This window comes from Cervus canadensis, chromosome 1 (assembly GCF_019320065.1).
Source record: "Cervus canadensis isolate Bull #8, Minnesota chromosome 1, ASM1932006v1, whole genome shotgun sequence".
NCBI classification, from domain to species: Eukaryota; Metazoa; Chordata; class Mammalia; order Artiodactyla; family Cervidae; genus Cervus; species Cervus canadensis.
The window spans coordinates 77283695-77427873 of NC_057386.1; the positions used below are offsets into that span (position 1 = coordinate 77283695).

The 144179-nt window shown below is 40.3% G+C and overlaps 1 pseudogene; it reads left to right on the forward strand.

Moving 5' to 3' along the window:
* The first annotated feature begins 19696 nt into the window (after nucleotides 1-19696).
* On the forward strand, nucleotides 19697-89445 carry LOC122439048 (annotated as a pseudogene).
* Nucleotides 89446-144179: the final 54734 nt, after the last annotated feature.

The window sequence follows — 144179 nt, forward strand, 5'->3', positions numbered from 1 at the left end:
TGCTATGACTTGGATTTACGTAGGGAGAGAAAATTGTTGCCATTTTTCTATTTAAGTCTCTTTTAAATCAGGACAATTTTGATGCAATCCTTTGCCTACAGAATGCAGATTATAGATTGTTGTGGAGCTGGCTGTATTTCACGGAGACAGGAGATCACCACCCTCCCTTCCCTTCCTTTCTTTCTCTCACAAACTGATTTCTAAGTGTTGAGTACATGCCAAGACTAGGATCTATAAAATAGCCTTAATGATTTTACCAGAACTAGTAGACATTACAAGCTATCTCTTTAAGGTAGGATAATACAAATAATAATAAAAAAATCTACCAGTTCTATGCTACCATCAGGCTTGGGGGCCCACTGGACAGCAGGGACATTTCGAAAATTTTCTACCAATGCTCTTTTGGTTTAGTTTGTTAGGAAATTCTAGGGGAAAAATGATGGGTGCCTTCCAATCACCATAAATGGCCCACATTCCTTTACTTTCATGTTGATCCTGAGGACAAGCCTTCATTCCTGCTTTCCCTGCTGACTCTTGTCTGCAATTCAGGACTGAGAGCTAAGATCATCCTCCTTTTATATTTATAATCTCAGGATAAACTGTAGATGCTAGACATGAAGACATAAGTTAATGTTTATCCAAAGTTCAAACATCCAGAGAGATCATAATAGCAGAGTGTGTTTCTAAGGGTGCTGGGCAGTGATGAACAGTTTTCGTAATTGTCACCCAAGGCTTAGACTGATCCTGAGGGGCCGTCTGGATTATCAAAGAGAGAGGCCTTTCTGTTCGGTTTCCGGATTTGATTTCTTTCATTTGATTTTCTCATTTGCTGAAAACAGAGGATGGTTTATTAAACCTCAGCCAGGATATTTGATTAGCGGGGGCCCTGCAAGTCTAGCCGTTGCGTCTGAATGGGGACACAGAGAGAGGGTACCGGGATGGTGAGACAGTCCCTTCTTTAAAGTAATGCTGCTTGTGAAAGGAGAAAGGACTTGTCTCGCCTACCTCGCCAGCCACCTGTGTTCAATCACAAAAGGAGACAAGGCCACACAAAGGTTAATTCCTAACACCCGACTGCTCCTGCTAAACTGGGCGAGCGGGGCTGAGGGTACCTGCTTCCTTGGTCTAATTACCCACCAATGCCGGGGTGGGGGCCCGCGCGGCAGGACACCCTGCCCTGCCTGCTTGAACGCGTAGGCTGGAACACTCCCGGTTTTTAATCCTGTCCACAGCCCCGTCTTCTGTTAGTTGTTATTTTCCTTCCTCACCTCTGGACACTTCAGCACATTCACTGGAAACATCATCACAGGCGAACTTGGCTTTGACAGAAACCTCTCTGAAATGATTTTTTTCCCCTGTTCTGGCTTGCACTTGAATAATTCTCCATCAACAGCACGTCTGATTGAGTTGGCATCACAAACCCTTTTGTATGCTATTTTTTTTTTCTTCAAGAAATATTAAAGTCTGAATAAAATTGGAATAGCTGCCTGGTAATGATCTCATTATATATAAATACAGAAGTGCTCGCAGGGGAGATAATGACTCCAAGACTCAGGTATGCGGCGAATTCCTATTATCTTGCAAGAAGTCAGCCCACAGCCGCCCTCCTCCACCATTCCCCCACGCATCCCGTTCAGTCTCAGGTTCAAGTCGCAGAGAACGAATGGCTGATTGAAGCTGGGAATAGGTTTTTTTTTCCTTTTCCCCTTCATGACATATGTTAGGAGATGAAAGGAACCTGGGCTGTGTGTTTACTCTTCATTTGGGAGTTTCACATGTTCTGATCGATAGGGAAGACAAAAAAGGCAGAAGGGGAAGCATTTGGTGCTGGCTGCAAACCATATCCATTCTCAATGTGAGGTTGCCTCGTCTGGTGAGGGTAATTGTGATGAGGCTAGTTCTGGGTAGAGATGCTACTAAGAGATTTTTAAAAAATCACAGCCCCCTACCCAGTTTGAATTCTTATAGAGCAAAAAGTCACACACAGATGGCAGCAGCAGGGGTGGGGACTGGGGTGGGAAAAGCCCTCTTAATATGGGAGTTTACTAGTTATTAGCCCTGGTCCTGTTTTTTGGCTGCCAAGGGTACATTACAGAGGGCCCAACATCGCATTCGTTTCCCTATATGGGCTAAGCAACCCTGAACAGTTTTTATTCCTTGTGATTAGCATCACAAAAAGCAATTGGATAGGGGAGGTTGTAGACCCCATTGTTTTCATGTGCCTGTTAGGTTCTAAAGGGGTATTGATCTAAAGGGGGATTGCCATCTGCCCTCTTAGACCAGAAAGCGGAGGGAGACCTGGACGGATACTCGGCTGTTTCCTCTGGCACGAGGTTGATTTTTCTTTCTGCCATCCCTGTTTTGTTGTTTTTGTTCAGTTGCTTAGTCGTGTCGGCCTCTTTGTGACCCCATGGACTGCAGCACGCCACGTTCGCCTGTCCTTCACTATCTCCCAGTTTGCTCCAACTCTTGTCCATCGAGTCAGTGATGCCATCCAACCGTCTCATCCTCTGTTGCGCCCTTCTCCTCCTGCCCTCAGCCTTTCCCATCCCTAACATCCCTGTTGAAAGAGAAGTCGCTCAGTCACGTCCAACTCTTTGCGACCCCATGGACTGCAGCCTCCCATGCTCCTCCGTCCATGGGGTTTTCCAAGCAAGAGTACTGGAGTGGGTTGCCATTTCCTTCTCCAGATAGGCACTGTCAAAATACAAAATAACAACATGAGCATAATTCTTTGGCAAAAGGATGGAATTAATGACGAGGATATTTTGCCCACAGTTAAAGTATGTTGTAGAACAGTGACAACAAATTCCTATTGACTGAGAGAGAGTCACAGTCATAAAATCTAAAGAAGAGTTAGATTAGGCAGCGACCTGTGTGGTCCGATGGGAGCCCTTGGTATCAGGTGAGACCATTCTCACTTCGGGGAGGATCAGGACAAATGTCCTTGGCCACAGTTGGGTCTGTACTATACACATGCTGTTTGATATGCTTCCAAGTCTTTCCTTAGTTTATGTCTTGACATTTGTAATGCCTTGGGCTTCTTAGGTGGTGCTGGGATAAAGAATCCACCTGCCAATGCAAGAGATGTGGGTTCAATCCCTGGGTCAGAAAGATCCCCTGGAGAAGGGAATGGCAACCCACTCCAGTATTCTTTCCTGGAGAAGCTCATGGACAGAGGAGCCTGGTGGGCTACAGACCACGTGGTCACAAAGAGTTGGATTCTACTGAGTGATTGAGCACACCATGGTAAAATGCCTTAGCCTCAGGGAAGGGATCTTCTTTCTCCTTCCAGGGCCACAGGTCCTGCTGAGATCTGGGAGAATGGCCCCTGACTAGTGCTCTGACTTCCTTGAGTGGTGGCAATTCAATGTGGATTCAACTGTTTGCAGAAATTGAGTGTTGGAATCCCACCTTCTTGTATGTTTCACTTTACCTGTAGAGGGATCTAAAAGAAATCGCCAGCTCAGTAATACCATTTTCTCCAATACCCAGGCAGATCTCAGGATGCCTCCGATTTTTGATGATGATGACGCTACACTGTTATTCTTTGAGAGTTTAACACGCGCCAAGCACAGGGCTACCTGCTTTGCACACGTTGGCTCATTTCTGGGGAGTGGATACTATTATGTCATTTTCAAGATGATCTTACAGAGAGTAGGTTGATGTCCAGTGGGAGAAGGACAGATTTGTGGCTACAGATACTTGGAGGCTGTGGAGATGGGAGGGGAGATGGGTTACACAGACGAGAAATCTCTGAAGGAATCCCTTATTTTCTCAATCCCTTTCCTAGCTTTCATGATGACTTCAGTATTCAGCCTCCATTGTGATACCACAGAGATAGGAGGCGCAATGCCTGCCTACAAGGCACCTGTCATCTAGTAGATGGATAAGACTAGAGCATGAAAACACCACCATGTGGAACAAATCTGGATTTGGTCTCTCATGTTCTATTCACTAGCCTTTACAGGCTGCGGGTTTTTTTTCTTTTTTTGATTGTGTTGCATGGTTTGTGGCATCTTAGTTCTCCAACCAGGGATCAAACGTGGGATCCCGGCAGTGAAAGCATCAAGTCCTAACCACTGGACCCCCAGGGAATTCTCGACCTAAGCTTCTTTTTAAAAAGTAAATGACTGGGCTAGATAAGAAGTTGGCAAATTTTTCTTATAAAGGGCTGGATTGTAAATATTTTAGTCTTTTGGGGTCTTGCAGTCTTTGACTACTCAGTGCTGCCTTTGTAGCAAGAAAGTGGCCATAGACAATATGTAACAAATAGGCATGCTGTATTCAAATAAAGTTTTATTTGTAATTACACTTGTCAATAAAAATCAGGTGGGTTCGATTTAGCCCGTGGCTGATCCTTGTACCAGCTGATGGCTATAAGCCCCTTTCAGCTAGAAAAATGCTATCGTTTGTTCACCTTCCACATTGATTTCAGCTTTGGAGTGTGGAGACATTTCTTTGACTTTTCTCTTCTTGAGGAGGAGTATACAAAAGATGGCAATAGAAGTGGTCCTGGAGAGGCACCAGGAGGGATTCCCAGCAATGCTCTGATTGAAATCACAATGGGAGGAAGCCATTAAAAAAGGTGGGGAGAAAGGTCCCATTAATCAGAGATGGGCACTGCTGTTTTAGTTGGAGATCTGGCTATTAGCTCAGCAGGAAGACAAAATGGGGTAGGCTGGAAAATTGGCTTTTCCAAAGCCAGAATGCTAAAGAATTCTTTTTTAGAGCAAAATTTTTATGTAGTTCCTTATATAAGGCTTAGGACCCAAGGCACAAAACTTCAATAATGAAGTTTTGCTTGTACTGGGAAGCACAATCTAGCATAGCAATATGACAATCTCACACAAGACTCTTAACAATCTTAATGGTCTAACACAATCTAAACACAGACTTTATTTTTGTTGGAAATACATTAGTTCAGTTCAGTCACTCAGCTGTGTCCAACTCTTTGCGACCTCATGGACTGCAGCATGCCAGGCCTCCCTGTCCATCATCAACTCCCGGAGTTTACTCAAACTCACGTCCATTGAGTCAGTGATGCCATCCAACCACCTCGTCCTCTGTCGTCCCCTTCTACTCCCGCCTTCAATCTTTCCCAGATGGGTCTTTTCAAATGAGTCAGTTCTTCGCATCAGGTGGCCAAAGTATTGAAGCTTCAGCTTCAGCATCAGTCCTTCCAAGGAATATTCAGGATTGATTTCCTTTAGGATGAAAATACATACACATCTCCATTTGAAAACTCTCCCATTTATTTTTTTCCATATATCTGAATAACTAGGTTTTCCAAGACATTTAAACGAATGCACAATTGTAGGACTCTTCTTGCTGCAAGTGACAGAAACACCTTGCTCAAATTGACTTAAAAAATGGACTATATGGACTTAGAATATAGTGTGATCCAGAGGAATGCTGGCTTCATCTGGGGGAGGGTCTGACCCAGAATGCCCCACGAGGGTATTCGTTTCTTGTCTCTTTCACTTCTTCCTTCCTTCCTTGTGTATCAGCTTTACCTTCAGTTGGACTTCTTCCTGGTGGTAGGATGCAATCTAAGACTCACTTTTTATATGCCCAAATACAGCAATGGAAAAAGAGCTGCTTTTTTGGTCAAAAGTTATAGCACAGTCTCCTTGGCCCTGGCCAGGTTATGTGCCCATTTCTAAACCAGTTCCTGGGGCCTCAGCAAATTAGGGCCCACTACATAGCAAGAATGGTAAAGGCGGGGTTCCCCAAAGGAGAGTTGGGTTACATCTATCGGAAAGAGGTGGATGGTTTTGGATAACAAACAGTAGACTTCCAGTGTAATGATGCATTATCATTTTCAAAGCACTTTCACGGAAACTCTAATTTGATTTTATAGTGTTTTCATGGAATGATAGTAATTTTGTCAACTATTATTTTTTAAAGACTTTATTTTTAATTGAAGGATAATTGTCTTACAATATTACATTGGTTTCTGCCATACTGTCAGCTATTATTATTTCCACTTTCAAATGAGAACATTAGGACTTAAATCGCATGGCTTGTTCAAATTCACATAGTTGGTGAAAGAGACTGTACTAACTTTTTTCCCCTTGTGCTGTGATGTTTGACCACTAAACAAAAGAACTATTACCTCTCTTGTTTTGGACTAAATGCCTATTAATGTCATCTAAAATATAATTGGCATTTTGGGGCAGCCATATCCCACTGGCTTACATTGGCTTATAGCAAAGTAAGAGCCCCACTGACTTTTCACATAATTGCTGGTAAAATGTATTAATACCTAAAATGGCTTTTTGAACCTAAGTGCAGGGCTACCTTTATTCCTGTGATATCTCACATTAAATTTCCCCCACTGCTCCAGACTGGCAAGGATTTTTGAGTCATGTGGGATCTGAAATATTAACTGTCCCAGCTTTGTGCCATGTTCAAGTTTAATATATACTTCTATTTCATCTTTTAAGTAATTGATAAAAATGCTGAACAATAAGATATATGTAATATTGATTAATTACTGATTTTAATCTGGAATGAGGTCTCCAGTGACATGTCACAGGACTCTCCACCTTTGGATTTATTCAATATTTTTATAACTGATATGGATGGAGACTTAACTGATATGTTGAAAAGGTGAATCACCTCACAGATGGAATATATCTTCTCATTTGACCTCTTGGCCCATATTTCTGATATGAGGAACATTTTGATGGAGGACATCACCTTTGAAAGTAAAAAGCCAAATTATTGACCTGGAGTCAATGGTAGCGATGATTTTATGAAACTCCCGTATCATTTATCCTGGATAGAGTCAGGAAAATTGTGGCCATTCAGTTAATGTTAAATTCCTGCAATGAAAATAAGAAGATAATCACAGTGGTGATCAAGTATCACCATCTGTGAAAATTTAGGAATAAATAGACAGAATGTATTCCCTTAGTGACTTAATTTCCTTTTTTTCAGATTGGAAAATTGAAATTCTATAACTCAGATGTAAGTGATAACAAGGATTTGGCCAGAAATAGCGTCTAGGGCTCAGATTCTGAGGCAGGAGCATGGCAAGTGGACTGTAGAATCATCTGGTGGTAGGGATGGCCTTTACACAAGCTTGTTATCCTGCAGGCATGTTAAGTCGCTCAGACCTGGCCCACTCTTTGTGACCCCATGGACCATAACCCTCCAGGCTCCTCTGTCCGTGGGATTCTCCAGGCAAGAACACTGGAGTGGGTTGCCATGCCCTCCTTCAGGGAATGAATCTTTCCGACCTGGGGATACAACCTAATACTCTTAGGTGTCCTACATTGACAGGCGGGCTGTTTACCACTAATGCTACCTGGGAAACTCCGCTTTCCCCCTCTACCTTTTGGCCTCTCTGCAGCGCCTGTGGGATCTTAGTTTCCTAATCAGAGCCTGAATCCACGCTCCCTGCAGTGGAAGTGTGGTGTCTTAACCACTGGACTGCCAGGGAAGTCTCTGTTTTATAGCTTTGACTGGTGATTAGTTCAAAGCACTTTAAAGGGGGATGAGAGATTCTTAGGAAAATTAGAAATAATTTGATCAATTATTATTGATCTCAATAATTGATCTCAAATATTGATCTCAATCTTAAACAAGATGGAGAAACATCACTGTGCAACTTAATTTCCCTAAAAAGACTCCCTTTAGGATTGGTCTCATCCTGGAGCGGGAGGCATGCTGGACCACGCCCATCAGCAAAAGCTTTGCGGCCACTCCGTCCCAGGTGATGACATCTCCCCGACAGTGATCTCAAACACACGTGTTCCTGCTCTGCCTCACTTCTCCCACTCCCCTGCCCTTAGTTCTCTTAGAAACGCCACCTTCATGTTGGTATTTCCTAGACAGATCTTGCTTTCAAACTAATGGATAGATTTCACGGAAGATGAACAAAAGCTATTCTCTTCTTCCTGTCCCCATTAAGTGATTAACCGGTGCGGTCAGGAAAATACCGTTTCTGTTTAAAAGGAGAAATATTTAGAAAGCAAATTTCCTTCACCTTTTCCCAACTGTTTTCAGAAAACAAGAAAACAGCAGCTGGTTCTGGTGCCTGATCCCGCCCCCTCCTCTCCCAGCGATCCCTCCTCCCCGCCTCCGGCGCCCCCTGCCTCCCCACCACACTCCTTCAGCTACAAGAAGAGGTTATCAAGGTGATAATAAGCGAGAAAATGTTCCAGCCTTGTTTTAAGCCTCAGCCACATTTCACTGCTTAAAAGAGGTTAAATGCTTTTGTGAACCTGTGTTTTCCACACCCGGCCAGGCAGCCCTAAGCCGGGCTGATCCCGCCTCGCCTCGCCCCCTCTCCACCAGAGACTCGTGGTTCAGGATGATTGAGGTGGTCTCAGCCTCCCCAGCAGCTGCTGACTTGCACTTGGAAATTCAATCCTCTCAAGGTAATTCCTCAGCTTATGAAAAACTTCTAGCAGTGAATTCTGAATTTGATGCCTCCCACTCCCAGCGGGGCAACTGGCAGGCGCCCTGACTTCCAGCAGCCTCCTGGCCTGGAGTGGGTGGGGAGCGTTGTGTTATTTATCAAGGCAGTTTTACAAGGGACTTTCCTGGCAGTCCAGTGGTTAGGACTCCGCACCTCCACCGCTGGGGGCCGGGGTTCAATCCCTGCTGGAAGAACTAAGATCCCACAAGCCCTGCAGCAACACAAAGTAGTTTTACAAGTAGGACTGTTTTGGTCTCATTAGATTTCTAGCTGTTTCTAGAGCACCACTGTCAATCTCCTTTCTCTTCTGAGGTCTTCTATATCCCAAATGACTTGGGGCCCATCTGGTCACCGGCAGGCCACAAGTTGGCCTGGCTTCTATGTCAGTGTAAAACTGTTGTGGGGTGGGGGTGGGGGGGCCCTTCCAGGGCCCTAGCTTGGTCTCTTATCTCACACTCAGAAATGAATTGTCCGAGGAGACATGTGCTGACAAAGCAAGAGGTTTATTGGGAAGGGGCGCCCAGGTGGAGAGCAGGAGGTAAGGGAATCCAGGAGAACTGCCCTGCCACGTGGCTCACAGTCTTGGGTTTTATGGTGATGGGGTTAGTTTCCAGGTTGTCTCTGGCCAGTCATTCTGACTCAGGGTCCTTCCTGGTGGGGTACACATTGCTCAACCAAGATGGATGCCAGCAAGAAAGAATCTGGGAGGTTGGCAGGGCATGTGGGCTGGCAGCTCCTCTCTGTTCTTGACCTTTCCCGAATTCTTCCCCACTGGTGGTAGCGTGCTAGTTTCCTGCAGCAATAGTTCATGCAACTGGCTCCTCTCTTGCCCAGCCAGGGCAGGTGGTTTCAGTGTTTTTCTGAAAAAACTGAGCTTCCGTCTCTTCTTGGCTGGAGCATTTCTCACTGCTTAGAGTGGCACTTTGTACTGAGGTTGGGAGGCCAAACTAATTGTAAAAGATGTGGAGTTACCATTTGCTATGATAACTCGGCCACCTCCTGCAAGCTGGTGGAGATGGACATCTTTTAAAAAGCAGATGGGCTACCAGGTTTGGAGACATTCTTCTCACTTCGAGGAAGTTACCCAGAGATTCTGAAATAACCATCTGCTTTTAAGATGTGGGGGATCAGTATTCTCAGGCAGTGACAATGTCCCCTTCTTTTCACTCCTCACCCTGAAAGCGGCTCTCGTCCCAAGTGGCAGGAAATCCCTGGTCGTGGTTGCAAATGTTCCTGTGACAATCCTCTGCCTCATAACGGGGACAGCTTTGTTGTGGGAGGATCCGAATGTCCTTATTGTCTCCTAAAGCTTCAGCTCTGAATTTCAGGATGTGTTTTGGCAAGTGCAAAATCCAATAGTTGTTGAACCCTTGATAATCTTTTATGCCCTGTAGAAGTATGTTTTTATTCATCCGTTTCTTCAGGAGGTACGAAATAAAGCTGTTCCATTCTAGGCATAAATTAGCATTTATAACAATGCAGTGCAAAAAATGTAATTTAAATAGAACTGATTAGAATTTTGATAGGGCACCTAGGAACCTCTAAACAAATGCCGATCAGGTAATGAGTGGAACAAGTCATTTATTTCAGTGGTTCAGCTATTTGTTCGATGATTGGGTCACAGTTTCCCAAACATCTACAGTGACTGTTCATTAATTATTCACTTCTCGCCCAGTAATTGTCCAATTTAACTACAAACTGTGAGCTTATAGGCAAAGCCACAGAAGACAGTCAAGGGAAAAAGGAACAACCTAGATAAAAGTATATTTTCTTTTTGTAATAGCATTTGATAATTCAAGGACTCAGAGAGAAGGGAGCTATTGTTAGACTTTGGCCTTGGTCTTGCCTACACATGGTGGACTAAATTGCTCACCATTTGTTAAGCGGGGACATTTAAGCTCCAGAGTGCCGAGCTTTGCAAATGAGGCTGTTCAAGTTGGCATTCAGCCTGTCTTTGTGGGTAGAGCCTCACCTTTGGGTCAGTGAGCAACGTTCTGTAAGTGGGACAGAGAAGCTTTGGAATGCTATCAACCGCATCACATGTTTTTCTCCAGGTTCCTCCTCTTGGAAAATGTTCTGAGTCAATCTGAAAGGTTCACGTGCAGGGTTTTTCTCCTTTGATATTTTGCAGGTTTTTCTTTTCTTATGAAGATGAAGATGTTTCCCTCTTATTTCATGAGATCCGCTCACATCCAGGAAATTCTTGGTGCAGTGGCTTCCCTGGTATATCCTTACATTCCTTGATCTGTTTTACTTATTATCTTCACTGGTAATTAACCCTATTGTCTTGATTATCAGCCCTATTGTCTTGATATAATCTTGGTATTAGTAGGATGTCATTTTCTAGAATGCAGATTAGAAATGAAATCCTAAGAAAGGCAATAAGCTAAGCAAATTTCCCCCCAGGTCAGAATGAAGCACTGTTTTTTGTTGTTGTTGTTTTTGAAGCATTGTTTTAAAGGAAGAATCATCAGTTTTCAATTCAGTCGCTCAGTCATGTCTGACTCTTTGCAACCCCATGCCAGGCTTCCCTGTCTATCACCAACTCCTGGAGTTTACTCAAATGATCATGTCCATCCAGTCGTTGATGCCATCCAACTATCTCATCCTCTGTTATCCCCTTCTCTCCTGCCTTCAGTCTTTCCCAGCATCAGGGTCTCTTCCAATGAGTCAGTTCTTTGCATCAGGTGGCCAAGGTATTGGAGTTTCAGCTTCAGCATCAGTTCTTCCAATGAATATTCAGGTCTGATTTCCTTTAGGATGGATTGGTTGGATCTCCTTGCAGTCCAAGGAACTCTCAAGAGTCTTTCTCCACCACCACAGTGCAAAAGCATCAATTCTTCAGTGCTCCCCTTTCTTTATAGTCTAACTCTCACATCCATACATGACTACTAGAAAAACCATAGCTTTGACTAGACAGACCTTTGTTGGCAAAGTAATGTCTCTGTTTTTAATATGCTGTCTAGGTTGGGCATAACTTTTCTTCCAAGGAGCAAGCATCTTTGAATTTCATGGCTGCAGTCACCATCTTCAGTGATTTTGGAGCCCCCAAAAATAAAGTCTGTCACTGTTTCCATTGTTTCCCCATCTATTTGGCATGAAGTGATGGGACAAGATGCCATGATCTTAGTTTTCTGAATGTTGAGTTTTAAGCCAGCTTTTTCACTCTCCTCTTTCACTTTCATCACGAGGCTCTTTAGTTCTTCTTCGCTTTCTGCCATAAGGGTGGTATCATCTGCATATCTGAGGTTACTGATATTTCTCCTGGCAATCTTGATTCCAGCTTGTGCTTCATCCAGCCCAGCGTTTCTCATGATGTACTCTGCACATAAGTTAAATAAGCAGGGTGACAATATACAGTTAAATAAGCAGGGTGACAATAATCATCAGTTTATTATATAGTCTTAATGTTGCACCTCTTGCCCTGGGGGTTTTGTGGCTGAAGAACCTCCAGGGATGAGACTCTACAAAGTGGAATGTGCTTTGAATGAGCGTGTGATGTCCCGGCAGGTGTGAGAACAGGGCTAACCTGGTCCTACTGTCTGGCAGGCTAATGGTTGTCACAGCGATTTGTCTGAGTGGCAGTGTCTTTCTTCATGCTGCTGCCTGAAAAGAGAATATCTTCCTTCCTTTGGGTCATGGCCAGGTACAAAGCATGCATCTAAGTCACTACCCAGTGGGTCATTATTACTGAGTTAATAAAGCTGGGGTCTGGGCGATGGCCCCATGCTGGCAGTGGAGTAACAAGCATGTGTAGAGGATTTCTGTTGTAGATGAAAACAACAGTGAATATCTCTGGGACAGAGTCTTTGTTGTCCAAACTCATGGTGTCTGTGTGAGAGAAAAAGTGAACGTTTGTTATTGCTGGGAGAATTTACAGCAACCTGGCTCTGTGTTTGCAGAATTCACCCATCATTTGAATACCTGTTTCTTTGAATAGGTGTCAGGCCATTTTACAGGTGAGTAAACTAGGGGAAAGAGAGGTAAAGAGATTTGCCGTACTCACAAAACAATTCTGAGGCCCTGGACACATGAAACCAGTGGTCCACCTCAAAGCAGTTTTAAATCACCTAGGCCTATGTGTATATCTGTGCTGTTCTTTCAAAACAGAGGGAAAAGGAAATAGATATACTTTTAGAGATGGCTGATACTGTTTTTGACATTGATGATATTGGTTCTCATGAAGTCTGCTATTTAGATATATGCTAAGAGAACTCACTACCTTGGAACAAGCAAATGGCAAATGGATAAAATATTGCGTTTGGGGTAATTTATTTTCTCTGGCTCTGTTAACTCTTGAGCAATTAACTGGATTATTCCCTTAATGTGAACAATGATTCTCTTCATACTAAAACAATTAGTTGGACAATTGTGCTAGGGTGAACATTTACTCTTATTTTTTTTTTTTCCTTTCCTCATGTCACCTCTCGTTCCCCACATGTCTGGGTGTCTCTCTGAGAGCCATTTCAAACGCATAATGTCTGCGTGAAGATTGGAAGCTCTCAAACATCATAGCCAGGAACTACAGCTACACATTTCTTCTCAGCAGATCTCCGCGTATCTTTGGAATTTTATGTCGTGCTTACTCTCCAATCACTGGATTCCGTGTTATAATGTCTCCGTTATTTTGGTGGGCAGATTAGAGCTGATTGTTGCTCCCAGCAGCCTTCAGCCACCCCTGGTGAGACCTCCACAGCTTACCTTATCATAATATTGGAAAGCAATTTCTCTTGACTGCTGTGAACCCATGCCAGAAATCCGAAATGCTGCCACAGTCATTAAGTGATTTCCAATTAGTTAATTGGTTTCACAGGCTGCTTCTTTCTAAACTGCACCTTAAATGAAAAGCAGAACCATCCATATTTGAAAGAGAAGAAGAAAAAAAAAAATCCTGCGGGCCTTTGGGTTTTCAGATCCTAAAACAAAGCATACTTTGGAAAAAACGGCACTAAATACACCAGTCCTGCAGAACATAAAATATTATTATTTATAATTTTATTTGCTTATTTGCTCTTGGCTGTGCGAGGTCTTCATTACTGCGCGGTCTTTTCTCTAGTTGTGGCGAGCGGGGATTACTCTTCCTTGCGGTGTGTGGGCTGCTCACTGCGGTGACTTCTCTTGCTGGGAGCATGGGCTCTAGGGGACACGGGCTTCAGTAGTTGCATCTCTTGGGCGCCAGAGCACAGGCGCAGTAGTTGTGGTGCATGGGCATGGTTGCTCTAAGGCATGTGGGATCTTCCCGAATCAGAGATCGAGCCCACGTTGCCTACATTGGCAGGCGGATTCTTTACTACTGAGTCACCAGGAAAGCCCTGAAACTATGATTAGAGAAAAGAATGTATTCTGTCTCCCAGCTTTCCCAAATGGTGGAGAGTTTATTTTGCCCACTTTGAATTCGAGGAAGTGAGGTAGGCTATTACAGAGCAGCACAGCACATGAACAATTTCTAGATCAACACGGATTCTTCTCCAGGGAAGCTGCCTGGCCTGAGTGTTGGGTCTCCAGGGCAATATTTGCTTGGCTGCTCTGACATGCTATTAACCCTCACTGAGCAGTGGAGCGAAATCCTTGCGAATGGTTCTTTAATAGGCTGCTTTTCAGAAAGGGATTTGGATATGGTTAGGTGTGTGTGTATGTGTGTTAGTCGCTCAGTTGTGTCCAACTCTTCATGACCCCAAGGACTATAGCCCGCCAGGCTCCTCTGAACATGGAATTCTCCAGGCAAGAATACTGGAGTGGGTAGCCATTCCCTTCTCCAGGGAATCTTCCTGACCCAGGAATTGAACCTGGGTCTCCTGCATTGCAGGCAGATTCTGTACCATCTGAACCACCAGGGAAGTCCCATGGTTAGGTATATGGACTGTCAAAATGAGTGAGGTGAAGGAAGGTGAAAGGTTTACTAGAATATCTCTAGTTAACGGTGGGGAGTCATGAACAGGAGTTTTGAGCAATTACTGATTTGTACAATAGAGTAAATATTTATTTAATAGGGTAAATAGGGTAGTAATTAGCCACTAGGTAAATCAGTCATCTCTTTTCTTTGGTAGAGAAAAGTAATGAGAGAAAAATCTAATGGTAGATAGAATGCATAAAAAGTGAATGGAAAATTTCCTCTCTGTTAATTAGATAAAAATGCAGTCATTCAAATAAGAAGCAGCAGAGAGTAGTGGTTAAAAGCAGACTCTGGAGACAAATTATCTGGGTGGAAATCCTGACAATCACTTTCTAGTTGTGTGACTTGGGGCAAGTTACTTGACCTCTATGTGCTCCAGTCTCCCGTGAAACAGGGAAGAGCTTTAATACCGTCCTCACAAGGTTGTTATGAAGGGTGAACATGACAGGTTAAAATCCATCAGTTCCTAAGAACCAGGTTTGATACATAATTTGTTAAAGAAACCAGATTGTATCATACACCATGTTTTGAAAGACTCACTGTTTGATCTTTACATTGAAAAAACCCTCTCCTCTTGTGGGTAAGTACCCATGAGAACCAATCCTCAAAGGAGGGCAATATCTGAGATGCTGGTGGCCCATTTGGATGGTCAGTCCATCTGTCAGTCAGCTATGTTCCCTTCCATTACCTCTTTAAGACTGTTTCTTTCCTTCAAACTGATCTTTTTGTTAAAGAACAATTTTTATGTTAGAGAAGTAGATTAAATTGGAAGAGCAGAGGAGGCGGTGATTGGAATACTGGGTCAGAAAGATATAAAAACTTGTATACAGGTGTGTATATATGTGTGTGTGTGTCTGTCTGAAAGACAGAGGCTGAGAGACAGAGAAAGACAGATACACATACGGACAGACATGAGCAGAGAGAGAGACAGGGAGAGGGAAGATCTGGGTAGCAACAGAAAATCTTCGGTGAGTGGGAGGCCGCGCACGTTGCTGTGAAGGAAACGAGAGACAAGGTGAATCCGGCGGCAAAGAAGGGAGGACAGACAGCCCTGGCTGGCGCCGGTGCCTTTCTGTCTGCTTTGGAAGCAGTTGGTTCATCATTTCAGCAGCCTGGAGTCCTTTAGTAATGACTTTATGGATTAAAATTTAAAACCAAATTAGATGTGTTTACAAAACAGCACCCACACTGCATTGATAATGAGCTGCCAAAAGTTGGTCTGACAATTATCCGGGAGCCCTGGGGTGTGCCGTTCTGGTAGATGGTCCTGTTGTTTATTGATGTGGGCAAACCTGCAGCCAGCCTTTCTTCTGTATCTGTTCCCCTCCCTGCCAAAGATGGCACTTTTAGGTGATATGCTGGCAGGCTCGAGTAAGTAATGCATTTATGGGCACGTGTTTCCTGGCCTCGACAGTGACTCTGGTAGAAGTTTGTCTGCTTTTTGGGTATGTCTTTAAACATTTTTAAGTTTCCTTGTGCAGCCCATTCATTCCAGTGGAAACCATGGTTTAAAAAAAAAATACTAAGTTCGAGATCTCATAACGATACAGGAGTTCTGAGGTGGTGTGCTTTGAAAGTGAAAGGTTTTCAGGGATGATGAATTCCTCTGCCCCCTTCTCCAGCAGTCATCCTGTCTCCTAGCACATAGCTATTTCAGAAAGGGAGAATCTTTTATTCCAGTTTTATGCAACAGAACGCAGTATTTTCTACTCATATATTTTTTAGAGCAGGAGCTGTTCTTTCAAGTTTGTTAATCAGTATAAAGGAAAGAAAGCATCAAAGTGAATGCTTCTTGGTCCTATCTAGAGACAGCAACACTTTTTCTTGTAATGAAGAGCATCAATAGATTTTTCTATGGTCCATGAAGCTAGTTACGACTCAATAAATATTAAATCAATCAGCTGAATAAACTCTCCCTGCCCTCGAGGAACTTATGATCTGCTGAACCAAGATGAATCATGTCCCTTTATCTTTTAATATTTTTTGACTTTCACTTTTGGGGAAGAAAATCTCCAGAATTCCCAACCAGGGAGCCTGAAGAGGTTTGGGCTGTGATACACTTAAATTCATTTACAAGCCAGTGAGAAGATTCGGTAGGAGTTGTTACCTGAGCCTTCACAGTGCTTGTGAAATGGCCCCTTTATAAAAGAGAGTTAAGTGCTAAAATAACACCAGGGCTAAAGAAAGCGTAGCTGCTGGGGATGATCCAAAGGGGTGTGTGTTGTGTCTCCAGGGGTAGGGAGACGAGACAGCACACTGGGACAGGACGGTACCATCTGTTAATCACAGAATTTAAAACCACAATTCAATTACACGGGATTCCATGCTAACATGAGTGGCTTTTCCATTTCAGAAGGCAGCAGGAGCCTGCAGTAGAGTCAGTGCGCATCCGAAAGCCTGATTAAACGTGTTGGGGGTGCGCATGGAATATTTTAGTCTCGGGATATTATTTATATTGAAACAGGAGCGTCTTGGGGGAACGGAGCTGCATGAAAGCCACACACTTAACGGATGATCTTTTGTTTCCAGAGAGGCTGTGTGTTCTGCGTGGACTCCGGTGGCCCTGGTAAAGCTCTTGGCATCTTCCTGACCTGCCGTAAACCTGCTCCCTGGGCTCAGACACATTAGAAGTAAACAAAATGCACTTGTTTGAATGGATGCCAGGCATTAAGCTGCAGCTCCTGGACTTTGTAGCAGGGACTCCAGTAGGGAGGGTTATCCTCTGGTTGCGCTGCAGTTTGGGTAACAGGAAATTTAAAACTAAAGGAGCCAGATATTTAACCCCTACAGGCGCTTGGTCCTGGGACTGTTCCTTGGTTCTTGAGCCTTTAGGAAGCTCCTGATCTGATAGGAGGGAGGGCGCCCCCCCTGCCCCCAACCTTTAACCCCTTCTTACTGCTCTGACTCTTGTCCCCTCCACCTGGGATTTCCTCCCTTCTATTGTATTGGCCAAAAGGATTGGGTTTTATACTAGCTCATGGAAAACCAGAGTGAACTCTTTGGCCAACCCGATACTTCCAGATGTCCCAGCTCAACTCATTTTTCAAGAGCCAGCTAAAATGTCAGATTGGTTTTCCTTGCTGCCTTCCTTCACTAATTCTTCTTCTTCTTCTTCTTTTTTTTTTTTTTTTTTTTGCTGTGGGTTAGTTTTTTTAAAGGCTTTTTATTGAATTTGTTATAATATTGCTTCTGATTTTTATGTTTTGGATTTTTGGCCTGGAAGCATGTGGTATCTTAGCTCCCTGAGCAGGGATTGAACCTGCACCCCCTGCATTGGAAGGCAAAGTCTCAACCACTGGACCCCCAGGGAAGTCCTCCTCCACTAATTCTTATCCTCCTTACCCAGCAGTCCCATCCCCATAAAGCACTCAAGAAGCGTGTCCTCTGTGTTAGTAGTTCAGTCATGTCTGACTCATTGTGACCCTATGGACTGTAGCCTGCCAGGCTCCTCTGTGCATGGGGATTCTCCAGGCAAGAACGCTGGAGTGGGTTGCCATGCCCTGCTCCAGGGAATCTTCCTAACCCAAGGGATTGAACCCAGTTCTCCCACATTGTGGGCAGACTCTTGACCAACTGAGCCACCAGGGAAGCCCATACTCGCATAGAAAGTCATGGATTTTGGACTAGATAAGTCTGAGTTTATGTTTCAGTTCTCACAGTTATTGTGTGAGTTTACCTGGTAAGGCTTCTTATCCTCTTTTAGCCTTACTCACCCTTAGCTATAAAATGGGGATAATGCCACTTACCTTAGGGTTTGTGGGCAACTTAAATGATGTCACCAAGTTCAAGGCTGCATAGAGAATATTCCATAGGTCTTAGTTCCTTCATCCAGCTAGTGGTCATTCTTTACCTTGTGGTCACGGATCTCTTAGAGGATCTGATGAAAGTGATGGTCTCTGCTCCCAGGGAAAAAAGATACATGGACATATTTTCATACAATTTTAGGAAATTCAGGATCCCTAAAGTCCAAACAAGAACCCCTTAAGGGTGGTGGTCCCAGGATCTCCCTGGTGGTTAGGACTCCATGCTTCCACTGCAGGGGGTACAGGTTTAATCCCTGGTCAGGGAACTAACATCCAGCAAGTTTGGTTAAAAAAAAAAAAAAAAGGGTGGCGAGCCCTTGGTTAAACTCCTCCTCCACCAAAATAACCACATTTGTAAGACTGAAAAGAGACCTGCACTTATGAGGGGCTAAACAAACTCTGGTTAATCTCGACTCTTCTGAAATTGCAATCAGTGTACACCAGGCCTGGAGGAAATCTAGTTGTGATTTTTCCTTGTATTTAGTTTCGGGACGCTGTCATGGCCAAGTGACAGAAATACCTCAGAGCAGAGAGTCTAGTCCTTGACTGACATGTCTTCCAGCTGGCCTGCCATACCTGCTTTGAACAAATTTGGCCTTTTCAAAGATCTTCCCTTTCTTGTCCGACTCTACCCTGCAGTCCTGTGTGTGCTGCTATCCAGCCAGGAGACGTGTTTTGCTGACATCTCTGTCTTCGCTCTCTGTATGGGATTTATAGCAATTATCCTCTGCTTGGTCCCGGTGTCTGTATTTTGGCAGGCCGCCCTGCCTTCCGTGTGATAAGTGCTTTGCAGACCGTGCATCCAGAGCTCTGCCAAGCCTAATGTCACCCCCATCAGATGCCACCTGGGTCTAGGGGTTACCTCCGCCTGCCCCTTCCTTTCTAAGGCTGCTGGTACAGGTTCCCCTGGTACTATGTTTAAAAGCACAAACTGTTGTGCAAGGTCTGGCTGACTTCCAGTGCCTTGGAACAATGTTAGCAGTGAACCTAGATAATTCAGGCATCTCTCAATGTTTTTTATAGCCCATACTACCTGGATTGGTTTGTCTGACTGTGTACAGCAAGTAAATGAACTGGATAATCGCCATATTTCTATTCCACTCCGTGCTGTGTAGCCTGCGCCTCTGGAAACAAAAGTTTTCTCTCCAACAAAGTCCTCAAGAACAATGGTACCCCCTGGGGGTGAATCCCTTTGTCAGCGTGTGCCAAGGTATGACTCATCAAATTGGCTCAAAAAAGCACCTTTTTCCCATTTGACTTTCATTTGATATTTTCACTGAAGGACAAGACACAAGGACGACAGCAGAGAAGCTCTAAAAGCAAACAAAACTCAAACCAGCTTCCCTCTCCCTTCCCCCACAAAATAACCGTCTCTCACTGATGTCTGCCGATCCAGGTGTGCGGGTCAGGCTGTATTTATTCTCTGGCTGCCTTGTGTCCACATCTGAGAGCCCAGGAATACTATGGATCACTATTTCTCAAACTTGAACGTGACTTCAGATCACCTGGACATCTTGTAGAAATGCAGATTCCTGTCCAATGGGTCTGGGGAGGAATCAGAGATCCCGCATGTCTAACGAAGCCCCTGGGGATGCTGTGGCCACTGGTCCCTGCGTGAACCTTGGAGAAATGAGACAGTGGCCTCATCCTGTAAGGGGCCTGCACGTGAAAGTCCAGTCAACCTACGTGGCCTGTGAGGCCCTCGGCTGGGGCTGCTCTTTGTCCTTACCGGATCCTGTTTCTTATAGCAAATGCAAGTAGAAAGCGTCTGGTCTTGAGAGAAGAGCAAACACATTTTCATGAAATCAAGGCAAGATCCACCTAAATATAACACATGGCCTGCGAAGATACCTCCTTGCCTGCAAGTCCTCACTGGCATCTCACTAGTTATTTAAAGTTCTCAGTAGGAAATTGTTCATCACTCAAAATTTAGGACAGCCTAGAAAAGTGCAATGAATGTAAAATTTCAAAGTCTGGAGTCGTTGTCACAGCAAAGAGCAAATTTTTGGAGCTTGAATTTGAGACAAGGAAAACTCTAATCACAGCCACTCATTCTTTGTTCATTCCTATTAAATACCATTCTTTTTTGGTTTTTATGTCTCTTTGAAAACTACCTGGACTCTTTTCTGGAAGGAGTCGGGTATATAGTAACACATTCATTATGTAAACATTTATTCTTTCAACACAGAGTGTCTCCTATGTGAAAAAATTGTGGTAGTGACTTTGCTTCTGAGTTAATAAAGCAAAGCCATTAACCTCCGTGAGTTTCCATTTTCACATCTGAATAATGAACAGCTGGCCCCGGGTGATCCCGCGTTGTCTGGTATCGTGCATTCTGAGCACTGTGAGACATGGAAGCAGAAGCATTCTGCCTGTTGGTGGCTTTTTAGTGTCCAGCTTGAAGGCTTTCCTTAGCTCTTTCTCATTCATGGCCGGGTGAGGAAGGTACTCATCATCCTGTGTGTGTGTGTGTTGTGGTTTATAGGGTGATAAGTGAGGGAAGGAATATGGTTCCCTGTACTAATGTTGCTTTTCCCCCCTTCTTTTTAGTGGAAGAGTATTCCTATCAAAGAAAATCCCCACATGGATATGAATGTGAGCAAGATGAAGGAGACCAAAAAGCCCATTTGGAGGCTATTCCTTTGGCTGCTGAGAAGGTTCCAGACATGCCCCAGGTCTCTGCTGGAGAGGGGTGGAAAACCATTGCTCTAAACATGCAAATTAGTTAGTTCTTGAACATCCAAATTCCAAACCACTCTATGCTGTTTCTATGTAAATAAAGCTGGTAGTGGGAAATCTAATTTAAGAACAAATGTGTAAGAAAGAGTATGGAAATCTGAGTAGGTCTGGGTAGATAGAAATAAGGAGGATGGAGAGGTTCTGAAATGCTTCTCCCCCTGCAAGGGGTGGATGTGAGTTCTACAATGAAGAGGCTGGCTCCTGGGCTTGTCTTGAAACAGGGATGAGGGGCAGGTAGAGACTGAGAGAGAGAGAAAGAGCAGAATGAGAGAGAGAGAATGAATGAGAGAGAAATGTAGCCAGCCTGGGTCTGTACTCCCTGCGTCTGGTGGGCAGGAAATGAAGCGGAGCCGCCGGGAGACTATGATGGATGGCGTGGAGGGGACTCTCCTGTCCTTGTAGTCTATCCATTTCCATTGAGTTGCTTTGGAAGTCCCAATCTGCAAACCACAGGGGCTGAGTTTAGACTCTAAATCAAGTCTCTGCCTTCATTGCCTTTGGTGTCTGTGAAATGCTCAAGTACTGAGTGAGAAGAGGAATCCTAGCTTTTACTTAGGCCAGTAGAGCATAAGTCCTGCTGTGGCCTTCGGGCAAATGGCTGTTTATTTCATCTGTACACCAAGCACCCCCACCCCTCATATACATGCATTTTTTTCTTTTCTTACAGGATGACTAACGGTGAAGAGCTCCTTTCCTGTTGTCATGAAGGCTGCTGTCTAGTTGAGTTGCTTCTCTAGCAAGAACGGTCGGTGTCATTAATTTTTTCTCCGTACTGTGTGGGCTGTGGAACACGAAACTGACTTGATTGATCACATTGCCACTTCAAAACGGGAGTCTTCGGAGGCAGGTGGGTGAGTGGGTTGGTGAAACACTTCGGAGAGTTAATGCATTTGTGCAGTTATCACAGCATTGCCCCTTCGTAGATGGATTACATTTTGGATCAGCTTGTGTGTGAGGGGCTGGGTAAAATCAGGATGGAAAGAGACAGATGGGGTGAAACTAAAGGGAGAAAGTGACTCTGCCTCAGCCACACGGTGGCCACAATTGCGAGATGGGCTAGGTTCGGGAGCTCATGCGGGCGTGATGTGTGCCTGGGGGCAGAAACAGAATGGAAAAGGGATTGAAAATCCTGTCATCTGAGGAAGAGATTAAAGACCAAGTGTATTTAATGGCAGAAGAGAAATTCTTACTTTGTGTGTGTCCTGGTTTTTGTCTTCAGTTCTTAAAGGATGGTTGAAGAAAGGGGTATGGAATATTCTGTGTGGCTTTTGACAAACAATTGAAACCTACTTGACTCCATTTGAGGGTGAAATGTCTAAATGGAATGGGTACCTTCTTATGGAAGTGGGTTTCTCCTCATGTCGTCATTCAAGTCAATGCTTTAAGGGAAATGCATGCTCTGGGACATATTTGGCTTGGTTGACCTCTACAGGTGCTTAGAAGGTGGTCAGACAAAGATTTCATCACATTTCATAAATTTCCTTCCCATCTTCAATAACAACTTGAACAATTTCTGGCCTTGTTGAAACCAGATATCCTGCCGTGGACAGAATCTAGTTTCCTGTGAAAGTGGAGTCGTATAGAACTGGCCCTTTTTTCCCTTTAAGAAATAAGATTAAAAATCTCAGTTTCTGTGTCATTGTGGTACAGGAGAAAGAATAGAACTTGCAATCCAGAGTGGGATCCCAACTTAAACATTTTCTTTTTGTGTGATCTAGGGCAAAGCTTCAGTTTTTTAATTAGTAAATTAGAGCTAGTGCTGTTCCCTTTGCATGGTTGTTAGAAGCAATGAGATGACATAGGGACAGGGCCTGGGACATAGTAGTCACTCAGTAAGTGGACTTGTTTCCATTTATTTCCTTTTGTCTCCCAGACAACTAAAATAAAGCAATTGGGTTATAAGAAAAGCGAACTACATGCCAATATCCCTGAGGAATACGGACACAAAAATTCTCAACAAAACGGTGTTCACAGCACATTAAAGGGATTTATATACCCCGTAGTCAAGAGGGGTTCACCCTTGTGATGCAAAGATGATTTTGACACATGCAAATCAGTAAATGTAGTTCATCACATTAATAGAATGAAAGATAATAATCATATGATCATCTTTCTGGGATAACAGGGTGTGAGGCTCCTCAGCACCTGTCTGTGACTCAGGGTGACTGCGGGTCTTGGATCCAAGACCCAGGGGAGAGGTGGTGGGGTGGCAGAACGCTGGGTACCAGCCTGTGGGTAGTTCAGGCTGGAACAGGGGTGTCCTTCTGTGGTCCCATTTGCCTCAGAGCAGGGTGTGTGTGTGTGTGTGTGTGTGTGTGTGTGTGTGTGTGTGTGTGTACGTGCATGTGGACACAGTTGTTTTCCTTTATCTTCTAGGCTCAAACTGTCTACTGCATAATTTCCTCTAGTCCAGTGTTTCTCAGACTCCAACGTGCATACAAATATCCTGTGGCTCTTGTGAAAATGCACATACTGATTCAACATAACCATGGAGGGGCCTGAGATTCTGCGTTTCTCACAAGCTCCCAGGTGGCGCTGAAGCTGCTGGGGTGTGGACTACACTTTGTGTAGACAGTACTGCCTGCAGAAAGAAAACCTCTGAAGCCATCTTCAGTTGGGTGATGATTTTGGAGCCTGCCTCTCTTATTCTGCCAGAACTCATGGAGAATGCCTCCTTATCATTTTTTGGTGAAGAGTCATTATTTATGAGTACTGTGTATCTCTATTTCTCCAAAGATGAGGTCTACCCCCAATCTATAAAGCCCATATATAGGCTTCTTAAAGCAACGCATCTTTTTCTCAGAGTCGTGCTAACATTGCTGGTGGTGAAGCCCTGAGTACAAACCTGTTTTAGGAAAGAAATTCATCTTGTTAGAGGGAGCTGAGTGCTTACAAGCCAGATAACGTTCTGCAGTTGCTGAATTGATGAAGAGAGGCACCGGGATTCAGACTTAACTATTTTTCATTCTTTGAATGAAGTCTATCTTCTGAATTACATGAGCTGTGTGAAGCGGGGAAGGAGAGCAATGGTTCTGGAAACAAAAACAGAGTTCTTATCTTTTAATACAGGAGAGAATGCCTCGGGATATTATTATTTGTGATTTATGGGGTGCATAGCAATATGACCAGTGTCTCTCCACAGCAGACAGAGGACTCTGACCCTCTGCCTTTGATGAACTCTTGTTCTTCCCAGGGGCAATTTTCCACTGTAGAATAGCTGCCGCATCACAAAATTTTGGCTTAAAAAAATCATACTGAATGAGCTGCTTGGAAACTTGGTTTTTTTTTTCAGTCCTACTACTGACTTTTTCCTTCTTTGTCTAAATTCCTTATATCTTCTGCCCTGTTAGTAAGGTCAATCACTCTTGCTATCAAATATTTGCTTTTGAAATACATTGAGATGTTTATTAGCTAAATTAGTCTCGAGTATTTGTGAAAACTCGATTTCCTTCTGAAGATCTATCAGATTTCTCTGACAAGATCAAATTGTGTAAATGAATAAAACCAACTAAACAAACAGAAGAATCTGGAACCATCATTTGTGAGGAAGGAGTAGAAGACAAGGCAAGTTTCCTCCCTCCCTTTCTTCCTTCCTTCTGTCTTTTTTAAAACTTTATTTTGAAATATTTCAGATTTGTAGAAAAGTTTCAAGAACAGTATAAAGATTGCCCAAATGTTAACATTTTTACCATGCTTGCTGTCATCTCTCTCTCCCATCTATATCTATGTTTTGTTGACCCAGTTGAGAGTAAGTGAAAGACAAATAGATGCCTCTTATGCTTAAATACTTCAGTGAATATTCTAAGCATGTACTTAACCACAGTACAGTTATTAAAATCAAGATTAAACTGACAACACTATTAAACCTATAGACTTTATTCAAATTTGAAGTGTGCTGCAGTCCTTGGGGCTGCAAAGAGCTGGACTCGACTGAGTGACCGAACTGACTGAGTATGTCCTTTAAAGTAAGACAGAAAAAAAAACAACTTCCTTTGGTTCAGACCCAGACCAGGCTTATGTGTTATATATAGTTATCATGTTTCTTGTCTCATTATCCTGGAACATCAACTCAGTCTTTCTGTCTTTCATAGTGAAGGTAAATTCTTTTTTTTTAAATTGAAATATAGTTGAAATACAATATTGTATTAGTTTCAGGGATACTACATAATGATTTGATATTTACATACATTATAAAATGATAATGGCTGAGTAATATTCCACTGTGTGTATACATATATATAATGTGTCTATATATGTGCACATATATATCATATATATGTGTATATATTTATATTATATGTGTGTATATATATTCCATCTTTCATAGTGAAGGTAAATTCTTTTTTTTAAATTGAAATATAGTTGAAATACAATATTGTGTTAGTTTCAGGTATAGTACATAATGATCTGACATTTATATACATTATGAAATGATCACCATTTCATAATGGTGTCTAGTCTGTCCCAAAGTTATTGAAATATTATTGACCATATTTCTCATTCTGTATGTTATATTCCTGTGGCTTATTTATTATGTAATTGGAGGTTTGTACCTCTTAATCCCCTTCACCTATTTCTACCACCTCCAGTCCTCCTTCCTTTCTGGCAGCTACCTGCTTGTTCTCTGTATTTATGACTGTTTTCATTTTGTTTGCTAGTTTCCACATTTAAGTGAGATCATGCAGTATTTGGCCTTCTCTGTGAGACTTTTCACTTAGCCTAATACTGTTTAGATCCATGCTTATTGTTGCAGGTGGCAAGATGTCTTTTTTAATGGCTGAGTAATATTCTACTGTGTATATACATATATATAATGTGTGTATATATGTGCATGTATATCATATATTCACATATATGTGTGTATATATATGTGCTTATACATATCATATCTTCTTTATCCATTTGTTTATTGATGGACACCTAAGTTGCTTCTATATCTTGGATATTATAAATAAATAATGCTTCTGTGAACATTGGAGTGCAAATATCTTTTCGAATTAGGGTTTTTGTTTTCTGTGAATAAATACCAAGAAGTGAAATTGCTGGATCACATGGAATTTCTGCTTTTAATTTTCTGGGGAACCTCCATTCTGTTTTGCATAAAGGCTACACCAGTTTACAATCCCACCAACAGTGCAAGGGGTCCCTTTGCTCCACATTTTTACGAACAATTGTTATTTGTTGTCTTTTTGAAAACATTCTGACAGGTATGAGGTGTTACCTTGTGGCTTTAATTTCCATTTCCCCAATGATTAATGATGTTGAGCATCTTTTCATATGCCTGTTGGCCATCTGTATATCTTCTGTTCAGTAGGTGGCCTTTTTGTTTTGTTGATTGTTTCCTTTGTTGTGCAAAAGCTTTTTAGTTTGACTTAGTTCCAGTTGTTTGTTTTTGCTTTTGTTTGCTTCACTCGAGGAGAGAGATCCAAAAAATACTACTAAAGCTGATGTTAGAGAGTGTCCTGCCTATGTTTTAGTATTAATTTTGTATCCTGCAACTCTGCTGCATTCATTTGTTAGTTTTAATAGTTTTTTTTGGGGGGGTTTCATCCTTATTTTTTCTATATAAAGTATCATATCATCTGTAAGCACTGACAGTTTTACTTCCTCCTTTACAATTTGGATTTCTTTTCTTTTTCTTGTGTGATTGCTTTGGGTAGGACTTCCAGTATTATGTTAAATAAAAATGGTGAGAATGAATATCCTTGTCTTGTTCCTGACCTCAGAGGAAATGCTTTCACTTTTTCACTGTTGAGTATGATGTTGGATGTAGGTTTGTCATATGATGTTTTATGATGTTGAGGTATCATGCCTTCATACCACTTTGTTGAATTTTTATCATCAATGAATGTTGAATTATGTCAAAAGTTTTTTCTGTATCTATTGAGATGATCATATTATTTTCGTTCTTCAATTTTGTTAGTGTGATGTATCACATTGATTGATTTATAGATAATGAGCTATCCTTGCATCCCTGGAATAAATCCCATTTAATCATGATGTATGATCCTTTCACTGTATTATTGAATTTGATTTGCTAATATATTGTTGAGGATTTTTGCATTCATGTTTATCACTGATTTTGGCTTGTACTTTTCTTTTTCTTAATGTGTGATGTCTTGTCTGATTTTGGTATCAGGGTGATGCTGACCTCATATAATGAGTTTGGAAGTGTTCCTTCTGCAGTTTTTTGGAGTAGTTTGAGAAGGATAGGTGTTAACTCTTTTTGAAATGTTTGGTAGAATTCACCTGTGAAGCCATCTGATTCTGGAATTTTATTTGTTGTGAGTTTTTAAATTACTGATTCAATCTGATTACTGGAAATTGGTCTGTTCACATTTTCTATTTCTTCCTGATTAAGTCTTGGGAGATTGTACATTTCTAGGAATCTATCCATTCCCTTTAGACTATTCACTTTATCGGCATATAGTTGTTCATAGTGATCAACTATGATTTTTTGTATTTTTGGTGTCCATTATAACTTCTTTTTCACTTCTGATTTGTTTATTTGGGCAGATCATCTCTCTCTCTCTTTTTTTCTTGATGAGTTTGGTTAAAGGTTTTCAATTTCAAAGAACCAGCTCTTACTTTCATTGATCTTTTCTATTGTTCTTAGTGTCTATTTCATGTATTTCTGCTCTCATCTTTATGATTTCTTTCTTTCTGCTAACTTTGGATTTTGTTTGTTCTTTTTCTAGTTCCTTTAGGTTTAATGTTAGGTTGTTTATTTTCTCTTGTTTCCTAAGGTAGGCTTTTATTGCTATAAACTTTCCTCTTAGAACTGTTTTTGCTGTGTCTCACAGATTTTGGGTTGTTGTGTTTCCATTTTCATTTGTCTCTAGTAGTTTTTGATTTCCTCTTTGATTTCTTCAATGACCCATTGTTTAGTAGTATACATTTAGCCTCTATGTATTTGTTTTATTTTTTGCAGTTTTTTCCCCCCCTTGTAGTTGATTTCTAGTACTGTGCTAGTGTGGTCAGAAAAGATGCTTGATATACTTTTAATCTTCTTAAAAATATATTGAGACTTGTTTTGTAGCAAAGCAGGTGATCTGTCCTAAAGAATGTTCCATGTGATCTTGAAAAGGATGTGTGTTCTTCTAATTCTGAATGGATTGTTTGAAATGAAATGTATCTTATATCCATCTGATTGGTCCAATTTGTTGTTTAAGGCCAGTGTTTTTTTAACCGATATTTTTGTCTGGATGATCTGTCCATTGACGTAGGTGGGGTGTTAAAGTCCTCTACTATTATTGTGTTTACTGTCAATTTCTCGCTTTACGTTTGTTAATTTTACTCCTATGTTGGTAACATATATATTTACAATTGTTATGTTTTTGTTTGGTCCATTTATCTTATGTAGTATCACCCATTGTCTCTTCTTACAGTCTTTGTTTTAAATATCTAGGTTTTTTTTTTGATATAAGTATAGCTATTCCAGCTTTCTGTTTCTATTTGGAGGGAATACCTTCTTTCCGCTCCCCTCACTTTTAGTATGTGTATGTCTTTATATCTGAGGTGAATTTCTTATAGGTAGCAAATATATGGGTCTTGTTTATAAATCCATTCAGCCTGTGTCTTTTTATTGGAGTATTTAATCCATGTACATTTAAAGTAATTATCAGTATGTATGTACTTATTGCTATTCGTTAATTGTTTTCTGATTGTTTTCGTAGCTCTCTTTTCTTCCTTTCTTCTTATTTTCTCTCTTACCTTGTGATGTGATGATTATCTTTAGTTTTATGTTTGGATTCCTTTCTCTTTTTTGTGCATGTATCTAAGTTTTTGGTTGGCCATTACCATGAGGTTCATAATAACAACATATATTATATCTAATCATTTTAAGTTGATGATATCTTAAGTTTGAACACATTCTAACCACCCTACATTTTAATTCCCCATCCTTGTGTTTACCATTTCTCACATCATATTTTATATCTTTTTGTGTATTCTTTAAGTAGTTATTATGGATATAGGTGATTTGACTACTTTTGTCTTTTAAGAGAATGTCAGTTCTTGACTTTAAGAGATTTTATAGAATTTGGATGGACAAATATTACTTTATTTTAACAAAGAGTTATAGAAGGCAGCTAGGAAATCTCAAGGTTAATTTCTGAGAATATTAATGTTGGTTTACAAAATTATAAAAATCAGACACAATTACTATAATACAAAAGTGAATTCTCAAAATAGGAGTCAACCCTTCACTTTCACTTCTGTTTGAGTAAATGCCATTAGAGATTTTAAAATATTTTTTCAGATCTTCTACTGTGCTCATAAAATATGTGCATTTATAACTTGTGTTTGTATTTTAATAAAATGAGATTATACCATATGTCTTGCTTTATAACTTTCTTTTAAAAAAATTCAATATGTCATTGGTATATTTTCCTGTCTGGGTATGCAGGTATGTGAGGGTAGACTTTTGGCATCTTTACTGGGAAAGCCTAAACCCCAAAGTATTTTTCTTGCTCAAAGTCTTTGATCTTGGTTTTGGTGGTAGTTTTGGTTTACTAATAAACTTGAAAGTGGCCTTGTGCACTGGGAGAGAACATTCTTTGTTCATGCACGCAAATGGAGTTTGGAGAATAAACTCCTTTCTTCGGATTCTTGGCTCTTTCTGCTCTTCTCTTTTATGGTATCCTCAGATGCTTAATTTATTGGCTCTTCATGGAGGATGTCATCAGGGTGTTTTTAGCCTGGAAAGGCTTGATCACAACTTGGATAATATAGCTTATATTATATATTATGTATGTGTAATGTTGACTCTTTCAAAGGTCAAAATTAAATATGAAACAAAGTTTAAAATGACATTTCAAAGAATGAATCTGTCTCTTTTGTACTGAAACTAGAACTCATGATTACATGACATAACACACACACACACAAACACACATACACATATATATCTCAATATCCATGTATGCCTGCATGCATTTTGTACAATTTCTGTGTTCATGTATCTGGGCATCATCCCTGTGGGTGTTAATTTCTAACTGTTTAGATGCTCTTTTATCTGTATCCCAGATTAGAAGTGCAGCTGTTCTCCAGTCTTAGACATACTTGCTTGATCTTGGAATGACATTAGGGGGTTTCTTGCAACTGTTTTGCTGAGATCATTAAGAAAATCAGTCTTAAAGATTGGTTTAGGCTGGTTTTCCTTTGGTTCTTAAGTGGGATTTCTCTGAACTTTTCTGACCTTTAACTCTATTTATTCTTTGCTTATCCTGACCTTAAGGTGCCTTTAAACCTTAGAGGGCAACTAGTCAGTGATGATTCAAAGTTATTTATGAGCTTGATGACTGTATTAGTGGTTTTCCCATTTTGCTTCTCTCCCTGAAGCCTTTAACCTGACAGCACTTTGGAACAGGGTCTGTTTTCCTCTAACTGCCTTCTTGCACTTGTTGGGCAAAATCAGAGCGGTGATTGAGTCCTCAACACCCTTATGGCGCTGCAGAGTAATAACATTTATCACACTTCTTGTTTAAGCCCTTTAGAGAATGACATTTCACAGTGTAATTTTGCTTCACAGATTTTTCCCATGTGAGTTTTAACTTTCAGGGTAGAATTCTCTCTTATGGCTTCACCTTTTTCCTATTTTGTGTGTTTGGGAGAAGTTGCACAAATCAGTCTCCTCTCAGCATAGCAAATGGAATCAGGTTACGATCCCAAGTGCCCTTCACCTCCAGATTCCTGATGGTTTCTTCCTTGTTTTTCATGAGCGGGCCCAAATTGCCTCACCTCTCGCTGCCCTTTCCACTTTATGAAACAAGCAGCTAATAGCAACACAGCTCTAAAAATTCCCGGATGACCTGCATTTTGCTCTTTTTATTATCCCTTAAGAAATGTCTCAGTAATTGAAATCTAGAGCAGCAAAGTTTTGTGATCTTGTCATTTAGCATTTTACTTATATTTGGTTTATTTATACTGTGCCTTTAAACTCCAAGTGGTCACCGTCTGCCTAAGGGACCTAAAGAAATGAAACCCAGAATACAGTCATTAATTCAAAGGCAAGAAGTTAAGCAGAGGTCTTAGTGCCCACGGTTGTCTGGGAGTCAGGAGGAGGGAAAGGAGGAGGAGAACATGGAACATTTTAGTGGACAGCAACGGAGAGGTGAAACATCTATGCCAAGATTGATACTGCATGCTACATTTTATTTATTTATGGGGACATGGGTATCTGTTTTGTCCCTCTATAGTAATTTATCAGTGAGGTCATCTTGATTTAGTAGTGCACAGAGGACCCCTACTGCTAATTCCCTTTTATTTCATATATTTTTTTTTACCTTAACTCATAAAGCTTCAGCATTGCTACTTCCTTTATCATCCATCTGTATTTCATCACAAGTCTAACTCTTTTGATCTATAGCATGAGCCCTTTTCTCCCCACCTCTTTGTCCTCTCTTCTTCACAGATTGCATTCCTCAGTATTGACATTTCAGTCGTTTGATTTATCCTAACAGGTTCCCTGATGCCGACCAGATCATAATTCCTTAGCATCACTTCAAGACCTTCCTGGTTATTTCCCATGCCTCCTTGTGTTTTTGGATGGTACCTAAGAGATTTACTGATGATTTGTCTCCTCTTTTAGGTTTTTCTTTGCTTAGATCCAACCACAGGTGGTAACTTAGAAGGCCTGAGGATATCTGGAATTGTGTGAAATGGGAGCTTTGTTCTGCTTGGTAGGGAGTGCTGGAATGTTCTGTCACAAGCATCCTCACAGAAGGGCCATATCTGGAATTCCTTGAAAGAAAAGAAATCTGCTAGCCTTTATATATCAAACGTCATCTACCTAATTTCCCTGAGAGCTTCTAGATGGGGAGAATTGGATGATCATCAGTTTTCAAAGTGGATTGTCTTTTAAAAAGAGAAACATACCTGTAAGAAACTCATATTAATTTTGGTTGAAAGAGAATAGAAAACTGTTTTTCTCACGTCATCTGTTTTTCACTGGTACTGTATCTGTGGGATCTGAGCCACACACACATATTCAGACAGGCACATAGATATATATATTATAACAGGGAGACATAAGAAAGAGAAAGAGAAAAAAATCTCCCTTTTGTTAATTCTCATGATATTGGCATGAAAAGTCTGAATGTTGCATTATCACCAGACCTTCAGCTGTACTGATTTACATTAGTGACATCTCTTTCTCGTGTCAGGCAAGAGAAAGCGCTACAGATTTTTTTCTGGTCGTTTTAGCTTATTTTAAACAGTTTCTATGATTTCACATGGAGAGAGGTCTTGTCACTTCTGTATGATATATTAGAAATTGAGTGTATTAGGAAAAATAGCCTTGTCCTTAAGTTGAGTATAAACCAGGAATTCTCCCATTATTTAAAACTATAATGTCGTGAAGGGCACTCATAATTCTCTATTCTCTTGCTTTATTCTGTAAAGCACATGTGACTGGGGTCTTTCAGAACTGTTCTGGTTGAGGTTGATGAAGTTGATCCCACCTCATATCATGATGGTGGATAAAAGACCTTCTGCTTGTGGGTAGGGAATGCCTATCAAGACCTCCCCCCACCATTACCAACCCCCTCCCTCCCCATTCACTGCAGAGGGTACATTGACCATAAAACACTGTGGTGTCTACTTTTCTATGGTCCCCTCATCTGTAAAATAAAGAAGTTTGTTGAGTCACTCAGTCCTAAAGTCAAGTTTAAAATGGGCTTTTATTGTCACTGGAGGGCTTTGGGTAGCTCTGAGGAAGAATTTCCTGATGCTGAAGATGTCCAATTGCTTGAATAGTTGTATAATCACATTCTCAACAGACCTTAAAGACTATTTTAGTCTCTGTCAGATACCTGAAGGCAGAAGACAGAACCCTTTGACGTTAGGTCCATAACTCAGTTCTTTAGTGGGGGAAACCATCACAGTTCGTAATTTCTGATAATGGTACATGGATTTCTGCCCAACATTGATGTTCTATTGATTAAAAAATATTCTAGAATCCTGTGAAATGAATCCAAGCTGATAGACAGGATGATTAAGTAAATAATAGTAAAATAGTAACCAAAAACATCAAGAGAATAAAGCATGGAGAAAAAACTCTAACAAAGAACATATGTTTAACCTCAGAGGTAAATAATAAAAAGTCAAATTAATTTATTTAAAAAAGTCCATCTTTGAAATGGAACAAAAATTACAAAAGAGGAGAAAAAGTAGAATTAAAACCTGATCTTGGAACAAGAGACACCATGGGGTCATATATGCATCATGCTAGTGCACAAAGGGAAAAAATAGTATAATTTTTTTCAAGTTGTTAAGTGACCATGGTGTTTAGTCTCTTGGTTGTGTCCAACTCTTTGCGACCCCATGGACTGTAACCCACCAGGCTCCTCTGTCCATGGGATTCTCCAGGCAAGAATACTGGAGTGGGGTGCCATTTCTCTTTCCAGGGGATCTTCATGACACAGGGATCAAACCCAGGTTTCCTGCATTGCAGGCAGGCAGATTTTTAACCATCTGAGACACCAGGGAAGTTATAGATAAATGTGATCCTTATGTCCAAAAGGTCCACATTACTTTTCTGGCACCAGGGTTAAAAATAATATATATATATATATGTATGTATATTGTTATGCCTGATGTCTGAATCCCCTATCTGGGAAAAGAGAAGACCTTCATGACAATGCAACACGCAAAGGAAGGGAAATTTATTGCTGACTTGAGTCAGGGCCCCTCCTGCAACCAACGCAGTGGTGCAAAGTCAGAGAGCCCTGAGCCCCAGTTTCCACACACATTTATAGGGTGCTCGATTTCAAACATAAGCAGTGGGTAGTCAGTGCAAGTGGATTGGTTACATGTTTGCAAAGCAATTTCATTGGTCAAACACAATTTAAAACTTTCGCGCGCGGGGGACTTTCCAGGGGACTCTTCCGGAGGCTCACTGGGTGTGTGCTGATTGGCTAGCCTCTGGTGGCCTGTTGGAGGAGGAGGAGAATCACCCCACCCTTAGGCCCACTCCTAGCTCAGGGCGCCTGTCATGGCGCTAGTCTTGACAGTCTCACATATATATATATATATATATATATATATATATATATATGCCTGTTGGAATTGTCAAGAAGAAGAGTGCAGTAGCAGAAGCAACATTTGCCACTAAACTCCAACACTGAGAATCATTTTTATATATTCCACCAATCCTTACCAATTGGACTTATGGAGTATTATAAAGAATTTATTATCCTATAGTAATAGTAGGTACACTTGGAAATTAGGATTATGCTATAGGCTTTGACTGAAAATGCATAGGCTGATGGCTTTTAACAAGAATGGAAGACAGGATTTAAAAACAAAACAGACCCCTAAGCACTGAGCTATGGCTTCTCCTTAAAACACCTTCTCACAAATTTTTTTTTTTAAACTGACAGAGAAGTACTGATTTACCATTTCTTTAAGGGGCATAATTTATCTGCACTGATTAAAATGATCAAGTATACAGTGACAGCTCTTTATATTCCAGGTAAATGCTTCCTTTGTGCTTTTCAGACAAGAATTTCTGACATGATGTGGGAAAAGCTGAATTCAGTCAGTCTTTGGGGTGTGTTTTTATCCAGGAGGTGGCTTGAAATGGATTAATGGCAAATCACAATAAATTATTTATCAGATAATAGGTGTGATAATTGTTCTTATTTATCATCAGTATAACTTGCCTTGTTCTCCTGTCATGCTTTCAATCAAATCCTCCCCAAAGATTTGCTGGTTAAAACATACGGCCAAAAGGTCATTCCAACAATTTTTACTCATAATGGCACAGTGATTATCTCCTAATTGAAAAATGTAAACTAGGGGCTCTGTAAGAAATGCGAGTGACCCTTGCATTTCTAACACAATGAGGAGAGTCATTCTATACCTCATTCATCCTATCACGGGGAACAACACAATTTTCAGTAATTTTGATGGTCTCCTGAATTAATTGGAAATAACTTTTTGTTTTCCATGGAGAAGGAAAAAAAAAAAAAACCTCACATACCCAAGTTTGCTGAAAAAGTACAGATGTAAAATACCACTATCTACTGTCCTGCTGGCAGCTAATCCATTGAAGCTTAATTGTAATTATCCACCAGGTCTGGAGCCGGAGAGGAATACTGATTACTGCTACGTGCGTTTTCATGGGCAAGACTGTGTATTGAGCCTGTTGCAAAGTTGTAAGTAAATTTATTTCTACCGGCAGCTGTAATGGATCATTGGTCATGGACTATTTCTGGACTCAGTGCAATGGGAGAAAATGATTCCAACTTATTCATGCAGAATTTCTCCAAAGATTGCCAGTGTTGCAAAAGGAGCCTGACACACACTTCAGCACCACACACTCTTATATAGAGGTACCCGTGGTCCCGATATTTTACCTGCACCCAGAAATCCCATGCTCAACTAGACAACCCTGTAAGGGTTTCCCCACTTCCTCAACAAGAGTGGTAGCTGCCACGAGCAAAGAAGTCTACACACTTCGGTGTATCTTCCCTCCCCCTCTCCCTTTCCCGCCCCCTCCCCCTTTCTTTGCCCCTCACCTGTTTTGGGTGTGATCAACTGGTAAAGAATCTGCTTGCCAATGCAGGTGATGCAAGAGGCGAGGGTTCTGTCCATGGATGGGGAAGATATCCTGGAGAAGGAAATGGCAACCCACTCCAGTGTTTTTGCCTGGAAATTTCCATGGACAAAGGAGCCTGGTGGGCTACAGTCCATAGGGTTGCAAAGAGTCAGACGAGACTAAGCACGTAAGTGCACACACACACATATCAAGGTCGTAGCTCAGATAGGAACCTCTCCTAATGCAGCATTTCCCTTTCGGGTGCACGCACCCTGCTGCAGCCTCTTTTGGACTGTTGCTCTGAGGGGACTCCATAAACCTTGCCTAATTCATGTATCTGTTTTTTTCCTGGTCAGCTTGCTTCTCTTGTAATTCTGAAGATTTTCACATATTTGAGTTGGATTACTGTCTATCTGAAGTTGCTTGCATCCTTTACAACTCCGATCTATAGGGCTCCTATTGATGCCCTTGGCCAGGCCCTTCTATACCTACTTTCTCTACTCTTGTTATCTTGGTTCCAGTCCCCTTTGCCTTGTATCATGTTTTTGCACCTCTGAACCACTCTCTTCAGATCATTTGTATTGTTTCTCTTTCTCCCAATCTTGCCCTCATCCTTGGAAACTCTTCAGTTCCTTCTTTTTTAATGTTCCACAGGGGTGAGCTGGATTTACCTCTACTTCCTCAACTTGATCCTTCTGCTTTACACCATAGTGAAGTTTAAACACTATTAGTGTTGACTCCCATGGTAGAGGCCACTTCCTGACTTTTAGTAACCTGGTCAGGGGGCCTGTTTTCCCAAAGACTCTTAATAGCTCTCTCTGTGATTTTATCAGTTCCTCAAGAAGTTGTCCTGCCTGAGGGGGTGTTAGTGGTTAAGAACCTGCCTGCCAGTGTAGGAGACACAGGAGATGCTGGTTCAATGCCTGGGTTGGGAAGATCCCTTGGAGAAGGAAATGGCAACCCACTCCAGTATTCTTGCCTGGAAAATCCCCTGGACAGAGGAACCTGGCAGATTAAGGTCCATGGGGTTGCAAAGAGTTGGACGTGACTGAGCACACATACACTCATATCTAGGAAATAGAATTTTTTTGGTGAACTGGGTAGTGATAGAATATTCCTAGAGTGCCATACAGAACTTCTTGGTTTTGGTACTGATTGAGATTCAGTGACTATAACCTTGTATGCAGGGAAAGCAATAGTTTTATTGATCAAATTCTTTGAATCCCCAACTCAAGACACATAGGACAGAATATTTGAAATCATGAGAAATCCAGGATGCCATATTAGTCATCCATTGCTGTGTAATAAACTACCCCAAAACTTAGTGGCTTAAAACAACAAACTTTTATTATCTCATGCAGTTTTTGTAGGTCAAGAATTTGGGTACAGGTTAACTGGGTGGTACTGGCTCAGGGTCTTTTATAGGGATGCTGTCAAGATGTTGGCTGAGGTCACAGTTATCTGAAGGACTTGTTGCTTCTAAGAGACTCACTGAGATGGCTGTCAGTAGAAACTCTTCTTCACCACGTAGGTCTTTCTATAGGACTGCCTGAGTGTTCCCACAATATGGCAGCTGGCTTCCCCTAGAGCAAGTGATCCCAGAACGGCAAGTTAGAAGATTTAACGTCTTAAATGACCTAGCCTTGGAGGTTGCACTTCATTGTTTCCAAGTACTCTGTTGGTTAAACGTGTGTGTTCAGTTATTTCAGTCATGTCTGTCTCCTTGTGACCTCATGGACTGTAGCTGCCAGGCTCCTCTGTCCATGGGATTCTCCAGCCAGGAATACTGGAGTGGGTTGCCATGTCCTCCTCTAGGGGATCTTTTCGATACAGGAATTAAAACTGTGTCTCCTGCATTGCAGGTGGATTCTTTACCACTCTACCACCTGGGAATCCCCATGCAGAAGTCAGCCCTATTTACTGTGGGAGGGGACCACCCAGAGGTAGGATACCAGGAGGCAGAGATTATTGGGGACCATCTTGGGGGCTGGCTACCACAAATGTGTAGATCCATTTGTTGTGCCTTATTCTGCCCCTGTTATCCTTCCAACCACATTTGGAAGGTGATGAAAAGCATTGTGCGTTGTTTAGCTGAGCTGGAAGAGACACTGGGGCACATTATGTCTTTTGAGCAAGTGAATCAGAAAACAAGGGACTACAACAACCATCATGGTTAAAACAAAATGTTTTAATTCATTCTTTCATTCTCTTTTCCACAAACCTTGGTGTTTCCCGATGTGTATTTTCCACAGTTCTAATCCTGTGAAATACTCTACCAAAATTATTTTGCACTCAAACTCAGAGATCCACAGTTTTCATGATGACTCTGAGAATTCTTACAATAGAGATACTTGTTTCACTTTAACCCAGCATTTCTCAAGTTTGTTTATCCACAGGTTTTCAAACTTTGCCCTACCTAAAAACATCCTGTAAACCTAGTGTTCTTTAAAAATATATGTTTTGAAACACTGGGCTGGAGAGTTAGATGTCCATAGCCAATATTATTCCAGAATAGATTTAAGATGGTCGTAATATAAAAACCTACCTGGCATCATACAGTTGAGTATGCCCATTAGATTGAGGTCCTTGAAGGGCAGTCTTATATCCACCATACCTAACTCAATACCTAAAACTCTTTGTTTGCTGGGGAACCCTCAATCGATTATCCCCTTTATTATGCTCTCAGAGCATCTACTTTGATGTTTCTTTACCCCCGTATGAAATCTCTATTGAAGACTGGCCCTCAAAATCTTTCAAAGAGCATTAACCTCCTTCCCCCAGTTGAAGAGAATTTTCTCCACCTACGTATAAACTCCAAGAAGCATTGCACTGCTGAGATTAAGCATCTCTTAGCTGGTGTATTTTATGACTGAATTGTTTGTCTTGGTATGTAAGCCTCTGGGGCATAACCATTTCTTCTTATGAGTCTGGTATAGCACTCAGCACACTGTCAGCATTCAACCTCAAATAAATCATCATAATAATAGTCATAAACATAAATCAAGGGAGCACAATTCAACTTATTTATAGCCTTACAGGAGAAGCACAATAGAGAAAGTGCAGTTATTTTCCATCATATTATCCTATATCATTTCCAAGCAAAATGTCATATTGTCCACTAGTGTGTAACCAGGTAATGAAGGATTCTGGCATAACCTGCAAATTCCTTGAGGCCAGAGTTAAATGATGTGAGGCTAGACGCTCACATTTTCTAAGTTTCTGTAATTAAAATCTGAATTTCTAGGGCTTATTAAGGTAATATTTAACATATAATTATCTTGACATTTTAAAAGGGAGAAGTGTTTAAGACAAATTATGTAGTAATATTTAATCACAAAAAAATCTACTGATTCTGCTCATTTCTTCAAAGGTCTGTTCTCTGATTTCTAAGGTGAAAGCTTAAAGCTTAATAAAGTTTTTAATCCAATGTTTAATCTAATGGATAATAGTAGATTAGTTAGTGGGTTATAATATGCAGGGTGCTTTTACCACATGGAAATTAGGCCCTCCTTACAGTTGGGCTTGTTATTCTATATGACTGAATATCAAACTATAGTAGTCACATTTTCTACCTTTTTTTCTTTAAACTTGAGAGATTTGGAAAACACATCTACACATACCCAGCTCCCGGTACCCACCACCCCTGTATGGGTGAAAATAACAAACTCAAATGTATCCATCATCAAGCAAGGTGCTTGAACATTTTGATAGACTTGCATTGTAGATTGAGCTGAAGTCCTCTTTGATGATCATTTAAATCTTGCCCTCCCTCTTATAAGTGGCAGCCCCTTTTTGGTATTCATAATCATGAGTTTGTTTTATATTCTTCCACATGATTGTTTTTTGCACTAACATACACATATATGTACCTCTGTGAAATGTTTAGTATTGTTTTATAACATGAAAAGCATTCACATTATATTATATATAATATATTCACATTATATTTTATGTATTTTATGGAAATGACTTTAAAACAAAACCGTCAATGGTGATGTACACGCACATCCATTTATTTATTCTGGTCTATTCATTTTATCTACCATATAATATTCCACATCTTAACTATACATCAATTTCATTTAACAATTCCATGATTTCTGTTGTAGTGAACATCTTTGCCTGTACTACAGTGTTTTTCTAAATGAATAGATATCTTAACGTTTAACATGTGGATTAGGGTTAGGGTTTCTTAATGTTCATGCCTCCCATATGAACATTTAAAATTTTAACAGGTGGTATGAAGTGAATGTTCTCATTCACAAGGTCGCCACTGGTGAATAAATCCTTCTGTCTATAAAACCTCGCCAATGCTGGGTATTCTCAAATGTTAACATTTATTCTTATCTGATCACTGTAAAATATCCCTAGTGATTTAGTTTCTATTTCCCTGGTTATTAGAGAGGGCAAACATATTGTCATACGCTTCTTGGCCATTTGTATTTCCTTTTCCACACAGCCTTTGATTGTGTGAATCACAACAAACTGTGGAAAATTCTTAAAGAGCACCTTACCTGTCTCCTCAGAAACCTGTGTGCAGGTCAAGAAGCAAGAGTTAGAACTGGACATGAAAGAACTGACTGGTTCCAAATTGGGAAAGGAGTACATCAAGGCTGTATATTGTCATCCTGATTATTTGACTTCTATACAGAGTACATGATGTGAAACGCCGGGCTGGATGAAGCACAAGCTCGAACCAAGATTGCCGGGAGAAATATCAACCTCAAACATGCGGATGACACCACTCTAATGGTAGAAAGTGAAGAGGAACTAAAGAGTTTCTTGAAGAGGGTGAAAAAGGAGAGTGAAAAAACTGGCTTAAAACTCAGCATTCAAAAAACTAAGATCATGGCATCCAGTCCCATCACTTCATGGCAACTAGAAGGGAAAAAAGTGGAAGCAGTGACAGATTTTATGTTCCTGGGCTCCAGAATCACTGTGGATAGTGACTGAACTCATGAAATTAAAAGACCCTTGTTCCTTGGAAAGAAAGCTCTGACAAGCCTAGACAGCATATTAAAAAGCAGAGACATCACTTTGCCCACAAAGGTTTGTATAGTCAAAGCTATGGTTTTTCCAGTAGTCATGTATGGATGTGAGAGCTGGACCATAAGGAAGGCTGAGTGCTGAGGAACTGATGCTTTTAAACTGTGGTGCTGGAGAAGACTCTTGAGAGTCCCTTGGACAGCAAGGAGATCCAACCAGTCAATCTTAAAGGAAGTCAATCCTGAATATTCATTGGAAAGACTGTTACTGAAGCTCCAATACTTTGGTCACCTGATGCAAAAAGCCGACTCATTGGAAAAGACATTGATGCTGGGAAAGGTTGAAGTCAAAAGAAGGGGCTGCAGAGGATGAGATGGTTAGACAGTGTCACCGACTCAATGAACATGAATTTGAGCAAACTCTAGGAGATAGTAGAGGATGGGAGCCTGGTGTGCTGCAGTCTGTAGGGTCGCGAAGAGTGAGACATGACTTAACAACTGAACGATGACATTCCTCTTCAACCAATTGCCTGTTATATTCTCCTACTGGATCATCTTTTTCTTATTGATGTTTAGAAATTCTTTTTATAGTTGCGATATAAGCATTTTGTCTTGCATATTTGTTTCAAATATTTTTCACAGTCTGGTTCTTGTCTTTGAACATTGTTTAGGTGTCTTTTGTTTAGAAGTAGTTTTAAAATTTTCAGGTAACCAATGTAATTTACATTTTATTTTATGGTTTTTCTTTTTTAAATTTTAGGAAGACAGGTTCAGTTCCTTTTTTCCTCTAGTACAATGAGTTTGCAGTAATTCTGGATCTTAGCTTGATCAGAAGTGAAATCAATGTGGATTTGAAACTAAGGTAGTCAACACTGGTCCTAATGAACTTAGTCAGTGGAGAATCACAGAAAATATCTAATACATGTACCCCATCTTGACAAAGTGACGGTGCTGCTTTCTTTTTTCATCAATGATTTTATGCCCAAGCTTATTATATTTAGCAGTTGGATTCTCCTCCTTTGATTTTCAGCATCATTTAATTAGACATTTGGCAATCTCCATTGAATGGCTTTCTCATTCTGTCACTAAAATTTTAACAGCAGTTGTTAAGTGAAACAAGAGAAAGCTGTGTTCACCAGGATATACTCCAAATTCAAGGGAAAATGGGCTTCTGAATTGGAATTAACATGGTTATGTCACAAGAAAAATCTCTCTTGAACTTTTCTGCTTTATGTACACCTAGTCCCCTCTGTTTGCACATTAAATTTCCTATGTCAAAACCACCTCACAGCACATTTATCCTTGTCTGTTTATTGGCTTATGTTCAGAGTAAGATATCAAGTACTGAGACTTTTAGAAATTTGACAAAGTCTAAAGTGACTGCTGCCCCAAATTTTAGCAGTGGAGATGGAATACAGGATCTTAGTGAGATGGACAGACTCCTGGCATACCACTGTATCTTGGGGCCAGGCTTCAGGCTTGTTACATATGCTAATTTAAGAACATGTGCAGATAGTGACTGCTTTGATAAGTTTTAGGCTTATTCTTAAATATCATTGGATTGACAGGATGGCATCAAAAAACCTTTTCCAAGGAAAATTTGAATGTAGTCATATGGTTAACATAACATAGAATGTTCTTAATGGAGAGCTTTCGTATATCTTGAAGTGAAGTGAAGTGAAGTCGCTCAGTCATGTCCGACTCTGCAACCCCATGGACTGTAGCCTACCAGGCTTCTCCGTCCATGGGATTTCCCAGGCAAGAATACTGGAGTGGGTTGCCATTTCCTTCTCCAGGGGATCTTCCTGACCCAGGGGTTGAATCCAGGTTTCCCACACTGCAGGCAGACGCTTTACCCTCTGAGCCACCAGAAGGGCCCAATATCTTACACTGTCCTTTACTCCTTGCAACAAATCTGATAGGGATTATTTTTCAGTTAATTAATTAATTTGGCTGGCTCAGATCTTAGTTGCGGCATGCGGGATCCAGGTGTTTCTTCAAGAATCTTTTGTTGCAGCCCTCAGACTCTCTAGTTGTGGTACATGGGCTCAGTTCTTGGGGCTTGTGAGCTCAGTAGTGTGGTTCATAGGCTTCATTGCTGCAGGCATGTGGGAATCTTAGTTCCCTGATCAGGGATGAAATCCGCATCCTCTGCATTTCAAGATGGCTTCTTCACCACTGGACCACCAGAGATGTCCTGGTATTATTTGTTAATAACAACTTTATTGAGATATGATTCAAATAACATATAGTTACCCTTTTTTCTTGTTTATTTATTTTCATTTTTATTGGAGTATAATTGACATAATGTGTTAGTTTCAGGTGTAGAGCAAAGTGAATCAGTTATACACATATCACTTCTTATTAAGATTCTTTTCCCATATAGGCCACTACAGAGTAATGAATAGAGTTCCCTGTGCTATATAGTAGATCCTTATTAGTTACCTGTTTTATAAATAGTAATGTGTATATGTCAATCCCAGTCTCCCAGTTTATTCTTCCCTCTCTAACCCTGGTAACCTTAAGTTTGTTTTCTACATCTGGGACTATATTTCTGCTTTGTAAATAAGTTCATTTGTACCCTTTTTGTAGATTCTACATATAAGTGATATTATATATTTGTCTTTGTCTGACTTTTCCACTTAATATGATAATCTCTAGGTCCATTCATGTTGCTGCAAGTTGCATTATTTTGTTCTTTTTTTATGGCTGCATTCAATTACCTTTTGAAGTGTTCAGTTCAGTGGTTTTTCTTATGTTCATGCAGTGGGGGAACGATTAGCACACTCAATTTTAGAATATTTTCATTACCCCTCCCACAAGTTCCATGCCCATTAATGGTCACTTCGCCATGTCTTATTTCTCAACCTTAGACAACCATTAATCTACTTTCTGCCTTTACAGATTTGGCTTTTATGGACATTTCATACGTATGGAATCATTAATATGTGGCCTTTCCCCCCCTCCTTTTAATATATGGCCTTCTGTGAGCGACTTCTTAGTATAATATTTTCAAGATTCATCCATATTGTAGCATGTATTAGTACCTTATTTTTTATTAATGTTTAATAATCCATTGTATGGATATACCACATAGTTTTGTGGGAGATTTTAGAAATTGAAGTATAGTGGCTGTACAATGTTCTATGTTACAGGTGCACAATACAGTGATTCAGTTTTTAAAGGTTATGCTCCATTTATAGTCATTATAAAATAATGGCTATATTCCCTGTGCTGTGCAATATACCCTTGTAGCTTGTTTATTTTATACAGACTACAAAAGTAGTTTGTACCTTTTCATCCCCATCCCTGATTGTGCCCCTCCCCACTCCCTCTCCCCACTGCTCTCCATTAGTTTGTTGTCTCTATCTGTGACTGTTTTGTTATATTCATTAACTTGTTTTATTTTTAAAAGTCCACATATAAATGATATCATACAGTATTTGGCTTTCTGATTATTTCACTTAGCATAATATCCTCCAGGTCCATTCATGTCATTACAAATAGCAAAATTTCTTTCTTTTTTAATGGCCGAGTACACTGATTATCTGTCTTTCACATTTTCTTTATCCATTCATCTGTTGATGAACACTTGGGTTTCTTCCATATCTTGGCTATTGTAAATAATGCTTCTGTGAGCATTGGGGAGCAAATTACAGGGTTTTTGATTTCTGCCTAAGAGTGGAATTGCTGGATCATACGGTAGTTCTCCCTGGAGGAGGGTATGGTAGCCCACTCCAGTGTTCTTGCCTGGAGATTCCCCATGGACAGTGGAGCCCGCGAGCTACAGTCCTTGGGGTCCCAGAGTCGATTACAAATGAGCAACTGAGCGCCTGGTAGTTCTATTTTTAGTTTTTTGAGGAACTTGCATGCTGTTTTTCATAATGGTTGCACCAATTAACATTTCATCAACAGGATACTAGGGTTTCTTTCTCTCCACATCTTTGCTAGCATTTGTTATTTGTGGTTCTTTGGATGATAGCTATTCTAACAGGTGTGAGGTGGTATCTTGTTCTTTGGAAATGCATTTCCCTGAATGACTAGTGATGTCGAACATCTTTTCTTGCCTGTGGTCATTTGTATATCTTCTTTGGAAAAATGTCTGTTCTGGTCTTCTGCCCATTTTAAAAATCACGCTGTGTGTGCTTTTGATATTAAGTTGTATGAACTGTTTTATATATTAATATTTTTGATATCCCCCCTTATTAGTCATATCATTTGCAAATATTTTCTCCCATTCAGTAGGCTTCTTTTCATTTTGTTAGTTTCCTTTGCTTTATAAAAACTTTTAAGTTTAATTAGATCCAGTTTAGTTTTTGCTTTTGTTTCTTTTGCCTTAGGAGAGTGATCGTAAAAAACATTGTTGTAATTTATGTCAAAGAGTATTCTGCTTATGTTTTTTTCTAGGAGTTTCATGGTGCTGTATCTTATATTCAAGTCTTGAATACATTTTGAGTTTATTTTTGTTTATGCTATGAGAAAATGTTCTAATTTCAGCCTTCTACATGTATCTGTGTTTTCCCAGTGGCACTTATTGAAGAGACTGTCTTTTCTCCATTGTGCAGTTTTGCCTCCTTTATTATAGACTAACTGACTATAAGTGCATGGATTTATTTCTGAACCTCTGCTCTGTTCCATTGATCTATGTGTCTGTTTTGTGCCAGTACAATATTGGTTTGATTGTTGTAGTCTGTAGAATAGTCTGGGCTTCCCAGGTGGTGCAGTGGTAAAGAATCTTCTTGCCAAAGTGGGGATATAAGAGACTAAGGTTTGATCCCTGGGTCTGGAAAATTCCCTGGAGGAGGAAATGGCAACCTGCTCCAGTATTTTTGCCGGGGACATCCCATGGACAGAGGAGCCTGGCTGGTTACAGTCAGTAGGGTCAGAAAGAGTTAGAAATGACTGAGGACTGATCACACACACACACTTGGCATAGTCTGAAGCCAGGGAGCATAATACCTCCAGCTTATTACTCAGCCGTTAAAAAGAATTCATTTGAATCAGTCCTAATGAGATGGATGAAACTGGAGCCCCTTATACAGAGTGAAGTAAGCCAGAAAGATAAAGAACATTACAGCATACTAACACATATATATGGAATTTAGAAAGATGGTAACGATAACCCTATATGCAAAACGGAAAAAGAGACACAGAAATACAGAACAGACTTTTGAACTCTGTGGGAGAATGTGAGGGTGGGATATTTCAAAGAACAGGCATGTATACTATTTATGGTGAAACAGATCACCAGCCCAGGTGGGATGCATGAGACAGTGTTGGGCCTGGTGCACTGGGAAGACCCAGAGGAATCGGTGGAGAGGGAGGTGGGATGGGGATCGGGATGGGGTGTAAATCATGGCTGATTCATATCAATGTATGACAAAAATACAAAAATAAAATAAATAAAAAATTAAAAAAAAAAATAACCTTTTTACCAAAAAAAAAAAAAAAAAAAAGATTGCTTTGGCTATTTGGGATCTTCAGTGGGTCTACATAAATTTTAGGATGATTTTTTTTTCTAGTTATGTGAAAAATGGCATGGGTATTTTGATAGGGATCACATTAAATACGTAGATTTCTTTAGGTAGTATGGACATTTTAACAATATTAATTGTTCCAATTCATGAATATGGATATTCCTCCATTTCTTTGTTTTGACCTCAGTTTCCATCATTACTGTTTTGTAATTTTCAGAGTGTGTCGTTTACCTCCTTGTTTAAGTTTATTCATAGATATTTTATTCTTTTGATGCAATTTTAATTAATTAGTTTCAGCTTCTTTGTATAGCATGCAGGATCTTAGTTTCCCAACCAGAGATCAAATCCTGCATACCTCCTGCTGTGGGATGGTGGAGTCTTTTAACCACTGGACCACCAGAAAAGTCCTGGTGCAATTTTAAACAGGGTTGTTTTCTTGCTTTCTCTTTCCAATAGTTCATTATCAGTGTATAGAAAAGCAATTGATTTCTGTGTATTAATCTTGTATCCTGCAACTTTATTGAATTCACTTATTAGTTTTAACAGTTTTTGGGTGGAGACTTCAGGGTTTTCTCTAAATAGCATCATATCATCTGCAAATAGTAACCGTTTTACTTCTTCTTGTCCAATTGCATACCTATTATTTCTTTTCCTTGCCTGATTGCTGTGGCTAGGAAGTCCAGTACTATGTTGAATAAAAGTTGTGAGAATGGACATCCTTGTCTTATTTCTGATCTTAGAGGAAATACTTTCAGCTTTTCACCATTGAGTATGATGTTAGCTGTTGGTTTGTCATAAATGGACATTATTATGTTGAGATATGTTCTCTTTATACCAACTTTGATGAGTTTTATCATGAATGGATGTTAAATTTTGTCAAATGCTTTTTCTGCATCTATTTAGATGATCATGTGGTTTTTTTATCCTTTGTTTTGTTAATGTGGTATATTACATTGATTGATTTGCAGATATTGAACCATTCTTGCATCCCTGGAATAAATCTCACTTGATCATAGTGTGTGATCCTTTATATATATAATTGAATTTGATTTGTTAATATTTTGTTGAGAATTTTTGCATCTATATTCATTAGAGAAATTGGCCTCTAATTTTCTTTTTTTGTGTGTGTTTTCTTTTCCTGCTTTTGCTATTAGGGTAATTGTGACCTCATAGAAGGAATTTGGGTGTTCCCTCCACTTCAATATTTTTGGTGTAGTTTGAGAAGGATAAACGTTATCTTTTTTTTTTTTTATGTTTGGTAGAATTCCCCTATGAAGCTGTGTGGTCTTGGAGTTCTGTTTGCTATGAGTTTTTAAGTTAGAAATTCAATTTCACTACCAGTGATTTGTATGTTCAGATTGTCTGTTTCTTCCTTATTCAGTCTTGGAAGATTGTGTGTTTCTAGAAGTTTATCCATTTCTTCTAGTTTGTTCAACTTTTTGCATATAACTGTGTATAGCATTCTCATGATATTTTGTGTCTCTGTGACATCAGTTGTGATTTCCCCACTTTCATTTCTTATTTTGTTTATTGATAAGCCACATTTTGTTTATCTATTAATCAGCTGGTGAACATTCGGGTTTTCCCCAGTTGGATAGGTATTATTACTCTTATTTGATAAATGAGGAAAACAGTCCTAAAATAAAACAGTCCTTATTCACAGTCATGTAGCCAGACATCACTAGAACTATAAATTAAATCCATTGCATACTTCATAATATAAGAACATCTCTTTTCATATTCTTTCACTTTCTCCTTATTTTCTCTTAAAATTAAGGACAACCTAGTATTTATGTTTAGAAGTATTGCTATTAATTTGATTTCTTTGCCACTAAGTCATTTTTGTTATTGCTTCTGTGTAGGGACTAGGTTCTTGGGCACCATGAATGTAATGAGATTTATACACATCTACAGACTCAACACAGACATTCCTCAGGCAGTTATACTCTGGAATTCCACTCATTATCGTCATGCCAACCTGTTAACTTTTGATAGTTTCGTAGCTGATGACAGTTAAAAAAATTCCTGGCTGACATGTTAGTTATGATTTGAAAGTATGGAGGAGTAAAATGTCTTGAAATTTTCCCTAGTTCCAAATTTAACAGATTTAGAGAGCTCTGCTTCCTTGTTCAATATGTTAAATGTGAAAGGATGTCTTATCTTAAATGTAAAAACAAACTTGATGCTAATAGTGAACAATTAAGTTTTTAATTCCGTACTTACTTTAAGATAACTTCATAACTGATATTTAGGATAGTTATAATGGAATTATTGAAATTGAATCTGGAAAATGCAATAAAAATCTCTCATATGTAGAAGAAAACATCAATTAATTTAAATGACTGTCCTTGGGACAACTGATCATCATGATGTGCCACATACATTCTTAATGTTCAGGTGAATTGGCCAAAACATTTGATGTTCAGCAATATTCCATGAAACAAATGATTCCTGTTATCTGGTTGTAGGACAAGTAGGAGAAGCTGGATATGTAGTCTTAAATTTTGTAGGGACTTTAGATATAGCTAATTTTGAAGCCTCTCTTTTTAGAGTTGGAGAAACTAATTCCTAAAGAGATTAAAGTCTTATTTAAAGTCACAAAGTGAAAGTCAGTCTTCTTTCTGCTTTGCCTGCCTAACAACTGTCCTTAAAACTTAGCAGATTGGAAAATGGCACTGGAATTTCCTGAAGAAATAAAAAATAGAACTGTCACATGATCAAGCAATTTTATTTCTGGGTATTTACTTGAAGAAAACAAAAATACTAATTCAAAAAGATGTATGTACCCCAATGTTCATTGTAACATTATTTACAATAGCCAAATATGGAAGTAGCCTGAGTATCCGTCGGATGAATGGATAAAGCAAATGTGGTTTATGCATACAATGGAATGTTACTCAGCCAAAAGAGAATGGCATCTTGCCATTTGCAACAACCTGAATGGATCTAGAGGGTATTACGCTAAGTGATATAAGACAGAGAAAGACAAATATGATTTCACTTATATGTAGAATCTAAAAAACAAACCAAGCCAAACAAAAACATACTCATCAATACAGAGAACAAATGGGATGAGGGGAGTGGGAGGGTGGGTGTAATAGGTGAAGGGAATTTTAAACCTCCAGTTATAAAATAAATAAGTCGTGGGGATGTAATATACAGCGTAAGGAACATGGTCAGTTATATTGTAATTGCTTTGCAGGGAGATGGATAGTTATTGGACTTATTGTAGTTATCCTTTCACAAAGTGTGCAAATGTCAAATCACTGTGTAGCATACCTGAAACTAGCACAAGATGTATTTCAGCTATATTTCAATTAAAAAAGACTACCAGATGCCTCTGGAAGGACATATGCCTGAAATCCTTCTTCAGTGATCCTTTGATTTTACAAAATTTCTGAGAATATTGTTTGTTATGTGAACTTGGTTAAATGTGGGTTTGGCTGTGTTCTGCTTTTCTGTGTATTCCCAATGTCCAGATCACACCTGAGAACACAATAGATGCTCTATAAATATTCATATTTCTGTGACACTCTATCCAGTGTCTTTTCATGTTTTTCTGTCTCATGGTCCAGGCTTGAGTTTTTCTATGTTTTTAGTAATGGGACAGTTTCCTCCCTGGTAGCATCTTACAGAAAGTGCCAGTGCATAAGACAGATAACTGAAGCAGGCTTCAGGAAGCCAGGTGCTTGGCTTTTTTGTCTTCCCTCTTGTGGCTCTACAACAGGGGTTTGGGGGGAAGAGGACACGTCTTAGAGGGGTGCCAAGTTTCCAGGAATCATGGCTGAAAACCCACCATTTCAGACTCTTAAAGAGAATTAGAAGTAAGAATCCTAACTAGGAATAACTGTTGCATATTTATTAGTTCATATTCCTGTTTAAGAAAGGTAATCATCTGTTTGCTTATACAAAACTCTAAGACTCTGTGTCTTGCAGTAAGCAAGACATGTGTTGCTTAGAACAAATGAACATGTGTTCATTCGGTTCTCACCAGTCATATTAGAGCACTTACTATATATTAGGCTCAGGCTCTATTTTAATAGCTGTGGATCCCAAACATATTGAGCAAATGGACCAAAATATTCTTTTTTCTTGGAGCTGACATTTTGATGGGGAAGATAGACAATAAAAAAGATGTAATTACATAGTGTGTTGGATGGTGATGGTGATGATACATCGATAGAGAAACAGTGTGAAAGAATACAGGGTGTGTGTGTGTGTGTGTGTGTGTGTGTGTGTGTGTGTTGCAGTTAATGGGATAGTAGTGGAAGGTTTAAATGACCTTTGCATACAGACATGAAGGAAGCGAGGGAATGAGCCACAGGCTTTCTGGGGACGGAAAGTATAAAGCCCTAAGTGAAAGCATGCCTGGTAAGCATAAAAGGGATTTCCGTCTTCAGTCTCCTTTACATGAGATTCCTTAAATTACAGGGAGCCATAGAAGAATTTTGATCAAGGAAATTATTTGGTAGGATTTCCTTGGTTCAGATCCTATAATTAGGCAATAGATAGGAAAGGATTTTCATGATGAATGATTTAATGATAACTTACCTGGTATCATGGGATCAGATTTTCTTTGGCCAATTATGTTGACTCACACATGTACTGATTTGAGATATAAATGAATTCCCTTTCCATTTCTCTCTGTATTCCTGTACAGAAGGGAAGAGTTAAGAACCCCCTTTCTTAGGAGGTGTTTAAAATAGGCCAGTGTCTCATCCTGGGGAGTTTAGGGGAGTCTTTGCCTGAAGGCAGATCAATCTCTCAAGTCTCATTACCACTCAAAGAATCTTTACAATAGACTGCCCCTCTCCAGATGACCTCAAATTCTCTCTCTTAACCAGGAGAAAGTTCTTTGGTGCTGTCATCCTTTCAGTTTTCCCTGTATCAGAAAATACTGGGGCATCATAGACCTTAGGGGGTATGGGAGAGCCATTCTCCATCATTTAGGCCGTAAGCAGCATCATTAGGGCGATGCTGAAGGAAACGAGTCCTGAGAGGTTGCTGTGTGATTCCATGACCACATTTACTATAGACCCTATTTTCTAAAGTGCTGCACTGGTTTCTTTCAAGGGAGGTTGTTATCTGCTACTCTAAACAACTTGCTCTGCAGCCAAGTCACTGGCGGAGAGGACGAGTTATGAGGCATCTGAAACAGGCTGGTGATGGGGGTAACAGAATGGCAACCAAGGACCTTTAAGAGCTGTTCGCACGTTAGATTTTGTTTGGAGCCCAATCCTGGCCCTGTGGAGCACAGAGTTTATGTTTTATTTAATGATAGCCTGATACTGAAAAATGGATGCTGTGTAACTTTCTAGTGGGAGGCTGGGGAAGGGAGTCGAAGCAATAGTGTAGAAGGGAGCTTGACATGGGGGAGATATACCCTGCCCTGTTATTACCAAGTGCCTACTCCTCAAGTGTTTTCACCTGTTTCAATGCCTTGCCCTGTGGCTCCCCCTGAGGACCACCCTTTAGTAAATGCTTGTTACTACTGGGGGGCTTTCGGTAGTGTTGCTGTTGGGGAGCAGGCTAAGGAGATAGAGGGGGGAGGAAACTTGGATGCATCATGAAAATTGACCCTGTTTATACAAATATATCACTTCATGCAAGACACAAATTCTTTTTAAGATTCCACGTGAGCTTTTTCCTGAAGGAGCTCAATGGCAGATTATTTTTAAAATAGATTTTTTTTTCCTAATTTAAGTATTTCATGAAACTGGATTTTCAAAGAACAGACTTCAGGAAAGCAGGAAGCAACTGTTAAGACCCCTTGTTAGATGTCACTTGAGCTTGCCTTAGGGGTGTGAAAAGTACCTAGCTTTACATAGCAGAGAGATCAGGTTTGAATCTTGGGTCCACCATTTGCAAGCTCTGTGACTGGATAAATCACTTCGCTTTTGAGTCTTCAACTGATTCATGTGCAGAAATGGAGGTAATGATTCTTCTCACACCGGGTCGTTATGATGTAAGGTTTCTGACACATGATGGAGGCTCAACAAGGGCTGTTTCATCCTGTTCTTTCTCTCTGGGTGCATGGGCACACCCATTTAGGTTGAACTGAAAGCATCGTCTTGGTTTATCGGAGAAATTGGCCAGTGATGAAACCATTTCTTGCTCAAAATAATTTTTAGTGCTTTCCTTGGACTTTGGTGATTTATCCTCAAGGATGAAATCACCTATGATAATTTTCTGACTCTGGCCCCTGCAGTGGCCACAGGGTCTTCCCCTCCTGGGGCCCTGATCCCCTCTCAACCCTTAGAAGTGACATAACATTGGATTCATCACATTTACCATCATGTCAATCTGTTCTGTTGAATTCTGGGTCTCTTCTAAGTGCCCCAGTTCAACATTTCACACTGAGTTACTACCTTCACATATGAGGAAAAGCTTCAGCTAACTAATAAGTTTACTGGGCTTCCCTGGTGGCTCAGATGGTAAAGAATCCACTTGCAATGCAGGAGACCCGGGTTTGGAGCTGGCAAATAGTAGGGAAAAAACCATTCCCAAGTTTATGTGTTTCCTATATTTATTTTCCCACAGACCACAGAAGAATACCATAATTCTAAGGCACTGGAGTCGACAACTCCTAAGGAACTCCAACAGTGGTGGATGGACATTGTAATAAAATACAGGAAACTGGTCCAGATATTATAAAACAACAAGATATTTGTCATTTTGACACTCTTGGAGGTTGGGTAGGATTGGGCTGCTCAGTTTCCTGCAGAGGAGATATATCTGTTTACTGTTAGGTCCCTGGACCGTTTCCTTCTATAGGGAAAGGATGAGTTGTGTGTAGACATTTATTCATTTAAGATATTGAAGTTTTTGTGTCTTAAAGTGTTCTTGCCCTCTTGTGGGAAATCCAAGGGGAGGCAGTGGGTTTCAGCATTTGCCCATTTAGTGCTATTATCAATTTTCTTAGGAACCACGTTGGCCACAGTGTTGAGTCTTTGGTCCTCCCTGGGACAGATCTGTTTTGCTAAACATCTGAGAGTACGCTGTGTTTATATGTCTTTATCAGGACAAATGATAGCATAGTGATTTCCTGTTGCTTTACGAGCTTTATTGATTGAATAGGTGGATTCTCTGCTGTAGTTGCTTTCATATTTTCTACCATGGTTTCTTCATTGGTCAGTGGAACCAGATTGCTATTAATATATTTCTTAGTATCTGTGGAAAGGGCTATCGAGGAGGACTAATTCCTCCTGCTCCAGTAATTGTATGGCTTCATTTTGTGACCAGAGCCTGACATCTGTTGTACTTTTGTCCTTCAACTTGTATCCCTAAATTAGTATTGTCTTTATAAAGAATTACCTGGGAAGGCTCAGCACTAATTCCAGTGATACCATGAATGCTGATATGTGATTGTTTGAACCATTTCTGGGACTTCCCTTTGGAAACTGCCTGCAAAGGCAAAACACTAGTCACAAAGAAAATAGTTTGCTGATATCAGGGACTTTAAGATCTGAGAACAGGAGTATTGATCTTTTTGAAAATCAACACTGTTTGAATGTATAAGCTGTGGTTTATTTACTAAGAAAATATCAGCCTCATTACTTTATGGTCACAGCTGACAAGGATAGAAAAGAATATTTATAATAACATCTTAGCACAGCTATAGTTAGTAACTCGTGCTAGAAAGGACAGTCCACAGTATTAGCTTTTCCTTAATCATCAGCTGCATGTCCTTTTCTAGTTATTATGTCGTTCATTGGTTTTTTTCCTCCTTCATTAAAAAAAATTTTTTTAAAGGATTTCTCCCATGATCCCTAAACTGGCAGTCTTATTTGTTTAAGAGAAGCTTTTGTATTCCTTGATGTCTCAGACGGTAAAGAATCTGCCTGCAATGCGGAAGACCTGGGTTTGATCCTTGGGTCAGGAAGATCCCTTGGAGAAGGGCATGGCAACCCACTCCAGTATTCTTGCCTGGAGAATCCTATGGACAGAGGAGCCTGGTGGGCTGCAGTCCATGGGGTCGCAAAGAGTCGGACAGAACTGAGTGACTAACACAAACACTTCTATATTCCCAGTTCCAGGCAAATTCTTTGATGGTTCAAAACCATCTGTTCTCTTTTTTTCTAGCCAATACCATCTTTATTTCTCACTCCTAAAGCCATACTTGCCCCGCCATGATTGTTCTATCAGGCGAAACTGCTAACCACTTCTGCCTCCCTGTGATATCCGCTGGGTTTATCCCTAGGCTCCCGCAGTGTCATGTTTGAAATCTGAACTCAGAGTAAGAAAGGACATGGGTAACAGTGTTAAGATTTTCTAGTAGCCTCTTGCATGTTATATTGATGTGTGTGTTTGTGTGTATTCTTTTCTCTGGGTTCTTTTACATATGTCCCCCTGCTGGTTAAGATTCTACTAATTACAAAGGCTAAATAAAGCCTCCTCCTCAGAGGGAGAATATTTTGGTAGGGCAGCATTTAGGAGTATGGTAGCTTGCAGCATTTGCAAGAAAAAGGAAGCTCAAAGTCCAGGAGACTGATAAGTGACCCAGTCGACCTGAGTCCCTGGGCACCACACTTGCTTTTTGCTTCAATAAAGTCAGCTTCAAAGCAATCTCAATCCTTCATCAAAGAGATTTCCAGAGCGCTCCCAATGGGTTAACATAAATCTTACTATTCTCACTGTTGTTTTTTTTTTTTTTTTCCTTCCAAGTTGCCTTTCAAAAAAAAAAAACCAGTTCTGTATCTCCATTTCTTTAAATCTTTTATCCTCGGGCTGCTAGCACTGGCTGTATGGATTACGTATTAGCAGTTAAGAACATTCCACAAAGTCCTGGCTTGTTCTCACCCTGCAGTGCTTACAGTTGCCGATTGGGATGAAAGGAATTTGAAAGGCACAGCCGGGCAGCCCCGCACTGGCTCAGCACAGACCCTCTCTGTGGCTTATCGCGCTGAGGATGTTCTTTTGACCAGCCATCAGTCATGTGTGAAACTTTCCCGTGATTCCCGAGATATGAACCCCTTTGACAGAAGTTAACAATACAGCATATGCAGCAAGGGCTAAAGAAAATGCTTTTGACTTCAAGTTAAAGAAATGCTTTGTTCCAGCTCAGCGTTTTACACTTTCTTAGGGTCTCCCTTCTCTTGGGCAGCCTCCATGGGCCCCTGCCCGCTGAGCTAAGTCTGAGCACCTATGGATGCTTCCCTGGCTGCCATAGCTGGAAAAGAGAGGCTCCTGGAGGGAGATTGGCAGGAGTAAAGAGGAACGGACAAAGAGATGGAGCAGGGAGAGGAGAGAAGGGGTGAGAAAAGAAGAGCTAATCGAGTTGAAGGCAGAAGAGGATTGGGAAAGAGCCGATGCCCGAGGGAGCTGGAGGGGCTGACGGAACTCGCAGTTGCAAGGTCAGGGGCATCGAGAGAGGAAGAAATCCCTGAGCCTGTATGGCCGTGCTTTACAACGAGCAAATATAAAGGAGCCATTTCGGGAAATGTTCTTTTGGAGCTGGAGGTTCACTTGTTACTCAGACTCTACCCTGTATAATTCCTTTGTTGTTTTTAGAAATTTGGCCTTGCTTTTAAATATTTGAATTTTTATCGCTGCTTCAGGATAACGGGGCAGATGACTCACTCCATTTTGCTGATGGGGAGCAGTTAGTTCTGAGCCCTGGGGCTAATATTTAAACATCAAAGAAGCCGAAGGAGCCCTCACCGCAATCAGGCAGCTTTCATTTTCAGTTACTTCCAGCCGAAAGAGAAGGGGGGGAGTATTCTGCAGAATTATGGGGCCCAGGAACCCCATATCATCGTGCATTATTTTAAGTGGACAGGACGCTGATTACTCAGTACCGGGGGAAAGCTGTTCATGAACTGAATCACGTTCCCAACAAGTGCCGCCTGCATGCCTGTGTTGGGGGTCGAAGACTGGAATTAAAATGTCACCCTTTCTTTTATCTTCAGCTGCAGTTTGGAGGTACTTCCCCTGAGGGTTGATCTGCTCCTTTCCTCACTGGGTTGAAATAATTCCATTAAAAGTCTTTTGCTTACTCGAGTAAAACAATCTACCAAGTGAGTGGCGTTTGGCAAACTCGTTCCCTTTTCTTGATTATTCTGGTCTGTTGATCTGTGTCTCTGGAGAAATTCTAGAAACTTCTAAGAAGTCTTTTGGAGTTTAAAATACTATCTCCCTGGTGATTAACCTGGATCAGAGACTAATAAGACGAATTCCTCCCTTGCCTTGGTGATCCCAGTTCTTTCTTCACACCCATCAATCCTGCAGCTCCCGGAGAACTCAGAAATGAAGGAGTATATTTGTCACTGGTGGGTAGCAAGGCAACAGAACAATTCAGATTGGTCAGACAGAAATAAATGCCTTTGCAGGAAAAGTAAAAGGCGCCCAGTTGGTTCTAGGAAACTGGAAAGAGAATTTTACATGAAATTGTGGAAAGAGGAAACTCATTCTGTTAAAAGCCACAGAATTATTGTCATCCTATCTATGGTAAATTCCACGACATCTGGATCCAAATAATCTGCCACTAGGAACAAGGGGTAAAAAATGGAGGTGCCTTCCTTTGCATTTTATTTAGAAAATATCCTGATTGGCTTTTAAATTCCTAGAGCACATGAGGAAAGAATGAAGTTAGCTTTTTCAGAGTCTGCTTTCTTCTGGAGAGAGGATAGCAGAAAAATGAATGATGGGTTACTTCTAATTTATAATGATGGTTTCATCTCCCCCAGATATTACTTTAGTTCTTGGATCATCGCTTCTCCCTACCTGAATCCTGATTGATTTTTGAAGATGAAAAAGATCACAGAGGCTGTATAGTCCATTTCTAGTCTTTACAAGTTTTCAGCTTACACATTGCTTTTGATGCTAGTTTAAAATTCTTTGGGTAATAAGAATTCCAGTTTGTTTTCAATTTTTTCTTTACTCCATGGTTTGATTAACAAACATTCATAAACAAAACCGATTAGTTCCTATCACTTTTTAGTTTTGTATTGAAGCCCAGACTTCAGCTCTCCTCAGTTATTTTGAACATAACTAGTGGCTTCCTTTATTAGAATAAACTGAACAGCCAACATGAGAAATACTGCCAGTGTGTGTATGTCTTACATAACAAGAAACATGTAATATGTCTTATTTTTTTTTCCATTTATTTTTATTAGTTGGAGGCTAATTACTTTACAATATAGTAGTGGTTTTTGCCATATATTGACATGAATCAGCCATGGATTTACATATATTCCCCATTCTGATCCCCCCTCCCACCTCCCTCCCCACCCGATCCCTCTGGGTCTTCCCAGTGCACCAGCCCTGAGCACTTGTCTCATGCATCCAACCTGGGCTGGTGATCTGTTTCACCCTTGAGAATATACATGTTTCGATGCTGTTCTCTCTAAACATCCCACCCTTGCCTTCTCCCCCAGAGTCCAAAAGTCTGTTCTGTACATCTGTGTCTCTTTTTCTGTTTGCATATAGGGTTATCGTTACCATCTTTCTAAATTCCATATATATGCTTTAGTATACTGTATTGGTCTTTATCTTTCTGGCTTACTTCACTCTGTATAATGGGCTCCAGTTTCATCCATCTCATTAGAACTGGTTCAAATGAATTCTTTTTAATGGCTGAGTAATATTCCATGGTGTATATGTACCACAGCCTCCTTATCCATTTGTCTGCTGATGGGCCATCTAGGTTGCTTCCATGTCCTGGCTATTATAAACAGTGCTGCGATGAACATTGGGGTGCATGTATCTCTTTCAGATCTGGTTTCCTCGGTGTGTATGCCCAGAAGTGGGATTGCTGGGTCATATGGCAGTTCTATTTCCAGTTTTTTAAGGAATCTCCACACTGTTCTCCATAGTGGCTGTACTAGTTTGCATTCCCACCAACAGTGTAAGAGGGTTCCCTTTTCTCCACACCCTCTCCAGCATTTATTGCTTGTAGACATTTGGATAGCAGCCATCCTGACTGGCGTGTAATGGTACCTCATTGTGGTTTTGATTTGCATTTCTCTGGTAATGAGTGATGTTGAGCATCTTTTCATGTGTTTGTTAGCCATCTGTATGTCTTCTTTGGAGAAATGTCTGTTTAGTTCTTTGGCCCATTTTTTGATTGGGTCATTTATTTTTCTGGAATTGAGCTTCAGGAGTTGCTTGTATATTTTTGAGATTAATCCTTTGTCTGTTGCTTCGTTTGCTATTATTTTTTCCCAATCTGAGGGCTGTCTTTTCACCTTGCTTATAGTTTCCTTTGTTGTGCAAAAGCTTTTAAGTTCCATTAGGTCCCATTTGTTTATTTTTGCTTTTATTTCCAATATTCTGGGAGGTGGGAAGAAACATGTAAAATGTCTTATAATATCAAAGTGAATTATCCTTTTGTGCTCACTCTCAGATTTGGTACTTTTTTGTTTTTTAACTTATGCTGTAGTTTTTAGGTATTCTGGAGCTCTGACCACTTTCATTCATACTTATCTTGAAAAACTGGAGTGCTCCCTCAGATAAATGATAGTGTCTGTGCTACTGTTTTTAGAAAGAAAATTTGATGTTTATCGAAGAGCAAGGATAAAACCCATGTATTAATCACCTCTATTGCCTTTGTTTCAAATTTAAGATTATTGTCATTCCCTTTGCTTCAGCATCTTCTTTGCCCCATGCTTTCTTTTAGACAGGGAAGACAAGGACAGAGGGTAGGATATAGGACAAGATACATGCATTCTTTGAGGGCAGAAACCATATCTTCAGTGTTTATTCCATCCATAGACTATCTCTCTCTGCCAAATACTTAGAATCTAGCTTGACAATCATTTGGTTTTGTTGATGGGATAAATGAGCAAGAAGATGGAGTTTGTGGGCAAGTCTAGACCAAGAGTTCCTAACGTGTGGTTCTAGGTAACGTTAGTCTAGATATATATCCCATACAAATATTCTAAGAAAATATAGATTGAGATTGTATTTTATTTAGGGGAGTCAAAATGCACATTACTACATTAAAGAGCCTGAAAAGAAGTCCAGTAGGAAGTAAATCTGCAGCAACGTAGTAAACCCAGGGTTTCTCAAGTCTATTTGACCAGAAACTTTTTCCCCTCTTTTTAAAAAATCCCTTTGCCGTAATGTCCCACTAAACCAGTGCTCTGATTAACACTCTAGATTAAGATAGATTAAAATAAGATGGAAAATCTTGCCTTCCTTGGGCATTAAATTTAAGTTGTATTTATTGAATACACAACCATGTCTTTAGGTATCACAATAATCCCATTAATAAGAAAAAGGAGACAATGAAGTAAGTAAAAAAGCCTTCATTTCCCATCAGGTCAGGAAAAAAACCAGTTGACACAAAAAATCTTGATGAAATATTGCTTAGGGAGGAAGCACTTAAAGATATAAATGTCTATTATGAGAAGCAATGGTTAGGCCTGCCTAAAATATTTGCTATCGCTGACTCACAGGCTTAATACAATTGTACAGAGAGAAACTGTGTACTCTCCTGGAATGAATAACAATTTAGCCTGGGCAAGGAGTAGAGATCGATGGTTTTATGTATCTTTGATTCTTTTATGTTTTTCCAGAGTGCAAGTGGACTGAGAAAAAAATTCAGGCCCTCTAAATATTTTTTCTTATGTCTGAAAGGTTTATGAAGAGCTTAGCCATGAAGAAGCCTGGGTACAGTTTCCTGGGCAAGTTTCATTGTGACTTGTTCTGTTCTGAGTAGCACTGGAGCCCTTGTTTGAGACAAATGGTCTCCATCATTCCTTCACCACTCAGACCTTTAGGAGGAAGATGGCACTGATGTGAGTGAAGCTTCGACATGGCAGTCACCTTCCCTTTATTTCTGCTCTCCCTTCTTTTTGGATAATGAATCGGGGTGTCGTTAGCTGCCTGCCTTGTGTTCATCACTGTCAGCGCTGGCAGGGTAACAGATAACGGCAGAGATTCAAGGCCACCCAGGGAATGAAGCCTGACAGGACCTCATCTATCACTCCCCTTTTAGGGGGTCTCTGTGGTGGAGCTAGCATCAAAGCTGTAATCGACGCTCACCAGGTCGCTCAGGGGCCAGGCTGATCGCTCTGCCAAAAAAGCAACTTGAGCTGTCAAATCTGCTTTGTAAATGAAGTGCTTTTCTAGAGACAGTGTGTTTATAATTGTCATCCTGTATGTAGTCCCTCAGTATCCAAGAGCTTCTCTCCATGAGCTCCCTCTGATTATTTTCAGACAAATGAAACTTACACCATGTGGAGGAAAGGTGTGCCAGAAAATCGATGTTTTTGACCTTGGGCATACCCAAGCATACTTTTATTTCTGAGGTCTTTGCCCTAAAGGATTTGAGTGTCATCTCCTTGAGCAGCTCAATTATTAAGGCTAGAGAGAAAAGGCCTAACTAGGGGGCTGCTTCTTTTCTTGTCCTTTTCCCTGGGTGAATCTGTCCTCATGGCTATTTCCATCTATCCGTCCATGTCAGCGACCTCCAGATTTACATCAACAGCCACCTCTTCTTTTCTTCAGTCTCCACTCCAGAACAGCATGTCCAAATCTCTACTTACATGCTCCACAGGCACCTCAAATTCATCATGTCCCAGACAGGATGTATCACCTTTACTCCAAACCTGCTTCCATCTGCATTCTCAATCTCAAGAAATGCATCACCTTCTAGTAAGGAAAACATCCTAGATCTGTTGTTCATCTTTCAGTTCAGTTCAGTTGCTCAGTTGTGTCTGACTCTTTGCGACCCCATGAATCGCAGCACACTAGGCCTCCCTGTCCATCACTAACTCCCAGAGTTTACTCAAACTCATGTCCATTGAGTCGGTGATGCCGTCCAACCATCTCATGCTCTGTCGCCCCCTTCTCCTCCTGCTCCCAATCCCTCCCAGCATCAGGGTCTTTTCCAATGAGTCTTTGCGTGAGGTGGCCAAAGTATTGGAGTTTCAGCTTCAGCATCAGTCCTTCCAATGAACACCCAGGACCGATCTCCTTTAGGATGGACTGGTTGGATCTGCTTGCAGTCCAAGGGACTCTCAAGAGTCTTGTCCAACACCACAGTTCAAAAGCATCAATTTTTTGGCGCTCAGCTTTCTTCACAGTCCAATTCTCACATCCATACATGACCACTGGAAAAACCATAGCCTTGACCAGACGGACCTTTGTTGACAAATTAAAAAAAAAAAAAAAAAAAAGATGTTCATCTTTACCCTTCTCCAAAATCCAACTAAAATTAATTCTGTTGGAACCAACTTGTAAACGTCTTATGTAACCATGCCATCTTCTCCATCTTGTTTCACCTGGATTTTTCAGTGCCCTCTTAATGCTTTTCCTGCCCTTGTCCCTCCACGCTGCAAAGAGGTATCCTACCTACAAAGGTGGTCACGATACTTTCCTACTCAACAACAGCCAGCATTCTACTCAGCATCTCCCCAATGCCATGAGATGGACTCCACCCCTTCCTGACCACTGTCATCTCCTGGACTCTCTCCTGCCTTGCGATTATGAACTAGCAATACTTAAATACCTGCATGTCTTAGAAGATGCCAGTCACTTTAATGTCTCTGTACCTTTTCTATGCTATTTCCTCTTCCAGGAATGTCCTCTCAATACATGTCCATTCAGCAAATACTGTTCATTTTTAAGTCTTAGTGCAGGAACTTTGTCATCTATGAAAACTTCTCTAACTCCCTACTAAACTGTTATGATTTTTCATGTCTGTTTTCCATCATAAAAGAAGTATCCCTTACTGCCTCTGATTATCAAGCAGTATATTAATTTCTTTACAGATTTATATTTAATTCTAAAGCCTGCCTATAAGGTAGATACTATTAGACCAATTATACAGATGATAAACTGGAGAAGGAACTGGCAACCCACTCCAGTATTCTTGCCTGGGAAATCTCATGGACAGAGGAGACTATCCGGGCTACAGTCCATGGAATCTCAAAGAGCTGGACACGACTGAGTGACTAACACACATACACATATGAAAAAATTGAGGCTCAGACTAATGAAATAGTTTCCCCCATTCAAAACCCAGTAAGTGGTGGATATGAGCGTCAGCAAGTTTATGTGGCTTTAAGATGCTACTCTTTCTGTTGTTTTAAATTGTATCCATTCATGTCTTGAAAATAAGCACCGTCACCATGTGTTTTAAATCCCTATGCTGAGCACAGTGTTTGGTACAGAGTACATGTTTAATAATAGTTACTGAGTGAATATAACTCATAAAGTATCCCATATATTTGTACCCACAAGGTACTTTGCACACATTATCTTTGTTTTTCAAAACAACCCTATGACAGACAATGAGATTCCCATTTTCACAGTTGTGGAAACTAAAGCTTGAGCAGTTAAATGACCTTGTTAAGGTCATACAGGAGGCAGGAGCAGTGTTTTCTCATTCTATAGCCCATGTTCTTCTCAACATATCATGCTGGTTGCCGATGAATGAATTCTCTGATGACAATGAAAGAATCAACATCAAGAGACAGAGAAATGAAGAGCATGTAGTTCAAGTCCAGATTTGTTACTGTGCCCTTCATGGCATTCTGTGGTTTCACTGTATTCTTTCCATGGAGCTTTTTCTAACACAACTCTGTGACCTCCATCCCCTTCTCTCCAGTCAGCCTGGCCTCTCAAATTCCCTCTTACATATCCTGCCTGCTGTTCTTGTTCTCTGATTTTATTCACACTGCCTGGAGTGCCCTTTTCCACCACTGTACCCAGCCGAACCCATGCATCTCTTAAGGACAAGCTCAAGTTCTATCTTCTCTACGAACAATTCCCCATAGCTCCATCCTGCCAGTCCCGACCAAACATAATGTTGTCTGTGCCTTATATTTTGGTCTTGCTTACATAATTTTATTGCATTGCTCTATTCTATCTTGCATCCTATAATTACTTCAGCATCCAAGCTTTATTCCCAGGAATATTGCAAACTCCTTGACAGGAGGGACTGTGCTATATATTTCTTTTATATTCCACACAGTGTAGAGCACAATTCTAGGCGGGCCCTCAATAAATATTTATTGAATTAAATTGGTTATGGCACAGACTATGTTTAAACTTGCACAGAATTCCTTTTCATAAATTATAGGGGGCCAGACAAGAGGCTTATTGGAGGGAACCACTGATTATATTCAGTCTGGGCAAGCACACATGAGAATGAAGGCCTGCGATGCAGGTTCTTGAACAGAGAGAAATAGGTAGCCTGGGATTTGGAACCAACGGTGGGAAAAGGAAGATTGAAGAGCATGAGGAGGGGGACTAATAACTGCAGCGAGAGCAGCGAAGAGGGCTCTGAAGTGAGAGTGAGGCCTCTTAGCAAAGAGGCTGCCAAGAATTTTCTGTTTTTAGAAGTTATTAACAAGTTAAATAATTTGGCAGTGTGTTCTTAGGTAGTCAAGAGATTTGCTAAGCACGTATCTTGCTGGGTCAGCAAAATAAAGCTGCTCTCCGTAATTCCTGCACAGGTGGAGTGAAGTGTTTTCAGAGTTTTATTCATGAAAACCACTTCTGTTTCTTTTTACTGTTGCTGTCTCCGAATTCTCTTCCTCTGTCTCCCCCCACCACCACCCACACTCATACATATACACATTCTGTCTTTCAATTGGATCATTTCCACTGAATATTTGGGGTGATAGTATTCTCTCTTAAGTGACTAGATTCTTAAAAGATTTAATGATTTTTGTTTTTACTTCTGTCTCAGATTTACATATTTGGGGCTATTGAGGAAGTTCATGTGAGTAATTTGACTCATTACAGGTAATATTGTATTTTCGCTGGGAAAATCCCATGGACAGAGGAGCCTGGTCCGGTCCATGGGGTCACAAAGAATTGGACAGGACTGTGGCAACTGAGCACAAGACAGGTAATGTTGATTGGAAGATTATTGTTCAAACACAAGATGACATATCAAACCATTCACAACATTAAAGTGGGAATATTTCAATATCATTAAAAAAAAATCTGGCTTTTTTTCCCTCTTGGCCTCATTTCTGTACTTGGAGCTTATGGTTTATTGCCAGGAACACTTTCCTGAACAGGTCTGAGAAGATAGAAAACAAATATGCCATAAAAATAGATTGGGATTAAATGGCAACTCAGAGGACTATGGTTAATTTCCTTGCTTTCTGGTAAGAGAGAAATTATAAACTATTTCCATTCACTTGATTGCAATTGAAAATCTTAAAATTTCTCCAGGGAAAAGCATTCCACCAACTCTCTCAGAAATAGCTCCTGATGTCCCATAAATACTATCAAATATCAAGAAGTTGTTCTCTAGGAGGAAATGTTTTTCCACCTCCTTCTCTTTTTCCTGATCCTTCTTTTTCTCATTCTTGGTGCGTGACTGTGAAGCAATGATTTGTTTCCATTTGGAAACTTTCTGTTTCTACGAAGGAAATAATTTTATGGGATGTCACAGATATTGCTGGCTGAGTGTGACCATATGACAGGGTTCTGCCCAATGAGTATAAATAGAGTATGCTATTTATAGATTCCCAGAAATATAAGGTAATACACTAGTGTTATTCAAGCCACTAAATTTGTGATAATTTGTTACAGCAGTGTAGCTGCTGTGGAAAACAATATGGAGATTTCTCAAAAAACATAAAAAATAGAACTGCCATGTGACTCAGCAGTTTTTCTCCAGGGTATATATACAAAGAAACAAAAATAGAAACATTAATTTGAAAAGATACATGCACCTCAAATGTTCACAGAAACAATGTTTATAATTGCCAAGGTATGAAAGCAATCTAAATGTCCACTAGCAGATGAATGGATAGAGAAGATTGTGTGTGTGTGTGTGTGTATACACACTATACACACACACATACACACATATGGGTTTCCCAGGTGGCTCAGTACATAGGGAATCCTCCTGTGATGCAGGAGATGCAGGCAGATGTGAGTTCGATCCCTGGGTTGGAAGATCCCCTGGAGAAGGGCATGCAACCCACTCCAGTCCTCTTGCCTGGAAAATCCCATGGACAGAGGAGCCTGGTGGACTACCATCTATAGGGTCACAAAGAGTTGGACATGACTGAAGCGACTTAGCATGCATGCATGCACGGATGGACTTGAAGGGCATTATGCTAAGTGAGTAAGTCACACGGAGAAAGACAAATACTGTATGATGTCACTTATGTGGAATCTAAAAAATAAAACAAACTGGTGAACTTAATGAAAAAGAAACAGATTCCCAGATGCAGAGAACAAACTAGTAGTTGCAATGTGTGTGGGGGAGGTGCAGTATAGAGGTAGGGGAGTGGGAGGTACCAACTATTTGGTGTAAGATAGGCTACAAGGATGTATTATATAACACGGGGAATATAGCTAATATTTTGTAAAAGTTAAGTTTTTACAAAATTAATAAGACTTTAAATGCTGTGTAACCTTTAAAAATTGTATTAAAAATAAATGGATGAAAAATAAAACCAAAAGGCAAAAAAAGAATTGTTATACTAATAGGAAATGAATACACTGGGTTTGCTTGTTTTCCTACCCAAACTCTTTCCTCTGAATAACTCCCCACCATCTCCCTCTTCTTCCCACTCCACCTTGTGTTTTGAGGTGTATTAGTTTTGTTAATCCATTGGAAGTTTAGATAATAAAATAGAAATAGGTACTTAAATTCCTGTTCTTCTGTGCAACTACCAGGTTCCCAGTGAACGCAGCCACTTGCACATATGAAGATGGCGCTACTGAGCCCCTGCAGCCATATCCCTTCTTACTTTAAACTTGTATGATTGTAGCAACCTTCTCTGTGTTCTCCATAGTATGTTTCTCCCTCTAACTGGATAAAACTGACCTTCCTAATATGCCCCTTTTATCATGGCAGTCCCTGATCAAGAATTGACACTGACTTTCCGTCTCCTGATAAACTGATTCCTTTTAGTTTTCAAAATCTTATCTTACTCTGGATTTCTAGCGTGAGCTTGAACTTGCTGTTTTGATTGGGTTACTGTCTTTGATTGGGTTACCCAAGCCGTAGCAAATCCTTGTCTGGACTGGAATTATCTTCCCTCATCTTTCTTCTTTTTTGATCTTTCTTTTTTAATCTTCTTCCTCTCTCCTGATTCCCCCTTCCTCCCTCCTTCCCTTCCTTCCTATCTCTCTCCCTTTCTTTCTTTCCACCAACATTCTATACATTTTTTAAAGTTTCACTTCAGTTACCAAACATCCCTGACTCTTCTAACTTCTGATGACTTTCTGTTATCTGATCACTGAATTGTACTTGGTACCACCTATGTGGTTTTATTTGTGAGTTCAAGGTTATTTTCCTGTAGTTCCTTTTATCTGTGATTCAGGGCAGTGCACATGGTAATTATGCAAATAGGTTCATACTTAGCTGATCCCATTCTCTCTTGCCTTCTGTACTCCTCCCTAGTTACCATGTGACCAATTCCAGAGAGTCTCCATAGTGCTAACTGGAGGTAGGGAGAGTGGATTTAGAAGATATTAATGGGACCAGACAGCACATTAAAAAGCAGAGACATTACTTTGCCAACGAAGGTCCGTCTGGTCAAGGCAATGGTTTTTCCAGTGGTCATGTGTGGATGTGAGATTTGGACTGTGAAGAAAGCTGAGTGCCGAAAAATTGATGCTTTTGAACTGTGGTGTTGGACAAGACTCTTGAGAGTCCCTTGGACTGCAAGGAGATCCAATCAATCTATCCTAAAGGAGATCAATCCTGGGTGTTCATTGGAAGGACTGATGTTGAAGCTGAAATTCCAATACTTTGGCCACCTCACGCAAAGGGTTGACTCATTGGAAAAGACCCTGATGCTGGGAGGGATTGGGGGCAGGAGGAGAAGGGGAAGACAGAGGGTGAGATGGCTGGATGGCATCACCGACTCGATGGGCATGAGTTTGAGTAAACTCCAGGAGTTGGTGATGGACAGGGAGGCCTAGTGTGCTGCGATTCAGGGGGTCACATAGAGTCGGACACGACTGAGCGACTGAACTGACTGACTGACTGAATGGGACCAGATCTGAAACCTGATGCAATCAGGATTGTGTTCTATCAGAGTTGTGTTCTATCTACCTCAACAAACTGTCTCTGGAAGTGCTTGGCAAATTCTTAAATTTTATTTGGTTACTTGATTGACAGAACAGTTGTGGAACATGTTCATCACATCCACCTTTAAGTATGCACTTTAAGTATGCTAGCACCACCAGCATCATCTTCTCCGTCATTATCATCATCTAAAGCTTCCAGTATTTTCTTGAAAATGTAATGCAGACGTCAGTCTAAAACTACCTTACTGGGGGTCATCTATCCTTGATATTTAAATAAAATTTGGCTTATGTCTCCATTCCAGTGGGAAATTCAATGTTTCTCCCATTATCTTTGGGATTCCAGAGAAGTGACATTTTTCATAATCACTCTGGTTGTGAGATTCTGCTTTGGTTCCAGATTTGGTTTCCATTCTGCATTTGCCCTCTTGGATGTTGTTTCTTTTTCTGCATGGTGTTGTCCTGCTGTACATTGCCCTTATCCAGTGTCTTTTCTCTCCAAAGCCCCACCAACTTAAGCTTCTATGTATTACAGACTTTACTGAAGACTTAGGGGTTGATGGTGGTCGACCCAGAGGGTTAGAGGGTCTGTGTTCACTGATTCTGTTAAAGCATATTAGAGAAAATATTACAGAATATATTGATGCTAACAACAGAAAAGCATATTAGACATTACTATTCTACTCTTGAGATAGATCTGCCTTAAAAATTACCGGTCATTTCTTCTACCATGCTAGGGTTGCCCTTCTCTCCTTTAATTCCTCCTCTCTCCTTCTAGATGAGAATTCTTGTTCATTTCTGGTGAGGCGAGTGGGTGGGAATCAACTAGATTTTCTTCTGTCTTGTTTTAGAAGACTCAAGTCAAGTCTTGTGGGTTTCAATTTTGTAATCAAGCATGTCTATATAGATATGTTCCTAAACAAAGATGGTTTTCTCCTTGAGAAATGTCTGCACTATTTTTTCTCTTTTACTATGAGTGGAAAACATAAATCAGAATTAACTGTGAGAACTGTAAAATGTTACCACTCCATATTTTGGGTACTGAGATTATGGGTGATTATTGTTTTCATTTTTTAAATAATTTTTTATCTTCAAAATTTTCTGTAGTGAATGTATATTTATTTGCAACTGGCAAAAAGTGAACAAACCACTTAATCAAAAATGAATACAAATAAAAGAATACTAAAATTGATCAACTTATTATTTATATTTTGAAATATTTATGTGTCCTATAGTTTTAGAATCAAAACTTCTAAAAGAGGGTAATTTTTAAGCAAGTTCTTTCTAAGGACTTAATGCTCTGCGGGTCCCCGATAAATGTGAAATGGTATCTTCTTGATTCACTCCTCAGCTGACATACTGGCACAGCTTCAAGACAGTAAACCATTTTACGAGGAGACTTGATGGGTACAAGTTATTGCCCCATTATCAGTGTAAGACACAGAATAAAATACCCTTCAGTTGGACCTATGGGAATATGACCTGTAAAGCAAGAATAACTTTGAAGAGAAGGAACTAAAGTGATCAAAATGGACACCAAAAGTATTTAAGGAACACAAATATTATAGAAAAATATGATGAGACACAGCAAGATAATGACTATGGAACATGGGCATTTTTGGCCATATCTTTTTTTTTTTTCTGTTTGTTCCTGCTGCTTTCTTTTCTTTAAATCAACAGTTCAGGTTGGGCCAGCTGCTCTAGTGATGAAACTTTAAATAAGAATATTGAGATAACTGAGACAAGTGATGGAGTCATCCTTTATCATAATATATGTTCATAACACTGAATAGTCTCCCATTTAATCAAGAGATTGGCAGTACAGGGAAGACATTAGTAATTTGCAGTTGGAATATAATAAAAATGTTATAATTCATGGATGAGACACCCAGACTACATTATGTATTATGAGTGTAACTTGACTTATAACTCTTTCCGGAATTTAAACTGTCAAAACCGACCATATGCCTTGACTTTTATAGTGATTTAATGAGTTGTTTGGTGAAAGTAAATGTTGACAAAGTTACAAATTTTTCTTTTTTATTCTTTTTTTTTTAAAGATTGTTGTTCTCTTTTTGGATATTGGAGCTGGCTATTTTGCAATAATCCAAGAGTTTATCTTTCCCCATCATCCATGGATAGGATCTTGGCCTTGGCCTTGGATGTGTTTTGCTCATTTTGCATGCTTGATCTTGGTGGATGGATCAAGGCAAAAAGAACCTAACAACATAATGATTAACCTCTGGTGGCAGAAAGATAATACTGTAAGTTTGAAAACAGGGTACCCATAGCCCTTATATCCCAAGAGTCAACTGATTCTCCAGGAAGTGCCTCGTCTCCTGGATGTGGTTTGGCTTTACTTTAGTGTTGCTGAGGGGCCCTGATGCAGCCATGCAGACTGCTGATCATGATGCTGGACTTGAAGGGTGAATGGTTGTAAGGACAAGCTCAATTCCTATGGAATCTCAAAGGAGGATCTCAACTATTGAATTGATGCTGTTGATACTGAAAGAAATGAAATAATGCCAAGTTGTAGTAGCAGCGTGGCAAAGAATCTTCTCAAATGAGCTGTAATTTGAGCAGGCACACATTATCCAGTCATTAAGAAAAATAAGGAACTACTAATTGGCTTATTATGTACCCTTTAATTGGTTCCGCTAACTTTTAGTTAGGGCATAAGGGAATAAACAGGGAATCCTGTTTTGGGATTTGGCTAGGCCAGAGAGACCTCATGAAATTTCCCCGCATGGTAAAAATGATTAGCTGTACCACCATTTAGCAAACATAATAAGGAAATAACCCTTAATCTATTAAGAGCTGCCTAACTGTCCTGACTGCATGGTCAATGAGCCGCTACGAACGTAAAACTCCCTGGGAATAAAGTGATCTGATGTGTGGGAGGAAATGACCTCCTTTAGGGCACCTAGTACCCTGAAAAGTGATTTACTCTCTTGTCCTACAAAGCACGATTTACTTCACAAGGGTGACATTTTTCTTGTCCATGAGTTTCAACTCAGCTTCTACCATTATCTGCTTGTGTAAAGGGAAGTGAAAATTTGAGCTAACAATGTAAATCCTGTGGACCCCTAAAATTCTTTTTCTCCAGTTGCCTAGATATTTCAGTCAAATGTTTTTGGCCTCATTGCTGATTGCCTTAATTTTGCATTTCACTTTGGAGATGAGGACTGGACTATGTCACAGGATGCAAAAATAGTAAAGCTATAGAAGGAAAGGTTTTCTGAAGTGTTTGAGATAATCTATAATGCTATGTTAAAGAAAATTTGCTTGTGATACACAACGCAGTGATAACTGATGCATTTGTATCTTTCAATATTTACTGTTTGAGCCAAGGTTTTAATATTTAGATCAATAAACACAGTTTATAATCTGAAGGTTAACTTGGTATTTTTAGCATCAGAACTTGATCACTTCTCACCACCTCCTCTACTAAAAGATCATCTGAGGTACCATCACCTCACACCTGGATAGTTATAAAAGTCTCTAAGCTGGTGTCTCACTTCTTCCCCTAGATGTGGCTCATGGGCTCCATTTGTCACACAGCAGCAAGTTTTCCTCTAAGATGCGGGTCAGCTTTCCATTTCCCCACTAGAAACTCTCCATGGCTCCTCATTTTCACTCAGAGCAAATGTCATGGCCCACACTGTGGCCAGAAGCCTTTCAAGATTGGTCCTCAGCAACCTCTCTGCCTGCTTCTTGAGTCCTTGCCACTGTTCCAGCCACACTTACTCACCAGTCATTCCCTGACCACAGGAAGCGCTCTCTCCCCTTGTGACCCTCACAGCTGCCTTTTCTTCCACCTGGAATGCCTGGCTCTATTGCTCATCTGCTCCGGTGTGTGCTCAGTGGCTTCCGTCGTGTCAGGCTCTTTGCGACACCGTGGACCATAGCCTGCCAGGCTCCCATGCCCAAGGGATTCTCCAGGCAAGAATACTGGAGTGAGTTGCTATGTCCTCCTCTAGGGGATCTTCCTGACCCAGGGATCAACCCCACATCTCTTATGTCTCCTGCATTGGCAGGGGAGTTCTTTACCACTAGCACCACCTAGGAAGCCCCCAGTTGCTCCAAAATCTCTGCTTAAATAGTCCCTTATCAAGAATCCTTTTCTGACCACCCTCCATAAAATAGATGATGCTCTCAATATCCCTTTCTTTCCCGTATTCTTTTCATAGAATTATCATCTGATATTTCCTGTGTTTATCTCTGGATTTGTTTATTGCCAGGCTCCTCCCACTCCTAAACATATGTATGAGGTAGGGACTTTATTTTTTTGTTTACTTCTTGTGACAGATTGAATTTTCCAAGATGGCTATAAGATCGCCTGTCTTCTTAGAATGTAATATTGACAATCTTCCATCCAGAGATGTGTGTTGGGGATGGTTATGGTTTTCCATTTGAATCTTGGCAGGCCTGTGGCTCTTGACAGAAGTGATTTCCAGGGCTAATGCATAAAAGTAGTCCTCTTGAGATTCTCTTGGAACCCAACCACCATGCTGTGAGGAAACCCTACCTGCAAGAATAGGCTGCAATAGTTTCATTGATGCAGTGACATCAATTGATCAGGTCCAGGATTGACTGCCAGACATGTGACTAAAGAAGCTTTTATGATGACTCCAGGCCTCAGTCACCATCTGACTGTAACTATATCAGCGATCCCAAGGGACAACTGCTGGGTTACCCTAGCCCACCTCCAACTATGTGGCATAATTGTAAGATGATTGTTATTTAATTTTGAGGTCTCTCATTTAGCAGCAATAGGCACTGTTTTTGTTGTTTAGTCACTAAGTTGTGTCTTACTCTTTGCGACCCTATGGACTTCAGCACGCCAGGCTTCCCTGTCCTTCACTATCTCCCAGAGTTTACTCAAACTCATGTCCATTGAGTCAGTGATGCCATCCAACCCTCTCATCCTCTGTCATCCCCCTCTCCTTCTGCCTTCAATCTTTCCCAGCATCAGGGTCTTTTCCAATGAGTCAGTTCTTTGCATTAGGTGGCCAAAGTATTGGAACTTCAGCTTCAGCATCAGTCCTTCCAATGAATATTCAGGGCTGACTTCCTTTAGGATTGACTGGTTTAATCTCTTTGCAGTCCAGGGGACTCTGAAGAGTCTTCTCCAACACCAGAGTTCAAAACTATCAATTCTTTGGCACTCAGCCTTCTTTGTGGTCCAACTCTCACATCCATACATGCCTACTGGAAAAACCATAGCTTTGACTGCACAGACCTTTGTCGGCAAAGTGATATCTGCTTTTTAATATGCTGTCTAGCTTTGTCATAGCTTTCCTTCCAAGGAGCAAGTGTCTTTTAATTTCATGGCTGCAGTCATCATCTGCAGTGATTTTGGAGCCCAAGAAAAAAGCCTGTCACTGTTTCCACTTTTTCCCTTTCTATTTGACATGATGAAACCAGATGCCATGAATTTAGTTTTTTGAATGTTGAGTTTTAAGCCAGCTTTTTCATTCTCCTCTTTTACCCTCATTGAGGCTCTTAAGTTCCTCTTCACTTTATGCCATTAGAGTGGTATCACTTGCGTATCTGAGGTTGTTGATATTTCTCCCAGCAATCTTGATTCCAGCTTGTGAGTCATCCAGTCTGGCATTTTGCATGATGTACTCTGCATAAAAGTTAAACAAGGAATAGGCAACTAGAACATGACTGTATCCCCAAGAGCCTGAAATAGTGCCTGAAACATACTTCCTCAATAAATATTTTCTGATTGGATAAATGAGGAAGAGCTCTTCAGGTGAAAAGTATCCTGATTTCTGGTTAGAAACTCCCTTTAGTCTTCTTTATTCTAATGGTAACTCTTGGTTAATTAATTTACATGTTGTACATCCCTTTGTATTTTTAGAAATTTCAGGTTAGCAGTTCCAGTTGTTTTTAAATAAATATATAAGCAAATAGACAACTCACAAGATCTGAATAAAGGAAAGTTAGGCTTAAGGTGGGGGCTTCCCAGGTGATGCAGTGGTAAAGAACTTTCCTGCCAATCCAGGAGGCACAGGAGAAATGGGTTCTATCCCTGGAAACCAACTCCAGTTTTCTTGCCTGGAAAATTCCATGGACAGAGGAGCCTGGCAGGCTATTGGCCAATGGGATTGAAAAGAGTCGGCCACAATTGAGCACACACACAAGCTGAATGTGAGGCTTAAATATATGGTCTTTTTGAAAGCATTTTTAAAGTCATTTTAGTTACATGTACATATTTTTGACAGATACAATATTAGTTTGTCTAGACAAAGACTTTCATGAGCAAGCGGCTAAGGTCTGGTATTATCTGTTGATTGCCTTTTCCTTGCTGTACAGGTATCCTCCATTTTTCGAAAGTTCACCTTGAACCACTTTGCTTATACGAAAGACTTAATGTTGATACCTATTTTCGCCAATCTGTAAAAATCCAGAGAGGATTTACATGTTTCTGAAAAGAAGTAAGAAGCAGAAACAGCACTTGCCTCACACGGGGCTGGTATAGAAGCAGTGGGAATCCTGAGCAGCCAGAGTGGCGCCCCCAAGCTGCTTCCCCAGGAACTACACCCAGCATCTCAGCATCAAGCTGCCATGGCTTTGAATTGTGTGAGCATCTGTGCTTTAACTAGACTTATTTTGTGCATCATTAGCAAGATGTGTCCTAAGGTACTTGCTTCTTTGCTTTATGCCATTTTGGCTCATAAGAAATTTTTTTTTTAGGAATAGCTCCACTTTCGATAATAGGGGGAAACCTCTGCTTCTTCCCAGTTGTAATTGCTTGCATAGGGAATAGAAAAGCTTTAGCCTAGTTTACATTTTATACTATTACTATAGTAGAATTTTAGACCAAAGAGCAAAGCAAAGCCAAAAAAATAGAAAGAAATCATTTTCCAAGTCACTATAACTAAAGTCACCATGAAGTAAAATTGTTTGGAAATGGGCTCTTTTCTCGCTTCTAAGAAAGACCCATTACACCTAAGCTGTATTGTTTTCCTGTTCACTAACCAGTGTCAAAGCAATGGGGTGTTCTGAGACACAACCCTTAAAAATGTCACCCGTATCCAACTGTAAAAGTCACCCAGCTAGACTCAGTCACTTCACTTTAGACATGAAGGAGTCAAGTTTCTGTCTTGGGACATTTCAAAGAGGTCCTGAAGTGGCATTTCTTTCCTCATTCTACATCATGACCTACAAGCCTGTACCATCATGACTTTCCCTGTCACCCATCTGGCTGTTGAAGCATGAAACTGGGTTCTTAAGGAGACGTGAGGTAGGAGGCCAGGGTTGGCTGCAGGTCGTTTCTTTGAAAACATGCAGGAACAACAGAGGAAAAGGCCACCTCATTTGCCGTAACATCCTGTAACAGGTAAATCAGAAGTCCCCAACCCCTTGGGCATGGACAGTACTGGTCCATGGCCTGTTAGAATCTGGGGCACGGCAGGAGGTGAGTGGCAGGCGAGTGAGTGAAGCTTCATCTGTATCTACAGCTGCTCCCCGGTGCTTGCATTACTGCCTGAGCGCCATCTCCTGTAAGAGCAGTGGTGGTATTTGATTCTCTTAGGAACTTGAACCCTAACGCTAAAAAAGTCAAGAGGGAATATCCTGAGAAAAAAATGTGATGCAGTTGAATCTTTTCTGAACCATCCTCCCCCTACCCCCCATCTGTAGAAAAATCGTCTTCCAGGAAACTGGTCCCTGGTGCCAAAAAGACTGGGGACTACCAGTGTAAACTGCCCATCTCTCAGAGAGGAAACCTGAGCCATGAGAGGTGCCCTCAGGGTAGCAGAACCATCTAATGACTAATGCCTTCAACTTTCCTACCACTTTCTAGACTTCAGTTCCTGGGAAGAAATTTCTTCCTTCAGGCAGAAATCTACGTGTGTTCCATGGCCCTTACTTTCTCTTTAATCTTGGTGATTTTCTCTCATATTCCTGGGGGCTGACAACAAGTTTACAAAACAGCATAAATGAAATTTAGCGTGGGTTTAAGCAGAGCATGAGGAGTCAGGATTTAAGACCAGACAATTGGAGACTGTGTGGCTACGGTGCAAGATTTGGGCTGAGGATCATTTATGTCCCAGTTGAGTTATCCCAGGTGCCTCTGCATGGAGCAGAGACAAATCTACCATGTGCCAACTAAAGAATGTCACTTGCCACCTGGTTCTACTAGAGTTAGCCATTAGTCACTGCAGTTACTGACCAGCACACCCTGAAAGGAATTCATGGTGAAGATCAAGATCTGTCCTCTGGAAAAAGCTGGCAGAACAGGCCCTCAGATAGTTAGATATTTTTTGCATCTTCTCATACCTAGAAAAGCATTAAAATTGTTAACAGAGAAATCTATGCTGAGCATAGAAACTGTCTACCAAAATGTTTTCTTTTTTGAGAAATTCTTTAATTAAAATAAGATAATTTTTTTTTTTTTTGGCATGCCTGTGGCATGTGGGATCTTAGTTCCCCAACCAGGGATCGAACCCATTCCCCCTGCATTAGCAGCGTAGAGTCTTAATCACTGGACTGCCAGGAAAGTCCCCTAAAGTGTTTTCTAGATTGCATCTACCTCCTTTAGCAAATTGTATGTATATACTGATCTCCCCCTCCACCTCTTTGGAGCAGTTCCTCGGAGCTCTCTGAGAGGCTGTCTCCCTGGCTATTTTCCTTAGCAAGTCCCCAAATATAACTGAACTCATACCTCTCACATTGCCCGTTTTCTTTTTTCAGTCAACATAAGCACTGCATTGTTTTTAAATCTTGATTCTATTATTCTTTTCCTTTTAAGTTACTAAACTGTGACATAGTTTGTAACATAGCAATACATATTGGAAGACCATTCCCCGTCCTGCCTCCCAGAGGAAACACACTTGACCTTTCTATTTTTGGTATCTTCTAGTGGCTACTGACAGATACCCGGAGAAACTTTCTGTTTTATGATTTGTTAAATATAAGACATTGTCTATGGATTTTGTCCTATGATGGGTAGAGACTGTTAAATTAAAATTTTATTTTATTTAGAGTGGATTTTTTTTAAGACAAAGACAATGATAAGCCTTGTAGTAGAAGAACACTGCATGACTCTCTTCCTCTCCACCCTGAATTTCTGCTCCATAGTGTCAAGCACTATCAATTCGTTTAGCTCTTATTCTGTTAATCTGATTCTATTAATCTTTGAATTTCCCAATAGCATACTTATACCACAATTTTTGATTTTTACATTTTATATCTCTTAAATTTTTTAAAAAAATGAAGTGTAGTTGATTTGCAATGTTAATTTCTGCTGTCTAGCAAAGTGGTTCAGTTATTCATATCCACTTTAAAAAATATTCTTTTCCATTATGGTTTATCATAGCATATTGAATATAGTTCCCTGTGCTATACAGTTGGACCTTGTTGTTTATCCATTCAATGTATAATAGTTTGCATCTACTAATCCCAAACTCCCGTCCATCCCTTTTGTATCTAGCTCCTGCTTGGCAACCACAGGTCTGTTTTCTATGTCTACACGTTATCTTTTTACTTCCTACTATAGAAGTTAGATTTCATTTTTCTGTACATCCTACCACCATATCCTCCGTACTACACATCCTTTTATTGCCTCATGCTCTGGGGAGATTTTTATAGTTTTGGGATAAATTGGCTATAAACTCATTATTATGATTTAGTAAATATTTTTCATAGTTGGGCAACCATTTTTGATTTAATTATATTTCCTTCTTAAACATTTTTATTCGAGTATGGTTGATTTGCAATGTTGCATTAGTTTCAGGTGTATAGCAAAGTGACTCAGCTGTACATATACATATAGTCATTCTTTTTCAGATTCTTTTCTCATTTAGGTTGTCACAGAAAATTTAGTAGAGTTCTCTGTGTTATAAATTAGGTCCCTGTTGGTTATCTATCTTATGTGTGTGTGTGTTAATCCCAAATTCCTGATTTATCCCTTCCCTTTGGAAACCATAAGTTTGTTTTTGATATCTGTAAGTCTGTTTCTGTTTTGTATCATTTTTGCACCTGTTCATTTGTATCATTTTAAAAAATTAGTTTCCACATATGAGTCATGTCATGTGATATTTGTCTTTCTCTGTCTGACTTCTTTTAGTATGATAATCTTTAGTTGTATCCATGTTGCTACAAATGGCACTGACTCATTCCTTCTTTATGGCTGAGTAATGATATTTTGACACTACTTTGAATGGTAACTGATTGCTCCTTCTGCCCTCTTCTCTGGTCACACAGATCAGCCCTTGTCCAGCACAGGCGGGAGCTGTGCAAGGGTGTGGATACCAGGAGGAGGGGCTCGTTGGGTCCACCTTGAAGACTGGCTACCCCATCTTCTATCCTGGATTCCATGTTCTTTCTTTGGGTGGGTTACATTTTCTGGCCACATCCTGAAAAAGGTTGCCTGGGAAGTAATCTTTTTCAGGTGTTACATCTGTGAACTTGTCTTTAATCTGTCCTCGTCCCTGAATGAGGGTTTCAGTTTAGAATTCTAGGTCGAGAGCATTTTTCTCCAGAATTGTGAGCGCTTTATTCTTCATCATGCAGTTTCCAGAGTTATTATTGGCAAGTCTGATGCCATTGTGAATGTTTATTGCTGTGTACTCCCTGTCTTTGTGTTCTTGAAACTTTTAGATGTTTCTCTTTATCCTTGTATTTTGGAGTTTCACACTGTGTATGGGAGTTTTTTCCTTCTTCATGCATTTGTGTATTGTCCTGGATATGCGATGGGCTCTTTCAATTTGGAAACTCAAGCACTTCAATTCTTTAAAGTTTTCATTTTTTAAAAATAAAGTTTTTTATTTATTGGTAATTTTCTCAGTTATGTCTTTGTGGGGTCATATTTGTTACGTGGTTAATCTGTATTGATTCTTTGCTTTTCTTTGTATTATACTTTCTATTTTCTACCAATGTTTCTTTGATATGCTTTCTGAAAGATTTTCTCAACTTTATTTTCCAAGACTTTTATTGATTTTTAAAATTCTGCGTTTATATTTTTAACTTCTAAGAACTCCTTTGTTGTCTGATGAATGTTTCTCTCTCTCTCTCTTTTCAACACTTTGTCCTTCCATTCTACTTTTATCATTTGGTCTTATTTTTTACCCCCATTGGATGCTTTATGAGAATGTTTGACTTAGTGAACTTGGACTGTCTATTAACACTGAGGAGTGATGCATGAAAGCTGGTTGAAACTCTGTGTTCAGAGGCAGGGATTGTCAAGACATGGGCATTAATTTAGGGTAATTGGTTGGTGCTCTTTCATTGATAGATATCTCAATTTAGTATTTATAAATCTGTTTCCCCCCCTCTTGGATTGTTTTGTTTTAGGGTGTGTATGCTGGGGGATGGATAACAAACTAGGCTTCAGTATTCTAAGAGCAGAGCTGGGTAAGTGCGGTGGGAAATCTCATCACACTTTGTGCACAATTTCACCTGGTTTTCCTGCCTTAGTGGGGTGTTCCTCAGCTCTGGCTGGCACCTCTGAGTCTGGAGCTTGTCTGGGTTTAGGCTTTCAGTAAATTGCTAACATGGAGGGAGACAGTTACCTGATTGTACCAGCTAATGGACTTCCCAGGTGGCGCTAGTGGTAAAGAACACACCTGCCAATACTAGTGACATAAGAAATTTGGGTTTGATCCATGGGTTGGGAAGATCCCCTGGAGGTGGGCATGGCAACTCACTCCAGTATTCTTGCCTGGAGAATCCCATGGACAGAGGAGCCTGGTGGGCTACAGTCCACAGGGTCACAAAGAGTCTGACACAACTGCAGTGACTTAGCATGCACCCACACACACACCGGCTAATGGAGGGGACTTAGGATGAGGGGTTTAACTGCTTCAAAGAAAGCCTTTCAAACAGCGACGCTCTGGATGAGGCTCACCTCCCCTTCAGCCTTCACAGGCACTTCCTGTCTCCCATTTGGAGAACGCGTACCTTGACATTACTGCACGTTGAGGGGCATTTATTAGAACACTGGTTCTCAGAGTGTGGTATCGGGGTCTGAAGGTCAAAAGAATTTATAATGATACTAAGATAAAATTTTCCCTTTTCCCTCACATACTCCTTTGAGCATATAGGGGAATTTTCCAGAGGCAAGATGATGTTGTGATACCACAACAGATTAAATGCAGAAGCAGGTAAGAGAATCTGGCTATCTTCTGCTAAGCCAAACATTACAGAGATGTGTAAAAATGTACAACAGAGCTGATTTTCTCACTGTTTTTCTTTTTAATAAATGTTTATCTTTCATAAAGTATGTTATTCATGTTAACATGCACTGGGTTTACTAATATTGTTAGGTCAATTAATAAATAAATACTGAAAGTATCAGTTTTTGGTAAATATATATATATATGTGTGTGTTTGTGCACGCTCAGTTATGTTCAGTTCTTTGTGACTCCAAGGACTGTAGCCTGCCAGGCTCCTCTGTCTGTGGAATTTTCCAGGCAAGAATACTGGAGTGGGTTGCCATTTCCTCCTCCAGGGGATCTTCCCAACCCAGGGATTGAACCCGTATACCTTGGGTCTCCTGCATTGTCAGGCAGATTCTTTACCACTGAATTACCCAGGAAGCTCAAGTATGTTTGTATGTACACACACACACACACACACACACACACACACACACACTCATGTAAAGGCTTCCCTCATGGCTCAGATGGTAAAGAATCTGCCTGTAGTGCAGGAGACCAGAGTTCGATCTCTGGATCAAGAAGATCCTCTGGAGAAAGGAATGGCTACCCACTTCAGTATTCTTGCCTGGAAAATCCCATGGACAGAGGAGCCTGGTGGGCTACAGTCCATGAGGTCACAAAGAGACGGACATGACTGAGCAACTAACACTTTCACTCATATGTGTAAATATATATTGGCATATAAATTTACCAAAAGCTGTTACTTTTAGTATACGATCAATGTGAACAAAAGTTCTTAGAGGTCTTCAATACTTTTCAATAGTATGAGAGGGTCTTGAGATCAAAATGTCTGAAGTCGCTGGGTTAGAATAATACTCTTGGATTCTTCTTTTGCCTCACTCCTCTCTGGGTGACAAGAGCAACTTAACTGAAGAGTTTGGGAGAAGAAGTGGGCAGGCAGGGCTCAGCCCTTTCCTCTCACTTTTCCTTTACGTGATCCTCAGTTCTTACACGTCAGATTGGCCTGTCTGTAATAGAGCACGTGTTCTCATCAGCCTTTGATGGTGATCACCTTAGGGTACTGTCCTGTGATGGGACTTGAATTGGCCCGTCATGGCTTATGATTCTGATTGGATAAATCTGTCTAACCCAGGAGTGGAATCAGAAAATTTGTCTAATTCAAGGCATAATAAGCCATGTTTTCTAAGAAGAGCTTTATTTGTAATAAAGAAACATAATTTTTGTGATGATTTTAGATGTACAGGCAAGTTGCAGAAATAGTACAGAGTGTTCTTGGATTCTTTTTGCCCAGTTTCCCCTAAGGTCAATGTTTTATGTAACCACAGCCCAGAGATAGAAAGCCGAGATAGATCATAGTATACTACAATGAACTAACCCACAGACCTTTAGAATTTCTTCAGTTTTCCCATAAATCTTTTTTCTGGTCCCGGATCCAATCCTGGGTTTCACATTAAACGTGACATTTTGATCTCCTGCTGCATCTGTGTCTTACACAACAGTACAATAGTGTGTGCTCAGTCGTGTCCAACACTTTGTGACCCCATGGACTGTAGCCCGCCAGGCTCCTCTGTCCATGGGATTCTCCAGGCAAGAATACTGGAGTGGGTTGCCAGGCCCTCCTCCAGGGGATCGTCCCAACCCGGGGATTGAACCCATCCCTCTTGCATCTCCTGCACTGGCAGGCGGATTCTTTACCACCAGCGCCACCTGGGAAGCCCGCGTCTGTGTCTTAACCGGTTGTATATTCGACTGAGAAAAAGAGAGGTGTTATTTGTCAGCCTTGTCTCTCAGCACTTCCAAGTGTCGAATCTTTTTAGAATTCTCTGGTATGAAGGGATTAGTTCTTGTCTTCTTCCCGCTATTCTTCACTGTGGTACTTTCTGCCTTCTCCCTTTGACTATTCCGTTGCCCCAAGTCCACATCTTTGCCAGCTTCCAGAACTTTGTTGCTACCTTTCTTCTGCTCCTTTCTGCCCTCCTGTTTCCTGTGGTTTGCCTTTTGGGTGACCTGTACTCTCTCCCACAATCTAGAGTCAGTTGCTAAGCCCCACTCATACTCTGAGAACTTGGGAGTGAATATATTTTTATTCCCTTAATGTTATTATGGGGGCTTCCCAGGTGGCACAGTGGTAAAGAATCTGTCAATGCAGGAGATGCAAGAGATATGGGTTCAATTTCTGGGTTGGGAAGATCCTCTGGGGTGAGAAATGGCAACCCACTCCAGTATTCTTGCCTGGAGAATCCCATGGACAGAGGAGCCTGGTGGACTACAGTCCATGAGGTCACAAAGAATCAGCTACACCTGATAGACTGAGCACACACACAGTGTTATAATTAGTTGGATTTTAATAAGAATCAGCAATAAATAATAGATTTAATCTCCTTGTTTGATTAGAAATCTGACCCTGATATGTAAGCCCCAGTTTGTACATTATTTTTGCTTTTCAGTTGAAAACCTCATTGAAATACCTTTAATGACTTGTATGCTTAAAGCTTTATAGTCACTTTTAAGGCAGACAAAACTATGGAAAAATTAGGGAAAAACTGGGTAACTTTAAAACTAATTTTAGATTTATCTATTTATTGTAAATAATCACTTGTAGGCTCTGATTAGAATGCTTTTTGTAGTTTACCCTGAATTTCTTAGCTTGGAATCAAAAGCCGTGCCCAGACATTGGTTTTTTTTATCCTTTAGACTTGGCTGGCATCATGGTGCCTCCAGCTACTCACTGATCAGAAATCATTGCAGGTCTCCCCTAGTCTCCTCCTCCTCCAGCTTCTACAAAGGAAGACTTGCTGAAAGGAGCAAACACTATCTTATCTCTGGTTCCCAGCTCTCAACTTTCTCCTATCATTTTCTCACACTCAGCTGAAAAGGAAGAGTGAGATTATGGCTGTTATACTTTTCAGTAAAGTATTTTGCTATTCTTAATTACTTCTACTTTAATTTGAAAGAAATCAGGTTCATTTCAGTTTATAGCAGTTTTAAGGAGAGTAAAATATTATCTTCCTATCTTTTGTATTAAAAATTTACCTTGATATAGCCATTCCTTGTCTTTATACTTTTGCTTATTATTTTATCTACTGTTTATTTATTATTGAGGCATAGTTTATTTATAGAATTGTACAAATTTTAGGTATACAAGATAGTGATTCATAATTTTTAAAGTTTATACTCTATTTATAATTATTATAAAATATTGACTATATTCCCTATGCTGTACAATATATCCTTGTTTCTTATTTATTTTATACATAGTAGTTTGTGCCTCTTAATTCCCTATCCCAATCTTGCCAGCCCCTCCTTTTTTTTCCCACTGGAGAGTCTTTTTTTCTTGCTGTATTTACTAGTTTGTTGTATTTTTAGATTCCACGTATTAGTGATACATATAGTATTTGTCTTTCTCTGTCTGACTTATTTCAATAAGCATAATACCTCCCAAGTTCATTCATGTTGCTGTAAATGGTAAAATTTAATTCTTTTTAATGGCTGAGTAATATTCCATTGTATGTATGTATGAAAATATATACCATATTTTCTTTATCCATTCATCTGTCAATGGACACTTCGTTGCTTCCATATCTTGGCTATTGTAAATAATGCTGCTGTGAACATTGGTGTACATGTATTTTTATATTAATAAACTGTGTGCTACATTATTTATTATATATTTACAAATTGCATCCATTACTTCCTCTTGAGATGGAATGAGCGTGGAGAAGGGAATGTAGGGACAGTTTCCTTGACTGTGATGCTTTATTTATTAAAAGATTAGGAGCACATATTAGGGGCATAAGGTCTGGAGCACATATGGCAAAATATTTAATGTTTATTTTGGGTGGTGGAAATGGGTATTTATAATGCTGTTTTTACTCTTTGGCATTAAAATTTTTTTTTTTTCAAATTCATAACCCTTTTTTAAAGTTGTATATAGCTTAATTTTACTAGGAATCATAGTGACTACATGGTCTTCTCTCTTTGGGGAGTGAATTCCTTTCTGTAAGTGAAAGGATTCTAGCCCATCAAAACTTAACTTTCAGATGTGTAAACATTATTTTCCAGGTCACACCTACCTTGGTAAAACTTGGGATGGTAGAAACAATTACAAAGCAGTATTTCTATATATTTTTTCTCACTTGGTCTGCAGAAATTTCAGCCCTCTCAAATGTGGTGAAACGGTCTGTGTGTGGTAAGTTGTTTTAACGTGTCTGACTCTTTGCGTCCCCATGGACTGTAGCCCACCAGGCTCCTCTGTCCTTGGGATTCTCCTGGCAAGACTACTGGAGTGGGGTGTCGTTTTCCTCTTCCAGAGGTCTCTGAGAATTATCTATAAAATCGAAGCATAATAATAACATTAGAATATATGCAAAACAGGACTCAAATATAAATATTGCCCACATCCAGAAGCAGGAAGTGCAGTACATAACTGCCTCTTCTAGCATGTCAGAAAGTTATAAGTTAAGTTGGATTAGTACATTATAAGAAAAAGCATGTCAGTCAGAAAAGAAAGTAGATGATCAGTAATGAAAGTCTGTAAAGTTATGGAAGTTGACTTGCCCTAACATCCCAGCTGTGCCCAAGAGAAGTTCTCCTGGCCTGTGGACTTCCTCTCTCTGGGGACAAGAGCAGCTTTTTTGAAATGACACAGCTGATAGGTCCCCCCATATAACAGTCAATCCCATTAACATCAGGACTTAAAGACAAGAGGTGCTGATTTAATTCTATGATCACTAAGTTAACAGGGTACAACTCGAGGTCCCTTTGGCAGTTACATTTCTTGCTTTAAAGACATTGTTTGCATTTAGATTTATATACTAGTCATTTGTATGCAGGCTTCATTTGAGTGTATCCATTGAAGAATGATCTGCTTACTTTCTGATTATTAAAAAATCAATTAGTTGAGCTTGCAAATTTGAGAGAAAGGATTCTGGAGAAGTATGAGTTCACTGAAGTACCAACATGAAGATTCTTGGTAGCAGACTCTCATCTTGGCCCCACCCTACCAAGACAGATAGCCCACAACAAAAGTAATATAGTTACATTAGAACATTTAGAATACAGAAAAAAAATCAGTCACAGTTTCACCAATGTTACAGTTTTGATGTTATTGTTACTTTTGAGGTGTTTACATGTAATCTTTGTATGTCTGTGTTGTATATAAAACTGAGGTCCTGAATTTTTTTTATCAGAATGGTAACTTTTATTTTTTATTGAAGTACATTTGAAGTATAGCTGATTTACAATGTCGTGTTAATTTCTGCTCTATAGTAAAGTGATTCAGTTATACATATAAATACATTCTTTTAAAATGTTTTTTCCATTATGATTTATCATAGGATACTTATTAATAATATAGTTCTCTGTGCTATACAGCAGGACCTTGTTGTTTATCCATTACATATATAGTAGCTTAAATCTGCTAACCCAAACTTCTACTCCTTCTCTGCCCAACCCACTGGCAACCACAAATCTGTTCTCTATATCCATGACTCTTTCTGTTTCATGGATAGGTCCATTTGTGTCACATTTTAGATTCCATACATAAGTGATATTCTATAGTGTTTGTCTTTCTCTTTCTGACTTATTTACTTAGCATGATAATCTCTGGTTGCATCCATGTTGCTGCAGATGTCATACTTCTGTTCTTTTTTATGGTTGAGTAGTATTCCATTGCAAATATGTACGCATCTTCTTTATCAGTTTATCTGTCAATGGCCATCTAGGTTGTTTACATGTCTTGGTTATTGTGAATAGTGCTGATATGAACATAGGGGTTGCATGTATCTTTTTGGATTAGAGTTTTGTCTGTATATATGCCCAGGACTGGGATTGCTGGATCATATGGTAATTTTCTTTTTAGTTTTCTGAGAAACTTCCATACTGCTTTCCATGTTGGTTGCACCCATTTATATTCTCACCAACAGTGTAAGAGGGTTCCCTTTTCTCCACATCCTTTCCAGCATTTGTTGCTTGTAGCGTTTTTAATGATGGCCATTCTGACCAGTGTGAGGTGATACCTCATTGTAGTTTTGATCTGCATTTCTCTAATAATTAGGGATGTTGAGCATCTTTTCATGTGCCTATTGGCCATTTGTATTTATTCTTTGGAGAAATGTCTATTTAGGTCCTCTGCCCATTTTTTGATCGGGTTGTTTGTTTTTTGTTGTTGAGTTGTATGAGCTGTTTGTATATTTTGGAAATTAAGCCCTTGTTTGTTGCATTGTTGGCAAATATTTTCTCGCATTTTGTAGGTTGTCTTTCTGTTTCTTTTCCTGCATAAAAGCTTGTAACTTTGATTAGGTCCCATTTGTTTATTTTTGTCTTTATTTCTATTGCCTTGGGAGACTGACCTAAGAAAACATTGGTACAATTTATGGCAGAGAATGTTTTGCCTATGATCTCTTCTATAGGTCCTGACTTTTTAATTAAATGTTTCTTTTTTGTCTACAGTCATTTCATAAATTTTTATTGAATTGATATTGTATTCTAGGTATTGCTTAGGTGCTGGGTGGATAAAAGCTTTCGCCTTCAAGGAATGTACCTTCTAAAGTGAGGGAGAGGAAATAAACAAAGGAAAGATTAAAAAAGTGGCTTGTCTGATGGCAGTCAATGACATGAAGAGTAAGTAAAGCCGTAGAAGGAAGGAGAGAGTGATGGATGTGCTCCAGGAAAGGGTGCCAGGGAAGAGTTCTCAGAGGAGCTGGTGCTGAACAAAGGTCTGACTCAACTCTCAAGAGGATACATTATTAAATGAAAAGAGGCAAGATCTAGAGTGAGTTAGATTTGGGATTACTGATGTATATTACTAAAAACCAATTTATTTCTTCAGACTTAGGAGTGGGTTAGATATATTATAGCTATTAAATCTTTATCAGCTCTGGCATTTTAGAATATTGGACATATTTATTATCTCAAAATATAGACATGTATGTTTGTAGCATACTCATTGGACTAGAAGGGAAAGAGTAATGTGTAAGTGTGAATGCTTCCATGTAAGAAAGATTCATTGGACCCTCCTGAAAGATTCCAGATCTTTCAAGAATCTTACTCTCCCTCTGTATGTTAAATACTCAAGTAAAGGAACCAACTTTCATGCCCCGAATTACTAGATATAATCACACCCCTCCTAAGACTTTCCTGTCCATTACAGAATCTTCACTTTGTATTCCCCAGATTAGAATCTAGGTTCATGTCCTTGATAAAATTTTCACAGTTAGCTGACAGCCATCTGAATCAAATTTATTATGAGGCGATTTTTGACTGTCCTATTTCCAGCTAATCTCTCTTTCACCTAATCAGCGCTTATCAAGCTCATATTATGTGCCAGCTATTAAGGAGTTGAGGCCAGAGATGGAAGACATAATCCCTATCCTGACAGAGCTCTAGCAGTGGAAACAATCGGCGTGGCAGGACAGGTGCTGTGATGGAAGCAGTGCAAGGCGTGGAGAGCAAGAGGCCTGGGTAGGCAGCCTGTGAGGTCTCTAGAGCCCTCCTTTTAAAAGGAGACACGATATCAAGGGCATGTGCCATAATTTAGTTAGCAATTCCCTTATTTTTTGTGCCTGATGATTGCTTCTAATTTTTCATTGATATAGGTTAGAAGCAATTTCACTTCTAGGTATGTGCACCAAAGAATTGAAAGCGGATACTCAGACAGATACTTGTACACCAGCATTCCCAGTAGCATTGTTCGCAATAACCAAAAGGTGGAAACAATAAAAATGCCCAGGAATGAATAAATGGATTAACAAAATGTGACATATCTATGATATGTATTATATGCATTCTGATGCTGGATACACTATGAACAAACCTGAAATATTATGCTAAATAAAATAAGCTAGACACAAAAGGACAAATATGATTCTACTTATATAAAGTACATAGATTAGTCAAATTTGGAGACAGAAAATAGAATAGTGGTTACCAGGAGCTAACCACTCTTGAGGAGAAGGGAATGGGGAGTTATTGTTTAATGGGTACAGAGCTTATATTAAGAATGATGAAAAAGTCCTGGATGTGAATAGTGGTAATGGTTGCACGACAGTGTGAATTTTCTTAATGCCAATGACTGTGCACCTAAAATTAGTTAAAGGATATATGTATCTTTTATCACAGCTTTATATAAAAAAAAAGCTGAGATGGTATCCCAGTGTGTATAGGAAATACATATATCCTAATATGTAATACAGATTTCCCAGAATTTGGATTATTTCCTTATTTTAGAACTTGGAAGAAATCTTCCTGGATCAGAGTATAAACTCATTTAATAAATATCACCAAATTCTTTTGTGAAAATAACTGTGCAGGTTTACAGTTCTCCCAGGTACATATATAAGTACTGATATCATTATTCATATGCCAACCTGTATCCTTGACTAAAGGGAAGAAAATTGTTTTGAAAATTCACCAGTGAAGGACTAAGCCTTGAGTTAGGATCCAGATTAAATTATGAATAAAAACAATGGTGCTTTGTTTTAATATGCACTTCTTTATTAGTGAGGTGTGGTGTTGGAGAAGACTCTTGAGAGTCCCCTGGGCTGCAAGGAGATCCAACTAGTCCATCCTAAAGGAGATCAGTCCTGGGTGTTCATTGGAAGGACTGATGTTGAAGCTGAAACTCCAATACTTTGGCCACCTGATGCGAAGAGCTGACTCATTTGAAAAGACCCTGATGCTGGGAAAGATTGAGGGCAGGAGGAGAAGGGGATGACAGAGGATGAGATGGTTGGATGGCATCACCGACTCAATGGACATGAGTTTGAGTAAACTCCGGGAGTTGGTGATGGACAGGGAGGCCTGGCGTGCTGCAGTTCATGGGGTTGCAAAGAGTCGGACACGACTGAGTGACCTAACTGAACTGAACTGAACTGTCTTGATATTTTTTTTTTTTTTAAACTGGATGTATTTCCTATTGTGTGGGTTCACTGGTTTCTTAGAGTATTTTAAAATTCATTTCTCACTTTAAGACAGCTTAGCAAAATACACACACAAAAACAGGGTGTTTTAAAAGTGAGAAAATTGGAGCAGAGGGAAACTAATGGTAGAAAAATAAAATGAAGACAAGGTAAGTTATTAAATATGGAGTTTACTGAGGGATCTGACTAGAGGAAGGCAACACATTTGTCACTGAGTTTTCTGGAAGCTAATGGAAAGAAAGAGAAACAAGATCCATAGCTTGATGAGTTCAGCCAGCATTTGCTTGGTTAACATCACATTAATTCCTGGTATAGATTCTGAAACAAATTCTTCCTGTGGGTTCATATACTAGACTGCATTGAAAAGTCACAGGAGCCATATTTTCCAACCCACCTGCTTTTGCAAAACCTCTTCACTGCCACTCAAGAGGTGGAGTCTCTTTCCCCCTCTCCTTCAGCCTGGGCTGGCCTTGGAACTGCTGACCTGGATTAATAGAACCTGGCAGAAGTAAGGCTGCATGACTTCCAAGGCAATGCAGTGAAGGGCAACCCGGTTCCCACCTGGCTCTCTTTCTTGGAAGAGATGCCTGGGAAGCCTGGAGCCCACATGTGAAAAGTCTGGGCACCTTGAAGTTGCCATAATGTAAAGACCATGTGATGGAGATAAAGAGATGCATCCAATCAGATGGAGCTGAGTGGGAGGAGATGAGATCCCAGCTGAGCACTGCTGAGGTTGCAGATTCATGAGCCAAAATAAGTTTTGTTTTTTCTTTTTAGATTTTTTTGGTGTGGACCATTTTCAAAGTCTTCACTGAATTTGTTGCAATATTGTTTCTGTTTTGGTTTTTTGGTCCAGAGGCATGTGGGATTTTAGCTCCCTGTGGGATTAAACCTGCATCTCCTGCATTGGAAGTGCAGAGTCTTAACCATTAGAGCTCCAGGAAAGTCCCGCAAATAAATTTTATTTGTTGCTTTAAGCTGGTGTGTTTTAGGGTGGTTAGTTATGTAGCAGTAGGTAACTGGGATAGTTTATTTAAAGAAAATATAAAACTCTAGCAACTTCTCTTCCTTGGCTGATGCCTGTGAAGTTGGCAGTCATCTCCATCTCCGCACCTTGGCTGCTCTCAGACCCTTTGTGAAGTCCGATGATCATCAAAAAGAGGGCCACAAAGTTCATCTGACACCTGTCAGACGATATGTGCAAATTTAAGCAGAACTGGAGGAAACCAAGAGGCATTGACAATGGGGTGCGCAGGAGATTCAGTGGCCGGATCGTGATGCCCAACATCAGTTACCTGAGCACCTAGAAAACAAAGCACATGCTGCCCAGCAGCTTCCACGAGTTCCTGGTCCACAACTTCCAGGAGCTTGAAGTGCTCCTGATGTGGAACACATGTCACTGTGCTGAGACTGCTCACAGCGTCTCCTCCAAGGACCGCAAAGCCGCTGTGGAAAGAGCAGCCCAGCTGTCCACTGGAGTCACCAACCCCAATGCCAGACTGTGCAGCTAAGAAAATGAATAGACAGCTCCTTTGCACATTTTGTTTGTGTTAATAAAACCGTAAAACTCAGACAAAACAATAACAGAAACAAAACAAAACAAAAACTTCAGCAGCAGTGTTTTGCAGCATCAGTGTACCAAACACACATGGGGTTAAGCTGTTGGGCTCTGTACAGGCTGAAGCCGGGAGCTCCAGTGCCCGCCAGTGAAACAATTATACTGACTTCGGAAACAAAGCAGTTTGAATGCCTTGGAACCATGTCACTCTTGTCAACAGTATACTTATAGTGTGTTCCGCTCATAAATAATCTTTAATACAACTATTCAGAGCTGTTTCTTAAAGACCATTTAACTCTCACAGAAAACACCTTAAGTAAAACAGTTTCCTGGTAGAGGCTTATATTTATTTGATGGCAAACTATAGGATATTCTAGACTCTTTTTTTTTTCTTGATCAATTCAGGTGTACCAGAAAGAGATTCCAGATACCTGCTAAGAGCTCAAACCAAATGTGCATAATTGGGATCTATTGTTGGAAGGATAGTGAACTTTTTGGGAGGTCTGATTCTTTCTCCTTCCTCTGATGAATGTCACTGTTAAGCTCCTGTAATTGGCACGCTCTCCATGGAGAGGATCCGACAGAGGGCAAGAAAGTCTGGGTCTACCCAGGAAAATTGTGACTGACTGAAGCTTTATGTGGGACCTTTGCCTCCATGGTCCTGTTTATTTTCCAAAATTTCTGTTGGATGGCAAATTCCTTTAGGAAAAGGGGGCAAGTTTTGTTATAGCTATGGGAGCTGGCAGAGAACCAGGATGGATATAGCAGTCAGTTATCACGTTAAGGATGTGAGAATGGACTCGGGGTCTAGAGAGGCTGGATCTAAATCCTGCTGGTGCTACTCACTAGCCAAATGACTTCAGGCAACCTAGCCTCTCAGCGCTTCAGTTTTCTCCTCCATAGGAGTACTCATAAGGGAGCAAGGGTTAAATGATTTAGAAGTCTCTCGAATAGTCTGTGGACAGTGACTGCAGCCATGAAATTAAAAGATGCTTGCTCCTTGGAAGAAAAGCTTTAACAAACCTAGACAGCATACTCAAAAGCAGAGACCTCCCTTTGCTGACAAAGGTCAGTATAGTCAAAACTATGGTTTTTCCAGTAGTCATGGATGTAAGACTTGGACCGTAAAGAAAACTGAGCACCAAAGAACTGATGCTTTGGAACTGTGGTGCTGGAAAACACTTATGACAGTCCCTTGGACAGCAAGGAGGTCAAACCAGTGAATCCTAAAGGGGATCAACCCTGAATATTCATTGGAAGAACTGATATTGAAGCTAAAGCTCCAATACTTTGGCCACCTGATGGGAAGAGCCGACTCATTGGAAAAGACTCTGATGCTGGGAAAGACTGAGGGCAGGAGGAGAAGGGGGCGACAGAGGATGAGAGTCTGAGCAAACTCCAGGAGATAGTGAAGGGTAGGGAAGCGGGCGTGCTGCAGTTCATGGGGTCACAAAGAGTTGGATACAACTTAGCGACTGAACAAGAATAATGTGTGGCATAGAAGTGCTACGTGTCAGCTGCTGCCGCTGCTACTGCTACTCCTATTAATTTTTTATTGGAGTGTAATTGCTTTACAATGTCGTGTTAGTTTGTGCTATACAACGACGTGAATCAGTCATATGGATACATATATCCTCTCCCTCTTGATCGTCCCCCTCCCCATCTTACCCTTCTTGGTCATCACAGGGCACTGAACCGAGTTCCCTGTGCTATATACAGCAACTCCCCACTAGTGAGCTATTTCACACTATAATACTGCCACTTCTATACTGTTACCACTACATATTAGTAATGGGCGCTCAGTGAAGTGTGCTAAGTTTACAGGCTTTGATCCCCTCCGTTCAGCTTTCACCTTCTACCTCTTGAGTCTTCTGCCCACCCCAGGCTGTGGGTGCTGTGGCTGCTGCCTCACCCTCGGTGACCAGGTCAGCCAGTTTGCCCTGGCAGTTTCACCAACAAGAGTTCATAATCACACACCTCCAGGCCACTCTCCCAGCTGCCGGTCAGTCCCACACCATCCTGACAGCATTTATCTGAACCCTCCATCAATTTAGAGATATACAGTGGAAAACACATTGTGTTTCTATCATGGCTCCTATTAATAAATAGTTCATTGTGTTTATTTAGCTCTATGTCTTTTTCCTATGCTTGTAGTAAAAATATTTGGTGGAAAGAATTGTTTTTTTGTTGTGTTGTATGGGTGGATGTTGGGTTTGTCTTTTGAAGATTTGTGTTGTGAGCTCTTGACATAATCTCTCTCTCTCTTGTGGATTTAGGATCTTTTGGTGGAGGTGTTTGTGTTAAGTCGATTCAGTCATGTCCAACTCTTTGCGACCCCTGACCCCAGGCTCCTCTGTCCATGGGATTCTCCAGGCAAGAATACTGGTGTGGGTAGCCATTTCCTTCTTCAGGGGATCTTCCTGACCCAGGGACCGAACCCGTGTCTCTTAATGTCTCCTGCGTTGGCAGGCGGGTTTTTTACCGCTGGCGCCACCTGAAAGGTGGAGATGAGCAGAGTGTAGAGTTTAACCCCTGTGGCTGAGTTTTTGTCAGCAGTTTTGTGTCAGACAGCTTAACACTTACGTGGTTTGCTCTTTGGTCTCCACTGTGTACTAAACAGAGCAATGGCTTGGGTGTCAGAAGACCTTGATTGATGCTTAAATCCCTTGGACAATTCATTTCAGTTGAGCCTCAGTTTTCTAATCTATAAGAGTGGGGCAATGATATCTCTCTCAATTGTTTGAGGGTTTAATACAGTTATTCTTATCAGACTCACTGCTAGTGAGGAGGGCTTTGTGATGATGAGGAAAAGGTGTTCCCACCTTCAGGCAGACACAGCCTCGTCCCCAGGATCTGCCTTGTGGGTGAAGTGTGGGTTGTGTTCCCTGCTCATCCTCTTAGCTGGGTGGATGCTCTGGTACAGGTCAGAAGTCTACAGCTGTGTGCACAGACTCCATGACTTTTTAAAGTTTAGTTTGTAATGATAGAATGTCATACATATACTTGGAATTATTATTAATGGTACATTCTGTTTCTCAAACACTGTCCTATCTATCTATCTATCATCTGTCTATCTCTATGATTTAATCATTCTACCTCTTTTCATAAAGGATTTGAGATGACATTGATTAAATCACAGAATCACAGCTAATATTTGCATAGTGCTCTTTCATTGATCTAAATTCCTCTGTTTCATTCTCATAATGGTCTTATGAGGGGAGTATCCTGTCTCTCACTTTACAGATGAACCAACTGAGTTTCAGACACACATAATAAATGGTGGAGTCAGGATAGAAACCCAGATTTTCTGGCTTATATCCATGTTCTTTTACCAATATCATGCCATCCAATCAGGTTGTCACTATGATAAAGTATGATATGACAGAACTATTTTTTATTTTCTGCACTATATCTCAAAAATTGGAGCTGCTCTTCAGTAATTGAAACTGGACAAAAAAAAAATCAAAATCTATTATTATAAACACAATAGAGACATATGGAATTTGTCCTCTCTTGGTTTATGTACTATCTTTAGCTGTTAGGGAATTTAATTAAGGGATGTAGTTTACATAGAAATGAACTATGCTTAAAAGGGACCCAAATAGCCAGAGAAAAAGGAAGAAGAGGACAACATTAATACCTACAGCTTCAGTAATCACTAACATCATTTATTATGACTACTGTCTATTGCTGTGTAAATATATCACATATGATCTTATACAAGGGGGATTTCTGTAAGAAGTATTCTGCTTAAACACAATTGGATTTCAGATAAATCCCATATATCTGTTTCATATCACCCTTTGTTACAGGATTTCAAAATGCTTGTGAAACACTAAGGAAATGAAATGATATCTAGTCTCTTATCAAAAGAGCGAGAGTATTGCATTGATGGTTATGCGAAACAGGAGCAAAGAGATATTTCAAAATTGCCTGTATGCCACTCAGAACCACAACCCTGGGTTTCAGAAGTCACCCATTGTTAGATATTTTCTTAGGAAGGATACATTTTCATGGTTTGTTTGGCTGTATTCAGTGCTGTTTCAACCTCATTTTTATTGTTCAGAGTAAGCATTGTATTTTTTATTTCCATGATACCAGATTTTGGGAAACTTTACAAAGTAAATTGAATCTATTTCCATAATTCCAGGTCTTGGTTTTCTTCTTTTTCTTTTTTTCCCTATAGGATGAAGGTAATGTTTGCCACCTCAACCCCTGAAAAATGCCAAAGTCAAGTGGCTTTCAGAATAAAGAGAGCCTGCTTCTTGTGACTGATCTTGAAGTACAGGAGGAAAGAGATTGACCCCTTCTTGTAGCTCTTATTGGGGAACAAGACATACGCCCACACTCTAGTCTAAATTTGTCACTGGTGTCTCAAGAGACATGATTTGATTTGTGGCAATACCAAGTCCAGATTACAGAAAGCAAGAGAGCCCATATGGTGCTTGGCATCTTGGCAAGAAACATGAGTTAGATAGGGACTTGTTGGTTTTAATCTCAAACAATTCTCATAGAATTCTTTTGCACATATAAGGAAGCTTTAGAATAGTTTAGTCCAACATCTTTGCTTTCTATGAGGAAACTGGCTCCAGAGTGGTGAGATGATTTGCCTGGTGGTGATACCAAAACCAAGGCTATGGGGCACCAGCCAGTGGGTCCCTCACCACACCATTCGGCCACTTCCTTTCCTCTTCAAGGTGAAGACTAATGTATTTACTAAAAAATCAGCATAGATAAGAGTTATTTAGAATTTTTTTGGGGTATTTTGGGCACCGTGCTTTCTTCATTATGTCATTGAGTCTTTTTGAAATGCTTGGACTCTGCTAAGCTGTTGTTACTACTGAGGCTTACAGAGTTAAGAAGGACCTTGATCTGAATCGTACACCTGTGAGAACCAGGATTTGAGCCCAGTCTTATCTCAGAGACCTCACTCTCAGCTGCCACCTGACACTCACCCTCTTTGCTGCAGTTTCTTTGCTCTGCTTCTCCTTGGAAAGGAATTGAGCATCAGCCCAAGTGTTGGAGCCCGGGGGAGAGACAGTACTTCACTCTCGAAGTGGTTACTCGCTGCCTCCTTTTCTCTTTTTCATACTCTTCTTTGTCCTTCTTTCTACAGTCTTACCTTTTGCATTCTCAAAACTAGAGGCAGTTTCTGACTTGAATTCTCATTTCCAGCTCTGGATTTCATCAGAGGTTTGCCTTCTTGTTTTATTTATACATTTGATTGTAAAGATCCTTAGGCAGAGATTTTACTTTTTTTGGGGGGGGGAGGGTAGTCTTATTTATTGTATAAGGCTATGTATACACATAAATATTAACACAATAATGTTGCATAGATTGTAGGAGATTTATATGCAGTCATTCTTTACAAAAAGCAGGTAGTTTGTTTGATTGCTTTTGTGAGAGAGGTTAGAAGTGGGTCCCTCAGCTTTTCTCAAACTTACTCATGTTCTTTCTATTGAGGACAAAGAAAATGTGTTTTCCCTCTGACTTTATTGAAGTTTGGCAGGTAGAGAACACTTGTTGCATTAAGAGTATTTCCCTGTTTAGTTGAATGGCTTGCTGCCTTTGGTTCTATTTAAGAAAATGCACTGTTTGTGGGTGAGGGATGTAACAATGAGGTACTTTTGTGCCTGAAAGCATTTCTGCAAAGTGCTAGGGCTTGATTTATGGTGTGAACATTGTTTGGAGGATGATAAATATACAATGTGGATTCAGTGTTGATCCCAGCAATCCAAACTGCACAATTTCTTTGCATCCAGGGTCACTCAGTAAGTGACATTCGTCTGCCTGTAGCTGGGTATTGGTTTGCTTCTAAGTGCGGTTCAGGCATGTCCAACATAGCTAATGAACCAGGGGCTGGATGAATTGAAAATTTCAGTTTGTTCTCTTAGGGGCTGTGTAGTTTCCCAAGAAGGAACACAAGCAGGTTCTCCTTCTGGTGTGCAGATGTGTCCAGGAATCTCTGCTCACCTGGAGGGGATGCCCGCTGAAGTCTACACTCAGGGGGGCTTAGGAGACTTCTGGGCAACCACCATCTTTGATGAGAGAGACTGACTGAGCAGCAGGTGGAGATGTTTTGAGGGCTGTGTCCTGCATGTGGCTTGGATCTGTCTCCTTGGCACAACTTCTCTGCCCTCATGGCTGGAAGCAAAAGTCAGATTTGTTTGGTCAACATTCCTAAACAGTGGGGCACAAGCGCTCTCCACAGAGTGGGGTGGTCCGTTCTTCCTCTCCTTGCCGCGGACCACTGCTCACTTGGCTCTGTTAGGATCCTTGGTTGTCTCATTCTAGAGAATTCAGTTCATTGGCCATCACATTTCCCCCCGCTCTGCACAGAGGTCCTTGAGAGCCAGCTGGCTTCTGTCGTGTTCCCTACTGTATCCCAGCACTTTGTATAGGTCTGCCTCCTAGCGGAACTCAAACACCATGTTGTTGGATGGATGGAGTTTGGGTGGAGGAAGGCAGTGATGCTCAAGGCTGCACTGGGGTGCCTGGAAGAGCTGGGATGAGCTTCTGGGCCTTGTATGGAAATAGGAAGGGCTGGGGAGTAGAGCTGAATGGTGGACCAGCCAATCAACCCTTCCAAGTCAGAAGTGAGCTTGATACTTGTTTTTGGGGGTTGTTGGTTTTTGTTTTGGTACACATTTCAGATTTGTATTCTGTCTTTCTTAGCTTCTACCGTATGACTTCAAGTTTATAGCAGCCTCTTAGTTTACAAGAGCAGAGCCTTCAGTCGATTTCACTAATTGAAGTCAGTACCAGTCACAGATCTTAGTGACCCTAGTCACTTTTGCATCTGCCATTTGTTTCTCCTCTGTGTCCCAAGTTTCAGGAATGTCTCTGGTTGTCTGTGCTGCTCACTTTCTGGCCCCAGGATTGGAAGACACTAATCCCCTGTCCCATCCATTCCCAGGTAACCAAGTATCATTTTGGTGCCACCTGCTAAGTCCTAAACTTCTCTTGTTTATTTTCTTTTTCTTCTACTCTTTTTAAATCCATGGATCACATGTCTCAGTGCCAAGTGGCCAAGTATGGTTTTAACCGCCATAAGTACCAGTCACAGTTACTGATGAATTCAGTGACACATACTAATGAGACCAGACATGGACATAAGGAAAGAGCATATTCATAGTGAGGCCATTAAACCTCATTTCTATTCGAAACTTAAAAGCCTCCGAGGGATCTCAAGTTCTATGTGATTTTTCTTAGAGAAGAGCATTGTTCTGGCATCAAGGACAATGTTCTGGAGATTACTAGACAGCTGAAAACCTAATGCATTCTTGCACAGGACATAGAGTATGACAACTGTAGATGTCGTTAGGACAGTGAAGTCAGAGGTAACTTTAAGAAGCACCCAGTGTCTTGCTGTTTTCCCAGAACCTCTCTTGCTCTGTTATGATTCTGAACCTTTATGCATCCATATGCCCTTTTCCATCTGGCAACACCTACTCATGTCTTAAGATTCAGTTCCTTAGTGAAGCTTCCACAAGTTCTCAGACACAGTTAGTCACCCCCACACCCTACCACATGCTTCTGTAGCATCCTTCATCACACATATGTATTGTAATATTTACCAAGGCATAGGGCAAGAGTTGGTAGGTTTTCTGTAAAGGGCCAGATAGTAAACATTTTCAGTTTTGCCAGCCATATGGTGTTGGTTGCAACTCTTTAAATTCAACTTGGCTGTTGGGTGTAATCAGTCATAGACAATATCGAAATGAATGAGTGTGGCTGTGCCCCATCAAAATTTAATTATGGACTCTGAGATTTGGATTTCATGGACTCTTTCAATGTCCTGTAATATTCTTCTTCTTTTGATTTTTTTCCCCTCAAACATTTGAAAGTATAAAAACCATCTTTAGCTTGTGGGCCATACAAAAAGAGGCATGGATCTGGCCCATGGGCTGTGTTTGCCCAGCTCTGAGGTAGAGCTTTTATTCAACCACACATCTGTCTTTCCCATTTGACTGTCAGCAGTTGAGTTCAGGTATGGGATCCTGAGATACAGGACAGTTCCCAGCAAAGAGTCAGACATGACTGAACGACTAACGCAGGAAGGAAGGACTCTTCAAACTCTTGTTGAATGGATCCCTGTGTAGGAGTATGGAGTCATAATGCATGTGGACGTGCTAAGTCACTTCAGTTGTGTTTGGCTCTTTATGACCCTGTGGACTATAGCCCGCCAGCTCCTCTGTCCATGGGATTTTCCAGGCAAGAATACTGGAATGGGTTGCCATGCCCTCCTCCAGGGGATCTTCCTGACCCAGGGATAGAACCCATATCTGTTATATTTCCTGCATTGGTTGGTGGGTTCTTTATCATTATTGTCACTTGGGAATCGAAGTTATAATGGTTCCCAATACGTGTTGAGTACTTCTGGTGTCCAACATTGAGCTGAGCACTTTATATGCATTCCTCTTTTAATCCTCATTTAATTTTGCTATCTAGAGATATTAAAGGCAACAGTTATCATTAGATTGTGTTAAATATGTCTGTGTAATCACATTTAATCCTCTCAACAACCCTTTGGTGAGTAGGTACTGATAATATCCACTCACAGCTGAGGGGAATTAAATTGGAGAGATTCTTTGCTCAGAGTTACTGAGCTAGGCAGTAGGGTGGGGTTAGGAAAGAACCTCGGCAGACTTGAGGGTCCCAGTTCCTAACCTCCGTGCTGCGGAGCATCAAAGCTTGGATGCCATCTTGATGGACTTGAGTATGAAGCACTTTCTGGGACCATGGTGATGCTAAAACAGGCGTGGGGCGGGGGTTTCCTTTTCTCCTTCTAATCAGTTGGTTATGTTTAAGGTTATATGTTTATGTTAAGGTTATATTACAATTCTGTTCCTAACTAGCTATATAATGTTTGGAATGTTGCTTAAGTTTTCTGGGTCCATGTCTTCCGCTAGTCTAGCAGAGCTTAAATTGCATGCTGTCAAATGTCTCCTCTTATGGTAAGTTTCTATAATTTTGTTCTCTGCTGGTTTCTGCTTACATATTTCTATTGTCAGTCTCAATTCTGCCAACCTTGACTACAGAAATCTCAGGTCCCATGGGGTTTCTTGGGCTCAGAGGGGAGAAAGGGAAATAGTCATCTAGCCACAAATACATTTTTAAGTCTACTAAATGGCAACTTTAAGGATATTTGTTGTTTTGGCTTTTAAAATTTTTTGATGGAAAGATAGCTTTTCCAAGAAAAACAAGTAACATTATTATCTATAACAAAAATGACAATAGTGATAGCATCTTCTATTTCTAAGGCACCATTTAAAAGTGCCTTTTTGAAGGCATTACCTAATTCATCCATCTGATATTCCTTTGAGACAGGTAAGACGATTTTTTATTAGAAGATCCTTTTATATAGCTGCAGAACGAATCTTTCTTTGTTGTAAACCAAAAGGCGCTGAGTGTCCCAGAGAGATTTCAATAGCAAGCCACTGGGTGAGTGGTCACTTTTCAGATGGATGGTCACAATTCTTAAGAAAAAAAAGCCAGGCTTCTGCCAGGGCTTTTAGAAATTAAAAAATATATATATATATATTTCCCCCCATTTAATATAAATATGGCCTTTGGTACTTAAAAATCTGACATCCTTATTTGGCTGCTGAATATGAGTCAGTTGAGTTGGATGGAGTAGAAGTATCTCACTGATTCCAAAGAAATATTTGCAGAACAGTGAAGGGGTATTTGAGACAATCTTCAAAAAGGCAAGAATCTTCTATGGGGAAGTTTCATGCAATCGTGGCCTTGTTGCTGGGCCCAGGTGAACTGTAGAGGCAAGATCTTAGGTTTCTATTGGATTTGACTGTCCATGACATCTCTATATGTATCTAGAAGGGTAGACCTAGACAAGTAAAATAAAACAAAAATGCAGAATTCTCTATAAAAACACATATCAAGCAATCTTTTCCAAGTACAACTTTTACATTTACATAAAATATAACACTTCCAAGGTGTCTTTGCAGTGCTGACATTTGCTTTTTGCTTTGTTTAGCAGTGATTACCGCAAATACACCTTGACAACTTGGGAAGGCCATTGACAACATAACAGAAGAGACAGACTTTGTTTGGGGGGCCTCCCTACCTCCCTTTTCATATCTAGGTGCCCAGATCCCTCACACTGACCTTGACCTCTCCCAACCCAGAAGAACTTCCACCTATGTCAACCCTCCACAGGGTTCTAACTTTTGGGACATCTCTACTTCTCTTCATCCTTTTCCCCATTGCCTTTACATCCTTAAAGCATTCCTCCTTTTCTAGGTAGGAAATCAAGTTGATAAGTAAATTCGTATTACAGTATAAATCAATGCTAAGGTTTTGGATTTTAGGAATAGCGGAAATTAAAAAAAATTGAATTGCCATCTTTTCTATTCAACTTCTATCACTATGATTTTCTAAAATAAAGGGTAGCTTAATACCTTCAAATTAGAATGGATATAATCTTACAATAAAAGGTAGCTCAACCTAACAGACAGTTGGCAAATTCGTACTGACATGTTAAAAAAATAGAATTTTTTTAAAATAGAATATTTTTAAAAGAATTTAATAAAATTATGGCATTCATCTTTATTTTATAATTTCACATGTCTTATTATCAACTGAACAATCTATATCAAGAGATCAAGATCATCTGTCATGTTCTGGAACCTTTTTTTCTTTTAGCATAGTCATTGTCAAATATCAAATTTCACATGGAGGAGCTTGATAAAACTGTGAACTCTGTTTTTTTAACTTGTTCACATCAATTTGAAATGTTCTAGGTGAACTAAGAGGAGCTCAGAAATGATTGCCTTCAAGTTTCCATTGCTTTTTCACAATTTCTCTTTGTAGGACTGATGAGAAATCTGAGAAATGAAGCAATGAGCAGAGCATCTGATTAGCAGAATTTCCAAAACCAGACTACAGAGCAAGCACCATGTGGCATCTGCCAGCACACAGGTCTGTGCAACCTGGGTGCCCCATTTGCCCAACCTGGAGTCATCAAAAATGTCCTTAAGAGGGAGGCTTCAGACTGGTAAAAAATTTCTGCCAGCGTGGGCCACACACTAACCAGCCTTTGGGAACTGTTTGTGTAAAAGGCATCACTAACCTTCCAAGGGTAATTTGCATTTGAAGAGCTTATTAACCAAAGAAGTGTCCAGTACCTTTATGCTCAAAGATCCTTTTGGGAATCTGATGAGATCTCTAGCCACTGTCCCTAGGAAAATGTCACAAGCTCAGGCAAGAATTGCACATTTTAGCAGGCCATTTCAGGAGATTTATGGATTTACAAAGCTCTTCTTTAACAAATGAAATGTGGGAAGCACAAGGATGAAGTGAAGCTTTTCAGAAGTCTGGGAGAGTGTTAGGGACCTGGTGGGTAAGTAGCTTGGTTTTTAATGTCTCAAGAGTCTTCTTAATCATGTACCTTCATTCCTGAAATAGACATAAATAGCATGAGTATAATCATAATCTGAACAGAAATACATCTTTTTTGTTCTTGCAAATTAAAGGATTGCTGAGTTATAGCAAAATAGTCGCAGTTTATGCTTTGCACCGAAAAATATAGAAGAAATAATTGCCCTTTGGTCTTTGAAACCCTCTTGGTGTTCAGCCTCTTAAACCCAGGCGTTCTACCTAGATGGTCATGAAGAATTCATGCTCCAGTGTGATGCAGTGACTATGCTGTCATTACAGTTGTCCTCACGCTAAACGCTTCTGTCTTATGACTGTGATGTTGAGAAGGGACAAACATACTTAATATTTTCATAGTACCCTTGGACTCAAATTCCTCCATGTGTAACAAAATATGTGCTTATTAAGTCCTAGAGTTTTGTCTCTGATATTTCTGTTGGTGAAAGAGATACTAACAATTAAAGAGAAATTGCATTGCTCCATATGCTGTCTACATTATTCATGACACAGAGTCCCTCTTCCCCGTTGGGCTAATGCAGACCATCCATAAGGTAGAGTGGTTATCTATAGGATCTTCTTTTTTATACCAATCTGTTCGGTATGGTCAGACAGGATTTTTCCTGTTAGACATACCACACACACAGACACACACACACACACACACACACACACGCACAGAGTTTTTTTGCTTTGGCGGTTTGTATTGTAAGAATATGAAAAAGATACAGCATGATATTTTCACACTTCCTTCTCCCACCCGACTCTCTTATAGGAGAATTCTAGATTTTTAAAAGTCTCTTAAAGCATCTGGGCTGAAATGACAACCCATTAGCTAACAGACCAGTAGAAATTTGAATGGATCTTCTAATTATTCTTTTGCTTTTTGCCTTTCACACTTTCTCTCTCCCTGCATCTTCCTACCCCTCTCAACCATGCTTCCAGGTCTCCTGGAATCTCTGGTACAAATAAGAGAGAGTTTGGACTCCGAATGCAAATAATGGTTACTTTTCTCATAAATACAGATTGAATTCTATTTTGGCTTTGCAAAATATTTTTAGCCAATATAAGCATGAAAGATTTGCTTCAGAGCTAGGCTCCAAATGGAACTCTGCCTCATCTGGATGAAGACGTTTGAATTGAACTGACTTTAACCTCCTGAGATGACAGCGTATCTGACTTTGTTTAAACCCTGTGATGCCATTTAGGCCTAATTGTAACCACTTGAATGCAGTGCATGGAGGACTTGAACTAGGAATTGGAATTCATTGCTGAACTACTGACTTGAGAGCTGATGTGTGTGTGTGCCTAGTTACTAAGTTGTGCCGACTTTTCTGTGGCCCTGTGGGCTGTAGCCCACCATGCTCCTCTGTCTGTGGAATTTCTCAGGCAAGAATACTGGAGTGGGTTGCTATTTCCATCTTCAGGGCATTTTCCCAACCCAGGAATCGAACCTGTGTCTCCTGCACCTCCTGCATTGGCAGGCAGATTCTTTACCCCTGAGCCACCAGAGACGCTCGAGAGCTGGTGTACCTATACTTTAATAACTGTCAGGAACTTGATGCAGCATAATCTTATTTAAAGAGGGTTTAGTTTTTCATTTACAAGGCTAGTAATTGGGGTGACAGCATCCTTCTGTCTGAGATCGGCTAGATATTCATCAGTTTCCTTTTTCTGTGCACATAGAAAGACCACATTTCCCAGCCTTGCTTACAGTTGAGCCGGGGCCATCTCAGGGGTGTCAGTGGGATATGAAGGGACGTGATGGATGCTACTTTCAGTCTTGATCATGAAAATCCCTTTATAATCACCCACATACATTCTCCTTCTGGGATTTTGGAGATGACGGATCCTACTGTGTGGACCAGAGTCATTTAGGAGAGCTGCCCTCCGTTCACTATGACAGCAGTGAACAATAAACCTTTATCACATGAAGCCATTGAGTTGTTGGGTTTGTTAGTTATAGCGGCTAGTATTACTTATTAAAATGACACAGTCACATTGCCTTCAAGATGCTTATTTTGAAAATGTGTTTCTGAGCATAGGCTTTGTATAATTTCTATTATTATATAACCTTAAAGTTAATGGAGTTGATCACGCAAGTAAGGATATTTAAAGAAAATGTCACATATCTTTTCTGCTTTTATAAATAAATCCTTACTGAGTGCTTACTATAGAAGGCATTTATGGGTCAGAGCTACTGGCAGACCTCTCAATGATCCAAACTCCTGGTACTCATGTTCTTTGTAATACCTCCCTTCCCCCTACCCTTGAGTGTGGGCTGGACCTAGTGAGTTGCTTCTAACAAAAAGAATATGGCACAAGTGGTGGGAAATCACTACCATGACAAAAGACTGTAACTTCTCTCTTGCTAGCTCGCTCTCTCTTGGGGGCACCCTCGTGTCTTCTCACTTGCTTGCTCTGATGAAACCAGATGCCACATTGTGAGTTGCCCTGTGGAGAGACCCAGGTGGCAAGGAACCGAAGAAGGCCTCCAGTTAACAGCTGATGTGAAACAGAATCCTGCCAACAACCTCTGAAGTGAGCTTGGAAAGCAGTTCTGCTCCCAGCTGAGCCCTCAGATGAGACTTTGGCCCCCACCAACCTATGGCTTGATTACAGCCTATGAGAGATCCAGAGCTTAAAGACCAGCTAATCCTTGCCCAGATTCCTGACTCACAGAAACTATGAAATAATAAATGATGCTTGAAGCCACTAAGTTTGGAGGTTTTTTCTTTTTTGCAGTGATAGATAACTAACATATCATTCTATTATATAGATGGTTGGGGGATGATGATGGCTATGATTTCTATTTTTAAGGAGCATATATTTCTGTAGTGATTACCAGAGTTTCAGGAACAAAGTTTTTAGGGATGGGGAGGAGAGTTCTATTCATTTGGCCAGGAGTTATTAGAGGAAATTGTGTTGAGTAACTGCTGCTGGGTTTGGTTAGGATTTGACTATATAAGGAGTGAGAAGAGACCATTTCAGGATGGAGACCAGCACAGGGAGCTGTGAGAGTCTGGCATGTCTGGGAAACATCAGGTGGTCTAGTGAGACAGGCTCATAGGAGAATGAGGAGGGATCTGTAAGGATGCGTGGGAACACAAGGCTACAGAGATTGCTTTAGAACCTAGGGTTTATTTTTCAACCTGTGGTAAAACAGTGGACCATGGGTTGAAAATCTGCTTGTTGAAACTGGTATCTACCATGATGTGAAGAGCGTGGAGCCCAAATGTTGGGCAAGAAAAATATCCCCTTGGTGTTTTATTTTCCACATAGTCCGTGCCTAGATATTGCCAAACTAAGTCATTAAAATCTCATTATATTACTTGGTTTGATATTAAAAATGGTTTTGTCTGACTTTTCATTGGGTTCTTTCTGTGTAGGATAAATATAGTTAAAATCATTTTTAAGGTGGTGAATGTATTAGCTAATCTTACTGGGGAATTCATTCTGCAACATATACATATATCAACTCATCACATTCTATAACTTAAACTTATGCAGTGTTCTATGTCAATTACATTTCAATAAAGCTGGAAGACAAAACCTACATAAACAGGCAAACAAATAAAAACCCATTTTTAGCCATCATATCCCTTTTTTATTGGCTTCAGGGGTCTTTGGACAGAAAGCTGTTAATATATTCCTCCCCTAGGAGTAAGTAATTCTGTTTTTCATTGAGTCTACAAGTTCACTAGATATGCTATTACTATATTATTGAATGTAGTTGTTTATCTATAATTTATATTTAATCTCACCTTTGCAAAGAATCCGAGTGTCAAAATTATTGCAGCATGAAATTTCTGAATGCCATGGTTAGTTACAGAATAAGGTATTTCACCAGTTGGTAACTATATAACATCGATGAGTGTTACATCTCTCAACTACAGGCATTCCTAGAGCCAGGAAAGTGATTCAGCAAATGCTTTTTTTAAAAAAACAGTACTCTCTAATCTGCATTAAATGAAGAAGTTAGGATTCTGTGTGGTGTCCATTTTGTTGGGAAAACAAATATACCTTTGAATCATTAAATGCACCATTTTTCAAATTTCAGTAATCTTTCATTCAACTCTTCCCCAGTTAAAAGTTCAACTGGGTTAGCATTATGTGTACTGCTCATGGGCTTTCCTGGTGGCTCAGTGGTAAAGAATCTGCTTGCTAGTGTAAGAGACGTGGGTTCAATCCCTGGGTTGGGAAGGAAAATTCCTAAGAGAAAGAAATGGCAGTATTCTTGCCTGGGAAATCCTATGGGCAGAGGAGCCTGGCAGGCTATAGTCTGTGGTGTCGAAAAAAGAGTTGGATGTGAACTGAGCAACTAAATAACAACAATTCTGCTCATTGTTCGTCAGAGATGTTACATTTTCCCTCCCTTGGATTTATTTCCTTCATTCTTGCCTCTTTTCTCTACTTGTAGCCAATACTAATGGCCTTCTTAGAAAACTGAGATTTGCTTTATTAGCTGCCCAGCTGGTATTAATATTGAGGTGTTCATTTCCATGAGCATCTGCAGGGCTTTGGAGGGGAAATTCTCATTTGTTGCTGCATGAAGTCCTGGGCTCCCCAGGGCTGGCCTGGTTTGGTTCAGTCATTGGAACCCAGAGATGTTGATTCTGATGATGAGTCTGGCTCATTAGAATCACTTTTTGCACTTCTTTCTCAGTTGGGTACATTTATTCAAGAATCACTGCAATGGCTGGCTGAGTGAATGAGGTCACCTTGGTGTATATGAAACTGCGGCACACATCTATCAATCCTAGATCCAGGCAGGTGCAAGCCTGCTGCTTGAGAAGGGACAGACTCATTCCCTTGGTTGAGATTTATCTGATGCCTGATATCAATTACACTTCAATCTCACTCTCCCACCTGGAGTTCCTGCTGATATCTAAGTCCTCTTTTGCACACTTCAAGTATGGTGGTTGCAGTTCCAGAAAGAAGAAAGGTTGCGTGGAGGTCAGGTCTATAAAAATATCAGAGGAAAGCTTTGGGTAGGTCTAAAGAATCACTGTAAAATTTTACCAGCTCCTCTGTGTCCTGCAGCTTTGCAAAAATCACATTTCTCAAAAACTGACTCTAAATCCAACTAAAAAAAGAAAACCATCTCTTTTATGCTGATTCACATTCTACATAATACCTAACTATGTGTTTGATTGTACCAGTCTTACACACTGATACAAAAAATTACAAGCTTAGGCTTTTTTTTGGGGGGGGGGCGGGGAGAGGGGCTATGTTTTCTCCAGTGATGTCACTTGTGACAAAGAGCTCCCAATGGTCAGGACATAAGACTATTAAAAGAGGAGAAAATCCCAAACAAACTTTCTTTTCCTTCTTTCACTGGGCTTCTCCCTACTTGCAGCTCTGTACTCCATAGGCTACCTGATGGTTTTACTCAAGAAGGTTGAGTTGTTTTGAAGGTTTGGCTGGTTGTTTCCATTTCCCAGTATTACGGAGCCAAATGCTTAATGTTCAAGTTCAGTATTTCCCATGCTCACTTTGCTGGTGAACCTTTCCCTGTGGATCACAGTAAGGCTCTGACTGGGTGTCTTTCCTCTTTCAGTGCTGACAGACACCACTTTAGTGTTAGGAAGGGCTCAGAGATTGTGTTTGTCAGGACACGTCCTTATAATAGCCAACCACAAACATTTTAGTGTCTTAAAAGATAGAGGTCTATTTCTTGCTCATGCTAAGTGCCCCTTGGAGGGTGGGGCCATGGGATTTTGTTCCATGGCCGCATCGCTCTTGGAGCTCCATGTTCATTTGGTATATTTTTGCCTTTGGAGTTTTCACAGGTGAGCATTTTACTAGATACTATGTCACTGTGTGGTAGAGATTGTCCCCCTTGCAGCCTCTGATGGCGGTTTTTCCTTTTGTCTATTCTCTGACCTCAGCTTTTAGTTTTCTTCTGGTAGGGTGAAATTTCACTTATTGGTACCAATTTCTGAATCAGTCAGGATTGGCCAGGTTATGCTATAGTAAAGGACAACCTCAAACTGCAGTGGCTTAAAAGACAAAGGCTGCTCTCTTATCCTTAGTATACACTTTGAGGGACGCTGCTCGGTCCGCCTCGCCCAGACGTCCAGGCTGAAAGAAACTCCCTGTCTGTTTCCTCAGTTGCTCAGGGTGATGTCACCATTACCTATTGCTGTATAACAACCAACCTTCCAACTTAGTGGCTTTAAACAGTTACTTAGTTGCTTACTATTTTGCAACTTGGGGTGGGATTAGCTGGGTGGTTCTGCCGTTCTTGCTTGGGATAGCTTTGCAGCCACAGTCAGATGGTGGGTTGATGGGGACAGCTGGTACTACTAGGTAGGAAGTTAGGCATGAGCACCAAGGGGTGGCCTAGCCGAAAAAGATTCAAGCTGATCTCTAAACCCCACCCCAGACACAACACCTTGGGAACTCAGGCTAGATTTATTGAAGATGAGATACCAGGTGATTAGGGCACCAGAGTGACCCAGGAGAGCTCACAGATACATGCTACAAAATAACCACAGAGACTTTTCAAACTCCAACACATGTACCCTTGAGGCACAGCTGTGCCCTCAAATGACCTTAGGCAGCCGGGAGCCTATTAAGGGTTTATTAATATTCTATACATACATACATACATCTGATTATAACTGACTGAATTGTGGAAAAGACATACGCAATAGAGTCTGTTGCAAGTTGCAACTGTCAATCAAAACTGTCTGTCCATGCCAGCCTAGATGAATATGTTAAAGCCCTGTCTAGAAAGCCCCATACCTCATCATTCTGACACCAGTGCCTCTCTTGGCTTGACCCACCTCTCCCTTGAGATATTCTTTCTTTAATAAACTTGTTTTTGCCATGGGTAAGACCTCAGATTCTTCTCTGTATCTTTATCAAGAACTGAGCAGAGACATTACTTTGCCAACAAAGATCTGTCTAGTCAAGGCTATGGTTTTTCCAGTAGTCATGTATGGATGTGAGAGTTGGACTGTAAAGAAAGCTGAGCACTGAAGAACTGATGCTTTTGAACTGTGGTGTTGGAGAAGACTCTTGAGAGTCCCTTGGACCGCAAGGAGATCCAACCAGTCCATCCTAAAGGAGACCAGTCCTGGGTGTTCATTGAAAGGACTGATGTTGAAGCTGAAACTCCAATATTTTGGCCACATGATGTGAAGAGCTGACTCATTTGAAAAGACCCTGATGCTGGGAAAGATTGAAGGCAGAAGGAGAAGGGGACGACAGAAGATGAGATGGTTGGATGGCATCACCAACTCCATGGACATGAGTTTGGGTAAACTCCGGGAGTTGGTAATGGACAGCGAGGTTTGGCATGCTGCGGTCCATGGGGTTGCAAAGAGCTGGACACGACTGAGCAACTGAACTGAACTGAACTGAGGCTCATGAGGAAGGGTCCTCTGCAACTCTCTCTATCCACTGGCCTCAGTCATGTCTGGGGCTTAGCTGAGATTCCTGGAGCTGCTGGGGTGGCTGGGTCTCTATAACCACGTGCTCTCATCTTCAGTGAAGCTATCCTGGGCTTCATTGTTTTGATAAAGAGTGAAGGGTGAAGGGTGAAGTTGCAAGGCTGCCCACATGGTCACTTTCACCACATTCTATTGGTCAAAGCAAGTCATAGGACTGGCTCAGGTCCCTGAGAAGGGAAAAGACTCCACGTGCTGATAGAAGAAACCACAGAGAATTTATGGCCATTTTTAATTCACCACAGCAGGAGAATGGGATTGCGGCAAATCGTGTACAGGCAGACCTCAGAGACGCTGGGGGTTTGTTTCTGGATCACCACAATAAAGCAGATATCATAATAAAGTCACATGAGTTTTTTTTTTTTCTCAGTGCATGTAACAGGTATGTTTACACCATACTGTATGTTTACACCATACTGTATGTTTACACAGTCTACTAAATGTGCAATAGCATTATATCTAAAATACAATGTATATGCCTTAATTTAAAAATATTTGTTGCTAAAACATGCTAACCATCATCTGAGCCTTCAGCAAATCATAGTAGTAGCATTAAAAGTCACTGATACAAATCATTGTAACAGGTATAACAATAATGAAAAAGTTTGAACTATTGTGAGAATTACAAAAAAGTGACATGGAGACATGAAGTGAGCAAATGCTGCTGGAAAAGTGGTGCTGATAGAATGGAGGCAGTGTTGCTCCAAACCTTGAGTTTGTAAAGATACGCAGTTTCTGTGAAGTGCAATAAAATGAAGAGCAACAAGACTAGGTCTGCCTGTGCTGCTTCTGAAATCTTCTCCTTGGATATGACAGTTGTCGCTTCTACCCTCATTTCATAAAACAAGTTGCATGGCCGTGCCTAACTTCGAAGATGGTGGGGAAATGGCTTCCTATGCTGTGCTGAGAAGATAAAAGGCTGAAAGTGTTTGATGAATGGAAATAATGATGCCAATAAAAAATTTCCAATTGTTGACCATAAAGACTTGTATTGTTGGGAATTAATAGGTTTCTTGAATTGATTTTCATTAGTGTGCGGCTCCTGTAACAGAGTTAACCAATCAGATTCAAGACTCTTTGATTATCTTTAGGCTATTTGTAAGACTTAAATGGTGCTATTTAGTATGTACCTCAAGCCTTCCCTAATGTTTAATCATTTTTTAGCCCTGCATTGACTATAAAAATGCATCATCAACACATCCAATTTGGATATTGCTCTTAAAGGCTTTTCATAATGTTTATTGCATATTGAGCAGGTGGGTCATCAATGTGTCTTATTTTCTTAGTTCAAGAGCAAGAATCCCATGAATATGTGCATGAGGATGATTAGACAGAAGTCATACATGGAGCTGGAATCTCATATGTCACAAATTTAAATTGAGTAGTAGTGATATTTTGATGTGGACTTTGAAGAGACAGCAATAATTCGGGATCCCTGTGGAGGCTGTACTCTTTCAATCAGAGATGGTTTCTGGTCATGGAATCAAAGTCTGGTGAGAGACTGAGGTGGGTTGATAAAAGTCATGTAGTATTCTTGACTATTTTCATGATGAATTGAATAAACCATATTAAGTAAATATATGTTTACAGCTAGATAACTGTGTGAAATTTAAAAAGGAACTTCACAAGTGTAACTATAGATCAAGGGAGGCGGCCTTCCAGTCTGTTGGGAAGTCAGCTGGCAGAGTGAGGCAGGGGATGTGAAAGGCTGGCGCAGACATAAATGGTGTTGTTGGCAAGAATAAGTGCTTTGCATAAAAAAGAATGAAATAATGCTGTTTACCGCAACATGGATGGACCTATATATTATTAAGTGAAGTCAGACAGAAAAAGACATATATTATATGACATCACTCATATATGGAATCTAAAAAAAATGATATAAATGGACTTATTTACAAATCAGAAATAGACCTGCAGACAGAGAAAACAGATTTATGGTTACCAGAGGAGATGGGGGAGGGTGTGTGTGGAAGGAGATACATTAGGAGTTTCAGATTAACATATATATACTACTATAAAATATGGTTTTCCAGTAGTCATGTATGGATATGAGAGTTGGACTATAAAGAAAGTTGAGCACCGAAGAATTGATGCTTTTGAACTGTGGTGTTGGAGAAGACTCTTGAGAGTCCCTTGGACTGCAAGGAGATCCAACCAGTCCATCCTAAAGGAGATCAGTCCTGGGTGTTCATTGGAAGGACTGATGTTGAAACTGAAACCCCGATACTTTGGTTACCTGATGTGAAGAGCTGACTCATTTGAAAAGACCCTGATGCTGGGAAAGATTGAAGGAGGGAGGAGAAGGGGATGACAGAGGATGAGATGGTTGGATGGCATCACCAACTCAATGGACACGAGTATGAGTAAACTCCGGGAGTTGGTGATGGACAGGGAGGCCCGGCGTGCTGCAGTCCATGGGGTCACAAAGAGTCGGACACGACTGAGTGACTGAACTGAACTGATAAAATATATATAAAATACATAGACAGCAAGGACCTACTGTATAGCACAGGGAACTATACTCAATATCTTGTAATATATAGTAATGGAAAAGAACATGAAAAAGCATGTCTATATGTACACACACACACACACACACACATATAACTGAATTACTTTGTTGTATGTTTGAAACTGACCCAGTATTGTAAATTATCTATACTTCAACAACAACAAAAAAGCCTAAGGTTAAAAAGGAAAAGAGTAAGGGCTTTGGAGCTGTTGGATCCGATTCAGGACCTGGCTCAGGGGTTTCTGGCAGAGTCTCAGAGAGAGTGAGCACCAGTGGTGCAGACCCGTCACATTTCCAAGCCTCCCTTGCAGCTGAGGTGTGACCGTGTGACTGAGTTCTGACTGTGGAATGAGAGGGTGGGAGCAGAATGGGCCACTTTCAGCCTTGCGCCAGAAGTACACTCTTCCACCCTCTGTGACCCTCGCTTCCATTCCCCCTCTGCCATCTGAATGGTGACTTGGGGATGGGAATGGGGGGACATAGTGGGGTTGTGGAACGGTTGAGAAAATGGAAGTTGCCTGGGTCCTTGAATGACTTCTTGCAGTGCTGCCTACTTACCCTCCCACCCCACAGTGTCTTCTACATCAGGTGGAGACATGCGCAAGAGCATCTTGCTTTGTCAAGCCCCTGAGATTTGGGGTTTGTTAGAGCAGCTGAAGTGAAGTGATGTCTTAATCACTCAGTCGGGTCCATCTCTTTGTGGCTCTATGGACTATAACCCACCAGGCTCCTCTGTCCATGGGATTCTCCGGGCAAGAACACTGGAGTGGGTTGCCATTCCCTTCTCCAGGGGATCTTCCCCATCCATGGACTGAACCCAGGTCTCCTACATTGCAGGTGGATTCTTTACCATCTGAACCACCAGGAAGCATAGTAGAGCAGCTGGTGCTCCTCTATTACGTGTGAGATATTAGGCAAGAAGAATGGTCCTTATCAGCTCTACTTTCTTTTTTTGTGTTTCTGTTAGCTGTTTTTTTTTAAGTCTTTAAAAAATTGAAGTGTATTTGCTATATAATATTATGTTACAGGTGTAGAGTATAGTGATTCACAGTTTCTAAAGGTTATACTCCATTTATAGTTATTACAAAATATTGGCTCTATTCTTCATGTTGTACAGTGTATATATACTTGTAGCTTATTTTGTACTTAATAGTCTTACACCTCTACCCATATCTTGTCCCTCCCACCTCCCCTCTCCCCACTGGTAACTACTAGTGTGTTTTCTGTGAGTCTGTCAGCCCCACTTTCCTCATCTATAAACTGGGGCAACTAATGTCCATTTAATGGAACTTTTTTGGTAAGGATTGAAAGAGGTAAAGTTTATAAAGTGTTTCACATATTGCCATACAGTAAACACACAATAAATGGTAGGTATTAATAATAATGGGCTTCCCTGGTAGATCAGCTGGTAAAGAATCTGCCTGCAATGCAGGAGACCCTGGTTCAATTCCAGGAAGATCCCCTGGAGAAGGAATAGGCTACTCACTCCAGTATTGTTGGTCTTCCCTGGTGGCTCACATAGTAAAGAATCTGCCTGCTATGCTAATAGGAGCGTTAGAGTGTTTCCTTTTAGAAATTGAAACAAACTAGTTTTTTTTTAGTTTTTTCAGTTCGTCCTAATGGACTATGAGATTAATTATAGTAAATGGTTTTGGAAAGACTGAGGCAGAATTAACAATTTAACGCTTAGTTGGATATCGTAGGCTAAGTGGGAAAAAAATAGAAGAATGTCTTACTTGATTTATTTCTTTGGTGATGAGAAGTAGATCAAATAGAACAGACTGGGTGGGATGTATGAAACTGGGGGCTCTTAATTCATCTCATCGGACACCAGCATGTGCTTGCTAAGACCGAAGAGCTGACAGCAGTGTATGCCAGGCACTGTTGAGGTGCTTCACATGGATCCTAGGAGGCTTCTCCTCCTAAGATCCATCTGAAGCAGGCACTATCATTACGCCCATTTTACAGATAAGGAGATTAAAGCATGGAATGGTCCTTAGTGGCATGGAATTGTTCAAGGCCATCCCGGCTAGCCAATGGCAGAGCCAGGATTTGAGTGTGTGAGGCAGCCTGGCTCCACGGTCCATGCTTTGGACCACATTCCCCCACTTTCCTGTGGGGGGGTGCTCCGTAAATATTTATTTGTTCAGTAAGCAAATGATGCCATGTGGTGTATTTTCAGAGACTTATATCACCAATGTGGGAACTGGAATTCCTGGATAGCAATCAGATCCCTGATTCTTTTAAGACACTAAAATATGATGGGAGGTAGTGTGATGGGGGAGGGGTCAGAGAGCCATCTTAGGTTTGTCGGATGCTGAAATTAACCCAGCATTCAAACTGAGGTCAGGAGGTGGACACAAGCTGAGCTGGTGTGGGGCCTACTCTCTGCTTTGCAGAGATGAGGTCTCCACTCATACTACAGGTAAGCCTAGTGGGATGTGACTGCCAAGGACGCCTCAGTGCCCACCTTCCGCCCTTTGAGAAGCTTCTGATTTGGAACTAGGGTGCTCTTCATGGAGGTGTCAACCCTCACTGTACCTTCTCCAGCAGTCTCCTGTGGTTCTGAGGAAAAAGAAACGTCACTTGAAAATGGAGGCACATTTTTACACTTAATATTCCGCAAATCACTCTTGGAGGCTTATCTGCTTTTCCGGCAATTTTATGATGGATATCACTGATTATTTTGTTACAAGCTACCTACAGTTGGTGATTTCTTTTTTTTGTAAAGATCATAAGGTGAGTGACCGTAGAGAGTTCACTATCTTGTCTCCAAAGGTGTTCATCTACATTTATCTATAGATAGATCTATATGAGGACGGGAAATAGACCCAAGTTGACCTGTGATTCCTTTCCTAAAATTTTCCTGTGTCATAGCTCTGACCTTAAATCTTATCTGGCAAGTCATAGAATGTGCTCTTTTATCAAAGAGATAAAAAAGTAGACTTTTCCCCTGCCTTCTGAATTTCAATGAAAGGAGTATTCGTCTTCACTATTGATCTCTTCCATTGAGTAGTCCTTGTGATGATTACCACTTTTCTATATTTATAGAGAATCAGCACTTCATAAATGTCAAAAGGCACTTTGCTTTGCAGAACTGTCATGTTCTAACATCTCACGAAGTTAGCAATTATCACGAGAAACCACGTGTAGAAACTGGAAAGTAAATAATTACTAAGGGAAGTAATTTTTTCCTTGATAGAATCAGAAGCAGAGGAAAAGTCCTTCATTCTCTGTTGTGTTTTGATTGTCCTTGTCCATGGAGGCACCGTGATCCAGGAACTTTCTTTTCTCCCTTTCCCACTTACTTCTCTGCATCAGAGTTCTTCTCTTACAGGCTTTAAATATCAAGTGGGCTATAAAAATCTCCTGCAATGGGGGATGCTTGTACTGCAACAGAGGAAATTATGTTTTGATCATAGGAATCAGAAAGGGCAAACTTTTGGGGTCCTATGTAATCATTTTATTAATGTTTATAAAGAAATTTCCCAATACTTTTCTTGAGAGCATAAGTGAAGACTTCTGACAATTTTCAAAATTGGGGGTGGAGGTTCTCTAAATAAATGTCCTGACCATTTACCCTCCACTGAATTGACCTCCTCTTTCATGTCCTGTAGACATAATCTGTGCTTGGAAGGTGGTTTTCTTTTTTTATTTTTTGGTTTGGTCCCTAGTAAGGCTACTTTGAAAAGTTGTCATAGCAACACTGGCCACTGGCCTCAGATAATATAACAGGGTGAGGAGGTAGCCTCCAGTAGACTTCAGGCTTTGTTAGCTCACGCTGTTGTGTGCTGGAATGGCTTGTTTGGAGATAACATTTCATTGCAGCAAAAACACTCTATGCCAGAGACCCCTAGGAGAACCGTTTCTAGTTTTCAAAGTGGGTAGGTCACACAAACCTCCCCCACTGTCCTCTGACACCCACCGCCTATTCTATCTAGTGGGAACTTGGCACAGAGATTGCCACTCTTCACGTTTCTGATCTTGTGCTTATAGAATGATGCTAGTTGGAGCATGTAGTGTCTTCTCAATAGATGGAGTTGGAACTGACAGGTTTTCAGCTTTGTGGGGGAGCCCTGTGTGGGTTTTTTTGGTTCAGTCTGCCAGCAAACTTTGTGATGTCCTGGGTATTTTTCAGCAGACTTCTGTCACCTACACACGGTTGTTATACATGTTACGGCTCTTGCATTTAATGGCTGTGTTAAATGATGTTACTCTCATAATTCAAAGGGACAGTATGCAAAGCCCTGTGTATTTTTCTCAGCAAACTGCAAAGGAATGATGAATTCCATCTGTCTTCCTGGCACAGAATTTGGTTTCAAGTTTTCTGTGCTGAGGGTCCGGGGCTGTCACATTTATGTTGATTGACTTTTCATGGCTTTTCAATGGATGGAAAAAAATGCTTTCGTAATTTTGTTCTTTGATTTCAGTGGTCTGATTGCTGGTATTTTGAAAAATCCTCAGAATTTCTTTGCAGCTACTTTTCTTTCATCTCTCCAAGTTCTTATCTGCCTCTGTGTCTTCCATTCTTATTTTTCTGGCTCCTCGCTTTGACCTTATGGGAACATGATAGGCACCTAATACATTTGGATTGTGTTGAATTTTAGAAGGGAAAGAGAGAAGGCACAATTTGGATGAATGCTATTTTAGTGGAACCTCTTTATTCTGATGTCTTTCAAAGGGTTATGGCCTTATGTCAGAAAGTAGAATAGAGCTGAGCTTCTCCTGCTGTTAACTGGCCATTCCCTGTTTGAAATCAGGCACAGATGTGCTGGCTGCAGGCAGAGTGTTCGGACTGACACAATTTTTCAGGCTGATCTGATAATTGAGAATATTCATATATTGAAAAGATGTCTGTGAGTGCTGTGAGAAGCTAGCAAAAAATAAATAAATAAATAAAATAAAATAAGGGAAGACAGTAATTTCTGTTCTGGAATAAGCCACGTTCATGTTTGGGCATTTCCATCAGATTTATTGCCATGATTATTTTAAATGCTCTTATGTAGATTGAACAAAGAATGTCTTTTGCCTTTCATCCCAACAACTCTGGTGATATGTGGTCCTTGATTTTGATCAGCCGAGTTAGTGCCATGTGAGAGCAGTGTGATAATAAATGGGAAGGCAGCAAAGATAAACTGCCCTGTCCTGCCCACTCACCTCCATCCTTTAAACACAGATTGACTCCGGGACATAAAAGGACTGCCAAGTAGTTAGGCTGCACAAACAGCGGTAGAGCTGCAGCAGACGGACTGTCCTTTGAGGAAAGCATCTCAGTGCCTCTTTAATTACATCCCCAAGGATTCGCATATCTTAACAATCAGAATGGTCACGTTGCAACAGCCACACAGAAAAGTGAGAAGGATCAGGAACCAGTGGATTAAATTACTCGGGGCCTGTGGTTCTCAGAACTCTTAACAAAAGGTGGAAGGGAAATCTGAGCAGGAGAGGGAGTAAATCACAAAAGCATCTTAATATTGTGTTAGGTCCCCCACCTTCCTTCAAACTTGCAGTTCCCCACTTAACTCAAGAACAGAATTTTCTTAATGGAAAAAATTTTTAGGGTGAAATGTTCACTTATTTTGCTTTCCCCATGAGGGGGGGAAAGTCACGTAGAAAAACTTGTTTACAGTACTGACTTACAGCTCTGAGTGGCAAAATTTGAAGATATCAAATACCAGAATATCTCTAAGTCATAATGATCCATAATGATATCACAATCAATGGAGTCTCATTTACTATTTAAAAGATACTCTAGAAAAACTAAATACCATGGATAGTACTATAAAATACAATATCATCTGGCACAGAGTTGGTGCTCAATAATTATTTGAATCAAATATGATGTGGGCTATACAACGTGATCTTATAATTCAGAATAATCCAACTCAGTTCAGTAGATTTCAGTTACTTCAGCACCCATTTACTGCCAGTAATTTGCAAGGCACTGTGTTGGGGAATGCAGAGAATAATGATAGAATCTGGTATTGTTGGTGATGGTGGTGGAGGTGACTGCCAGCATAGGACAAGTAAACAAATGTAAAATATCTATAAAACAGACAGTGTTAGCTTCATCAGAGAGCTACCTAAAAAGTACACCCAAGAAGCATAATGTGATGTGTGACTATATCTAGAGTACAGGTTATAGAAACCACCAGGTACGAGTCAGCGGTAGTGGCCATTCAGTTAAGCGTGATGGTGGTCAGACAGGATTGAATGCACACCCGTAGCCCGGAATGGAGACGCGGTGGTTTTATGGAAAACTTTCTCTAGTAAAGGATGCTGCATGGGTCAGTGGGATGAACGCAGATATTTTTAGTCCAACGACCTGTGTTCAGATCCTGCTTCCTCTAATGGTTAGCATGGTGAAAACTAGTAAATCTCTGATTCTTAATTCTTTTATCTCAAAAATAGAAATAATGTTGCTATAAATACAAATTTGCAGGATGGTCATAAGGATTAAGAGAGGATACAAATAATATCCTTCATTCAGCACCTGGCAGGTAAAAAACCCTCAACAGAGATCCCTACTATATCTTTCTCCCTTCCAGCAAAGAGTAAGCTTACACCAGTCAATCTATTGGTCTGATGCTTTTGCCATAACTGTTCCAAGGAAAAGAGTAGGAACCCTTTTCTGGGTTGTTTACTTTTTAGTAGTGCTAAGGAAACTTAAGAAAATTAAGGGGCTGCAAATAATGCAGGGGAAGTCTCCCAAGATGGAGGGGACCCAGTCTACTGAACAGTGTATTATTCTGTGTTTAGAAAACCTAATGTTGGTATTCAGAGAATTATTTCAAGCCTCTTTTACACATGGCCTAAAATTCTTCTGATTCACTGTTGAATTATATTTGAAAAGTAGCCAACTTCTGATTATGAACTGGTTTGATGGCTAAATATTTTATTCACAATATAGCTTAGATTTATATTCATTTCCTCATATACATATATATATATATAAATGTCTACTTAAATTTTTTGCTAAAATTGAATAACAGTGCACCTATGACTGAAGGATTACATTTCTGAGCTTTTTCCTCCTAGAATCTGGAGTTCTTTCAGGTGCTAAATGCCTTATATTTTGTAGTTTCCTCTCATATCCTATCCTGGAAATTTCTAGTTTTTTTTTTTTTAATTTCATTCTTGAAGGTTTTTTTGAAACACAGATTGCTCTTTATATTTTCTTTTCTTATTTTCCTCCTAAGATTCTTACTGAAGACAACCAGATCTTAAACTCTCTGAAAGAAGTCTATATATCCTAAATCTCTTTGCTCAGCAAATATTTACTCATGTGCCAAAAGCCCAGGAAATTTTCTAGTAAGTCAACCGCTCCATCTGCAGCACCCAAGTCTGTATTCTAGTCACCCAAGCATTATTCATCATGGGATATTGTTTCTAATTCCCCTGATGAGTCAGAAAACCAGGCAACACTGTGCTTGGAAAACTCACAGCAAATGAGTATTTTCATTCATTTTATACAATGCATATTAATTTTTAGAAGATCTTGAAAATCCAATAGATTACTGAAGTGATAATATTTAAGCACAATACTGTATATTCCTATGCTAAGTAAAAATGTATTTCTCTTCTTTTTTCCCTCTTTTCTTACCCCTACTTCTTCTTTCTTTGTTACCTAGACCATTTCATGAAAAGGGGACGATAACACTGTTGCAGTGGCCGATTTTCCAAGATTTACTGCTTTGCCTGCTCCAAATATTCTTCCACATTATTCTCTTAGAGCTATGTCTGATGTTTAAATGGAATCACAAACAAGTGAAAAAATGAATGGGAATCCACTTTATTTTTATGCCATCCTCTCTTAAAAGGTGTAATATAAACTAGTCATGTTCACTTTATTACATAACATGTATTTATGGAGTATTTATATGCCAGGCACTGGGCGAGTTGCTCAAGACAGCGGTGCATGGGGGTCCTGTGAATGAGAGCCCGTAGTCAGACCACAAAGGTGTTCGAGGCCCAGGGCAGTGCGTTTTCAGTCAGGGTGTTTGGAGAAGTACATCCGGCTTCACAGAAGAGTGTGCATTAAGACTTCTGGTTAGATAAATTCCTATTCAGTTACTCAGCCACAAAAAAGAATGAAATAATGCCAGTTTCAGCAAGTTAGTCTCTGAGATGATCTTAGTAAGTGCAGCCAGTCAGACTAAGACAGGTGTCATACGGTATTACTTTTATGTGGAACCTAAAAAAATTATACAGATGAACTTAATTACAAAACAGAAACAGGCTCATAGAAAACAAACTATGGTTTACAAAAAGGGAAAGGGGTGGGGGGGAGGGATAAATGTGAAGTTTGGGATTAACAGATACACATTACTATATAAAAATAAACAACAAAGACCTACTGTATAGTACAGGGAACTATATTCAATGTCTTATAATAACTTATAATGGAAAATAATTTGAAAAAGAAATACATATGTATATCTAAATCACTTTGTTGTACACCTGAAACATTGTAAATCAACTATACTTCAAAAAAAAAACAACAACTCAATTCACATTTCCCTAAATTACCAGTAACGAGGAGAAAACTTTGCTTCCTGAAGTTCTAGCATAGATTGACAGAGAAATGATTCATCGTTAGTTTAAATGATTTAAAATCATTTACACTTCCTCTCACTTAGACAAACTTTCTTCTGTTGGAAAAACTGACCATGCCAACCGCTGGTTACTCATCACAGCCCTGAGATGGGCATTAAAAGCTGCTCTAGACTCTGAAGAGTTCCCCTTACTGGGAAGTTGGTGGTAATAGTTCTCTAACAGGCTTTCTTAATAAATGATAAAAATAACCTTTTAGATACTTAAATCATTTGGCTGCCAAGGGCATTTAATCAGGCCCATTGCCAAATGCTAATTAATGATACAAGTGGAGGATTTTATTTAAATTTGTTATACTAATATGTGGAAATATAAATAGAAACTGCCGATGGAGAGAAACTTGTCAAAGGTGGAATGTGTCAGGTAAAGGAACAAACACCAAACTTTAAAATAATAGACCTGCTGTGTTACAGGAGGTAATTGATGTAGAAATCTTGCAATGAAGATAATTTATTTGCAAAAAGCCTTTTGTAATTTAAAGTACTCAGAGTGCTGAAAAATATTAAAAAAATCATCAGGATTATTGTAGGCTAATACGTATTGAATAGGATGAATTCAACTCAGTTGTGAGGGAGGTAGGTTATGGCGAGGTGTGTGATATAAAGGCTGTCTCTTTCGTTGACGGTATTTTCTTTTCCAGTGTTTACGTGTCTGGTTGGTGTGAGCCCTGAGTTTATTTCCAGCAGCAGCTGTGCTGATGTTGTGTTTTAGATCTTTCTGATTTGCAAAGCAAGTTTCTGGTAAGGCTGTGGTATCCCCGATGGCTGATGGCTAACATGACTTCTTCCATGCTCAGTGGAGTGATGTTATACTGCTCAACCCAGATATGTCTGGGTATTTATCAACATGGTTTCCACTGGAAAGCCTCATGGTTTGGCTTTTTGCCACTCATGCTCCCGACATGTCCCAGTGGCTTTATTGTGGATTAAAACAAGTGGAGTAGCTAAACACAGAAGATCCACCTAAAGTTAAGGAGACAGAGAGGACTACAAGCTGGTCTATTCTTGCTGGATGAGAACAAAAATGGGAAGATCTATAGATATGTATTTTTTTCTTGTGTTAGTAGAAAGATTGGATTTACAGATCTCTAAACCTGAGTCTGGCAACTAACCATTTAATTTAATGAAATGAGTAGTTCTGGTTAGAGAAACAAGTGCTCTCAGTCAAGTCGCTGTGTATAAGGATTCGTTTGAGTGCTGCTGCTAAGTCGTTTCAGTCATGTCCGACTCTGTGCAACCCCACAGACTGCAGCCCACCAGGCTCCCGCGTCCCTGGAATTCTCCAGGCAAGAACACTGGACTGGGTTGCCATTTCCTTCTCCAATGCATGAAAGTGAAAAGTGAAAGTGAAGCCTCTTAGTCGTGTCCGACTCTTCGTGACCCCATGGACTGCAGCCTACCAGGCTCCTCCTTCCATGGGATTTTCCAGGCAAGAGTACTGGAGTGGGTTGCCATTGCCTTCTCCGTTAGTTTGAGTGAGGAGGAGCTGAAAGTAGTTGTCACATTGAGCAGCAGTGCAGGATTTGATCTGCTCTATTCTCATTGCTTCTGAGACTTCCTCATTTAGTGCCTTTGTTTATGCTAATTTCCCTACCAGGAGTGAGCCTTTTTCCATTCATTCCTCTCTTTACATCCCCAGTTACATTCAGCTCAAATTCCACTTTCACTGGAAAAACCTTGGAGCACTCCATCTAGAATTGATGTCTTATTCAGCTGAAGAAAGATACTGAACACATTTAAAATCCACCAGAGAAGTGTCACTTATTGCCTAGAATCATGTGACTGACACTCATGGTATATTATCTTTTTTTTTTTATAATTGCTCAGTTGCCTAACTCTTCAAAATTAGATTTCACATTCGTGGAAGGCAGGGATAACACCTTTGCATTTCCCACATCTTTGCACAGTGCTTCGCTTAGGAGAGTTAAACAGTAGCTGTTTATTGGTGAACCAATGAATGAACCCAGAGGATTGAACTCAAATGGCCAATGCCATCAGTCGGCTGCTGACCACAGTGGGTCGTTCTCACTGTGAAGGCCAGCAGCCCCGTTCCTCCACCTCTCACTGTGGCTCCAATGCCAGAGAGGGGCCTGGATGCATCTCATTCAGAGAAACATTAACTTTTTACCACACGTCCAAATGGTATAAACATCTGGGAATGCTCAAGATAGACACATTCAAATCTGTGTTGCCAAATGACTACAAAATGCCTGACAAGGCTTTTCAGTGTTTCTTTTTGCTTACAGAAGATCTCAGTCAACATTTGGATGCTTGTAAGCGCGGGGTGATGTAACTCCCTTGGCATTCCAGGGAGACGGTACTTTAAACTATGCTTGTCAACACCTGGCATCTTCTTTCTGGAACCCGAGGGTCACGAAATAGACCTTACAGACGCTTTCCCTTTACTGAGGTGGATAGTGAGGCTTACAGAGTTTAAAAGACTTGCTCAAGGTCACTCAGCTTGTTATTGACTGAGCAAATTCACCAAGAGTTACTGCATTCTTTCTGCCACCCATCTGAATAATGTATAATTCACAGATGGCTGTGCTGTTTGACCGTCAGGTATAGACCAAACCTTTCATTTTTTTGTGCTTTTATTTGCTGTCTGTACCATATTGAGCTCTTTTGATCTTCATATATCAAAATTTTGGGAGTCTCCATCAAGTAGACTATTACACATATGAGGAGACAGCATCAGGTGTGTTAGAAGAGTTTGAGGTCAGCAGTAAACAAGCCCATGCAGAAATGATCACTACCTACTGCTCTCTGAGCTTGTATTTTGGCATTTAGTCCTGGAAAAGAAAAAAGCGTTTATTTCTCTCTGCTCTTGCTTGGCTAGTTCCCCTTGGGATCAGTAACTAGCATTTATGATGAAAATTGCTAATGTGACTCCTCACCCATCTGTAGATGCAGAGTGTGGGGAGGGCAAGGACCCAGGGTTCCTGCTCCTGTCCCTCCTCTGTCCTGCGGGGCGTGGAGCTGTCCCACAGAGATCCCTCCAGGTGTGGGGGGCTCCCAAGGGAAGCCTGGCATGTGCTGACAACTGAATTTTCAGTTTTAGAAATTAAGCTTTCCTTGCTTTCTGTGCTGATCCCTTACATGCAGCCCTCTGCACCGTCTGGGGGAGCATTCCACTGCCATTTCTAACGGTGGCAGCTGTGAAGTCACTGATACTTACGTCAAGGCCTGTCTTTTGATTCTTCTAATGATGCCCATCTTTAGGTTTCTGTGTGGCGTTGAAATCCACACAGAAATGGAAAATGGCTCTCTCCCTGTTTCTTAGCTTCACTTTATGATTTGGGCACACCAAATAATAATACAATAAATGTAATGTGCTTGAATCATCTTGAAACCACCCCCTGCCCTGGTCTATGGAAAAATTTTTTGTCTTCCGTGAAAGCAGTCCCTGGTGCCAAAAAGGTTGGGGACTGCTGCTTTGAATTGTTTTACAGAAATTGAAACCCACACCAAGTGGAAGAAGTAACTGTGCACTGCCTACAAGCATGTAGACCCCAGACGGGTTGGAACCAGAAGTTTGATGATGCTGACTCCCGATTACCTCACCACCAACCCATCAGAAGAGTGTCCATGCGCTGATCACACACCCCACAGCGCCTTCCCTCACCCAGTCTGGGTGACCTGGGCGTGTAGCCACAAAGTGTCTCTTGAGAAAACAGTTCCTAGAAATTCCCTGGAAGCCTAGTGGTTAGGATTTGGCACTTTCACGGCCGTGGCCCAGGTTCAAGGAACAGATCCTACAACAGATCCTACAAGTTGTGTGGCATGGCCATAATTCAGAAAGAAAGAAAGAAAGGAAGAAAGAAAGGAAGGAAAGAAAGGAAGAAAGGAGGAAGGAAGAAAAAAGGGAGGAAGGAAGAAAGAAAAAGAAAGAAAGAAAGAAAAAGAAAGAAAAAGAAAGAAAAAGAAAGAGTTTCCTTCAGACCATAGCCCTAATTTCTCCTGTCTTGGGGACAGTCTGAAGTCAAATGTGAGAATCCAGACAGGTCCCGTGATCACCCTCTCTCGGTTTCTTCCTCCTCTTCCCCAGCCCCCTCCCAAAGTCCCCTACAACAAAAAATAGCATTTCTTCCTCTCCTTCAGCAAAACACCAAAGAGGTCCTGTGATCAACTCCTGCAGATGGTCGTGGGAAGGGCCACAGTGGTGGCAGGAAGGCCAGTCTACTGCCACCAAGTGGTGGTGAGGGAAAGTGCAGCCTTTAGTGCAGGGCTCCAAGCAAGGAGTCAGGAGCAGGAGCAGCTGGTGCTCCAGACTTGAACACTCCCTGAAGGCTTTCAGGGAAAGGTTTCTAAAGAAACCTGGATGAGGGAGGGCAGTTGTGCGGTGTGTGATCAGTTCATGGACATTCTTCTGATGGGTTGGCAGTGACGTAATCGGGAGTCAACATCATCCAACTTCTGGTTCCAACCCGTCTGGGGTCTGCATGCTTGTGAGCAGTGCACAGTTAACTTCCTCCAGCTGGTGGGGGTTTCAGTTTCTGTAAAACGATTCACAGCAGTGGTCCTCAACCTTTTTGGCACCAGGGACGAGTTTTGTGGAAGACAGGTTTTCCATAGACGGGGAGTGGGGAATGGTTTCAGGCTGATTCAGCACATTACATGTATTGTGCACTTTATTTCTATTATTATTGCATCAGCTCCACCTCAGATCATGAGGCATTAGATCATGAAGGTTGGGGACCCCTGAGTCAAAGGATTTGGCTCAGAATATTATCTATAACCCTTGAAGACATGCTAAAGGTCCTTGACTGTGTTGAATGGCTGAACTATAATTATTTTGTCTTTCTTCTTTTTCTTTCTTTCTGCATTTTCTCACTTCTCTGATTAAATTTACTCTTTGGAACTTGGGGAAGGCCTGGGAGGCTAAAGTTTTCCTACAGACAAGAGGCAGCTGGAGGACATGGCAGAGAGTCTGTTCCCTGGAGGCTCCCTCAGTTCTGCTCAGTTACAACAGGTCCTGCTCCTCGGACAACTGGGCAACACCCAAAGGAGAAACCGCTTGTTCCTCCTGTTTTCAAATATCTACGCTGTGCACATATTTTGACATACATTATCATATTTAATTCTCACTACAGTTGAAGGTTAACACCATTATTTCAAACTAGAGTGAGGTACCCAAAGCTCAGAGAGACTAAGTCAGAGTTAAGAAACTTGGGAGTCAGGCAGTTATAAGCAAAATATCTTGGATTCCCACCCAGGTCTGCCTGACTCCCTAGCTTTGGTTTTATGTAACTGCTCATCAAACTTTGGACTTCCCAGGTGGTGCTAGTGGTAGAGAACCTGCCTGCCAGTGAAGGAGATGTAAGAGACACAGGTTTCATCCCTGGGTCAGGAAGATCTTCTGGAGTAGGAAAATGGCAACATGCTCCAGTATTCTTGCTTGGAAAACTCCATGGATAGAAGAGCCTCGTGGGCTACAGTCTGTTGTTCAGCTACTAAGTCATGTCTGACTCTTTGAAATGCCATGAATTGCAGCATGCCAGGCTTCCTTGACCTTCTCTATCTCCCTGAGTTTGCTCAAACCCATGTCCATTGAGTTGGTGATGCCATCCAACCATCTCATCCTCTGTTGCCCGCTTCTCCTCTTGTCCTCAATCTTTCCCAGCATCAGGGTCTTTTCCAGTGAGTTGGCTCTTTGCTATAGTCTGTGGGGCTGCAAAAAGTTGGACACGACTGAGCATGCACAAACACACACACACACACACACACATTAAACTTAAGTGTTTGTAAGATTCACTTGGGGTGCTTGTTAAGAAAGCAAGTCCGAGGGCCCAGCGGTGGTCATCTCTCCAGATTATACAAGCACAGGAGACGATAGGAAAGGCTGGTATGAAGGACGTCTGTGGGGCCTGGAGCAGAGCTAGTGTAAATGCAATGGGACTTTATACCATACTTGACCCACAGCACTTCTTCTGCTTGAGCGCTCTCATATGGGGCAAAGGTCACACAGATTGTTAATATCCATGTTCAGGAGTGTATTTGGTTGAACACAGCATTTCCTCAGGTCCTTGGACCATCTGCTTCAGAATAGAGCATTTATTTAAAGATTGCAGATACCCTGGTGTCTTCACAGATCCACTGCTCTGTGGACTTCGAAGCCCAGGAACTTGCATTTTTACCATGTCCCTGGTGGTGGCGGTTTAGTCTTTAAGATGTGTCCAACTCTTTGCAACCCCTTGGACTATAGTCTGCCGGGCTCCTCTGTCCATGGTATTCTCCAGGCAAGAATACTGGAGTGGGTTGCCATTTCCTTTTCCTCCCATGTTCCTACCTGGATATTATGTACAATCAACACTAGATATAAAAACAAACAAATGAACAAACAATATAAAAATCAGAAACAGATTCAGAAATAGCTCTTGCTATGCTGGTTCCAAAATTAGTCCATGTTTAAATGGTAAATAAATGGGGAAAAATATGACCGAAGTCATCTCTAGGCACTGTTTTAATTAAATTTGTCATCTGGGCTCTGCTTACCTGTTCAAATTGATTCAACAGAGAGGATGGTGATGATAACACTGTAAGAAACAGACAAAATCAGAGCCTGTTAGATTAATCTCTTTCTTCCTCCCTGGGTCAGTGAAGTGTCCATTTCCTAGTTGTTTATCCCCAGGGGCTTTCAAAGCAGATCTGGGGACCAAGGTCCTGTGAGCAGACAATTGATTAAAACTGCAAGAATTTTGGAGCATAAGGGCTGGAATTAATTAGCATCCTTAAAACAGCAGCACTAGGCCCTTGAATTTTTGGAACATATGAATGGTAACTGTTGATTTCTCAACCCAAAGCAGAACATCTGTTCTTTTGCAGAAAGTCGAGCAAAGATTGCAATGCAGAGTCAGGTGGGGGTAGCGTTGTTCGGATCATAGCTGTCCATTTGGATTTATTATTAGACAGCACTCAGTGTAATTGCTTTCTCAAGAATTTTTAGATGTCTGACACATACACTATATATCTTGTGCAATTTTATTGGTCCTTAATCCTCTGTAAAGTTATTCCAATCCCAAATGCACATGAGAAGTATCCATAAAGTGTAACAAAGAATCTGTATTCAGAATTAATTTTACAGTAAACACAATTCATTACTTCCCATCCAGTCATCTTGCCTGTCTGGATCTTTGGGAGATATGGACAAATCAACGAGGAAAGGAAAAATGGCAATGAAGCAAGGGAAAGTATGGATACAGATGAAGTTGTTTCTGAAGTAAATGATTAGATCTAAGAATAAGTTCCCCGGTGGCTCAGACAGTAAAGAATCCACCTGCAATGCAGGAGACCTGGGTTTGATCCTTGGGTTGGGAAGATCCCCTGGAGGAAGGCATGGCAACTCACTCCAATATTCTTGCCTGGAGAATCTGCATGGACAGAGGAGCCTGGCAGGCTACATACAGTCCATGGGGTCACAGAGAGTCAGACACGACTGCATGACGAAGCACAAGAAGAAGAGTAAGTTAACAGTAAGATAATGGCAAAGTCAAAACTGAAAAATATTATATTGCTTAAATGTAGAATTGAGAAAAATGATATAGTAAACTTATTTACCAAACAGAAATAGACTCACAGATAGAGGAAACAAATTTATGGTTACCAAAGGGGATGGGGGGTGTTCCCTGGTGGCTCAGTTGGTAAAGAATCTGCCTGCAGTGCAGGAGACCCAGGTTTGACCCCTGGGTTGGGAAGATCCCCTGGAGAAGGAAATGACAACCCACTCCAGTATCCTTGCCTGGAAAATCCCATGGACAGAAAATCCTGGTAGGCTACAGTCCATGGGGTCGCAAGAGTCAGGCAAGACTTAGCGACTAAACCACCAGCAAGGGGATGGGCTGGAGTATAAATTAGGAGTTTTGGATTAGCAGATACAATCTAATATATGTAAAATATACTATATAGTAAAATTTTACTATATGTAAAATAGATAAGCAACAAGGACCTACTGTATTGCACAGGGAACTATATTCAATGTCTTGTAAGAACCTATGATGGAAAAGAATCTTTAAAAATATATGTGTTAAAAAAACCTCAAACAGAATTATTAAAGGTATCAAGTACAAACCCTCCTCTAGTGTACACATAAAGTGTCATCATTTTTTATCATTCATTCATTTTCATTTTAACTCAAGGCATCCGCAAGACCTTGGGTACATCCCAGCTTTGCCACAAACTTGTTCTGTGATTTGGGGGAAGTTATTTAAATTCCCTACGTAAAGCGAGTTTACGTAAAACGGAGATAGTAATTCTTTCCTTGCAGAGTTCTTGTAAGTTTGGAGGTGAAAGAATGCGTGTCAGGGCCTGCCAATGTGTTTGAAGATATTTAAAAGGTAGAAGGTATGGATATTTACAAATGCTAGTTACTTCTCTTCCTCCGCCTCTGTCTAGGATCAGCTATGCCGCTGATATTTTTATGTTCAGACTTGGGAGAATTGGATTTATTTAGTTGCTGCTTCACTAAATTAATTGGCACTCGAATGGCTGACTACATTAATTTTCTGTCTGGTACACCACTAACAAACACAGTTCCTTGTTATGAGCTGAAGTGGGTGGAGATGGGTGCTGTCAGGAGCGAGAAGCAAGGTGATGCTTGAAAAGCAGATTCATTTTCATTTTTATGAAGTGGGTTAGTTATGTTTTTTATTCTATTGTAATAAAAATGCAAACATCAAAATATTGCAGCCTTCACTTTTGTTTCATTTTCTGCCGTAGTTTTGGATAGGAAGCAGCCTCCAAAGTTTGGGGAGGGAGAGCGTTTGGGATGGGAGGTAGGACGCGGCTGGAAGCGCTCACTCTAGTTCAGCTCCTTTTGGCTTCAGGTGCCTCTGTTCACCTTAATAAAAGCTGGTATTTTGGTGGGCTTAAAAAACACTGCAAATGCTTTCCGTTAGATTTTTCACATTTTATAAACTTTTGTTGTTCAGTTGTTCAGTCGTGTCCGACTCTGCAATCCCATGGACTGCAGCACGCCAGGCTTCTCTGTCCTTCACCGACTCCTAGAGTTTACTCAAACTCACGTCCATTGAGTTGGTGATGCCATCCAACCATCTCATCCTCTGTCATCCCGTTCTCCTCCTGCCCTCAATCTTTCCCAGCAGCAGGGTCTTTTCCCATGAATCGGCTATTATAAAGTATAATGGGGACTGGTGACGGAGAAATGGAAGGAGAGTGGCCAAGAACCAGATTTAGATTACTAGAGTCATCAGGAATTAGGCTTTCTCCAATCTGTACTTTAATGGTTCAACATCTAGAGTTACACTGAGTTGGCTGGATGGTGATTAACACTGTTGTGGGTATAGCTGGCCCTTCTGACTTCTCTAATGGGCTTCCAGATTATGCCATTTATTAATTAAATTAGATGAGCCTGATGATTTTATCTCTGGAGCTTCTTTTAGTGGTGAGTACCATCTCTGTGATAGGAAACTCGAAAGCTTTCAGATTTTACTTGGCGATAGTTAGATGCATTTTCCCTAGCTCCTTTGTCATTAGGGCTAGGAACTGGAATTCTCAATATCAGGTAGAGGGAGAGAAAGAAAGTTTAAAAATCAAAGGTAAATGACATTTTGTATTTTCAACTTCCCAGAAGATTCACAACGCTTTTCAAGGATTCCTCATGCCTTGACCTTAGGTAAGAGAGGGCCATCTTTTTACAAGACAAAACAATACTATAAGTTAGCTACAGACTTTTAACAGTTTAAAGTTATTCTGCTTTATTTCCCTTCTGCAAGCGTGTAAGAGTAAAATAGAGGCACAGGGACACTAAGCAATGGTGCTTCAGGGTTAAGTGATAGAAGTGAAATTAGCACCAGTAGTAGGAATTGATACTCTGGTCTGGCTCTGGAAGAGAGGCCAAACCTGCTTCCATACAGATAAGGAAACGATTGACTCGGGTTTTCTGCAGTGGTATCTACCTATCATTATCTATCATGTATCTTTCCGTCTATTTATCAGAGGGCCAAGATTTTGGTTAAGCCTATGTTGGCCCCTGGAGAAAGAAATGGCAACCCACTCCAGTATTCCTGCCTGGAAAATCCCATGGACAGAGGAGCCTGGTGGGCTACAGCCTGTGGGGTCTCAAAGAGTCAGACACAACTTAGTGACTGAGCATGCATGCTGGTTGCCAGTCCAGCTGTAATGAATATAGTGCTAACATTGGACTTAGAAAATATAGAAAAAAGTCTAAATTAGGAAAGAAATACAGAGTGACTGTATTGACTCAGATTGTTGTTCAGTCACTCAGTCACGTCCAACTTTCTGAGACCCCATGGACTGCAGCACGCCAGGCTTCCCTGTTCTTCACCGTCTCCCAGAGTTTGCTCAAACTCATGTCTGTTGAGTTGGTGATGCCATCCAACCATCTTGTCCTCTGTCACCCCCTTCTCCTCCTGCCCTCAATCTTTCCCATCATTAGCATCTTTTCCAGTGAGTTGGCTCTTTGCATCAGGCGGCCAAAGTATTGGAGTTTCAGCTTCAGCCTCAGTCCTTCTGATGAATATTCCGGACTGATTTCCTTTAGGATTGACTGGTTTGATCTTCTTGCAGTCCTGGGACTCTCAAGAGTCTTCCTCAGCCCCACAGTTCAAAAGCATCAATTCTTTGGCGCTCAGCCTTCTTTATGTTCCAACTCTCACTCCATACATGACTACTGGAAAAAACCATAGCTTTGACTATATTGGCTCAGATAACCTGGCAATAAAAACAAATCCATGCATTTGGTACTTTTCCTCTGCCCTCTTACATGAGGTATGGCGTTCTGGTTTTTTTTTTTTTGAGTGGGTGCCAGAAGGAAGATGCACAGGTGTCACAAGGGTATTTTTTTCTGGAGTCTCAAAAGGAGATTTCAGGCGGATTTTGTTAGGAAATGGTATTCATTGGTGAACTGCAAATTAGGTTGCCTGTGCTTTGGGCCTTCTTAGTAAATTATAAAGCTAAAAGCTGGAGCTACACTGAACCCCTTGAATTTAATTTGATGGCTGGCAGTCATCAATGGTTAAAAGATTTTAGAAAACCTAAACGCTAATGCTTGAAAGTGCTGGCAGGGGATGTTGCAGAAAAGACAGGTGGCTCAGAGAGCCAAGTAAAACACTGGACTATTCAAAAACTAATACAATAGAAATGAATATACAGTATAATATTGCAGTAGTGCTACGTAATCAAGGCACACAGAGACTTATGAGTCTTACAAGTTCATTTTCCACCTTCTGAGTTATTACAAATTATCTCTCTCCTCTGCAGTCTTCATTCTGGGGAAGCTTGTCTTTCCCTGTCTTGCCAGCCTGTGTCCTTTTGCATGCTAATACAATATTCTCTTCTAACCTGAGCATAATAGATGAGTGAGTATCTCTGACTCCTTTTCTTGCATAGTGCATTTTTGGCCAAGCAGGGAACCTGACATTCGTCTTAAATAGTCTTAAACATTTTTCATATGAAATTCAATTAAACTATTTCTGAGTCTGAATGTCTGTGCAGTTTCTTACCTTTCAACAGAAAATACTTAAAAGCAAGCAATTGAAAGGAGTGGGGAAAGGGTGGGGGTGGAGGGGGGTGAACCATGCTGTTCACACAGTCAGCTAATTGTTTCAGCCTTTGTTTTTCTGTTCCCCTTGAAGATGAGCTGTATTTTAATTACCGCATGAAAGATTTGTCTTGATTAGATGGCTAGGAGGTGTCAGTGCTTCTGAAAGAGATGAAGCTGCAGAAGAAGTGAGCGAGGCAGAAAAAGTGAGCTCATTTTGAAAACTTTTGAGGCTTCTGCTGTCCTCCCTGCCCTCTTGCCACCATGCACTTCACTTCTGTTCAGGCTCCATTTCAGGTATAAAAGGAGTGCTGAGATGCTAGATGACACAGTGGGCTGAAAGAGCATCCTCTTTGCTTGGAACGAGGAATGAATAGCTGAGAACGTTGCTGGAGTGTGCTTAGAAAGAAATTAGGCAAAATCTCTCCATCTTTAAAAAGAGCTGTTATTGGAGTATAGTTGATTTACAATGTTGTGTTACTTTCCGCTGTGTAGCACAGTGAATCAGTTATACATACAAATATATCCACTTTTTTTTTTTTTTTTAGATTATTTTCCCATATAGATCATTACAGTGTATTGAGTAGAATTCCCTGTGCTATACAATAGGTTCTTACTAGCTATCCAGTACTGGAGTGGATAGCCATTCCCTTCTCCCGGGTATCTTCCCGACCCAGGTATTGAACTAGGGTCTCCTGCATTGCAGGCAGATTCTTTGCCATCTGAGCCACCAGGGAAGATGTATTTTATATATAATAGTATGTATATGTCAATCCCAGTCTCCTAATTTATCCCTCCCCCTTCTCTCCCTGGTAACCATAAGATTGTTTTCTCTATCTGTGACTCTTTCTGTTTGGTAAATAAGTTCATTTGTACCATTTTTCAAGATACCACAGATAAGCGGTATCATGTGATATTTATCCTTCTCTGTCTTACTTCATTCATTATGAAAATCTCTAGGCCCATCCATGTTGCTTCAAATGGCATTATTTCGTCCTTTTTTATGGCTGAGCATATTCCATTGTAAACACGTACCACATCGTCTTATTCCGCTGTTAATGGATATTTAGATTGCTTCCATATCCTGGCTTTTGTAAATAGTACTGTAATGAACATTGGGGTGCATGTATTTTTCAAATTATGATTTTCTCTGGATATATGACCAAGAGTGGAATTGCTGGATCATATGATAGCTCTAATTTGAGTTTATTAAGGAACCTCCATACTGTTCTCCATAGTGGCTGCACCAATTTATATTCCTACCAACAGTGCAGAAGGGTTCCCTTTTCTTTACACCCTTTCCCGCATTTATGAAAACCTCTCCATCTAAATGCCATGGGAGAGAGCTGCCAGGCTGTGTAGCCAGGGCTCTCTGCTCTACTTTCTGAGGTGGAAAAAGTTGCATAGATTGCCAGCCAAGTCTGGACACTAGGTAGGTGATGTGGGTATATAGATAGATAAATTGAATCCCTCCTGCGTACAGTTGGTGGAGGAGACAAAAAATGGGTAACTTGCTGCATGGAAATTCACTTAGAATGTGAAAAGCTGATCCAGGAGCACAGAGAGTGGGGTGCCTGGGCCACCATTGGGGAGCAAGTTGGGTAGGGCTTCATGGAGGAAGTCATACTCACACAGTTTCCAAGGATGAGTGATGGGGGAAAGAGTCAACCTCTGTAACTAGGATAAGGACTGAAAGGTATTTTTAAAAGTTTAGCAGTTGGATGGTCACTGGTAATACAGAGAGAGCAGCTGGAGGAAGTGATGGGGGCAGAAGTGGGTTGTCTAGTGTGTAGTATAGGAGAGAAACAGCAGGAAAGGAAATCCTTTGGATTTTTTGGAGAAACTTATTTACGGAAGAAAGGAGCAAGGTAGATTTTTAATTATAGTGTTTCAGGCTAGGCTTGCATGTAAAAGCCAAGCAAAATGTTGATATCTAGATATCTCAGGCCCCCAAGTATTGCTAGTAAAGAAAAAATGAACTTAATTTAGTGTACATGTTTCAAATAGCTTATACAATTAATAAAATCAGAAGTTCAGTTCAGTTCAGTCCAGTTGCTCAGTCCTGTCCGACACTTTGCGACCCCATGAACTGCAGCACACCAGGCCTCCCTGTCCATCACTAACTCCTGGAGTTTACCCAAACCCCTGTCCATTGAGTCGGTGATGCCATTCAACCATCTCATCCTCTGTGGACCCCTTCTCCTCCTGCCCTCAATCTTTCCCAGCATCAGGGTCTTTTCCAATGAGTCAGCTCTTAGCATGAGGTGGCCAAAGTATTGGAGTTTCAGCTTCAGCATCAGTCCTTCCAATGAACATTCAGGACTGATCTCCTTTAGGATGGACTGGTTGGATCTCCTTGCAGTCCAAGGGACTCTCAAGAGTCTTCTCCAAAACCACAGTTCAAAAGCATCAATTCTTTGGCGATCAGCTTTCTTTATAGTCCAACTCTCACATCCATACATGACCACTGGAAAAACCATAGCCTTGACTAGACGGACCTTTGTTGACAAAGTAATGTCTTTGCTTTTTAATATGCTATCTAGGTTGGTCATAACTTTCCTTCCAAGGAGCAAGTGTCCTTTGATTTCATGGCTGCAATCACCATCTGCAGTGATTTTGGAGCCCAGAAAAATATAGTCAGCCACTGTTTCCCCATCTATTTGCCATGAAGTGATGGGACCAGATGCCATGATCTTAGTTTTCTGAATGTTGAGCTTTAAGCCAACTTTTTCACTCTCCTCTTTCACTTTCATCAAGAGGCTCTTTAGTTCTTCTTCACTTTCTGCCATAAGGGTGATGTTATCTGCATATCTGAGGTTATTGATATTTCTCCCAGCAATCTTGATTCCAGCTTGTACTTCTTCCAGCCCAGCGTTTCTCAGGATGTACTCTGCATAGAAGTTAAATAAGCAGGGTGACAATATACAGCCTTGACATACTCCTTTTCCTATTTGGAACCAGCCTGTTGTTCCATGTCCAGTTCTAACTGCTGCTTCCTGACCTGCAGACAGGTTTCTCAAGAGGCAGGTCAGGTGCCCATCTCTTTCAGAATTTTCCACAGTTTATTGTGATCCACACAGTCAAAGGCTTTGGCATAGTCAATAAAGCACGTTGCTCAATTCCTAATTTCTCTTTGCCTCTGTAACAAAACCTTTAAAGAGGACTGTTTCTCACAGGAATTTGTGAAATTATCTTCTCTTTACTCTGGACATTTTTTGAGTTTTTTAAAATAACTGAGATAAAGGATCTGGCTTAGTTAAATAAGTGTATGTGGTACAAACGAGTTTAGTATCACCTAATAGCTAAAGATTTAACAGATGTTTAACCTAAGGGGCATTTAGTTGTATAAAGCATTTTTTTAAACTCACAAACCACATTTGTATTATTTCATTTTTAAAAATAGCAATTTTCAGCTTCTATATGAAAGTTGGCATGAGACCCACATATTCCATATTTTTGGCTTGTTTGTTTTCCCTTTGTTATTAAACTGCATAGCACTTTCTGTGTTCTCAATGAAATGACTTTGCAAACACGGACTGTGTTAGGGGAATAAACACAGCTCTTCATTCTCTAACTTACCTCCTCCTCCCACCCCTCATGATTGAGAAAAAATAACCAGAAGTTAATTTTTGGAACAAGGTAGGGGAGGAAGGGAGGAATATTTGGGGACTTGGGTGTCTGTGTGTGTGTGAGCCGGAATCAGTCCTTGATCTGACACTAAGTTCAGATGGATTCTGGAATAAGCATACGTGTTCACAGTGGGATTTAAGCTTTCAGTGTCCAGGACTACTGCCAATGAGTTGAAATGAGGTAAAAGAGTAAGGAAAGTGTTAAAAATAAAAATGAAAAAAAGCACATTGCCAATTCTGGAAAAATTTGAGTCATAAAAGAAGGCATCATATTTTTATCATAGAGGGCATAATTTTCCCTGTCGTTACCACTAGAATCTGTCTTACTTAATGTAAGCAATTATTGAATGCCTGGTGAATGAATATGTGGTCTATATATGGCGCCTTCATTCATATTTAGGTGGCTGCTATTTTTTTTCAATCCTACTTCTTGAAATTTTTATATTTGAAAAATACCAGGGACATTTTGAGGTCCCAGAAGCTCAATAAATGGTGAAGCTGAATTTTATGGGATGTGAAAATACTGTAAGATGTTTGATCACATTGTGAAAGTATACACTTATCTTTTTAAAACTTTAATGAAATTTTGGGAAAAGTTACCCCAAAATTCGGAAATGAATGTCAGAAATCATTGTGCATTATTTTAACGGGTTGGTTGTCCTTCCTGCTGCCTCATGTGGAAAACACTGAGAAAGTGACTATGAAACTTGATTTGAAATAGTCACATACACAGAAGAAAACCACTATTCCTCAAGACTCTGGGGGAGATATTTAATTATTTAAAGGAAAAAAAGTTTGAGTCAAGAAGCAAATGGTACAGACTAAGAAAGATTTACATTGGAATTTTTTCCTGAATTTTTATTTTAATAAAAATTCATGTTTATATTTTTAGGAAGCTGTGAAGCTTCTTGAACTTAAAAGCAATAGGGATTCCTGCAGATGATTACTTAGGTTTGCCTTTTAACTTGGTGACAATGACTTGCAATATTCCCAATAAAGGGAATGTTATATTGCTGAAAACTGGCAATAAATCAGTTTAAATCAGTCTAAATCAGTTTCTCTTCAGAAAGCCTAGTATTTTCTTAGGTTGTGGTGAAGATGGAGGGGCACACAAATTGTGTATAAATTAGGTAAAAAAAAGTCTTAACAGAGCTTGCCTGGCAATCCAGTGGTTAAGACTTCCAAGTTCCCAGTGCTGGGGGCATGGGTTCAAACCCTGGTTGGGGAAATAAGATCCTGTATGCCACACAACACAGCTGGGGAAAAAAGTGTCTTACTCCTTTGAGAAAGGAAAGGTCAAATGTTCTTGACGAAAAGTCTAGAAGAGGCATTTTGAATCTCCTACTGAAGAAACAGATTTAATATGTTATCTAGTGCAATAGGAGATATTTAAAGCTATGCCATGCCTCTGATATTAAACTCTTCTTTCTGAGGTTGCCTTGTTACCGACTGTTACTCAATAAAGCATAAAAGAGTTTTGGTCCAATTTATCTTCTTATTTGTTGTGGGGGGAGAAAAGCCATCTGAACCACTCATCTAAATTTACAGTCATTTCAAAAAAGACAGAGGCTTGAAAGAATCCTAAAAAGTTAATGCAGTTAACGTCCCTGTCAGTCAATTTATGATACTCCCTCAAAGAAAGCCAGTTTTAGAGAAATGGTTTTTCTCATAAGGTCTAAAAAGGCCTGTCTTAGCTTTCGTAGTTTCAAATTTAAAACGAGATATGTGGACATATGGAGTGTCAGAGGCATCTGTTAATTCAAATCGTGGACATTGCTAGGGTTTATGTATGTGTAAATATGTAGGAGTGTAGAATTTCTGTAGATGATACTGACTAAAGAAAGGTCATAGAAGGACATATTTTTCTTCCAAGTTTTAGATACTAATAATTTTATGCTATTGAGTGTTAGGGTAATTGCATCTTGCCTAAATAGACTGATCTGGAATACAGAATGGTAATTGCTATAAATAACACCTACTTAGAAATTTTAATTGGATAGTTTAGTAGGGTAGTACAACAAAGAGAAATGAGTTCATTGTTTATTCTATGTAGGTAGAGTTCAGGTAGGGCAGAAATAGGGTATTATAAAAATCGAGTTTTGTGTGACTCTAGTGAAAAAGAAACATGTTATCAAGTAAATGGAAATTTTTAGATGATGAATATTTAAAGAATATTTAGGATCCTTATTGGGAGGGAGTTGTATGTCCATGCTCCAATTCAGCCAAATCTTGATTAATCAAAGACCAACTCTCCTGACTAGGAATTACCCAGGGCTGCCTCTGCTGCTGGTCATTTCACTTCTTATTAGCATAATCCTCAAGCAGATGGAAGGGAGTTGGGAGATAAAACTCAAATCAGCTTTGTTCCTTGCTAACAACTCTGGCAAACTGTTGACACTTCTGGCTAAAATGAAGTTTGGGTATTCTCTGTGGATTTTTATTATTTGTGCTGTCCTTGTCTCCACAGATAATCAACAGTTCACTGCATAATGTATAGCAGATGCAACCTGGCTCATTCTTCCAAATGAGTAATCAGAGGTAATGCAAATTAATATCTTCACCTCAGAAAAAATAACTTTAGAATTCATCCAGTTCAGTAAACAGACGAAGTAATCATAATGATAGGGTTTTAATGATAAAAGATTCAAAGACAAAGCAAGGCATTTCCCTCCTCTTATAGAAAATATACCTTCTAATTATCTTATATCTACCAGAAGGAGACAATTCAAGTTGGATTGACTCTACTTTTGGATGATATTGAATACAATATAACATGTGTAAAAACAACTCATGTTAGTTCTGTTTTCTTTCTTCTTTCCCAGCAGCTGGGCTGATAATTATTATTGAGGAATACTTAATTGCTTGAAATTTAAAGGTAGCAATTAAAAAACTTTGTTTTATTTTTTATTTTAAATAACCCATACTCCTACGAACTTTAGAAGCTACACGAAACTATTAACAAGTTGATGGAGATTTTGATTTTCTTAATTTTGCTTACTCATTTTTTATAGTACATTCCTAAAATAGAACCATGCTATTGATATTGTTTTGTAATTTTTTTTCAGTTACCCTGTTTCTTCATTAAAACACTACTTTTAAATGGTGCATAGCATTTCATACCAACATACTGAAATTTATTCAGCCCCCTAATGCTGAACATTTGGTTGTTTCAGTTTTTTACTATTATAAACAAATACAGATTGAATATCCTTATACCTAAATCTTTGCATAAGTCCATGATTTTTTTTAGGACAAATTCCTAAATGAGAAATTGCTGAGTCTAGGAGTATATACACATTATAAAGGCTTTTGAAAGGTATTGCCAAATGGCCCTCTAGAAAGGTTAAGCTATTGATAGTTATGTTTGTGATAATTTAAAGACAGATCTGAGTCATATAGCAGAGTTTCTAGAATATCTCTATGAGCTCCTGTTTGAACTCAACAGGTAAAACATAAACCTGTCTGTGTGTGGACACAACCTTGATGACTGTGGTCCTGAATGAGTCATACTAGCCTTCTCTTAGATCTTGCTGAGTTTTTTTTTTTTTTTAACTTTATTATTATTTATTCATTTATTTGGGTGTCCCAGGTCTTAGTTGTGGCTCTTAGGATCTTTAGTTGTGGCATGTGGGATCTAGTTCCCTCGGATCAAACTGGGGACCCCCGTGTTGGGAGTGCAGAGTCTTAGCCACTGGACTACCAGGGAGGTCTGTTGCCTAGAATTTTGAGACCTTGAGAATATGCCTGGTTTTCTCTGGGGCTCAGTGGGATCTGTTTGGTCCTCACGAGAGGCAGGAGTTCCCCTTAGAAATGGATTACTCTAAGTCTACATCCTGTTTTTTCTCTCTCTCCTCACTCCCTCCCAGGTAGGAGTTTCTTTCCATTTTCTTGAAATCAGGGATCAAGACCATGCCCAAACACTGACCTTGTCATTTCTGAGGTCTGTTAGGGCTGTGGATGTGAGATCCTTGCTACCAGCTCATCTTCTTCAGAGGATGTTTATCACCACAGAATGAGCTACCTGGGGAGAGACCTGTGTTAGAGGGGCAGGTCTGGTTTTAACTCCCACAGAGGCCTGCTGTGGTTCAGGAGTCCCCCCACGTTTTGTATCCAGAGATGGGAGCATTTTTACATCATGATTGCCCCTTGAGCAGGGAAAAATTTCCCCTACAGATGGAGGAGTTGGAAGGTAGAGAAAATCTTTATTTCAAAGAAAGATTTTCAACACAGACTACATTCCGGATACATGAAAGCATTGTGGTTTAATCAATAACATTAATAGATACCAGAAACTTCACCTCATATGCACAGAGACACCACCTGAAAAGTCCCGCTTAGAGGTCTGTTTTCTTGTGTCTCTATAACGGTCATTAACTGTAATGGCTTCTAAGGGTACAACAGACCACCATCAAGGCCACAGGACCAAAACACTGCTATTTCAGGATGGTTTATTCTTAGAGTCTCTCTATACCGTATTCCTTCCTGTCAACAAGGTAAGAATAAAATGTATATTCTAATGGCTCAATGGGTAAAGAATCCACCCCAATGCAGGAGACGTGGATTTGATCCCTGGGTTGGGAACATCCCCTGGAGGAGGGCGTGGCAATCCACTCCAGTATTCTTGCCTGGAGAACCCCATGGACAGAGGGGCCTGGAGGGGTGCGGTTCCTAGAGTCACAAGGAGTCAGACAGGACTGAAGCAACTGCGTGCATACACTTCCTACAGCTTCTGACAGGGTTTGTATTCAGTACTCATTTAGGCTATGGATTAAAAGTATTTAGAGAGCTGTGCTATGGACCAAAAAATTCCTCTTTTAGACTATGTACTGTATTTGCAAAAACAGTGATTTGCTAATTTAATTTGCATGATACCTACACATTCTGACATCCACCTCCTCCTCCTTGTTCCGTGTGCATGCTCAGTCCCTTTAGTTGTGTCCGACTCTTTGTGACCCCACGCACTGTAGCCCACCAGGCTCTCTGTTCATGGAGTTTCCCAGGCAAGAATACTGGAGTGGATTGCCATGCCCTCCTCCAGGAGATCTTCCCAACCAGGGATCAAACCTGTGTCTTCTGCATCTCCTGTATTGACAGATGGATTCTTTACCACTGAGCCACCAGGGAAGCCCTCCTTCCCCGTACTTCTAAATTTAAAAAATACTTTTATCAAAGGTAAAAAAATAAAGACTGCTCTCCATGTGTCTGTGGAGCTATAGTGACCAATATCTTGGATTTTTCAATTTTAATTTCAACATGATTTTTTTCTTGGCCTCCGTTGTATTGAATATAAAAATGTTTTTTATAAATCACATTTTTTTCCCTCAGAAATGATTTTTATAAAATTTTTTTATAAATCTTTTTTTCCTCAGAAAATGCAGTCACCATATTTCTGGTTAAAATACTGCTCATATTCCTTTTTCACCATCTCTCTGTCTTCACCCTGAGAGAGTATATTCTCTACTCCCAGTCTTCCCGGACCAGATAGGCTTGGGTAAGCACTCACAAAGAACAATGCTTCCTAGGGAGGACCACTTTAATACAGAACTTATTGTCAGGTTTCAACTTTTGTTTCCCAGTGGCCCCTTATAAACTCAGGTGGGCAGTAAGGAGAGCAGACAATACACATGTGCTGTCTATGGCAGACGCCATCCGTAATGGGGTGAGTTGGTTTCCTACTTGTGTCCATCGGCCTCTAGACTCAGTGGAAAGTCATCTGTGAAGGATGCTCTCCAGCTCCTTAGCTGCCCGCGGGAATCATTGTAAAGCAGTCTGCCAGAAGGAATGTGTGAGCAAATGACAAACGGTACCTGACTCCAGGGGAAAATAGAGTTTGGGAAGCTTTTAATGCCAAGTTTTATAATGTTTAGGATGAAATACTGCATCAGATTTCTCATGAGGATGGAAACGACCTCGGATCCGTTTAACACAGCATTTTTCAGCCGAGGAGAACATGCTTGAATAGAAAAAGAAAATATTCCAGAGAGGGCTTCCTTTTCTTCTTCTTGCTGGCTCCCCACTCTTTCATCCTGACTTTCATTCTACAACTCCCAGCCATACTCATTAAAAAAAAAAAAGATCCCTCTATATGGATTTTCTGAGTTGGTGCTGAGAGCAAATATTTTGCCCCATTTATCTCAAAAGTGCCCTCATGATTGTCAGGGCAGGTAGCCCATTATTTTTGGTTCAGAAAACATGGTCCCCATATTTGTATATGATGAGTCATCAATCTCTTTTTGTACTTTCTCTTAAAGTGTATCTCATCTATCCTACTCTGATTGTTCTCCTTGTCACCACTTCAGCCCAGATCTTCATTTCCTGCCTGGATCAATGCCATCCTTTTCTTACTATGTTCATCTAATTGATGAGCGTAGAGAGGGCAGTTGTATGGAAAAGATGTTTGCAAAGTGAAATTTGTATGACCTGGAGCTTGCTATGGAGATAAAGGCATCAGTGATAATTCTTAAAGGATTTCAACCTCATTAGGGAATGTAGAAAAGAATTCTGCTTTTGATAACTAAAGGCATTATATAACCATTTTAATTGCTTAATTTAATTTAGTATCTTAATTTAATCTAAAATTCTGATTCTAAGGATCTTCCCACCATTGTGCCTGCTCTGATATCTGTCTAGAATGATCTCCCGTAGCAGTCTTCTTTATTTCAACACAAAAGCATATACAAAATAAATTAGTGGAAGTAGTTGTATTTAAAGTATCTTCCAATCCTAAACCCTATGAATTTCTGACCTGCAAATAAGTGATTTTATATATATATATATATATATACACACACTTACGTATGCATGTAGCTCTCTGTGTCTTTTCTCTACTTCCTTATTTTATTACTGTTTATTTCACAGTTCAGATCTTTTCATATCTTTTGCTTCTTTCTTATGTCTCATGAATGTGGCATGATAAAGGGAACAGAGTAATAATCAATAAATATTGACCAGGCTTCAGTGATGAGAAAGATACATTGCGAATTCACAATTTATTTTATCTTATATTTTTGTTATCTCACTGAATGAATTGACTTAATATTACTTTTTCCTGCTTAGGATTTTCTATTGCTATGTGGAGAGGAGCCTCTTTGATGTATTTAGTTGAAAAAAAAAGTGAGTAGTGAAGGAAGAAACACTGTATTTTAAGGCTTTTTAAGGGTGTCCCAGAAGCCATCTTACCCTGACTATTTATGTGGTTGGGTCTGATTGCCCTGAAGTCACAGCAGATTAGGTTTCCTTGGCTTCAGTCAACTTTCATACAATGGGAGTGTTTTCAAAACAGCTCAATCTGAAGAAAACATGACTGAGAAGCCAGTTTATTTTTAGTACCTAAATTGTACTGAGCTGCATTTTCAGAAAAGTTAATCATTTCCTGTGAAGTTCATGTTTACCACTGTGAAAGTAGTACATGCTCATTACCAAAAATTCAGAAACAAAACAGTAGGAGTGAAAAACTTCATGTGTAAGCCAGCTATCCAGAAGTAAACAGGGTTAACCTTTCAGTTAGTATCTATTCAACTGCCTTGAAAAATATATATAGTTGTAATCATACTTTTAGTATGATTTTTGTACCTGTTTTCTTCTTAGGTAAAATTTCTTTTGTGTGTATTAGTCACTCAGTCACGTCTGTCTGACTCTTTGCGACCCAAGTGGCTTCATAACACTAGCCAATCATCATAAGTAATCTCTGCAATGTACTTGTTGGACATTTAGGTGATATCAACTTTTCACTTTATTAGATAATACTATAATGAGAATTTTTAAAGTTTTTCCAGTAATTAAGATTACTTTCTTAGCATTGATTATGCAAAATGAATACTTTTAAAGCTCATACTAATTTTTGCCAAGTTAATTTTAAAAAGTTCTTTCATCAGTATGTGAGGGTGTTTTTTTCATCTCACCCTTATTAGTGCAAAATCTTCCTAGTTACAAAGATACTAGTTTTAGAGGTGAAAATTATGTTTCATTTAGTTTTCCCTGATTTCCCATGATGCTTATAATTTTCCAGCACTCATCATTATTCATTTGTTGAGTGTCCTCTTTTCTGAATTGTTTGCATGTATCTTTGGCTACTTATTTATCATAATCTCAGTTTCTATTTTTTACAGAATTGATTTGGCAGACTCTTCATATTTTGAACATTAATCTTTGTTACATGTATTTTGAATTCTTGCCTGTTTACCTTTTTACTTGGGTTATTTTTTTCTTAACACACAACCTTGTAAACTTTTTTGTAGTAAGCTCATAATCCCCCAACTTTCTTGGTAATTAAAAATATTCTAGGTTGAGCTTAGAAATTTACCATCTCCCCAAAATCATTGCCCTCCACCAATCAACTGAAGATTTAAAATAATGTAGTTGGCACTTTTTATAGGAAACAAAAATCTTGGGAAATTTCTTAGAAAAATTAATACTCATATATTTTATTTAATCCCAGTGAAATAATCCAGAAAAAAGATTTGTGATTTAACTTTTTATTTCCCACTCTGTGGTTAGATTTCATAATGTTTAACAAACAGGAATCATGCCTTGGAGCAGCGGTTCTTAACTTGGGGCAGTTTTGCCTCTGAGGGACATTTGGCAATATCCAGAGATATTTTTGATTGCCACAATGTCGGGGAGGGGCATGCCAGTGGCATCTACTAGGCAGAACCAAGTTGCTGTTTAGTGGCTAAATCAGGTCAGACTCTTTTGCGAACCCACGGACTGTGACCTGCCAGGCTTCTCTGTCCATGGGATTTCCCAGGCCAGAATACTGGAGTGGGTTGCCATTTCCTTCTCCAGGGGATCTTCCTGACCCAAGGATCAAACCCACATCTCCTGCATTGGCAGGCAGATTCTTTACCACTGAGCCACCAGGGAAGCCAGGTAGAGCCCAGGGTTGCTGCTAAACATCTTTACTCACAATGTCAGTACTGCTGCTGTGGAGAGAACCCATCATAGAGTTAGTGCTAGTCAGAATGACTATTTATGCTGTATTAGTGGGAGAGAAATGTAATGTCCCGTAATTTAAAATTCACTATTTCTTTGTCTCTCTCTCTCTTTTTCTGAGTAGAGTCCATTGCTTTTCACTTCATCTTCCTCATGCGTTTTAATGACTTACTTTTGCTCCCCTCTTGGAAACTGGCCAGCTTAGGGAAGTGTGTAGATGGGAACTGTGGTTGTCCCCACTTCCTGTGTTATAATTTTTGGGCAATGGGGATCCAGTTGTGGACAAGCTCCACATACACATGATTCCAGGTCTCTCATTTTCCGGCTCTTTCTTGTTGGGATATGAATAACTTGGAAATTATGATATTAAAAACCTTGGATATGATATGTTTGCAGACAACTTAGAGACATGTCACTGCATTTGAGCAGGGGTAGTTCTTCCAGGCTGTGCCCCCCAAGTTAGGCTAAATGAAGGTAAAGGGGTAAAAAACTTTGTCTCAGCCATGTTCCTTGAGGGAGAACCTACTCGCCAAGTTTGGGAGAGTCAGTGACAACAGAAAATCCAGAGATAAAACAGTAAATAGAAATGAGTGTGATGGAAGCCGAATGATAATCCAGAAAATGCCACAAATTGCATTGGAACATCATGGCTAGTTCTTCACTCAGAAAATAAACATACCTTTATTTA